The 116,958-nt window shown below is 45.2% G+C and overlaps 2 protein-coding genes across 7 annotated transcripts; both read right to left on the bottom strand.

Moving 5' to 3' along the window:
* Positions 1-16,775: 16,775 nt before the first annotated feature.
* Positions 16,776-20,434, bottom strand: SNTN (sentan, cilia apical structure protein). 5 transcript variants are annotated; one of them, XM_048957486.1, is made up of 5 exons: positions 20,323-20,434; positions 19,312-19,447; positions 18,921-18,955; positions 18,210-18,349; positions 16,776-17,034 (listed from the first exon to the last, which is right to left on the bottom strand). In XM_048957486.1, exons 2-5 carry the CDS (start codon positions 19,410-19,412, stop codon positions 16,876-16,878), a joined length of 435 nt encoding a protein of 144 aa, XP_048813443.1. In that variant the 5' UTR covers positions 19,413-19,447; positions 20,323-20,434; the 3' UTR covers positions 16,776-16,875. The 5 variants fall into 5 exon arrangements, with proteins under 5 accessions (XP_048813443.1, XP_048813441.1, XP_048813446.1 ...); XM_048957484.1 differs by having other exon boundaries at positions 19,312-19,439; XM_048957489.1 differs by having other exon boundaries at positions 19,312-19,417.
* Positions 20,435-23,783: 3,349 nt separating this feature from the next.
* SYNPR (synaptoporin) lies at positions 23,784-102,363 on the bottom strand. Of its 2 annotated transcripts, XM_048957624.1 has the most exons (7): positions 102,345-102,363; positions 62,119-62,191; positions 61,372-61,491; positions 42,465-42,589; positions 31,786-31,984; positions 26,421-26,612; positions 23,784-25,769 (listed from the first exon to the last, which is right to left on the bottom strand). In XM_048957624.1, exons 3-7 carry the CDS (start codon positions 61,408-61,410, stop codon positions 25,503-25,505), a joined length of 822 nt encoding a protein of 273 aa, XP_048813581.1. In that variant the 5' UTR covers positions 61,411-61,491; positions 62,119-62,191; positions 102,345-102,363; the 3' UTR covers positions 23,784-25,502. The 2 variants fall into 2 exon arrangements, with proteins under 2 accessions (XP_048813581.1, XP_048813582.1); XM_048957625.1 differs by lacking the exons at positions 61,372-61,491; positions 62,119-62,191; positions 102,345-102,363 and adding an exon at positions 54,567-54,762.
* Positions 102,364-116,958: the final 14,595 nt, after the last annotated feature.

The raw sequence follows: 116,958 nt of genomic DNA, 5'->3' as shown, positions 1-116,958 counted from the left end.
GCAACTCCTACATGCAGTTTATACATGTGCATATAGATAGATATGTGTGAGAGACTTTCTAATAAAAAGAGGATAACTGTTGCCACAGGAAGTTATGAATAGATGCATGCATGTACACACTGTCAAACACATCCTGATCCCTTGAAGCCTTTCAATTTCTGGAAGGAAATGCTAACAGAAAAGGGCAATGTCCCTCTTCCAGTTCAAGCGCCAACCAAGAGCTCAGCAGCAAGGAAGGAGGTGAGTGCACACCCATGAGCTCCAATCCAAGACAACATGTCATAAGATGACATGGGCATATGAATAACTTGTCTTTGATAGCACAGCTACTCCGGTATAATATTTACCCTTCAGTAATGCAAAGTAGTGCTTTATGGTTGGGCTAGCTGATCTTAGAGGTCTTTCCCAACCTTAATAATTTCAGTGGTTCTATGGTTCTAGGTGTGGGCATGGAGGTGATGGGTTGATGGCTGAACTAAATGATCTCAGTGGTCTTTACCAACCTTCATGATTCTACGATGTACAAGGGTAATTTTGTGACATGGTGATTGTGAGCTTCAGCTACCACCTACAGGAGGGAAAAATGGAGCTTTTCCTTCTACTCCACCCTAAGCATAGGCAAAGAAACATGGCAGCCTCATCTGCTATCCAGTCACTGACACAGCAAACTAAGATCTTCAAGCTTTTGTTTTCCTTGGAAACTGTTATGATTGCTAATCAGTGTAACGAAGGATGGTTCAATCACCTTAGCCCTGGGAAAACATTATGTAATAACAGCTCTGTGCAAGCTGAAGACAAGTGTCTTTATTAAAAATCAACATTAAATCCCACACCCAGTCCCAGCTATTCGTGCCACTGCATCATTTCAGATGTGCTCATGCACCAAGGAATCCTGTCAGATTGGAGCCACAGGAGGTAAACCAGTAGATTGAAGAGGTTAAATGTATTTCTTTACTAATGGGACTGATGCTGTTCAAAGCTCCCATAAAAATTCAGCATGAGGACTATAAACCCCACGAGCTTAGGGAGCTCTTCATGATCACTCAACCTTTAAGCAGATACAAAGGAAATTTTTCTCTGCCTCTCTCTGAATATATCCATCTCCTCAGGAGCAAGTAAAAGACTTGCATAGAAAACCTGATAAAATTCCTGAGACAGCTCATTAATTCCAGTCACTTCAGCAGTGACTTCCCCACCACTTGTAGCACTCAAAGAGGTTATGGAGTGCCTTAGTACGGATGAATCCTGTTCATTAGCCATTTTCCTGCACTTTCATATTCACATCGTCTGGCCTTGGCCTTGCTAAGTACAGAAATCTATTCTCCCTGAATATGTTGTTAACAGGCTTTTTGCTTTTTTTTTCCCTAGTTCCAAAGAGTTTGTGAAATTCCCAAGCTTCCAGGGAGCTCTATGCACATCGTGCTTTTGCCCCTGTTCTGGCTGCAGAGTCAGAATCTTCTGCACTACACCACCTCTCCTCCCCTCTGGGGAGACCAAACTTAAGAAGGCAGCACACCAACTCGTAACTAAGGCCGGGTGATGGGGATAGGAAACCACAATCCTGAGTAGCACAACCCAAGTGGTCATGACTGACTCTCACATAATTCCAAACCAGAAAGGTTTGGCATCCTGAAGGGCCTTGGGCAGAGGAGATGCACTGAAGAAAAATCTTGCTTTCTAAAATGCTAAAAATTTGGAGATTGGCACGAAAATGAGGCCTCTTGTGCTGTTAACTGCATATAACCATGTAATACCCTGAAATAAGAAATGCAATTTTCTGCCTTTTTGATCAGTTCCTGAGGTTAACAGCTGCATAAGCACTGAATCCTTTCAGGAATCCTGCACAAATATTCCCCTCATGCATCTTACTGTAGAAAACTACTCAGCCAAAGCAGCTGCATAAAACATTAGCAGCTGATCTGAGCTAATTCAATCATTCTGATGAGGCTGCAAGGGAAGAATCAGAGACAGAAGAACTACAGGAGAGGTCTCATGTACTAAACCTCCTCTGGCACTGGGACACATCACAAAGCAGGACCTGCCCCAACCACAGCTGCTGCTACCCTCTGTGAGGTCACACCATCAGTTATAATGGGGAGTTTCTGATAGCTCCTGCTGGTGTTTGTAACCCAGGTACAGCTCACTCTCCAAGAATACTTGCAGCAAAACAGTCAGCATCTGTTAGAGCTCCTTCACTTTTCCATGCTGTCCTGATGACCTGGGGACAGCAGAGCCACATCCAGCATTCCTTAAACCAACACTGACTTCAGTGCTGCTGGAGCTGAGCCTGCCCCTCCAAACCCCACTTCTACATCAACGTGAGGCTGACATAAAAGTGAGCAGAAACACGATTCATCACTTTTAGGAGCCACTTTGCTGTGCTTTTGAAGAATCATGACACACTCAGCTGAATTTTACCAAGAAATCAATTACCTACCAGCTATTCTATGTATCCAAATAGGTTTCCAGGGAAGTAAATCATCCTTACTGTGCTAATGCTAGTAGCACCAAGCCCATCTGCAGGAGCACATTTCCCATTAGGACGGATGGCAACATGTGAACCCATACAGCTGACAGACATTTACAGAGGATAATTACAGAGATTGCTGGAATATCAGTTACTTTGACACGTTAATGGTATCTTTTTCATTAGGTACACAGGCAGAGAGGTGATTGCAAACAATGCAGTGGCTGCTGAGCTCATGTGCCATCAGCAGGACAGGCCCCCAGGGTGCCTTGTTCTACCAAAGAGCAGCCCATCCTTTGGGCAGGATCAAGGCTGGAGCACAACTATTATGCTACAAGGCCCCTCACTACAAGAAATCGAGGCCCTAGAGTGCATCTGAAAGAGGGCAATGAAGCTGTGAAGGGGCTGTAATTTATGACTCCAGCCACGTGCATGTCAATTCCCACCCAGCATTAGCAGCACGGCTCTGCTGGGCTTTCAGGGTGGCTGAGGAGCTGGTTTATGAGGCTCCAAATGAAGCTGCAGGTGTCAACACAAACTGAAGGAGGTTATTTGTATATGGTGACATGAGGCCTTTCCACACAAATATTTTAAATGTTAATTCTCCCTTCTGCAGACATATTTGCCGTTCACATCCCCCAAGGCAAATTTCAGAGGAAGTTCAATCCCATTCCCAGCAAACAGCTTTCAGCCCGGCTCCAGACACTGGGGTGCTGCCTCAGTGTTTATCCACCGCCCCATATCAATCCCATTGCTATACATCGTTCTCTATGGGGAGACCACAAGTATATATATACACGTATATATATATGTACACAAGTATAGGAATAACAGAGCATGGCATGGAGGTGCTGCCCCTAAAAGCCTCCCTTTGCTAAGATTTAAGTAAGGGAAAAGCTCTCCTTCCCTTGCTGCCTGCAGCCGAGCTGCTCTGCTGAGCAACAGAAAGAATCTGCTTTCATACAGACATGTAATTGCTACGAGTGACATTCATGAAAACAATGCGGTTTCTGAGCGATCTGTAGTATTAGACACCGCAAGCGATTTTCTCTGATGGAGTTTGACAACTTTGTCCAAAAAAATTGGATTTCTTTAAGCTACAAATAGTCTTCAACAGAAACAGATTTAAATACAAACCGAAGTCCCTCACGCTGCTGTAAATCGCAAGGGAAACATAATTCATTTGCAGCAGTTTTCAACAAGAAAACTTGGCAGCCTTTCAGCGAGTTTCATAATTGCTCTATTTTAAACTCCAGCTTGAAAATGCTTGAGATGGCTTTTAGTTTTATTGAAAGGTTAATTTCACACCTCCAGAAAAATACCAGCTTTCCATTAGATCTAACGGAGTGTTAAACGTGAAAATTACAGACCCTTCATGCAAACACGCTGGGTTTGGTGGGTTTTTATCCCATGCTGCTTTTCTTTTCCTCCCAGTGAAGTCACAGCCGTGTTTGGGGCTGTCCCCACTGATCCTGGCTGAAGGGATGCGGCTGGGATTCATTCCCCAGGATGAGTTCAGAGCCAAAATCCCAATCCTCTGTGTTTGTAGCAATAGCAGTCCCCAATGGACACCGACACTTCACGACTCCTGAAATCATGACTGAGCAATAACTGTGTGTGTGTGTGCCAACGGATTGGGTGTATAAAGAAAAAAGCTCATGCAACTGTACTCACAGGGAAAGCCATTAGAAAAACACATTGCTATTGCCTTCAAGAAAACCATGATTCAGTTTTACGAGGAAAAAAAAGTTGCACTGAGTTTTAAGTATTTCAAATTCATGTTCACCAGAAAGTGTTTGTCAAGGGAAGAGAGAGAGGCAGGGGGTAATTACCATAGAATCATTTGAGTTGGAACAGACCTCTAAAGGTTTACTGGTCCAGCTCCCCTCAATGAATAGGGACACCCTACAGCTCCATCAGGTTCTCAGAGCCTGCCCAGCCCAGCCTGACCCTGAGTATCCCCAGGACTGGGCATCCACCACCTCTCTCTCTGGGCAATCCCTGTGATTCCTGGCACCATGGCTCTGTGCAAGAGTGAGTGCAAGGTGCTCCCTGAGCAGCCCCAGTGCTGCTGTGAGCTCCCTGGGGTCATGGGGTACTGGGATCACACGGAATGACCAAGCCATAACTTCACCAGGAATATAACATATCCATTCATTGGGAACAATTTTATCACTGCTTCATAGAATCACAGAACAGCACAGGTCAGAGAGGACCTCAAAGTATCCCCAGGTCCAACACTTCATGAGAAAAAGGAGACCAAATAAGGTTCTGCAGCATCATGCCCAAAGGCATTTGGAAAGAGGGAGACATTTGAGGTATTTGAGGCAGCGGCACAGCCACCCAGAGAGCTGTGGGTGTCACACACCTTGAGGTGCTCAAGGCCAGGATGGTTGGGGCCCTGCAAAGCCTGAACTAATAGTTTGCAACCAGCTCCTCAGCAGAGGGCTGGAACTGGATGATTTTTAATGTCCCTTCCAACAATTCTATGATTCCATGAAATTTGGAATGCAATGTGGAGCGGTGAGGCATGGGATCTGCTGGTGAAGGTACCAGTAAAATAACTGAGCTTCCTTTAGTTGATTCCTTTCTTTTAAACAATTCTGTAGTTTCTCCCCATAATCATTAAAATAAATAACTTGGTCGTCTGAGATTCTCTTGTCTAGAAACAGCAGGAAGAAAAAAAAAGAAAAAACCACACACGGCTTATGAAAGAAGCGGCTGCCTTTGTGAAAAATAAGCTTCCTTTTAACATTTACAAGTTATCAGCGCTGCAAGGATCCTGGCAGGGGTGAGCCATTCTGCAGGAGATGGATGGGCAATTGCCGAACAAAGGCTCATGCAATTTGGCTGTGAAAGTAGGAAAAAATAATTCAGTCATCAGTGAGAGCACCTGCAGGCATCCCTCTGCACATCCCAGGTGAGGACCATCGCTCATCCAAAGGCAGATAACCTTTATGCTTCCATCTGACATTCAGTCTCTGGCCTTTAGAATCACTGCTCTTCCGATCTTCCCCATGTAAATCATCACACTTCCCCTTTTTATGATATTCTAATTAAGAAAACTGTGATAACAGTAACTAATTATGTCCATAACACATTTTGAAGCGATCTCTCTGCCTGTCAACACTCAGAGCTGGAGTCTAAACTTTGGCAAATGTCCCAGGGCCAAAAAAGTGTACGGAGCAGGATGCCATAACCTCCTGTCATTAATCTTGGATAAAGAAGTTCCCATGAACAATCAACGACTTGTTTGCCATCAGCCTCCCACATCCTGCTACAACTTCTCTGATACAGCCTCACCACGCTCTTCTAATAGCTCTCTCTTGAGCATAATCATTGCCTTCTTACCATCCCTCTTTCCTGAGCAAACAACACCTATTCAGAAAGAAGCACAAGGACTGAGCATTAGGATGCACTGTGAGCAGTATTTCATCTATTAGGAGAGGTGGAACTGCATCCCTCCTTTAAAACACAACAAATGAATCGACCAGGTTACGATGCTTCCCCAGGCGCACACAAAGCTGTCATGTTTTGCAGCTGAAACACCGAGGCCACAGCATCTTTCTTCCAGCAAGCAGAGCTGCTGGGGGTGCTGCACTGTGGAGAACGCAGGGGAGCCTGGATGCAGAGTTTCCAGAAGTCAACGCAACCAATGGGAGATGCCTCAAGTTATTGTCATTGCCAGTGGACTTCCTCCATCTCAGGTTTCTCCATCTCCTGCACTAGGAACACCCCCCCAGCCTGGAGCCACAGCTCCCACTCCTCTCTCAATCCTAATGGGGACATCTGCTCCCTCCTGTGACCATAGCCACCCCATATGATCCACTCCTAATAGCTGGAGCCATGCAGGCATCTGCACTGGGATCGTCATATTCAGGTGTTGAAGAACTGTCTCCTCACTTGATCAACTGATAGCAAATCTGGGATCCAAATCCCATTGTGAGATCTTTGGCCACTGACTTTACACTAACAGAAAATTGTCTGACACACCAGATTTCCTGCAGCAAAATGAGATATGAGCTGCTGGAATGCCACAGCCCTGGGCTGTACCAAAGTAAGCCCATCACCCTGATGGGCAGCAGTGAAATCAGCAGCTGTCTGTCTGGGTGCTGGTCAGTGCCTCTCTGAGGAGTTTCAGTCTTTGAGCCACATCAGGACTGAGTAAATCGATTGCACAGATGTCTGTGGTCTACAGAATGCACAAGAGGGAACATAAAAAATATTAACGTGTCAAAAGCTTGTTTTATTTCAAGGCCTGTGAGATCACAATGACACTGGAGAGCAACAAGCAGCCACTTAACAGGACCTCTCTGTATTTGGCAGTGCTACTAGTGGACAAAGCTCAGCAGTTTTTGGCTGAGCTGTTATGGCAGGGACTGAGCTGCACTGCAGCACTGCTCACATAGCACCAGGTGACATGTTTGCATCCTCCTGAGCACGCTACAATTACAGACAAGCTATTAGTCATTTTTTTGGATCAGCTGTTATCACATCTAACACAGTCAAGTCCTTCACGACATTTAGAAAGCAGGGTTTATTAGAAGGACCAGATAATGAGCCAATCAACAGCATTAATTTCACTTAAGCTATCATGGTTAAAAATGCACAGCTCTTTCCATCCCAACAGGTGCAATGTGATGGCTTAGAAACAGCAAAGGCAAATCACAGCCCAGTAAAAGCAGCTTCCAGGTGGCACTCCTGCATCTTTTACAGACCCTTTAAGAGGGAACAAAGACCCATCCCTCCGTGGTGCAGGATGCTGAGAGCCCCAAGCAGCCTTCAAGACTGCAGAGTGAACCAAGTCTTGGAAAGATCACAGTGGAAAAGCAAAGGTTTTGCTGAGAAGCCATTTTTGGGAGTCACAGAATCACAGAGGTTGGAGGGAACCTCAAGAGATCATCAAGTCCAACCCCCTGCTAAAGCTATACCATACTGGGGCACGCAGGTAGGTGTCTCCATAGAAGAAGACTCCACAACCTCCCCAAGTTTTACCTGTACAACAGGAAGCAACACCTGCTCTGCTGGCAAACCATAGGCTCACATTTGTGTTAGCAGCTTTATTAATAATTGAAGTATTATTCGGATGCCAAGGAAAGATTGGCATTTCTGAGAGATGCTCACAAACTGTCTGAGCTTTAATGTGTGCCTCCTTATTCAAAGTTTACACAAGAAATATGGCATCTACCATTCTCTTGTCCATAAAATATTCATCTCGTTCATCAGTGGATGGTTTAGATCAAAACCAGAAGGCAGGAACGATTCCAGTGAACTGTCTGCAAGCTGCCCCCTGTCTGGAGGATGCTCATCCAGAAGCAATGAGCTGTTGACCACGCACAGACAAAAATAAATAGAAAAGTGCCATGTTAATGACTGCTTATTGAGAAAGAGATCTAATTTGCAGCTTATCACCTGGCTGTGTCAGCTCCCATAGAGAGCTGCCACTAGGTTACTGATGGACGGTGCTGCTGTCATCATCCCAGTCCTGTGTGGAAAGCCATAAAAAACTAGTGCTGCTGCTGTCCAAAGCCTTCAAGTTCTTTGCATGGAGGAGCACAGGCAGCACTGCTTGGTTTAGAAAAAGCAATGAGAAACCTTCCATGAGAAAACCGTGGGGCTGACCTCTTCTACACAGGGTCCCAGAAGGTCCCATCTGCAATAACTGCACACCACAAATGTCTACTGAGAAACAATTTCATTCATATATTAAGCCACATATTTGAATATTTTCATGCATATTAAAGTCTGATTCACAATCTTTTGGGGATAAGCTTTTTAACTGATAACTCCCACTTACAAAGTCCATCTTCTGGATGAGCATTAAGACATGAGCAGACTCAAGGCAGCCCAAGATGATGTCTGCACAGTTTCAAGCACAAGCCAGAAGTCTGTGTTGATAACTAAATGAGTAGAAACAGCATATTTGTGAACAACAGGAATGACTGTTCTGCTCCCTGTTCAGGAGTTGGGGGGAAATAAAGAGCTCATACACAGAGCAGGTGCAGAATCGGTCGTGTTTGAGATTCCTGCAGTGATCTGTCTGGGTAAGGGTTATTTAATTTAGTGGGATACGTTGTACTCAAGTGCTTAAATTAGAAACCTGCTCTGAGTTGAGGATCTGTGATTAGACTAAGAGGAGAGCAGTAATCACTTGGAGTGCTGCACACAAGGGGCAAGCAGCCCCACAGAATCCCTAATTTGTAACCTATTTAGGCACTGCAGAACCACACACCTTAATGGTTTAAATACTCCTCTCTATGCCAAATGACTAAATGCTGCTTGGATGAGCAGGCAGCCATTTGCAGTCAGGTCATTTGTCTTTCAGAATAGCAACAGAGCAATCTTGCCCTGTCTGGCTGGAGCCGCTCTCTCTAGGTACAGCATCCCAAAGTGGCTCTGCTTCGCTCTGTGTGACCTGAGGATGTGCTGTGGGCAACTTGAAGCAGGAAAACTGTAAAATTACTTCTCGACATGCAAACCGCCATCGTTACCGTGTGCTGTGAGAGCACCAACACATCACCACGCAGAGACCACAGAGAGCTGCTTCTAGAAATGTAATCAATGTTCCCTCCATTTCTATAAGTAACGTGTGGGACACGTGAGCTGCTCAAGGGCTGATAACTCACTAATAAGAGTCAACCAGAAAAAAAAAAATAAATTAAACTTGCTTTTGTTAGAGCAAAATTGGTCTGTATCCATCACCTTTGTCTGACTTGAACTTCGTGGTGGAAGTGGTCTCAGCCTTCCTCCCCCCCTCCCCCTTACACTTTAAATAAAATACACTGCAGTGCTGAGCTACAGACACACGTTACTACCCCATGCAACCAGCCAGGACTTAGCCCTAACCACAGATAGGACACATCTGTCCTGAGCACTGTGTGCAGATTCCCAGCCTGCTCCTATCACACACCCACAACTGCTCCCAGTCCCATCACAGAGGGAGAAGAGAAATGAGAAGCCACAAACACCTTCCTTGGAGGCCAACACAGGCACTGCTGTTCACAATATAGCTGTTTTAGGGGAATCAGCATGCACCACCCAGCAGTGCAGCTGAAATCTGCTGTGTCTGGTATCAGCAGACAGATCTTCACCTCCTGACTTTGCTGCTCTATTAGCATGCCTTACGTTAACTCACCAAATTAAGAACCCTGTGGGAAAGAAGAGAAAATTTGGAAAATAAATTAAGGATTGCACGCAGCTTCGTGTTGGATGCTTTGACCAACCAAGCAGCAGGTACAAAACGGCACTGATGGGCAAGGACTGGGCAGGTGGGCTTCCCAGCATCATGGTCACAGCCAGCCAGGAGCTGGGCTCCTGCCCTCAGCAGAGGGGGGTTCAGGTGGAATGCTACACCTGGAGCAACAACCCCAACGGTGGCTGTTAGCAGCACCATTAATGCAGCAAGCACCATCAAGCAAAGCACTGGGTGCAGCACACAGCCAGCAGGCTGTTAGTGCAACTCATGGAAACCACTTGGATCTTGGGCCCTGTGTTTCTAGGCAGGGTCCCCAGTCCCAGCCTATCCCTCCCGGAGGAGCCATTAACTAATGAGTAATTGAGAGACCTATTTCAGAGCAGTATCTCAGAGCTCACTTGAGCACACATCACATGGGACCAGGGCTTGGCTCCCACCACAGACACCTGCGAAAGGGTCTCTTGAGAGAGAGATGGTGACTTCTATGGTAATCACCTTTGGGAAGATGCAGTGGTGTGTTACAGAGGAGATGGCAAAGCAGCAGGTCTCTGCTATTATCAGATCAGGGCTGCCTAAAAACTAACAGGCTGTATTAAAGTGTAGGAGTTTCTGAACAACAAAGCAGCAACCCATGGCAGGATAACAACAACAAAATTACAACTCTCATGAAATATTTGATATAGTTGGGATTCTGGCTATAGCGAGGAGAAGGAAAGAAGAGAGAGATTACATTACAAAAAAAAACCCACCAAAACAACAACAACCACCACCACCAACATGGTTTTGCGTTCTTTACACTCTTACCACCAGTTAGTTAGCCCTCAGCTCTCAACAAGCATTTTTCTGAGGTGCTACCCACAACTACCCAGAGTGGATGACCCCTTTCTCATTTAGATCAGCACTACAGAGATGATGACTGGCACAGTATCAAACTTCAGGAGAGAACTCTGGAATAGGAGCAAGGGTATGGATGCTTCTTGCCTTCAGCACCCAAAAAAACAGAGGAAAAGCTTTGTCAAGAAGAGCACCATGGGCAGGAAGGGCCCAGTAGTGGAGTGATTGCCGGCTCCACTTACCAACATTTTAATTCCAAAAGGCTTTTGACAAAGTCCCACTCCAAGGCACTTACAGCTGCTAGAGTGTCACAGGATAAGAGTGAGTATCCTTTAATGCATTAATAAAGAGAAGGATTTAAAAAAAAATAAAAAAATCAAGGGTTGGAATAAGCCCCAGATAAGGAAGAAAGCCAGGCTGTTCTCCATAGCCATCATCTATAAAGTCATTTGACAGCAAGAATTTATAAGGGAGACAGACCAGTATAGCAAAATCAGAGATTTTCTACTTGTATACACACACATACACCTACCTGTAAATGAGCACACACCAACTCTACAGCCTGCTCAGCCCAGCACACCTCTCCTCTTTCCCAGGGCTCTGTAGAAGAAGGGCATTTTCTTTCCATCAACGTTTTCAAGCTGATTTAAGACACTCTGCAGCTGGGAGCTCCTCGTTAGAACATCTAAGGATGATGCCAGCTGCCACACAAGCACTTTCCCTCTAACCTAGCCCTGCTGCAAGAGCAGCTCTTGTATTGCTCTAGCAAGGGTAAAGAAAAACCCTACAGTTCCCCACTGCTTTCAAGAACTACAATAAATATTTGAGAAGAATTAATTGTTGGTCTTTCATTTGTTATGCTTACCTACCCCTTCTGTTGCATATACTTAAGTACTGCTAGCATTGCTCCTCCTCAGGGTGCATTCAGCTGAAGACTTCAGGTGCTCATTAATTAATGCCTAATTTGCTCGGGCCTCTGCTTAAAATTCTCATGCAAATTACCCTCAAATCACACTCTGTTTTTAGCTGAGTTGGATCCAAGCACTGAAATGCCAGAAGAGGAAAGACAAATTGGAGAGTGAATGTAGAGGTAATAAAGCTTTTCTGTTCCTTGGGGGCTCCACGGTAACCTTGGGTCATGTGTAGTACAAGCATGAATTTAGAGAGGAGATAAAGAGGATCGTGAAGGCTGAATCTCCTAAAAACACAGGCTATGAGCTGCTGATAGAAACAAACTACTCATAAACACTCCCTGTTGTGTTAGGTATTAACATGAGGTTTTCCTACAAACTCCAGAAACATCCTCCAGCAATGAGTGATCTTACCAGAGGAGAAAAGAAGGGCTTTTCTGTATCATTTAATCACTGTGTATGTTGCCCAGTGTTAATACAGGATTTGACAAAGCCACCTCTAATACAATCTGTTTTTAATTTGTGGTCTGTATTACAGCTTATTGTAGCTGCCTAATTAAAGTTTGTCAGGGAGGTAATCAGCCTTATTTTATAGTGAGAGCAGTTTAATAAGAAGGTAATTTTGCAATTTGTTTTCTTAAATTAATTAGTCAAAATCCTATAAAACCCTCAGAGTGGGGTCATGAACCCGAGCAAACTCTGGCACTAGTTGCAGTGTCTTGGAAAAGGAGATCACCTGTTAGTGGTCTTCCCTTGGTGCAGAGTCACACCTGCTGAGCACAGTGGTATTTGCACCTTATCAGGAGCAACCTACCCCATGAGGCTTAACCTGAGTGACTATTGGTGTTTGCTGTTTCCAAACAAAGCCCAAAAGAGCATCAGGCGGAAGCTGGACACAAATACAGAACTAAATCAAAGAACATCCACTAGCAGGTGTGGGAAATGGGTTGGCATTTGTACACAGACTTCCTCCAACAGCCCAGAAGCCAAAGTAGACCAGCATGTATTCCTAGAAACAAGAATCACAGGAATAGCTGGAGGGCCCTGGGACACCTTTGGAGAAGGGAAAACCTCAGCACTGGGCTGTAGATCTTTCTGCTTGTCTCCAATGTAGGAATACTTGGTTTATTTCCAGTACTGCCCAGCTTCATTCTTCAGACTGAAGCAGAGAGTGAACACTCATGAAATTATCCAGCGAAAGTTATGTTAGCTTTAGCTGCCTTCCCAGAGAGCTCGCTGTTTGGTAGCATTTACTGACCCTTACTCAGCCCTGCAGAAATCATGAGCAGTAAGACAAGACTTGTGCATAGATTGCTCACTGTGACTTGCTGTCTTCTGCTCTGGTGGCATGAGGGTACCCTGAGGCTGAGCAGCTGCTGCTTGCTGCTGGGGGGGTTGTGAGGGTGGAAGAGCTTCATGGATCCTGCATGTCAGTTATTGATCATCACAAGTCAAACAGGTCAAAAAGGGCTTGATTTCACCCACTAATGAGCTTCTGCACCCATTTGGGCTGGAGGGCCTGAAACAAGTCTGCCTGAGGATCTCAAACCCTCATTGATTTCAGCAGTGTGTGATGTGCCTTGTGCATCTCCAGACGAAAAAAAAAATAAAATCTAGAAAACAGCAGGTGAGGAGAGCAGACCATGGAGAAAGGGGAAGAAGAAAGAAGTTGTGCTCAACCCAACTTGTGCTTTGGCCCAGAAGTGATTGCCACTGCCCAAGTTGGCTTTTTCAGAACCTTTGAATGGGAGGAAGAGTGAAAACGGCACTACACCAACTATGCACAACAAGCATAGAATCACTGAGGTTAGAAAAGACCACTAAGATCACAAAGCCCAACCATCAACCCATCCCCACCATGCCCACAAAACCATGTCCCTCAGTGCCGTGTCTACCCTTCTCTTGAACACCTTCAGGGAGATTCTGCTGCAGACACCCAGCACTAGGGCTAGCCCTAGGGCTGCTCCCATGAATTCCTTTATTTTCATTTTGGGGATCACATTTTCACGTCCTTGTTACATGTCAGAGATTGAGACTGGCTCTTGTTGTGGATGTGCATAACATAAACTCACTCCTACAATAACAATGAATAAAAGATAAGTCCTGTGGCTCTGAATCTATATAAGTCTAATGGCTGATTTGTGCAGTTGGGGATTAGAAAGACAGGCTGATGTATCTGGCTGCTGAACGCAGTGCACTGTTTGCCTTTGCTGGAGGAAGACTCAGAGCTAGGGCTATAAACACTTGTGGGATGAGGGAGCAGCAGACAAGCAAGGAGAGATGTAGCTTCACCAGAAATCATGTAAACTACTGGCTGCAGTAAAAGTCAGTACAGGAATTATAAGCTCTTGGTTCAGAGCGCCATAAAAAACACCATTTCTTCTTTATCTAGCTTCCCTGACTGAACCCAAAACAAAGAGGTTTTCTTTCTTCCATTGGTGTTTGAATGCTCCTTTGTGGCTCACAAACTGCAGTGCTTTGGAGAGTACATAATTCTGGGACAAAGCTTGTCATCTGCTCTAAAGTGAGCTCCCAGGGCTGGAGGGGAGTTATCTGCTGCTGTGGTGGACTAAGAAGTTCTATTCAACACAAAAAAAAAGTGACAAACACCTTGAGGCAAGGAGGCACCCAGCAACACATCCCTCAGACTGTTAAGGTTTCAGCCCCAGGGTCCCAGCCAGGTCTTGCTGAGGGTACAAGAACAGTGAGCCAGCTGGGGAACACGTTTCTCTTTACTAAAAGTTCTGTGAAAGTTTGCAAGCCCAGTGCACATGGCCTCGGGTTCCTGGCAGAGACTGGGCTAGAGTCAGACTGTCCCAGCCTCCCAAGTCTAGCAGACTGCAGATTTAAGTCCAAATATAAAGTAAGAACCTATTGACCTGGGTGTGCTAATTGGAGTATGAGAATTACTCTATCCTCTTGAGCCAAAGATCTGAGGATGAAGCTTCCTTGACCCCCATTTCTCCTCTGGCAGTCATTTGGAAGCACACAGACCTGCAGGTATGACTCAGAGCTTTCAGAACAGAACTTAAAACTGAGATCCAAAGCCTGCAGAGCTTCCCAAGCCCAAGCCCACAGAGGTCAGGTGTTGAGTAGCTGCTCTTCAAGCTGCCTTCACTTCAAGGGGGGGAAATCAGCTATTGAACATCAGCTATGGGATGTTCACACTTGCAGAGGAGATGCAATTTAGCATCTCATCAATTTAGCTGCCTACTCCTTAGCACTTGCGTGGGCTCTGCTATGAGAAATCGATGATGAACTCCCATCACTTCCAATAGAAGCAAGCTAGGAATGAAATAAAGCACAACGGTAGCCTTTTAAGCAAGCTTTTAGCCAGCTCCCCAAGGATGCAGCCAGACTTGCTGTCTGTGCCAGATCAGCTTCAAAGCTGTCAGCTGAGTGCTCGGGGCGGCCGCAAATAGTCTGAGCTAATAAAAGAGCATCTTCCACAGCCGAGCTGCAAACTTGTGCCTACTGCAGTCTAGAAGGAGATGCTGGGGCTCTTAGAATCATAGAATCATTAAAGTTGGAAGAGACCACTAAGATCATCTAACCCAACCATCGCCCACCCCCACCATGCTCACCAACCGCATCCCTCAGTGTCACATCTCCACAGCTCTTCAACACCTCCAGGGATGACAACTACTTCCCTGAGCAGCCTATGCCAGTGCCTCAGCACTCTTTCTGAGAAAGAACTTTCTCCTAATATCCAGACTAACATCTTCCTGCATCCCCCTGCTTTAGAGCATCAGGCAAGGCTGTCAAAGACGAATGCAGATGGAGATCTGCACATCCCATTCATTCTGTTTAGAAACAATCACTACACTCCTGTGAAGCTCTGGCACCCAGCTCCAGCTCTGCTACATGCACACAGTTTCTCTGCACCTCTGATTCCCTCCTGACCGTTTCAATATTGAGTTATGCTTCCAACTCTGGATTTCCGCTGCGCATTGCACAAAGGCTTTGGATAGAATCCAGGCAGTCTGAACACTAGTGCATCACACCAGCTGCATTAGAATATGAAGGGTTTGCACATGATGAGATGACAGAGTGAGCTGATCTGATAAAAGGCTCTTAAGTCATTAATTCAAGTCATGCAAGATTAAGAAACGTTTCACCAGTAACAGAAACTGTGTTAGGGCCTCAGCAACTTCAAAGAACACTTTCTTAATTGGCTTCACAGTATTGTTCTTTTTGTCTTTTGTTGTAACAGAGGGATATTAAGAAATTCCTTATTTCAAAGTTGGGGTTTGAAAAGTTTGAGTGTCTCTCAAACAAGCTTTTCAAAGCAGTGCTATGTCTTCAGTACTTCAGTAATAGGAAAAGCCTTCTAGGGACTCACATTCAATCCTTCTCCTACCTGCTTATTTTGTATGATTCCACAGATCTTCTGCCTGGGCTGAAAAGAAGGGGTTGGCAGAAGAGGCTGAGGGCACATTACCAACACAAAGCCATGATATTCCTGGAGGTGAAGCTACCAGATTAAATCTTCACTTTAATCTGCGAATATTTCACCTCCAGACAACATCTTTGCCCTGGAATCAGCCCCATGGAGCAGCACCTTGCCTGCTGAGCTCCCTTCTGAAACCTATTCACACTCCTCTCAGCTCCATCCCATGCTGCATGATGATGCAGACCTGTTCTCCCAAAACAGCTGGCTTCCAACCCCCTGCTGCAGCTCTTCTTTCTTCACACCAAAATCCATTACAAGTCATCTTCTTAGCTCTGAGAATACTAAAACCCTTTTCGTGTCAAGGAGTTAAAGCTTGTTACTCAGCTGACACTAATTTCCCCTCTTTTAGCACCAAAGCATTTGATCCCTTCCTGTTTAAAAAATTATGTACCAAAGCTAAATAGTTGTCATTGTCTTCTTTTCTAGCTAGGAAAAAAAAGGAAATGAAAGGGGTTGCACTGCTTTGTTGGCTCTGTTAACAAACCTGTGCTTCATTAGGTGCCCCTTGCCCACCATCCCTTCTCTTGACTATCCCTTATCTGCTTTCTTCTCCTCACATTTTCATGAAACCATGGACTCGGTTGACACGTGGACCTAGCTCACCCCTTGGTTACACAAGCACACCACTGCAAACACTGGACTTGAAATTCCTTCCATAGCGGTCACCCATTGAGCCTGGAGGAGGAAATAAAAACAAATGCATCAATAAATAAAGCTCCATTCAGAATGCTTAGCAGTGGGTTGCCAAGCACATGGACTCAAGCCAATGTTTACCAAAACTTGCAGCAGATTTTCCTCTGGCTGCTGACCGGGAGCCCCATACATACCGCTCCATTGGCACTCAGAGCTCAGGGCTGCAGCTCCCGAAGCAGCAAAAACCCCAACCAGCACATCACCTACAGGTAGCTGCTTTGGGCAAGGCTTTATTCCATTTCAAAGGCAAGAGCAGAAGGGATGCAGCACTCAGCGTTATCTCTGTGCGCATTTCACCTCTGCTTTTCTTACAAAGCACTCATCATTTCGTGGATTTCACGTTTTTGATCTCCTGCAGCAGGTCAGACAGCAGAGCGAGGCTGACCAGAGAGATCATGAAATCTTCAAAATCAATTTTCTTCTCTGGCTCCTCATCCAGGGCAGAAATAATTTCCTGGTACTTTGGCTTGTTTTCCTGGCCCTGTGGAGAATCATCAATGAGAAAAACAACATTAAGCACAAAGCTCCTTTTTTATTGCATCACCTTAAAAAAAAAAAAAACAACTGACCAAACACAAAAACCCGAACCCCACAACAAGGCAAGACACCTATGTAACAATTAACGTATTTTCTATCTTCCTATTCAGATTTTCAAGTCCACACTCACACTACTTTTTCTAAAATTATCCCAAGAAACTCCATCAGAAATATTGAACTACCAGGTGAATCCAGAACACATCCTTCAGAAGATGCCCAATGACAACGGAAAAGCAGGCAGTGATGCATGCAGCTGGTAGCTGCAGCAGTGTGCCAACAGCTCTGCTGGGAAGCAATGGAGCCCTGTTCCTCAGTAAAACGGGGATGAAGAAATAAAAAATACCCAACCTTAGTAATCGAGACAGGTCCTTGACTAAGTCTGTAGGAACTGTGGATTTTAAGACACATCAATTCAATGGATGCCATTCTCTACCCTGTTGGATATTGCTGTTGCTATGGAAGATGTTTTATCTTCACATGGTACATATGTTTTAGTCCTAAATATCTCTCTCACTTACTTACTTGATGAAAAAACAAACAACAAAAAAACAAAATCACAGAATCACAGAACCGTAGGGGTTGGAAGGGACGTCCAAAATACACACACACTCTCAAACCCTCAATCCAAACCAAAAAAGGCACTCGTTTTACAAATGTACTTTTACCACTTAGATAAAACTCCTGTTCTTTTTGGTTTTGAGAGATGGATAGGAAGAGCTTTCCACACCCTGCTGCTCACTGGTGGGATACATACCTCTGCAGCATGGGGACAATCCTCCTGGTATCAGGCCAGTGCTCTGGCAAACCACCAGCCACCTAATCAATTGCCATAGGTTTCTTATCCCATAAACGCACAAGGACTTGTCATCATCCAAGGGCTTGTTTCCTCGTTGGTTTGTGATCACGGTGCCTTATTAGCAAGAGCTCAAGCAGGTGCAACAACAGTGGTTTATTGTCGCCACTCCTCACCAAACTCCATGTTCTCGCTTTATATTGAGACTATGTCTAATCAACTAAAGATGTTTGCACCAAGCCTAGTGGCATCTCACCTGGGATTACCCCATGGATGGATGCACACACAGCAGCGGAACAGGGCCCAAGATGCTTGGATTCTCTCACCTGTATGAATCTTGAAAACTGGGTTTGCAGCAGGCTCTTGGTTTCGGCTTTGCTGAGTTTGCCCTCAGGGTCAGCAGAGTTGTTATACACCAGTGCAGCAGTAGCAAAAGCTTTTTCAAGGTCTGAGCCTTTTTCTAGAGCTAGGGGGGAAAAAAAGTAACCAGCCTATCAGAAAAAGCAGTGTTTGTGATATAATTGAAAGGAATCTGTCAGAAGCATCCTGAGTGGGTAGCAATCAGTGCCATTTCATTAAAGTTAATGAGCCTGAAAGTGTCTATACCCACAGAGGACCTAGCCTAGATTTTATGTGGAGTGGGCCAGCCCCATACCTCCTGTCCCATAGTGAGTGCAGGTTTTATCACAGCTGGGGTATGCTGGGCAAGGACAGGGGTTAGGGTGAGCCTGTCTGGTCCCCAAAGGGACCTGCCAGCCACCTCCTGATAGGTGTTGGCTCCCAGAACTCCTGGCAGGGAAACATAGCCCAACTAGTAAGCATCAGCAGCAGAGCTTCGCACTAGCTTTGTGATGTATTTGGAATTTTTGCTGAAATATTTGGCTGGGCTTCTCTCCTTGCTCCTAAACCACACCTTGAAAACCCTACACTCCCTGCTCACAGTTCCTGTTAGAGCCTGGATGTGGTTTGACTGTGATGTTAAGGGAAAGGTGAGTAGGAGAGGAGACATCATGAACGCTGAGGGTGGAGCCCCTTACCTTTTATTGATGCCAGCTGCTTGGTTATGGGTATGCTGAAGGGAGAGAGAAAAGAGGCACGGTTATCACCTGATGCATGTGTATAGTTCCTCCTGGATGACCTTGCTCATGTTTACTGCATTTAATCCCCTGGAATTCCAGGACTTCCCAAGGGAGAAAAGCTTTCCTTCACAGCATGAAGACCAACATCCCAGGGATGCTCAGGGATGGAACCCCTCCCCTGCAAGGACAGACTGAAAATGCTGGGGCTGTTTAGATGATCGTTAAATTGCCAGAGAGAGGCATGGCAACCTCTGTCAAGTCCCAGAAAGCTAATTGCAGAAATACACACCCAGATAATGACTTACAGGCAGAAATCACTAGAGATGCAAAGATTAAAGCCATCACTCACCGCTTGGGCATGCCTGCTGCAGCTGGAGGGCTCTTCGTGGTGGGCGCAGGGTTGACAGAGTAATGCTTGGTGCTGGGGATGCTGGCTCTGCAGCCGCACATTGCTCCTGTGATCAGCGTTTGTGATCTCTAAGCAACTCAAGCAACAGCAAACAGGTGGTTGCAAGCTCGGCTCTGTACAAGCAGCCTGCCCACAGCCGTGCCCCATAAATAATGGAAGCAATACCTGGTGATCTCAGGATCAGTAAATGCTTGGGATCCAGTCTCTGCAAGGCGGCGCTGAGGGGTCTGTTTTATTTTATTTATTGGCACAAATCTTGCTATTAGAAAACAGGCTGTGTGTCACACTGCCCACTTCCTTGCTGTGGATCCTTTCCTAGAGAGGTCAGCATTCCCTGCCGGGACACCAAGCACTGAGCAGCTGTTTTCATCCCATGGTGGCTGGTAAAAGGCAGCAATCGCAGCCACCTCATCCAGCACATCCTTCTAGGGAAAGGATATGGGGTGATGTCAAAACTTCCCAGAATGAGTCCTTATGTAACAGGACACATAAAGGAGACTGCAACAGATGGCCTAGAGAATTAAAATGTTTTCCTCATTTAGTAGAAGCTAAATTACCGAAGGCTAATGAATAAGGATGTTCACCACCTTACCGTTCGTGGATTTTAATTATCTTAAAAAGCATGGGAAAAGAGAACCTTTAATTTTCCATCTCAGAGTGTCATTACTCAAACAATTCAGAGCCTTTTTCTGAGAGGTTTAAGCTGTCTTAGATCTCTAGCGCGTTCTTTAGGACAGGCTCATGAATAAAACAGAGCCTGTAATTGCAATGACGCAGCCAAAACACATATAATCAATGCTCATTATCCCATCAATTAACACACTAAAATTAAACAAGAATACAGCCTTAGTAATCTGCCATCAGCTTAAAAAAAAAGTCTTGATATCATGTCGAAGTGATAATTCCCTTTTACATCTGTTGAACCCAACAAGAAGGCATGAAAAGCCTTACAATCCTGGTTAATCCACTGAACAGCAACGCTTGGGCTCAGCAGCATCCAAGGTAAAGATGAGAGCAAGGAGCAGACCCTGTTGCATGTTTATCAGCTCTAGGCAGAGCCAGCTCCCCACCTTTGGGCTCTTTCCACTGTCAATCAGACTTCAGCTCAGGTTTTTTTTCTTTGTAACTTAACTGATTTTGAGAGCCTGAGCTCTGCAACAGGTGATTTGCTCTGCTGGGGCATTAACAAGTTCAGGCAAGCCTGGGCTCTGCTCTCTCTCCAGGATATTTTAATTAGTGCTCCAAGAGTGTTAGTGCACTACAGATACCAGGTAGCACAAGGCTAACCCTTGCCTTTGCAGATGATCAGCTTCGAAGACAGTGAGATTTTGGCTGTATGTGTTGATGGTCAGCAAGGTGTGCAGGGAGCGGGGCCATCTGTTCTGCTTCTATCTCGATACACTCTATTTATGTGTGAGATACCCAGGTGATCCTATCAGACAACTTTTAGCACATTTCACATGTTAACAATATTGTCTGCATAAAATACACAACCTGATACCTACCTCTGCGGGATCGTTGTGTGCAGTTCAGTTCAGCTTTCGCAGGCATTATTGCCCCCACTTCCTTCTTGGTACTTTGCCAGTCTTCCCCTCCCATCCATGTACTTTCTGCCATTCAAGATGACACGTTACAAGTCAGTGGGGCAGCAGCTCTCTTGGCAATGCCCCTATACGACAGCAGCCAGAGGCAGGTGTGGGCTTGCCTGCATTGGACAGACAAGGGACAGGGGGCACAGGGATGGGGGGCACAGGGGCCTGAAGCCATAGGTGCACCCACACCATCATGCACTTAGCTGCCATTCCTTCAGTAAACTCTTAGTAGCTCCTCGCTGTCTTACATGGGGACATTTCAAAGTGGAGGTTTTACTTAGAAACAGGGACACAAACAAGAAAGGGAGCTCAATAGAGGGAGGGTGACGCCAACGTCAGCCTCCTGCTGAGGCTTCCTGATTGCTTTCATTGAGCTCAGCTGCTGCTAAGCTTCTGAAGAAAACTAAACCTTGAGCCACTGCCAAACTTGACTTTCAGTGTAGCTGAGGAGGAGGCACGAGCACCTCAGCCCATCTCCTGACCATGTGTGTAGCTCCTACATGAGCCTGGGATTGAGCTCTGGGATCAGGGATGAATAAAATATTAATGAATCCCACTGCTGGTGAAATGCCATTGAAGCAAAGCTATTAGAAACAGGCTGTCTGCAAAGAAACATCCTTTGTCATTGCACATCCAGGCAGCCTTCAGATACAGCCTGCAATGTTGGTCAAAATCTGCTCATGCTGCCCCATGGGGCTGCCCAGGAGCAGAGGGCTGCAGGGTTCCCTGGGTGCAAGCACCCTGTTCCCTGCTGCCTTTGAAGGTCTGACACAGAAGGGACAATCCCAACAGTTTGGGCACTGCATTCGTTTTCAGAGTGAAGCCTACAAATATTATTACCAAATAATTTTCCCTCTGAGACACATTTCATTATAGGAAGATTAGGCTTTAAAAAGGCAAAAATGCTCATTAAAAAAAATAATAAAATTATTAAAGTCACAATGATAAAACGTAAGAAAAGAAACTGTTGCTAAATGGAACAAAAGGGATTCTCCACTTGCTCAACTATTAAAACCTTCTACCAAAACTCTCACAAAACCCAAATTTTTACACTAGAGATGTATGACATGGATGGATGATAGGGCAATCAGCACCACGTATTAATACTAAAATGCAAATTATTGCTGCTCTTAGAAAATTTCAGGAGGAAAAGCTCTTGGTCTTAGTAGCAGGAGGGAATGGAAGGCAACCCTGAAAAAGAATGGCTAAGTTAGGGAGAGCATAAGCTATATAGCTGTCCATTCACACATACAGAGGTATAGATTCAAGTCTGGCTCCAAGCTAGTAGACAGAAGACTAAATGCATGTGGCATGACTGCACTGAGAGCACCTGAAAATTAGAAATAATTAACCCCATCAGGCAATTGCAATATGAATCCATGCAACAGGAGCAGGAAATTTCCCCAAGTCCCAGCCATCACAGAGGCTCTGGTACGGGCAGCTCAGTGGCTGCGGTGAAGGAGATTTTGCCAATCAGGAAAGCATAAATTTGCTCCTGTCTAGGGCAGCTGAGAAATGGTTTAGAAAGAGAAACACATGGGAAAGCAGGAGGGACAGCACAGAAGACCACGGAACATGTTTTTTTCCCAGGCTGACCTAGTTATTTAACTAACTGGCAGAGATACTCACTAATGATGAAGAAAAGCACTTGGTCTGCCAGCAGCAGAGGATGCTAGAGTTTACTTAGCTGTTTATCTTAAAAAGGGGAAACATCAGATAAAGTCTTTTCCGTCTTGCTGCTTAACATTCTGCTATGCAGCCACTATTCTCAGTTCAAATAAATTCAAATTCCTCAGTGCTTGCTGAAGGATGTGATAAGCCTTGAACTCACAGGAACAGAGGGGAAGCACTCAGAAATACATTCTTATGTAACACAGACGAGTACATGTATCTTTTTTGTTTTTACTTTTGCTGCTGCCGTAGTGCATTAATCTGAGAAGACGTAGATGAAAAGCTTTTTCATCCCTTCTAATTCACAGCAAAGAAATCCCTGGGGGATGTATGGGACAACAACCAGCTCATCTTTTCTGCATGGCAGCAAGGAAATAGCCAACCTGTGGCCAACCCAGTAGGGAAGGGGCAATTCTTCCATGAGAACGTGAGCCTCTGTCACTACTCTCCTCAACTTTTCCACCAGCTCTGCCTTTTATGAAACAACCTTTGCTTAGATCAGGTGTTACATAAATAATACCCCAAAGAAGTCATGTCTTATTTCCAACCCTGGTCTCGTATTAGGATCTGCCCCTTTTCAGGGTTAAGCCTTGAGGTCTGGACAGCCACAGTTCCTGTGTTCACATGGTTACAAGCATTTCAGCATGTTTGAAATGGGGAATGAACCTAAGCAAAACTCAAGTTTCTGACCCTCAGCACTGCATAGAGAAGATGGGAAATGGGACTCTCACATAAGGAAGGACACAGTTTAGAGCATTCCTGTTCAATTAATACAAAGCAGATTTAAAAACAAAAAAAAAAAACAACAAACAACACAAGGATAATGAGTGAAAGAGAGGATAGTAGAATGAGACACGAACAGTTGTCATGACACAGCCATCCCTCCCCACAAGCACAGATTTCATTCTCTTCTGACTTGTCTCTATTTAGCTTTTTCCAAATGTATAAAAGAAGGAACAAAAGAACAGAAAGCCAAAATAAAAATTTTCACTGACCCAGAAAATTGGATTTTGCTCCCATTTAGTTATTCAAGCCTGTCTTTTCTACAGCTTGAGAAATGGTTTGTCCAGCAATCTACAGAACTGGGATATTAGCACAGCACTGGGCTAGTCCTACTGATAGATGGAAAGAGAGGCATAGAGGTGGGCAGATATTAAATTGCACAGTTTAATATATATATTTTTTAACTTGTGATAGTGACCATTAGAGACAAGTATCCACAGAATCATCTTGTATTCCACTGCACATTGAAATAATGCTCTTAAAGGTGTTGGAAAACAATAAGAATATGACCAATAATGTCAAGCACGGAGATGATATTCTGTCCACCATCTTGGTTATTTTGCAGTGACATTTTAATATTATCATACTCTGAAAAAAGCACATTGTATGCAATAACTTTATTAGGGTCAAATAGATATCACAATATAGATTCATCCACCAAGTAGCCATAAATTGGTTACAACAATCATAGAAGAAACTAAGCTGTTTTAAGCTAAGATGCTTTCAACATTACAGCTCATACAAGATTATATACTGATACACTTTTATTTAGAAATGCAGATGATCAGTTTTGATTATCGTATCGTGTTTCAGGCTTTACTTCATGTCAACGCATCCAATACTCTGCAGTGAGGAATCTTCCAGGGAGAAATCCCAGTGGGCTATGAGCCAGGCACTGGCTATTTTAGCATGAGTTCCTCTGAACCTGGGCTATTTGGTCAATCCAGTTACATTCTCCAGTAGCACCAAGCTCATGCTCAGAGCGGCAACAGAACACAGGGAAATCCAACAATCTTTGAACAGCACAGATAGAAAGACTTTCTCACGATAAGAGGGTATAAAGGAAAGCTTACGCTTCGTAAGGTCACAACAGTACATGCATTTTTCATGTTTTATGTACTGAGACACAGGGCATCTTCAGGTGGATTTATATGCTGATATCTGCACCTCTGTTATCTTAGTTAAATAAGTACCTTTGTAAACATATAACACAGTTACTTGGTCCTTATTCTCCACAGCTCACATATAAAGATTCACAAAACATCCATAGAAATAGTGATTTATAGAATGAATACTTAGCTCGGTTAGATGGAATAAACATTGGTCAGGTACCATAAATACTACTGAATGCCATTTCAAGGAAAAAACATTTTTGTTACAAAGCATTCAGAACTTGGGTAAGCCATATATTCAACTCTGCAAAATATATAAAAGATGCATACTTCTTTTAAACATACATTTAACAAAATGTAGTGGCAGAAGTTGAGAAGTTCCATTTACACAGTCCAGACATTTGGTAGTATGAAACTGCTTCTCCATGCACTAAGTTACAGATGACTCGGTTAATTGAAATTATAGTAAGATCTTCTGAAACAAAGGATGTGATCAAAACAAAGGCTCTGGAGAGTCACAGACAGGCAGCTTTGAAACCGTTACATGCATGGATATACAGAATAATCAGTAGAAATAATAGTAAAACACTTTTGTTTCTCACCAAAATGCAGAAGGAAATTCAATTATATTATGCATATTAAATACTACAGACTTGAGGCTACAAAATGCTTCTACCATCTTAACACATACAAAACTACCATAAAGTTATCTCTACAGTACGCACTACAACACGGACTCCAGGTCACCACCTGTGATGCACACACCCCTTATATGCCTATCAGGGGCTCAACATGCCAGCTCCAGCCACGGGCCACCTCCCATCCACCTCAGGAGGTAGAATTAGATCGTCAACCGACATTGAACGCTGCGTTGTAGTATTTATTTGTGTAAAACCCTTAAAAACCTGGTGCCACGGAAACTTGAGACCTGCTAAATGCTCTGTGTGTGAGGGATGGAAGAGCTCACACCACCTTAAATCTGATTAGAGAAGGAAGTTGGCCCACTCTGGCCGTAGCTCTGGGGCTGGCCGTAGTCACCCACCTGCCCGTAGGAGCCTGGCTGGTTGTAGCCCCCAGCTGGCCCATAGCTGTCCTGGTTGTAGCCTCCCTGGTTGTAGCCACTGGACTGCTTCTCCATGGTGTCTGCAGCGTGCCGCTGGCCCGAGGAGTGCCAGCCCGTCTCCTTAAACACAAACCAAATGTTGCCTGCCCAGAGGATAAAGTTCAAGAATCCAAAGACCTGGATGGGGAGAAAAGGAGCTCGTTACCCACAGCGTGGTGCCACACAGCCTGATGGCTTGAACCCCCCATTGTCCTTGGAGAACTAAGGAGCCCCGATCAAACTTCCATATTGACCTCCTGAGGTGAATTCGCAAGGTTAAGCGTCTATTCTCCCTGCTGTTTTAGTAAGTTTGGGATTTTAGCCCCAAATGCTTTTTTCTGAGAATATAATCAAGCTTAAAGAAACACTGGGAAGATAAAATTGGAAGAAAATATTTTAAAAACAGAGAAATGAATTGCCCAGTTTGCTTGAAGTCATTTATTTTGTTCTTTAAACATGTTCTAAACATTGGAATGACATCTAAATGTCTCACTGAAACATAAAGACCAATTTCATATTGCTCTTATCAAGGGTTTTTAAAGGAATCTGTCAGGCACAACCCCTTTTTCCAAAGCAATGCCGCTGGGGAAGGTTGTAAGCAAAGGATCCCTGCCCTCCACATCCTCAGGTGCTCTGAGCTAGGCTCTATCTTTCCCTTCAGCAAGCTTCTGCTTCCAGATACATGCCTTCCACTAACAGGTTTATGCCCGCTGACTTAGGTCAAAGCACAGGCAGAACAGATGAAAATACATTCGTGGGGTAATGGTGTAAGTCATGAAATGTGCTTACAACAGAAGTGTTCAGGCTTGACATAACAGGACTGCGAACGGGCAAGCATTTGTTGGACTGCTGTTTGCAGGCTGACATCAGCAAGAGCACTTCGTCTGGGTCGGTGGCAATCTTTACATCGGACAGTCCTTTAGCCCAAGCAGATGAGCCCACTAGCCACAAGAAGGAGAAGACCACTGTCACAATGAAATCCTAAAAGACAAATCAGTTGGGAGCATTATACTGGTGTATCCATTGAGAAGAAAAAAAAATTAAAAAAAAACATCAGAGAGAAGAAACAAGACTTTGTTATTTCACAATGAGTTGGGATTACTGCCTATGGTGCTAATTTCCAGGGTTTTCAGGCTGCCATCGGCACCTGCAGCCTAAGGGCAGATCCCTGCAGGCACATGGCTGGTGCATGGGGTGCTGAGCTGCCCTGGGAGCTTGGCTGCTCCCCATGCCCGGCCCTGGCTCAGGAGCTGGAGCAACTGAAACGCTCAGGTGCTGGGGTAGGAGCTGGGCCCTGCTGGGGGCTGTCCCTGGCACAGGTTTCCAATTGGAAGCGTTTCTATCTCAGGCAGAACCTGGAATTGCCTAATCCCCAGCCACCAGCTGAGGTGCTTTCTCACCAGCTGCAGATAAGGCCAAATGTCCCCATTGCACACACCATGCAGCCTCTAATTATCCCCAGCAAACAAACAGAACAATTTGCCAAGCACAGAGACTGCTCAGCTCCTCCGTTCCAGCAGTGCTCCCACTTCCCATCCATGAGAAAAGAGAGAAGAGGTGCAGTGGTCCTGCAGGCTGCAGCCATTCCCCACAGCTCTGCTCTGAAGCTCACTTTTCTCTAAAAGGCTCGCTGGAGCATCAACTTGTCCTCGTCTTGGCCAGAAGAAGTGGCCAAGTGCCACTGTTGCTGTGTGGGTTTGGGGGGAGCCGGGGGAGGAGATGTGATTTTTCGAGCTTTCCCGTGTCTTGCTAAAACAGAAGAGCCTTTCTGCTGTCATCTCCCATGCCATCTGTCAGCGCACAGCAGATGGCGGAGGTGCCAAAGTCTGACATCCCACTGACTGCATCACGTCTTGATACCCCCTCCCTGAGGGGCTGCTTCCCCTCTCCCCTTTAAAGTAAAGGTATATGGCAAAGGAGGAGCAAACCATCATTAAGAAGGCAGTCTTTAGGGTTTGTATGCAAAGAAATAAGCGATCCCCAGAAACATGGTTCTCCACTACTCCCAGCACCCCCAGCTTTGGGGAATGAGCTCTTCGTGGCACCAAGAAAGGATGGATGGAGGAGGCACCAGGCACGTCATGAACAAAGGGCTGCTCTGCTCACGCAGATGGGATCACAGTAACTGTGCTTGGATGCTTCCCAAAGGACACATCCTTCTTTTTAACAGCACCACCATTTATTTTCTGTGGGTTTTGAGTTCCTCTGACCTCTCTTCGTGCTGCCCAAATGGGTTCTCCCGAAGAGCGTGCTGTGCAGGCCGGGAGCTGACAACCATCTTCGCACTCAATGGGAGCAGTGCAGGCAGAGGCACAGAGCCTGGCAGTGCATTTTCTTCTCAGGGAGATTTCCAGCAGAAGGAATTATTGTACACTTTATGCCTTAGCAGTAACTGAATGAGAAATGAACTCCTAGAGGCAATAGCTCAATTGAAAGTATTTTCTGAAAAATTCCAGCTGGTAGAAATGCCAGATTCTTGCTAAGCTATGAACTATGATGGTATATGCTTTTTTCTTCCTATGAGGCTTGACATATTACCAACCAGGCTCCAACTTGCATAGGGGATCCCACCAACCCAGTAGGCTGGGATGCACCAGAAGTTTGGGGAATACCTTTGTTAAATGATAATGATTCTCTCTTACTGTTGCCACACTGTTATATTTTTGCAAGCGAAGCCAAGCTCTGGAATCAGTGCCTTAACAACAAAATAAATGAACAGCGGGTAGAAATCTGAGACAAACAGACCAAAACTAACACAATATGGAAGATAGAAAGAGGACAGTTATAAAAGCAAACAAAGCTCCCCAACTACAGCAGAGGGGCGCAGACATCTCATCCATTCTGTGCAAGGAGCAAAACCATAGAATCATCATAGAACGACTTAGGTTGAAGAAGACCTTCAGGACTACCTGGTTCCATCTGCCCTCCCTTTGGCAGGGCTGCCACCCACTACATCATGATGCTCAGGGCCCCACCCAGCCTGGCCTTAAAAAAAAAATACGACCAAATATGTGACTAGAGCACGAACTTGTGCCTTCCTATTTATTTTGAATCTTTGCTAGCCTTCAAGCTTTGGCTGGAGCTTGAACTGCTCTTGTTTGCAAGCAGGTTTGGATTCCTGGCTGAACATTTTCACAGCTCTGGGTGGAACAGAGTTACGAGATAATGACATGCTGAAAATAAAAGTGAATCTCAAGCTAAGCTGTTCTGTGGCTTAATGTCTATCTGGGGAATTTCTCCTTGGTAATTAAAGCCAGAGTGTCTGCATACTAAAACAAATCTTGCATTTGAATGTTTAATATCCCTATAGCGTGGCTATGTCTTCTTTTGTGGGTTTTTTTTTCCTTTTTGCCTTTGGAACAAGGTAATTTTTGTAGTTGCCCTCTTGAAATCGTGCTTACAGATCTCTTCAGTGTGTCTGTTGTATGGTTACACCATACTCTGAATTGCAAGGTTCCATTTTCAGATCTCAGCTGAGGTGCTCTGGTCTGCCTACAGGTGCCTTTGAGAAGGAGGCAAAATAGGAACACGTAGGAGAAAGCAAAAAAAAACCCAAAATTTAAAACACACAGGATATCCAAGGAGGGAGTTTTTAAGAGCTTGGAGTATGCATAGCCAAAAAAAAATCCTTGCTGTCTTTTTCAAGTTGAATCTTGCTGCTACCAGCTTTGCCAAAAATGCCTACTTCAAGCTTTGAATGAGTTACACTCATACGTACTTCCAGCTACAGCCTTAGGAACTCGCTGCCAGCAAAGCCCTTTGAGAGGCATCAACATCTGCAGCAAGGGCACAGTGCATCCAAGGGAGGTGGCAGAAGTAGGCTGAAATCACTCTTTGAAATGCAAAGAACCATTTGGGTTATTCATTCATTTGGGTTATTCTCTCTTTCCAGAGTTTTATCAACTCTTTTTGCCTAAGCCCAGTAATGCATTTATGTTAATTGACTGGAATAAAGCGATACACTAACAAGTGAATGCATGTGATTGTTCACAGATGCTCTAGAACTTCCCAAAGCCAAACGCAACATGTGAGTTTAACCAAACCCAACACGTGAGTTTGACCAAATCTAGTACATAAGTTTAACCAAACCCAATGCATGAATTCAACCAAACCCAATATATGGTCCTCTCCCACGCTTATCTGTCCAGGATAACCCTCCATTCATCAAGTGGGGAATATTTCCTGCCACAATGTCTCACTTCACACTGAATGTTAAAATATTTTCCCACACTTCCATCCATTGAAGTGGTGCCCAGCGTAGCTCTCAGCACAAGCAGTTGGCCTTCCCCATGTTTGTGTCAACAAGGTGAACCCACAACATTCACAACAATAGTCTACTCCAGGAGTCTCCTGGAACCGCGGCCATCATGTTTTTATAATTGCAGTGCCTTCACTCAGATAGGCCTGATACAATTTGGGATGCAATGACACTGCTTTACTGCCTGTGCAAGAGAGTTTTGAAAAAGTCTCCTAAAATTTCAAGTAAAAGTTCCACTCATTTTTCAAATCCATCAGGAGGAAAGCAGCCAGCTCTGAGAAGACGCAGCTTAAAGGCAGATGTCATCCCAGACTGAGCAACTCCCAAGCCAAGAGGAAACGCGAGGCTTGAAACAGGACTGGTTTTAAATATGAAATTGTGATCAGGCACGGCAGCAGAGGAAAGGGCAAAATCATCATCTCCCGGTCATCACTGAGAGACAAACACCCGACACCACCTTCATCCCTTGCCCAATTCATTGCATCCCTCAGGAGGGCCCTGCAGCCCTGGGAAGCTGCCTTGCACCCCATCCTGGAGCACGTAGAACCCCAGTTCTGGCAGTATAAGTAACCCTGAGCCACTGCCCAGCACCACCCCCTGGCAGGAGCAGCTCAGCTGTAGGACACACAGAAGAATCTTTACGTTCAGAACAAATAAGGTCACGTAGGCTCGCTTTAAAGACTGGAAAACTGCAAACAACAGCTTTGGTAACAGGCACCAGTTAAATTTAACTTGTAGATTCAATTACAGTCCATTACACAGAACAAATTAAATCAACACCATGCTGATGCTGTAGCGGATTGCAATGTGCATCCTGCAACAAACAACTGCAGCAGCTGTCAGCAAAGTCCCAGACAATGACAAATGTCAACATCATAAACTGACACATTAGCACTGCTATTGTCATTCTTTTTTCCATCATGAAGGATAATGGAGTTAGTCAGAAAAAAAGAATTATTTTCCACAAGAAAATTAAAATGGCAGATCTCTGCAACTAATCCTCTGCATAGACAGTTTGAAATGAGGTATTGCTTGACACCAACCACATCAAGCAAAGCAAGGCACTATTTATTCACTAGAGGAGAATGAAGGAGAGTGGTCCCTGTCGGCAGCATGATGCATCCCTACAACCTGCAGATGCAGAGGTCTGGTCTAACATCATGCACCTGTCCCTGGCTGGGTGTGATGCTCTGGTGGGCGATGGACACCTAGAACAAAACAGCTCTCCTGGGTTTTACAGCCTTGATTTATAAGAAAAAGAATAAGCCGCAGCACTTGCTTTTTATTGGGCACCTTTAGGAATCACTAAAAAGAAAAATCATGACACAAATTGACACGGGTTGCTGGGTGCATGTAATGATAACTGAAGGGCAAGGATGTTCAAAAGTCAGTGTGGAGACATAAATGTGCCGGGAGCTGCAGGTAATTCTGGAAAACCAGCCATGTAATTCTCCAAATCAAAGTCACTTGGCTGCACTCAGCAGTAATTAGCAGAAAGCAATCTCCCTGGCTGGGCATGCTTTCATCTTTCTGCTAGGATGATATCTAATTCTTCCTCTTCCCTTCCTTCCTATCGATGGAGCTCTGCTGTCACAGAGCTGCCCTGACCCCAAACCACATGCAACCACCCAGCTCCACATTCACTGTCCACGTGGACATCATCACTGCAGGAGGTGGTGGGGAAGCACAGAACCCCACAAACACACACAGAACTGTCACTAAGCCCCACCCTCACAAAATCTCTACAACCCTTGGTGCCATAAGCTTAAATCCCCATTACCATATTGAGAAAGGTGAACAAAGATGCTTTAGATGTTGGGCTTCTGGATCTCCTGGACCAAACCACAGCTACAACCACCAAAAATGCTCCTGAAAACACTGCAAATGCACACTTACAATTAGAGGTCCCCTGTTGTTTTCACGGTACTTGTTCTGGAAGAAGATATAAACCACGGTGGCAGCCAGCGAGTAGAGGAAGGCGAAGACTGCAATGGTGACAAAGAACTCTGCTGACGAGGAGAAGTCCCCTATCAAGGAGAGCGTTTCTCGGCGCTTGCCTTCACAAGTGGGAGCATCGAAATTCACTTGATGCAACCTGGAAAACACCCCAAGGAGCAGTAGGTGAAGCACAGAAAACCATTACCTGAATGAAGATATAAATATATTTGCTGTCTCCCTGCCTCATTCCCGATGTGCATTGATCTCCTGCTTGAATTGTGTGGGCTGCACTCCTTGAAGCTGCTCACACACGTGGGGTTAATTCTTAGTGAGATTCTGAGCACATCTTTTCATCAATCTTTCAATCAATCAGAGAGAAGATCTGATGTTCCTCTGGTTTGGTACAATTGCCCCCCCTTACTGAGGTTTTGCCATGACAACAACTGAAAAAAAGGGTAACGTGAGAAATGAAGTGATTCGGTTCTTGAATTCTTACGATCAAGGAAGAAAACAGGGCTTATCTCTCTGTCGTGGCTATGGGACATCTACATTTGTAAGCTTGCATCTTCCTTGTGTAACACTGCTTAGTGCATGGCTACGGCAGCTGTTGTCTTCTATACCAAAGGCTTTTAAAGCCAAGCTGCAGCAGAAATACACAACTTGTGTCAAAGAAACAGCCTGCAAGCCTTGGTTTTAGCAGTCAAAGCCCTACTCTTGTGCTCTCACACTGCAGTCAGCCACCGAGCTAATAGTTTTGTGGTTCTGTCTGGCAGCTCCTGTCAGACACTTTTTTGCTTTAATAATTTTAATTTCTGGTTCTGAAAGAGGAATAGGGTCCCTAGGGGGGTGCTTTGGCTGGTAGCATCGTGTTGCCCCAGATTAGCATCAGTGGGGACAAGGGGCCTGACGAAAGCTCATGCTGTTGTGCTCTGCGCTGGGACAGCAGAGGGGATGAAGCCAGCAGAAAGCTAACAACAGCAATTAAAGAAGTTATGATCTGGTGCTGAGAAAGGGTGAGGCCTTCTGGGAGACATTCTTCTGCTCAAGGGCAATTAATGTGAGCAGCAACGAGCCAACAGCAGCCGTGAATATATGACTAAATAAAAAGCTGGGTCCCTTGAGAGAAACGAAGATAGATTAATGGACACCGGAGCATCGCTCAACCTTTCTTGGTCCAAACTAAGCACATCCAAAGCGTAGGCAGAGCTTTTTGATCAGCAGCCCATGCACAACAGCAGCTATCTGCCACGGGCACTGCCTTGCCCCAGCTTCTGCTGCTGTGGTTGAGGTGGGATGAAAACATAAGATGTGTCTGCTCAGATTGCAGACAAGCAGCAGTTGATTCTCTCCTCAACACAAACACAGCAAAGCCCACTGAGAGCTGAATAAGTGAGAGAGACTAATGCCTCTGGACATACAGATAGCTTCTTGGCTTAGGTTCAGGGCTTCCTGGCATTAGTTGGGTCTTACTGCCTTTTTGTAAAGGCAGAAAGGGGAAGAGGAAGATTTCCTAGCGGCTGCTGTACCAGTTCTGCAGCCTGGAGAGAGAGTGGCTTTGTTTTAACCATCACCAGCATTACAGAAAGCTTCTGAATGCAAGATGTTCATAGCCCAAAAAGAAAGCTCTGTGCTTTCCTCACCTACAGCCGTGTGGGTGCTGTATGGACACAGAATGAAACTGGGAGATGGGAACCTGGCCCAAAACCTATGAAATCAACAGCGTGGGGAGTGAATCAGTACAAAACCCCAGCCTCATTCCCCAGGGGAATGCAACACCATGCACAGAGGCTGTGGCACCACTTTTCTATTCCCTGTTTTCTGGATTATATCTCATTTCTGAATCATATTCTATTAACATCTTACTCTTATCTTCCCAGCAGTGTTTTTCTGGCCAAGCATCTGTCAGTGATATCAGATAGCCTGTGATCACAGAAGCCTTCTTCCGTCAAGTTATTTTTGTTCACTAGCTTTTCCCTTTTAGATTTCTCCAGCCTCTGAGAGGAAGTGCAGTAATTGGTGCCTCTTGTGGCCACTGCACCTCTGCCCAAACAACCGAGATCTCAGCTGAGCAAAGGGCCCCAAAATAGGCTGTGACATAGACCTGGGAAGAGAGGATGCTGGCTTTCAAGACGCGTTTGAAAGTTCCTTTCAGACTGGGGAGGAACAGTGATAGAAATTCCAGTTTTAGTAATCAAGCCTGCTTTGATCTGGAATGGCATCCCAGAGGGGAAGCTCCAATTTTCCCACCAAAGCTGCTGAGTCAACCTCTATGGGGGCACGATCATTTGGTGGTGACTCACAAAAAATTAATTGCATCTACATCTCTGCCTCCCACTTTCTCCTTCTTCTGCCTCTCATATCCTCTGATTTAATCTTCATTCATTTTCTCTCATCTCCAATTCTTTACAACCCACCTTCTCCTCAGAGCCATCCTTGGCCAGCATCCTCCTTCTGTTGCTTTTCTGCCTCCAGTACCACCCCTGTATTTCATTCTCACCTCCCCATTTCCTGGGCAATACTGGGAGCCCTGAGAGTGACTCTTTCAATCACACCCTCTGCTCTTCATTAACATCTGAGCAATACTGTTGGGCTGTGTTAGCAGAAGTGATTGTTACTGATTGACAAGTTATGCAAATAAAGAGCACTAATGTATTTAACTATTTAAGGAAAAAAGTAATGAAATCCTTTCTGTCCCAGCAAATCCCCCCAAAAGTGCTATCTGCCCTATGCTGTGTTGCTATTAATTCAGAAATGAAGCTGATAATTCAGGAATGTGACCTTGCAGCCTGCACACAGCAGAGCAGAACTGAAGCCATCCTCACTGCTCATCACTGACACCAACCCTTCACCTGCTGGGGTCTGTTTGTCAACAACAGCCACCAATGCCAGGCTTTCCAGGCCCGAATTCCCCCAGATCCACATGAATCTGAAGCAAAGTCCACCAAAGGCTGTTGAGTTGCACTGATGAAGTCATGGTAACTAAGGGCTTATGAGATCTATTCTACCACTTGGCAAACTTTCTGCTGCTGTAGGAAATATAACAAGATGACTGCATTGTCTGGCTTGACAAGACCAACAGAGGGTAAGAATATTTTACTGTGGAAAAAAAAGGATTTTTACATTGTTCCACTACAGCAAAGAGTGGGTTGGCTCTTAGACACTAATTACCTGTGAGCTGAAAACAATATATGAAGCCAGGCATACTGAACAATGCTAGAGCTGGAACATGTGCGTGGGGGAGCATGAGCTGTGCTCTCTCTGTACCAGCACGAGGTTGTCTTTCCTTCCTGAACTTCCTCAGTGCAAGTCTCGTGGGAATTTGCTTTTAATTATGGTCCCTCTCTTTTCCAGAGCCATCTAGCTCTACCAACAGGCACAGGATGAGAGCCCAAGCAGGAGGGCACACACTGAGCATTCCAATCTCCCTCGACTGAAGAAATCTTTTAGCAGTGCTTAGCCTTGAAGCCAACAGAACATGCAATTAATGGTAAGTACTTGCTCAAGTATTATTGATGAACAGGCAAAGATTTCCTCTCCTGAGGTTTGATCAGTGCCTGGATTAACAAAGACCAGATAAAATTCTGCTTCTGAAAATTCTCAATGGGGGTTACTGTTTCTCCATCCTTACTAGGATGTGGTGAAAGAAATACAAGTAAAAAAATCAAGTTTTGGCAGACTGTCCTATTTTCTGCAAATAGCATCTTGTAATCCACCCCCCAACTCGTCCATGACACACTTGCACAAAATCTGCAACACCCACACACGCACTTGCAAAAATGCAAAGATCCATTATCTGTGCATTGAGCTTTATTTCCCCCTCGCTTGTTTCTGGGAGTCATACTGTCCATTGTATTTATTGTCTGAAAAGCAATCAGAGAAATACATTACTGGAAATGAGTTACTGCAAGTAGTGACTGTGGAGGGATCTGTTGTGAAATGTTTATCTTGGCTGATAATCTCCAAAACAAGGGACAAACAAGGTTTCAAAATACAGTAGGGAAAAGCTGAAATGCACAGGGCTCAGCGGCTCTGGTGAGACATGAAAGCGATGGGGATTTTTGTTTTGCTCTGGGATGCAAAGTGATGTTTACTATTCAGACAACAGTAGAAATCTGTCTGAGAAGAAAAGGCTTATGCCTGGGCAGGGGAAAACACAAGGTACAGAATGCTCACCTGCCACAACAGACATCCCAGCCCTGCCTGGCATCGCCAGGAGGTTTCACACACCTCCTGAACACATTTATCCCTAACTTCTGCCCTGACAGCTGAACGTTCTAATGATCCCCCATTTGTCACAGCTCCCTTCAGTGATTTACACCACCTGGATGTAAGTCTAGAGCAGGCATTGCTCAAAACCCAGATGATGCTACCAGGAAGCCAACTAGTAAAACTCCACTGAACCACATTCTTTTCTGGTTTATGTCCAGTTAAAATGCTGGAAAACATTCACCCCCCTCTGTTTTCAGTCTAAGTTGTCAGGCTCCCAACTCTCTCTCACACATAGCTGTCGTGCAAACATTTGGCCAGTGCTGTTTTGCTGGAGTGCTGTTTTTAATAGGACAAGCTGTCAGCCACAGTTGCTGTCTCAACACAGCATGCTGCTGCCTACCCAGAGCAGCACGGCATTCACATCCTCTGCTCCTTCCATCTCCATTCTTCATCTCCTATCTCTTCTCTCATTAGCACAGTGAGATTCTGCAAGTATTCAGGTCTCCACAAAGCAAAAGACCAGAACTGTGTGGAGGATGGGGTATAAAGGCTTGGGTGTAGGGAAAACCCTAGTACAACAGAGCCCTGTCCCTGCAGGTAGCATATCTGGAAGGCCAACAGTATCCTGGGCATCAATAGAGGGGCAGCCAGAAGGGAGAGGGAAGGGATGGGAATTGTCCCCTTCTGCGCTGCCCTTATGAGGCTCCCAATACAGGAGGGATGAGGAGCTGTTAGAGTGGTTCCTAGGAGGAAAGGTTGAGGGAATTGAGTTCATTCAGCCTGAAGAAGAGAAGGCTCTAGGGAGACTTCACTGCATCCTTCCAGAACTTGAGGGGAGCTTTCAAACAGGAAGGGAAGTGCCTTTTAACACAATCTACTAGTAGTAGGGCAAAGGGGGATGGCGTTAAGCTAAAAGAGAGGAGATTTAGGTTAGACGTCAGGAAGAAATTCTTTACTTGCACAGTGGTGAGGCAGTGGCACAGCTGCCCAGAGCTGTGGGTGCCCATCCCTGGAGGCATTCAAGGCCAGGCTGGATGGGGTCCTGGGCAGCCTGAGCTGTTGGGGGGCAGCCCTGTCCCCAGAAGGGGTTAAAACTGGGTGGGCTTTAAGTTCCCTTCCAATCCAACCATTCTACGAAATCTCTTGGAAAACAGCCCACACAGCAGCTTTGTCCCATTCTCCCACAGGGAGACACAGCAGTGCACCTCCCCAGACTGCACCCGTAACAGGAATTCAAGCCCTACTACTCCATCGTAACACCAAAAAGGAAATAAAGTGTCTCATTATAGAACACATGCTGCTGCAAGTACTCACAACGTTGAGTGGGTGATCCCAGCCCCAATTCCAAGCCTACATCCAGACCCAGATTTATTTCCCGAGATACTTTCACAGCTCTCCTCAAGCACATGCTTCTCCTTCCCATGCAAACAGAGCACAGCACTCAGACATCCTCCACCAGACTGTGCCAACCCAAACATCTCCTCACACTGGGCTTTGTGTCACAGACCGGTAGGGTTGCAGATCTGATGATTCGTGGGCAGGGGGTGCACCAACCCTGTGGGTATTCTTTTGGAGCAACATTGGAACCAACACACTTTGCTGCTGCCCTTTGCCCTGTGAGAAGTAAGGTTCACATACAGTTTAATCTATGTCTGTAAGTCCTGAAAGCAGAAGTTTCATCTTCAGGGCCAGCTGAGATAAATACACACACAAGAGCAATTACAGAAGCAGCAGCAGCATTCATTCCTTTGTGTTATATTTTCATATAAACGCTGTATTTTAACAATAATTTTCCCAAGCATGTTGTCCTAAGGCACTTGAGGCAATCAAATTCATTCCTCTGTAGAGTTTTACAGCACGTCTCCAACAGAACTCCCAGCCAAGGCATCTTCATTCCAAGCACTTTTCTGAGGGACCCTACGGTCCCAGGTAAACCTTCAGGGCTGCTGCACAGCAACATGCAGACTTGGGAGCAGGGGAAGGATGTGCATTTGATGGCTGCCACGTGGGGCATGGGATCAGATGGCAAACAAAGGAGAGCCAAAGGGTTTCTACTTTGGTTGCTTTTGCACTGGCAGCATGAAAACGGGTGAGAAGAAAATTGCAAGGGAAGTTGTAAAAAGCCTGGCTTACAGAAGAGGCCTTTGTGACATGCACAGATAAAATGCCATCACCATACAACGCTGTAGAGACTATTCATGAATATATATTAAAAATTCAAATTGGAAAGAAGCTGCATATATTAAGAAATCAAAGAATGACTTCCACTTTAAGATCAAATTATGGTCGAAGTATTAAAGAATTTTTCTGACACCAAAACAGCGTTAAGCATAAAATACAGCATCTATAAAGCCAAATAAGCCAGTCTGGATCAATACCATCCACATTCATCAAGACTCCAATTGCTTTGTGTGCCAAAATAAAAGCTTCTACGACTTAATGAAGATTTAAGCAGCACCATTCTCCCTCTTCTGCAGCAGACACCTTCTCCAGAAAGTTGCTTCCACTTTCCTTCTCCATCTGAATTTTTCCCTATTAAAAATTCATTGAAAGCTGAAGAGAAATGTATTTGTTGAACACACCTGGGTCACCTTTTCCCAGGGCTGGCAGACAATGTAAAAGCAGCTCTAACAAAGCCAAGGTTCACCTGGTGGAGTTCAGCCTGATTATGGACCTGCTTCCCTGCAGACACCTGACCAAGGTCTTGCACGCTCAACCACTAGGGATCCACAAGCCAGGGCCATTCCTTAAACATCTCAGTTAACGCAGTTCATGGGTGGATCAATTGCAGAGTCAGAAGGGACCACTGCAGTTGTGCTGCTCAGCCTCCTAGCCAGTGAACTACACTCGATAATCCCCTCAGCTCATTTGTGCTAAAGGCACACAGCTTTTCAGGGCTACCAGGAGCTGAAGGAAGGAGACTGCTCCATTCCAGGTTGGAATGGGTCACTCACAGTTGAACCAACTCTGTTCTGTTTCCTGGGAGCTCAACCAAACCCACCCGGAAACCAGGGCAACTGCATTTTGGCACTGAGCTCACCTAAGGCTGGTGCAACTTCCATGGCTAGATAGTAGAAAAGCAAGCTAGCAGAAGTGCTAGGAAACCTGACTTGGTTTTGCAGGAGCATCTTTTGTGTATTGAACATATGCAAAATCAAATAGGAAGTGAGATGGCTTTATCCCTTCCTGCTTCCCACCCTACACTGGTAATGCAGTCCCTGAAATGTCAAACATACTCAAGACCACAATGCCTGTGCTACCTAACAGGTATGGAAGTCCTCTCCAAATCTCTCTCAGAAGGCAGGAGTCCTATTCATCCTAATAATCAGCAGCTCCTCACTTCCCAGCTGAAACAGATGTTTAATCTTTTAGTGAAAATGTTTTTCATTGAATTCTGAAGCAAGATTTACTACAAACGGGTAAAGAAAATTGAAGACCGGTACGTTCTGGCAAAGCAGTATGCTAATATTAACAGAGGCTTTTTCCAAAGAAAGATTGCTGCAAAGCACAGAGTTAGCTACTTTCTCCTTAATAATCATCTGTAGCTTCTAAGTAGGTAATTTGGATCTGGTAGTCATATTTCAGAAGGACAAGCCTGCCTACTGCATGCAGATGAGGTGTACACTTTAAAGGGTACTCAATGGAAATATCTCTATTCAAATGAGATTCTCAGAGAGTGAATGAAAAGCTTCCACAAAACACAATTTCCTTTTCCTTCAGACATAGGGATTACTTCCAGACACAGCTTTAGTAGCATGCTGGAAATATATGTGCTGCATAGCAAAGGCATGTACAGGCATCTCACTTCATCAAGCTTTTCTATAAGCACCACCACTCTTCCCATTGGCCTGTACGCTCAGCCCTCCCAGCACGTATGCACACGCTTACCCTAACCATGTTAAGCACGTGACATGAAGCTTTATGTAGAAAAAATCTTCAGTACAGACACTTTGCCACATTGCTCTTCTGAATCCTTCCAAGCTCCCTGTCTGCTGGAACCAATGATTTCTCCAAATCCATCCATGCCAGTTAGTGGAAACTTGCTGTCCTGTTGAGCCCTACATATTGATGTTTAGTTGCTTAAGGCTCCCAGCACTTACTTACCAGCTAGCCAAGGTCTGGCTGTGCACCTCCTAGGAGAAGGAAACCAATATCCTTACACTCAAAGCAATTGAAGGAGAGCAGCTGCTCATACAGCTGGATGCCCCTCTACATCACAAGCCCTGCTGGAAGGTGCAGCTCTAAAAGCAGCACTCAGGTATTTGGCTGCTTCAGTGCCACTGCAGACTGCTGTGACAGCATGGCCATGTCAACTGCTCAGCACATCCCTTCTTCCTCCCACACCTGCTCCAGTTGTCAGCCGGTAACCAGAGAACTGAAGGCATTGCAAAGGGAAATGCCACGTGAACACAGACTGATTGAGACAACTGCAGGAAATTCATCAAACCCACACAAAGCCTGCGTGTCCACGCGGGAAGACAGGCTTCAGGATCACAGTCCTAATAGGGGAGGCTGAGCTTAAAGCCTGTCTGCTTTTTGCCAAGGGCATCAACTACTCTGACAAGAGACACTGCCTTTCCCAACGCCACTTCTGCGTTCAGAGCATCCCCTCTTCAATCAGTGAAAGGAGCACTGGAAAAGAGTAGAAAGATCAAATTCATGAAGAAATCACGAAAGTATCTTCCTTCTCACTCACAAATTGCAGGTATATCCATCCAACTGTACATGCCACACATCACCATCATTGCCCCATCTTTGGGGGTGCACAAGACCAGGTTGAATGGGGCAGGGGCAGCCTGATCAGATGAGTAGCAACCAACCCAGAGCAGGGGGTCAGAACTACATGATATTTAGGGTCCCCTCTAAGCTAAGCCATTCCATGACCCTATGATCCCTGCTTGCTTCAGAATTCAATGAAAAGCATTTTCACTACAAGATTAAACATCTGTTTCAGCTGGGAAGTGAGGAGCTGCTGATCATTAGGATGAATAGGACTCCTGCCTTCTGGGAGAGATTTGGAGAGCGCTTCCATACTTGTTAGGTAGCACAGGCATTGTGGTCTTGAGTATGTCTGACATTCCTGCTCAGACCACACCAGCCACAGCTGAGCCATACCAGCAGTTCAAGGGCCACCTACAGCTGCAATCCCAGCTGGATCCCTTCTGCAAATACCCCCAGGTTTGCAGCACATGCTGCAATTACTCAGCAATGCTTCTAGTTTTTTAATAAGCAAGACTAAGAAATTGCAGATCTGGTCTCCTCCCTCTACAAACAATGGTCAACGTGCCTGATACAACATTAAGAAATACTTGCTGACTATTGTTCTCAGTTTTATTAACTTTTCACATGAAGTGCTACTTAATAATCATGAAAATTAAAACCACTTTACTGTAGGGTGTATTCTATAATGAATGCTGGAGAAATGACCTATTTGGAAGTGAATCGCATTACAAATTCATGTAACTCAATTTTCAGGATCCATCTCATGCATACTAAGCAGAAATGAAAGAAAACACAGACAAGACAAAAACATAAACATTTGTAATAGCAGGAAATGGGATTTCTGGAGTAATAAATGCGTGTCAAGTGACAACGATAGTTCAAGGAATCAAATTTAGTTTCCACTGTTTGGAAAATGCTTCATTTTAGAACAAGTTGAAGTAATAGATGCTATTATATCTGGTCTGTGCATAGCAATCATAAGCAAAACATCACACAATTTCCCAAGGAAGCAAAATAATTTCAGTCATAGTATACTGGGCCTGAGACTGGATTATGTATTCTTTCCTTAATCGTCTCCATTCCTTAAAGATATCATTTATTCAGAAGTGAAAGGTTTCTGGAGTTGACCTGGCATCTTTAAAAACAGAAGACTGTGGGTGTTCTTCTGAAGCAGGATCTTACATTGCAGGAGCATTTAATGTGTATTTTTAACTTCACTGTGGCTCTCCTAATTCACCAGTGGTCCAGCACTTAAACAATTCATGCACTGAGAAACGCAGGCAGGCAATCAGTACAATTTTCAAAGAAATTTCAGAACTGCCATTAACTTCTCCCTTATTTCCAGCTTAATTAATGGCTACTCCGCAGTTAATGGCTCCTTTATCCCCTTTTCTCCTAGGGCCAATGTGGCTCCCTGAGCTGTCCTGGCCCTTGTGGGGCTCTGCATGCCCACAACTGCTCTGTGCTGAGCTCCAGTTTCCCCATGGTTCCCACAGCCCCATCCACATCAGATCCAGCCAAATCTATTCCTCCTTCCCTTTCAGAGTCCAACCCGTGTTGTGAGCAGAATTCAGGAACCCCAGGAGCTGCTGCTTCATCGGAAGCTGTTCCAGGTGACTGGAAACCCATTTTCAGTGGGGGTTTCCCACCAGACCCCGTGCACCTGCCTCCCTGCAAACCAATCACCATGAACCAAAATGCATTACCTGAACGGGTAGGCAAAGGCTATGTCAATGTTGAGGTCACTCTCTGACTTGTTTGCACAGTCCACACTGAGGCGCAGTCCTCCAGAGTACCCACCGCATGTTGCAAATGCAAAGATTGCAAAAAGCTGTCAAAAACAAACAACATTTTAATTTTATTTCGTTTCAGCACCCACCCCACCAGCAGATCTGTGCAACAGCAGCACCAGTCCCCTCGGGTCAGGTTATCCATCACTCCACGCACTCAAAGCATCGCCATACATTACTCCTGCACCCTTCCCAAATGTCAATACAGGGAACCAGAAGATTTGAAGCCGTGTTGCTTCACATAGGCAGAACCATCACCATTTGTCTGTGTCAAGCATTTCAGCCCTCCCCCCTGTGCCTCAGAGCCCACTTGGGATTCACAGCGCAGGCAGCTATTTAAATCACCCAACTGATGGGCAAGCTCGGGTTGGAAGGGAAGGATGAATATTGACTGAGCATAATGAGCCAATCTTTGCACAAATAAAACACTGGCAGAAATATTTATAAGGAGCAGATAAGGGTAGCAATAGTAGACCAAGGTAGTCCATGCAGCTATCATCCCATCACATGACGAAACACAGCATCACACCACCTTTTTTCCCATTTTATATAAGATCTGGGAAGAAAAAAGATCATTTTTTTCATTATTTATCCTAAATTTATACCATAATCCAAGATGGATACAGTGGGGGCAATTAACCAACACTTTGCAAAACAGGAAAAAAAAAATAAAATAAGATACAGGATAAACTTAAGCAAACTGGATAGGAAGAAAAAGTTGGGTTCTTTCTGGTGCAAACCCATATCACACCTTCACATTCCAGGAGAAGTGGGTTAGGGGGATGGGGAGGGCCACAGACATCAGCATTTGTATTTATGTCAGGTGTTCAAACACAAGGAACTTCACTGACATTGCCTTCGTTGGAAGAACTGGAGCAAAAGTGGGGAGAGCCTTACTGATGCAGTTGTAATCTAAATGAAAGACCAGGCTCGATGTTGTTCTTATTACAGCACAATAGGTGTAAAGTTACTCCACTCACTTTAGCAGCTCAGATCTGAAGTGAGGCAGATATGGGAAGTGACAAGTAAACTCACAACCCAAATCACAACTGAATAAACTAAAGGCCAAGAACCCAAAGAAAACAGGCCGCGTGCATCTAGAAGAGAAAAAAATTATATTTGGACACTGGAAAAATCATACAGCAAGCAAATGTAATGGCAAAATAAGGGACTGAATGATTCTCTAAAGGCAACGTGGAAATGCCAAAAAAAAAAAAAAAAAAAGTAAGTAGATCCATCCCTGCTGCATGAGGCTCCATTTGAAATGTGCTGCTAACCTGGGCTCACCTCTTGCCCATCACACATCGCTTACGGGCAGATTTGCAAAGGGGTTTAGGAGCCTAACAATAAGGCAAGTTGATAGAAACAGTCACTGACTCAATTCTTTATACTGGGCTCTGACAAAAAAAAAAAGCAAGCTGAACTTTCCCATGAATTGGCTTGTTGGTTAATTTGAAATAAATGCTCATAATGAACTTGAACAGCACTCCTTAATCCTAAATGAGACGTTTCCTCGAAGTTGTTCTGCCTTTACATGTGCAACAGCACTGAAAATCACTATTAATCATCTCAGCTTAATTTGTGAAGCAATGTCAGAAAACAATATATTAAGGAGCGTCAGAGAGATTAGGGCTGACCTGCATTCTGGCCTAATTAATGGAGTTGCAAATGCAGATGTGTTGGGAGCCACAAAGATTAATGGTTTGCAAAAAATAAAGGGGGGAGTGCAGGGCTGCAGCGTGAGATAAACCTGCCATAAATGAAGAGCATCACCTGCCAACTGCAGCGCTCACCACAGGGACAAGGAGGGGAAGGACACACAACTCATGCAAATAACGAAGGGTTGGGAATTAACATAAGCCTGTGACACAAGGGCCAAGGAGCCAACCCCAAAAATTCAGCTCAGGCTGCTCCTTGTCAGAAAGGCTGAGAGCATCTCAGGCTGCAGTCTCAGATCCAGCTTCACCCACCTTCAGCCCCAAACTCAGCTCTCAGCCAGAGGCTTTCCAGATGCTTCCACACCCAGCAAACCTCAGCCTACTCCCTCTCCAGCCACATCCCACCAGGGCTGCCCACCACTTTCTATCCTTGCTCAGCACACTGCAGGCACCCAGGCAACAGGTGGGAAAGCAGCAAGGAGCCAGCTGGAGGCTTTTATAGCCAACCCAGCCGCAGCCTGGCTCCCTGCTCTGGCTGCAATCACATCACTGGTCCCTGCAGCTGGGCACCGCACCACACTGCTTGGAAGCACCTTTACATCGTGCCTTGCAGGGCAAGGACCATGAATCCTTTCTCTGGGGAATTTTGGCCAAGCAGCATAACTCCTCTCACCCAAACAACCTTCTCTTTCCCAGCTCTGCATTTTTCTTTCTTCTTTTTTTTCCTCCCAAGTTTTGCTGCTTTCTGTTGTCAGTGAATTAAGCCAAGATTTACTGGGTGGGTTTTGTGCGTGCTGTAATTCTGTGGCAGTTGCAGGAATGCTGTAAACACCATTGTATTTTATTGTAGCAGGATTTGTGTAAATGGCAGTTGTAAACCCCATAATGGGAGCTTTATGGGCCAGATTCAATAAAACTTCCATCTGCAAGATAATTTTATTGAATCTCGTCTCTCTGAAATTGAAAAGTTTATGGAGAAAGGGAAAGCATTTCCCTATGTTCCTAGTTACTCTTTGCCTATAAATCCACACTCAGCGCTCATCCCATCTGCACCCTGCATGTCTATGGCTTTTCCCCTTTATACCAGATCTATCTCAGCATATGGTCAACGCTTACATATGAAGGCAGTTCTCTGAAGAGCAGCCTGGAGCAGCACGGTGCCCTTGGGGCATCACATTGCTCCTATGTACGCTCCCCACCTGCCATAAGACTTTCTCCAACAAGGCAGCATGTCTCTGAAGATGGTGGTTCCCTTGTGTATGCTGATGAACACCCCATCCCCTACTTTATAATGGTGATATTCTCTCTACAGAGAGTAGCCTTACCCTGTGCCACTGTATCATGGAATCACAGAATTGTTAAGGTTGGAAAAGACCTCCGAGATCATAAAGTCCAACTATCAACACCACCACCAAACCAGTATATTTTTGTAAGGAAGACAGGTAAGTCCTATGACCTAGCTTAACCAATAGAAATTATATTTATTATGGCACTGTGCAGTAATAAACATCATTTCAGCCCAGTGCTGGTCCCTTCTGCACCCTGGGTTAGGGGCACAAGGGTCCCCAAGGAAACCACGTTCCACCTGTGCCCCAGGCGGGCAGCAGCAGTCCCATACATTACTCCTCCTGCCACAGGAGTGACAAATGGGACAATTTCCTACCATTTCTCCATGCTTGGCCTTCAGAGCAGTCCCCTCAATGCCTGCCGAGCAACAGGTTGGCCATAAGAGCCAGAGGAATGCAGAATGGCTCCTGACACGGCGAGCTAAAAGGCTTACATAGAAGCACTGCAGTTAGAACATCATGTTAGCAAGATAACACTGTCACTTAAAATTGATGAAACTTTTACATAAGCCACTTGCTTTTCCCAGGACACCTTCCAAGAGAGATCCTAGGCCCAGTCCTGCCTTAGCAATGAAAAGCCAAAGGGAACATCTGATGCCTTGGAAAAGCAAGGTTGCAATACTTAGACACCTACTCTTCCATTAGTCACTTTACACATTGAAAGTGCTTCACAAAGCCAAAGCTTCCTGGCATGGCTTTTGGATATAAGTCTTCTCCTTCTCTGGATCTCCATCACAAAGTGGCTGCAAAGCATGTGCCAAACACGGCGTGGATTTACACCTCCTCCTTGCTCACTAAAGCCAGGGTTGCACGAGAGAAGCATCCCCTGCCCTGCAGCCAGCATCGTCCTCTGCACAGCCTTGCAGCGCTCCAATCATTTATTTATGGAATGCAACCAGCAGCCAAACGTCATTATTAAGGCTGTAAAGAGAAGATTCAAAGGCACTAAATGACTCTACGGGAAAACATTTAGTGTAGAGCCAATAGCCCAAAATATGTCACCAGTGAAAAGTAGGGAGCGCTCTCCCCTCCGGCTTTCTGCCTGTTTCCTTTTTAAAATCTGGCATCTGTCCTCTGAGGATCTGAGCTGCAGACTTCCTGGAATCACTTCTCCTACATACAAGCCTTGTTCACTGGAGATTATCAGATTATTGACTTTGGGATTCCTAATTATATCAGCTTGACTGGTTGATGAATTGGGTGGGCAGCAGTGCTGGGGGGAGGCGATGACTAGCAGGACTCTCCTCCAACAACTGTCCAGGGAGCAAGCTGAAATATATTCTCCTTCTGCTGAAAAAGAAAGCCTAGAGCAATTGTCCACTAATTGCCAGGATTTAGTGTGCCTCCTTAGAAACAAACATCAGCATTGCAAGAAGCAAACCTTCTAAAGGGGGACTATAGGAAAAAGGAGAACGGAGTCTGTAGCAGGGTCTGTGATAGGACAAGTGGAAATGGTTCCAGACTAAGAGGGGGGATTTAGACTGGATATAAAGAAGCTTTTCTACAATAAGGGCAGTGAAGCAGTGGCACAGCTTGCCCAGAGAACTGGTGGATTCCCTGTCCTTGGAGACATCCAAGGGCAGGCTGGACAGCCCTGAGGCCATTCAAGTGGCTGTCCTATGTCTTCCAGGAGAGTTTCTGGGGTCACTATTGGAGGTGGGAGAGAAAATCCTCCAGACCATCAGGGAGCAGCCCTGTGGCATCCTCAGCTTAAAGCAGAGCATTTCATTTAACTTTGCATTTTCAAAACAAAAAAAAATACTTCATTTGATTCTTAATGGAAAGATTTATGGAAATGAAACTGGGGTATTTTTAGTGAGTAAAGATTGTGCTATAATAATTTGGTTCTACAATACTTTAATCCCAAGGAGACAATTTTTGCTATTTTTCTTTGAAGAAAATCTTTATCTTTTTTACTCATTTTCATTGATTACTCTAAAAATCCCATTTAGTCCCACCGCATAATGGTATGGTAGTCTTTTCTCATTATATTTTAATGGAATAAAACCAAACTATATATGAGAGGATTAGAGAGCCATTCGTTGAGCTAAGGAACACTGTTCCTCCAGATGGCCAGACAGAATCTGTGTAATGCCTTTTCTATTTATTAAGTTCAAAATGTAATGCAAGCTGATGAGATGTTTCATCCAGTGTTTAATGGGTCAGCCATAAAGTTGAAAGCTAATGCTAAGGTTGGCAGCTTGCATGGAAGAGTTAACAGGCAGAAAATAAAGATGTATGTCAACATCTCTTGGATTCAGTGAAACGAAAAGTCGTCAGTGAACAAAGCCACTCACACAAGTGAGGAGAGATGTTAAGCTGCTTCAGCCCCTCCAACCACTGGCCAAAGATCTGAGATAATTAAAGACATTTACAAGGACCTGCAGCCTTCGTATCTCCACATTCGTACCCTCTTCTTTAAGGAGATGAGAGTGCAAGTGACACAGATTTGTTTCATTTCTGCATACGATCCCTGAATAACTCATGTTGTGACACATGCCACTTCAGCAGAGAGATGAATTCCTTTTTGGGCCTGAAGACTTTTCCAGCCTGCTGGCACACAGAGGCAGCTGCCATGCCCTTGGTGGGGACGCTCTCCCAGCCCTGCACTGAGCAGGTTCACGTGTAAATCCCATTCTGCTCCTGCTCCCTGATGAAAACACAGGTTTTGTGCAGGCTTGAGAGACTGATCGTATCGGATTTACTGTGGTATGAGCACACACATTTAATTATAAAATTAAAACACTTGGGCAGTTGCTTGTTTCCTTACTTGCTGGGTGGGTTAAAAATGGCCCGACCATGTAGCATAACTGTACAGAGTGTGATCCAAACCAGTGCTAAGTAGGATTTACTCCCTCCAATAAACACAGGGATTTACCTTAAGGCTGAGCAGCATCCATATGTGAAACACTCTGAAAAAGGAAAGTGCCCCAGAACTTAATGTCACTAAACCCCACGATGGCTGCTGCAGCCCTAGGGCCTCAGCAAGAACCACAACTGTCCCATATGTCCGACAGCAATGGAGGCCAGCAGAATACAAATGCAGCTTGTAAAAAGAACTACAACATGTTGTACACGGTACACACACTGCCCGCCTTGCACTAGGCTGGTGCTGGGAGCAGCACCTCCCTCTGTCTTAGAATCATAGAATCATTAAGGTTGGATGAGACCACCAAGATCATCTAGTCCAATCGTTAACCCATCCCCACCACGCCCACAAAAATGTTATCCACCGTGCATCATCATTCCTTCCATCTTCCTCAGTGCGGGCAGATCTCTGTGGTGGCGGAGCATCCTCCTGCTGTGAGTGCAACCAAATGCAGCAATGAGATTTGGGAGTACAGTAAATCACAGACCATGCTAACAGCTGGGAGATGCAGCACAGCTCAGCATGGGGCTGCAGTGAGACCCCCCTCCTCCCCGCCCCCCAGGCCAGGAGCGTCTCTGCGTGGTTTATTACAGGAAAGGTGCAGTCCTTCAATCACACTCTATTATTTATGACCCAATGATTGCCCATTGACTAGCGGGGATTATACTTTTGCTAAGATTCTCTGGGTGAGTGAAAGGGCACCAACCTCATTATTATCACGTTGGTGCTCATCAGAGGCCATTAGCAGCTTCCTCTCAGCCCCGTGCTGCTGTGCCACTACCCAGTGTCATCTGCTCCCTGAGCAAGCATGCTGGCACTCAGTTCTCATTTCTCAAGCTGAATTAAGGAAATGGGTGAAAATTATATAGGTTGGGAAGGCATCCAGAGAGCCCTTGGGATGAATAAACCAGTGCAACAGCTTTGTCCCATGAGGATTTGAGAGTGCTTTCAAATTGCTAAGCAATGAGGCCTCGCTTCCTACCCACACCCCCAGCAGTGCTCTTTGATAGGACGGCTGGCTGTGCTTTCCCATTTTCCAGTATCTCAACATCTTTATGAGCAGCAACGCTGGGTACCCAGGCTCTGCTTTTGGAGAGCATGGCTGCTTTTCCAGAAAGCATATGCACAGCCAGTCCTGGCCACCAAGACCCATGGTGGTTGTCCTGACCATGGCAGATGTGCCCCTCTTGCTCCAGACCCACTTTCCTATGGCACTTCTGTGATGAAGGAGGGCCTGGGCTGCACCCAGCATTCCACACAGGACCCATCCTTTTCTCTCAAAGCAGTTTTGGATGGAAAATTCCATTGGTGCTGGCTTTGACCTCAGCACCCAGCTCTGTGCAAAGGGCTGAAAGAAGAATTTGCTCCTGGCTAGCTAGCAGCACATGTGGTGAAAATAATTTCTTTTCTAATAATTAAAATGATGGGGCTACAAATGAATGCTTGCCTTGTTGAGCTCTGGGAATTCATGGGGAACATTTTGAGCAAGAAACGTTTTCAAAATTAAAACCTCCCTTTCCTCTTCTTTTCCTTTGCTTCTCTTACTCTGTCCTGAGAGGTGGCACTGCTCTCCTTCCTAAGGCTAAATCATAAAGAGTAACACCTTAACATGAACATCTTTAGGAAACAGTAATAAAAGTATCCTTAAATTGAAAAGCCAAAAACCAACAACAATGCTTCCTTATCTCACTGGCTCTTGATACACTCCATCTACTTGGTTTAAGTTATCCCAGTTTCCTCTCCATCCTCCCCCATCCCATGTTCCTCCACACTTTCTCCCTTTTTCTTCTCATGCCCTTTCACTGATGTTCTCTGAAATCTGTTTCTAAGCACAAAAAGAGGTAACAAAAGAAACTTGGCAACCCCTGGCCTGAATGTTTCCCACTTCCCCCATGTTTTAAAATACTGCCAATTCTAAAATAATCAGGCATCCTTTCCTTTCTCTCAACTGCCAGCTGCTGTGCATCTTCGGTGCCACTTCCCAGTGTACTTCACATCCTTCCAGAGCCAGGAGAACTTGTTCCAAACCAATAACGCATCAATATGTTTTAGACTTTTGCAGTCCTTATATCTGTACTGCTGGAGATGATTATCCAGCTTTTACATCTGCAGATTCAGGCCTGTGGAATAAAACTGTGGCCAATAAAATAAAGAAGCAAGGAAAACACATGCAGAATGAAAAGAACATGCTATAAATTCAGAATCAGGTAAAAGCTAATTATGGTCATGTTCGCTAAAAACAAGAGAACACAGTGAGGGAAATAGACTTATTAATTATTTGTGTTATGGTAGCACTTAGAAGCCCCAGTCCTTTATCTGGGACCAGCTGTGCTATACATGGCAAACACTCAAATATGTCTTTAGGTAATTGCACACATTTTCAAGGAAAATGTGCAAATGCTCTACTCTTTCACCTTCAGCAGTGTCTGGTTTATTGATGCTGCTGAAGGCATCCAAGTTCACCATCAGCCTCATTTTGAGCAGTTTGCTGGATGACCCCGTGGTCCAAGAACAAATAATTCAGCATGAAGGCATCCTACACCCATAGGCAGAGTGGGCAAACAGCAGCAAAACCCCCAAACGTCCCACTGTGGGCACAAGTCTCATCCATTGACACCTCAATCCCTTGGGCTGGAGGATGTAGTGCTGTTGCCAACACGGACGTTTTGTCCTCATTGACTCTGTGCAAGTTTGATTGCTTTTCTAATTAAGATACATTTTATGGTAATCTACCAAGCCCCTTAGACTAAATCACTCAGTTAATCTGTTGTTAGTGCCCATATGCTTACAGCTTTCAAGCCTGCTGCAGCATATTTGCTTTGCCAGGGTGCCATGGAAGTTTGGTGACAGATGAGTGCTGCACAGCCATCCAGGTGGCAGGACCCCTTCCACCTAGACAGACAGCCTGTGTGTGGCACAGAGAGACAGAAAGCTCCAGCACCGTGCCTGGGAAAGGACAGGAGCAGCACAGCAGATCCCACACCTCATGCTGACCACCTGTCTCCTCCCTTGTCTGCACAGAAGGGCTCAGCACATCTCGTTTTCCTTTCTATCCTTACCTTTTTTTTTTTTATTTTCCCTTACAAAATAATAGGTTGGACTGGACACGACAGGAGAGGAAGGCTGAAGACTTTGATGGTACTCAGTATTCTGGCCCCAAATACAAAACAAAGAGTTTCATCACAAGTTCAAGGACTCTGAGCATCCCCTTGGGCCCAGGGTCATAATTACCTTTGCAAACCACAGACAAGCAGAGCCAGACCCCCCACCTGTACTGGACACCTAATTGAACACCAACTGAGCAAGTGCTGCACTGTTCTGCTTTCAATGCCTAGCCTACTGTGCAGCCCAGCACTGCTTCTCCCTTCCACTTCCCTGGGGCTGGCCCCAGGACAGTGCCCAGTGCCCATAGTTGCCCACATGGGGACAGGCAAGTGGCACTTGTTGTCATAGCCCATGTCAAGGAGCAGGCTCTGAGCTCACAGCCCACACTGCTGTTAGGAAGGATTTGTGCTCAGCTTGCTGAAGGATAGGGAGCCCAACGGCAAAACCAAGAAAGACCAACGTCTGGGTCAAGTTGCCATCTGCCACCCTCTATAGAGGGAAACGTTCCCTGAAAAAAAAATGGCCATATAGTTGTACAGGAACTCCTAATCAAGAATGACACAAAGAATAAAACACCACCTGCCACCACCGGCAGTGACAGGCAGCTGCTATCCAATACCAACACAAATACCTTTCTCCCCATGGGGCACCTATTGGTCTGAACAGGATTAACAGAGGTGAGGAAAGCGTTCATTAAGTCTTCCAAGGACTTGGCTAAAAAAACATATCTGGCATTCAGAAGGAAGCATTTAAGAAGTCAATCTTCTAAGAGCTTGAGGAATTTCTCTAGGAACTGCTGGAGCTGCTAGATGCCACAGCCAATGAGGCAGAGAAGCAGCTGCCCAGGATCCACACAGTCTTAAAATAACATTTCCAACATCTTCCAGATCCTAATGCACCTGCTAGAAAGAGAGAGCATTGCAGCACTGGCATGGGCAGAAGGTGACTGGTGAAAAACCACGAGCATGGAAGACTTTTGCATGCACAACATAGGGAGTGAGGCAAGCTTTCCTGCTTCCCCCAAGTTTGTCTTGGCCTTATACTGTAGGGACAGCATTTGGAGCCAAAGGGATCATTTCTGCTTCACCACAAGCTCCTCTGCTAATGAAAGGTTTGCAGTGATGGACTCAGCCACATGGCTCATGCAGTGCCTTACAGTCCCTTGGCTTCCAGTGAGCTGCCTTCCAGGAGCAGGATGACACCAGGAGTCCCACCAGCTTGGACACTTTTCCTGCTTCCAATCTATATAGACAAGCTGAATTGTCTTCTTAATAAACCACAGCACACCCAGCTTTCAGGGAAGTCTGGCACCCCTGCTATGAGAAGTTACACGGTACAGAAACCCCAGCCCCTTCGTTTTGCAGGGCTGGAAGCAGAAGCTACGTCCTCACTTCATTCCAGCCAACTGCTGCCCCTTCAGGGTCACCAAATGTGCTCCTTACCCATCACCCTGCTCACCTGAAGGTTACTACACTGAGCCGTGCACCAAGGCTCAGCAAAGCTGGAAATTTTTAAAGCAATCCTCAGGCAAGCAGGATTATGCTTAGAAAGCGTGCTGCTCAGACACTCACGCCCTCCACACCTGAGAAATCAAACGACTGGGAAAAGGCAATCACTGTTAGGCACATACATTCACAGGAATGCATATAAATGGGATAAATATACATGGTGCTTATGAGATAGCAATGATGTGAAAATTGAAAAGCCGCAGAACTGGGCACGTATGAATCCAGTTTCAGGCAGCAGAACCTGAGTTGTGGGCTTCCCATGCAACGCTCAGCACAGCCGCACCCAACCACCATGCAGTCCTCAGGAGCCCAGCACGGTCCTGAGCTGCTCCGCACACAGCTGGGAGGCCAGGTTCAGCTCCTCCACACTGAAACAACACTGGAACAATTAAGCTGGTCCAAAAGCAGCTTAAAATGACTAAGCAGTTATTGCCAATCTGAAATTTCTCTCTGGATGAGTTCAGCCTGCTCTGCCAGCACAACATCCTCACTGTCTCTGACGGGTTTAATAAAGCCAGTTGCAGCCCTACTGGAACATGTCTCATACATCTACTAGCATGGCCCGGCATCATGAGAGTAGGTGGATTATTCTGGGTTTGATACGTGAATTTTCATGTTCTCAAAGCAGCTACAGCTGGAGTTCTGAAAGACTTTTGAAGCACCAACGTGATTGACTCCCATGGATCAGACTCAACCACAAAAGAATCAAAATGCCAATAAATTAATGAATATAATGCATCAAATTCAAATATTTATCAGGCAGCCTGGACATGCTGCAGATACACATCTCGCTTTCCTCAGCCACATTGTTCCAAGCGCTGCCTCGCGCTGCCTGGGAAGCACACCAGGAGCTGCGATGGGGGGAGATAAATCACTGCACCTTGCTGCTATTTACAGGTAACAAAGAGGTCTCCAAGTTAGCTGAGAGCGTGGAGGAACGAGGCTGCAGAGCCGTGCACAGCAGAGTCAGAGCAACAGTACATTGACCTGTATTAATGGTGTAACACTCCGAAAACAACTCCACGTCCTTAATTACTTTAAAGATTTTCTTTATTTCAGCAGTGCATTTTGATGAGGAGCATGTTGCTGCCCACCTGCTGTACTTTAATCTTCCTAAGGAAATAGTCTGATGTTCGTACTTCAGGATGATCAATATTAAATAGCTCTCACTGGTTTTGTGTAGCAAACGTTTCTGTGTTATTTTTGAGGAGCCTTTGATTAAAAAAAATGCTGGGAGAAACACGACAAATTGGAATCCCTTTTCCCTTTAATCCCCACTTTCCACATTTCTGCCGTAAAATGAAGCGCAAAGCAAGTTTTCAAAGCAGGCACCCCCCCCTCTGCAATGCAAAACAGACCAAAAATATTTTCCATGTACCTACAAACCACAGAACAGTTGGGCTCAGCATGGGAGCACAAAGAAACCCAACCTGTAAAACAATTTGGTGGGCTTTGCCATTCCTTTAAAACCTCACTTCTCCCCCAGAACAGCACGGCTACACAAATAAATAGATAATCATAGAAGAACTTACCGGAGCAAATATCACCATACACATTTACAAAAGGGTTTATAATCCAACTTGAGTCTCCTGAAATAAAGCAAGGTTTGTCTCATACTAAAAATAAAGGCTCCCAAAAGCTTCTCGCAGTGGAGAGGGAGAGAGAGAGGGAGGGAGGGAGGGAACAAGCACCAGCTCCTCGTCTCTTTTTTTATGAAGCAAATAAGGAGAGCAAGAAAATCAATGCTGAGAGAAAGTGAGATGATATACCAATCAGGCAGCAGCCTCAGCCTTATTTGCAGAGGGATGGCAAAATGGTCATATTATCAGACAGCGACTACACACAGCCTAAGTAAAGAGATGGAACACTTTCCCCGTGGTGGGGGGCTGATTGCATTGCTGTGGTGCAGGTAGCACAACGATGTGCTGCCAGGTGCAGCCCCATCCTCCCCACCACCAACACAGCATCGCTTTGCTCTGAATGCACGCTCTGTAAGAAAGAAACACTCCACGGTTCTGGGCTAAAGTTGTGCCGAGCTGAAAGAGCCTCCACATCAGAGCAGTGCCTCTGTGTTGCAGGGCTGGCTTGGAGCTTTTGGGGTGCCTTGCTGCACAGGGTAGATCTACCCACCTCAGAGAGCTGCCCAGCACGGAGCCCATCAGGAACAGAGGAGATCTTTCAGCTCTCATTTACAGTAATGTGCACTGAATATCTCTTGCATTCTCACAGGAGTGGACTTCCAGACAGTTTGCCTTGAATATGAGCTTTTTTCACTTTTTGCACATCAGAGATAACCTATGGAAAACCCCCTCACACCTATTAGGGAAAAGTTTCATACTTTCCATTTATCCCAAAGAAATCTTCCCCATTGCCTGTTTGCTGGGAGATCACAGCAGCAGCAGCACAGCTCATTGCCTCCCACATCTGCCAGCCAGCAGCTCTCAGCAGCAGCACTGCACCCCAGGCTATGCAGAGCTGCTGCCCCCAGCACAGAGCCACACTGCTGCCAAGAAGGGCTGTGGGCCCCTCTCTGTCGTCAGACACAAAGCTCTGTCTTTTCACAAGAGCTCCCATCACCCCAGTGGTGTTTTGTGTAACTGAGACCACGATTCACACTCTATGCTTTTTTATTTTATTATTTTACTGGGCTTAGCACTGTTCTGCCCTCCTTTCCATGCTCTACAACAAGTATATGCAAATAGACATGACTTAATAGATGAAACGCAATGCCAACTTTCTCTTTTATTTGCAGACATACTGGCATACAGAAACACCTGCTGGGTGACAACAGTTCTCTGCAGAGCAAGATGTGAGCACAATTACTTTTCCTTAGTGATTTGGAATTACAATTGCGTGAGGAGAACTAAAAACATCAGAAGAATGTCAAGGTGAAGTCCAAATTATCGAATTTCAGCTCAGTTTGTCCATTTGGGGCCAGCACTCCTGGCTCTGGGCACAAAAGGTGCCCACATTCAGCCCAACAAGCACCAAACCTCTGCATCTCTTTCCCATGGGTGGGAGTTGCACTGCCACGTGTCACTCTTGGTGATGTGGCCCTTCCCAGAAGATACAGCCCCTCTGCCAGCGCTGCTATGAGATGTCACAGTGCTGACTTCTCCAAGGAGAGATATGGAAGCGCTGCTCTCTGCTTGGCGCATTTGAGCGTAGGTGAAAGCATCTGCCTGCTGCTGCCTACCCAAGAGCCAGCCCTGGAAACGGAACAAGCAACTCGGTGCCTTTGCTCTACAGAATCAGGCAGAAGTTGGCTCCCATTGCTCTCAGATTTTTTGTACTGTGTTCAGGTCTGTGGTTGCATCTCACACGGAACATCTCTCATGGTGAGGTGTGACAGTAAGCAACGTGCCAGCACCTCTCACCCTCATTTTTCAGTGAGATCATTTTATCACCCCTTCCCACCCCACATCTGCATTATCAACAGCTACTCGGTTGCTACTGCTGAAAAACCTCACCGAAGTTTTTGGAAGCGTTGAAAAGCATCATTACAATTGCTGTTCCTTGCCAGCTGCCAACCCTTGGTTCTCCAAACCATGTGCCCACTTGAGATGTGAGTCCAGCAGGAGCACAACGGGCTGCAGCAAGTGATGACCCATCTTGTACCATAGCGCTTTCAATCAACACTGCACTGCAGACTCTGGGACCATCGAGAGCTCTAAACTTATTTTTCTTCCTGCAACAGTGACGTGCCACAAATGCCATGAACACTGCTGAAGATGGATGTGTTGGTGTTGGCTGACAGTGCCAAACCCATCCCATCAGGGTGCAGCAGGACCCGCAGCAGGTGCTTTCTTTGGCTGTAGCAGATCCTCTTGCAAAACTTGTTCTGAAATATGGGATGGTGCATTATCACTTACAGCATAAAAACTGACTCCTCCAATGCCAGCACTGCTCGGACGCTTTGTGCTGCATCAGAGCTTTCTGCTTCTGATTAAGCTAGGAGTTTCACAGCAGACTTAAGAGCTTCATGGAAGTTAAGCCCCCAAATCCTTTAGATACCACTGAAAGCTGCACACATCCAGCAGATTCCTGCCAGCTTTACCACATCACCCAAGGGCTCAAGAGATTCAGGGGCAGCCAGAAAGGATGCAGTGATGCAAGTTACACTCAGCACCCGTTAATGCTGGGCTGCTTTACTCTGTCCATTGCTCACCCCACCTCAGCAGCCCTGCCCACGCTCACATGTGCTTCATAGATGCCTGCTAAACCCCAAGCAGCAATGCGGAGATGGATGGCTTTCCCATCCCACCACGAGCTGGAAGACCTGCAGCCCACAGCTCCATACTCCCCAGCTCTGAGGCTGTACCATGCAGGAGCAGGCAGCTCCATTAGTGCCCATGTACCATTTGGAGGAGCTGATGAGTAATGCCAGAACCTCCATCCCAGCCACACAGTAAGGGTCTGTGCAAGGAGGCTGGAGCCTGGCAGAGGGGCTGCAGCCACCTGGAACACTACTGTGCAGAGCCTGCCCACCCAGCAGCACACACACACAGGCTGTCTGCTTGCCAACAGAGATTTTCACATTTCCCTCTCAATCTTTATTTAAATTTGGGAAGACAGAAAATTAACGAAGTCTGAGTTATAACTGGAAACCATTTGCTTTCCTGGTGGAAATGGAACGCTTCCTAATGAACCTCCCCTCCCCCTGTGCCGCTCAGCTCAGGATGCAAATATTGCTGAGAGTTTATCAATCTGGGGCTTGTTTCACACCGTTTGCAATGCTAATGAGTAAACCAATTTTGACATATTATGTAAGCCAGTTTCTGAAACAGAGATTCTTGGCAGGCCAAATGTAAACACAGACACCCTCTTGCATCCAATTTAAATGAGCATGTTGCTGAAAGCGCTCAGGGCTTGATTCTGTTGACTTCTTCCTGATTTACTCCAGTGCAAAAAAAAATAAAAAAATAAAAAAAGGAACAGCAACCAGCAAAAAAAAAAAAAAAAAAAAAAAAAAAAAAAAAAACCAAAAAAACAACCACCCTTCAATTCAATTACTAGTGCAGCAGCAATTTGCAAAATTGATCTAATTTTGTAAGACAGGAATACACCGGGATAAGCTAATGTAGGGTGGTGGTTGGGGCACTGTGCAAGCAGCAGCACAGCCAGCCTACAATAGGAGCACATGCACCACTCCAGATGAGATAAAGGAGGAGATGGCAGCTCCCCTCTCCCAGCCTTACCAACTAAATTCTGGTCCAGGCAGTGTCCGCAAGGATCTCCTTCCATCCTCCATGCTCTTCCACCACAGCTTTGCAAGAGGACACGGCAAACCCCATGAGCCACCTGGTCCACCATTAGGTCCCCAAACTGGCAGCTGACCCCAGCACTGGGCAGCTGGACATCCCATGGATGGATTACATCCAACTTCTGCAGGCTATGAGAGAGTACAGCAACATGGAAGGCAGAGGCACAGGATGGCAAAACCGTACAGCATGCTTCCAGTGAGGGAAGGATGAGCTGAAGGTCATAAACTCATGATGCAGAGTCAGGGGTAGCAGAAAGAAGGGGGATGCATTTTAAAAGCCCCTTTAAAAACAAAAAACAAAACAAAACAAAAAAAAATAGACCCAACCAACAAAATCCACTGCACTAGAGAGCTGGATAGGATTCATTAAAGAGAAGAAGGGCTGGAATCAGAGCTCTCGTTTGCACTTTTCCCAGCACCATCTGGAGCAGCTGCACTTGCCAAGAGCACAGTGTATTTCTGTTGAAAACCAGAAGCAAGTGGGGCAGCAGCATACCTGGAGGTGGCCTCTACCCTGCTAATGGCTCTGGAGATCTCCAGTGCGCTTTAAAGCTAAAATATACAGGTGTGAGGCTGAACTGTGCTGCTCCTGCCACAGCAGAAGAAAGACAATGAGAGATGCTCTGCTGGGAGGTCAGGAATGCTGCTGCAGAGAATATTTACTGCACGTGTCAGAGACACCACTGGGCATCACAGCCACAAAACACAACCTCACAGTCCTGTGTCACATCACAACAACAGGACCATGGTATCGTTAATCACGCTTGGCTCTTTTACATAATAAAACAGAGAGCAAGAGGAAGAATACTTTCAGCCTCCAAGCAAATATCCCATCCTAAGTCTTCAGCAACAACAGCAAACCTGAGAGCTCTTTCCTTCATGCTGCACAGGGCTTTCAAGCTATGATCAGAAGCAGCCCAAGCGCCACACACTTGCTGGCTCATCAAGTTCTACCCTGCAAGCTGGAAAGCACATAGTTGCTAAGGTAATGCAAGGTTGTGTGGCATAAGGGAAAACTTACTGCTGTCTATACATGAAAAAGAAGAGATGAGTGCTTGGAAAGCTGACAGTGAGTTGGGGGGAGCCTACTTGGAAAGTCCTTGCTGTCCATCCAGACATGCCCTGCATTTCTAGGGTTCCTGCCTGTTTCCCCCACCTGCCTTTTTCATCTTGTTTTGTGTGTCCAACATTAAGAACATTAAGTTTCATGCTTCTGAAATACCAGACAGTAGGAAATTACAAAACAAAAATAGTCTGAAGGCCAAATGGATATGGACCCAATGATGAAAACAGCGTGTAAGAGTGAATCAGATGAATATATATTGTAATTCTTGTAGCTATTTAACAGGAAGAATTGGAAAAAAAAAAATCTAATTACTATCAACTGTATATTTTCAGCTACCCAACCAGAGTGCTGTTATTAAGCTGCTGCATAATTGCCTCTTTTACTCTGCTTCCCACAGAAGTTGTGTTATTTCACTCATAGTTAAACTCATAATATTGGCTTCATAACTAACCCTGCCAATCCAAATCCCTGGGCTGGTGCAAGGATAAAAATAGCAGTGCTGTTTCTTCCCTCAGCTTTCCCTCAAAGCCCTTTGCATGAGCCCTGGGGCTGCAGTTCACAGGGGTCACAGCCATCCCACCTGCTGCTGCCCATGGGAACACATGAGATCCAACACGGAGCAGAGACCGAGGTGACTACCACCTGCTCTGCACATCCATGGGGAGAACAAACCCTGCAATCTCCTCCCCACAGAGGGGGACCTGCAGTGAGACAGTTCATGCAGCATGGCTGAGCCCCCATCTCTAAACCTAAACCTTTCAGCCCACCCAGGACCTCAGGCCAGCACTGAGCACTGTTGCTTATAAAACATGCATGACAAGTACAGCTTTCTTCCTTCTCTGAACAGCAAGTATGAGATTGTACCTCTTATACCAGAACACACCATAACACCAAACTCCATATTCAAGTACCAAAGACATTCTTTGAGACAACTGTCAAAAAATAATAAAAAAATATAAAAAAGAAAATTCATCTGCACATTTACTTGTGAAACTGCCATAAAGCACTGGGCTGTTACCCATCTGAATTTTGGAGGTTTTGGCTGTCTGAACTTGCTCTTTATGCATGGGAGAGACTCTCCCTGCTGCCCAGCATGGTCCTTCCCTACAACAGCTTAAGGACAGCCAGGCTCCTCTCTCTTGATGCCACGTCCTCGTGCCCAGCAGGATGCTCCTCTTGCCCAGGACATGAGGCACAACATGGTCACACCCTCCCTCCAGCTCTGGTTTGGGCAAGGTGATAGGGCTGGATAGGGTGAAGGAAGCTGGCTTTAGCCTCGCCCCCAGCCCAAATGTTCCCATCTCTGTCTCTGGAGACACCAGCCCTGTGCCAGGGTTGCTCTCTGGTGGGCACGCACAGAAACTGCTGAGAGCTGGGGAGAACTGAAAGGAAAGAACACGTTTCCCAAAGCAGTTGCACACATAGGAATGGGGCCAGCATCAGGCTGTGCCCAGCCACCTCCCCATGGTGCCCAGGGCCCCAGCTCTCACCTCAGGAAGAGCTGCAGAGAATATAAATTAACATTAAACCCTCTCCTTGGGGTTTCCACATGCTCCTGAACCAGCTCTGCAGTTACTGCTCTTTCCTCTACCTTGCTGCTGGAGGAGCCCCTGGCTTGGCTGGGGTTGATATACAGTTCTGCAGCACAGAACTCTCCTAGTATCCCTGTGTCTGCAGGGGACACGTAGGAGATGGTTTTGTCTCACTGCTTTTGCTTTTGACAGAGCCACCAAGCTGCAGTACCAACACCTTCATTTAACTGCTAGAGATAAGAGGATGCAAAGTTCATGCCATTTCACAGCCCTCATGCTCACACACAAACCAGCATGGAGAGCCCCATATCAGGTCTTTCACTAACAGTGTCCAAATACAAGATGAGAGGAGAGTAAAAGGCAACCAAAGCCATGAGATCCAGGGGTACTCAGCATCTCAGATACTAAAGCCAGAGGCTTCCTGTATTCTTCCTGTATTTCCCCAGACTTGTGGTGTGTCCCTTTAGTTTTGTCACCTCCTCATCTCCAGAGACAAGAAGGAATGAGAGTCTCATGCTGTCCTCTGCTTCCCCGGATGTGGCACAATGTGTTTTGGCAGCTTCCTGTCACTGTGCAATAGGTCCTTCAGAAGCAACCTGGAATAACAGAGCACAGGTCACATAAACACAAGGTAAAGCAAAGCCAAGCAAATTTTGCAAGTGCAGCTTTCAAATTTGAGCTCTACTCTGAGCATGCAATAAAGTTTGTGCAAGGTCTCGCTCCCACTGCTCCAGCAGTCAGTCTCTCACTGCTCCATTTCCCTCTGATCTGCAACAGTAGGGATCCATCACAGAAGTAAAACACAGCACCTTCTGATGGCCCGCACCATGCAATGGATACGCCTGCATACTTGGGAGTAGGGCCCATCTCATGATGGTGTCATCTCAAGTGACACTTGCACTTAGCTCCTGTGATGGAGGCACTTCTGGTCACACCCAAAGGAGTAGGTGGTCCCATGCACAAGGGCAGGCGACACTGAAGGATCTCCACATGGAGAAAGAAGCTGGAGAAAGCAGCGGGTTTGTCGTTTGGGTGCAATGCCCAAGCAGACAGGGGAATGCAGGACCAAGTGGCTGTGCCATTATGCTGGACATCTGCTTAACTAAGACACACTGATCTCTGAAAGTCATAAGGGCATCTATCTTCTACGGTCCCAAAGCTCAATTAAGTCACTTATGTCCAAGACAAAGTTATACAGCAGACACAAAGAAACAATATCTTACCAGAATCATCACCAGCAGAGGCCTTCCAAATATCAGCTTCAGGAGGGCTGGGTGGTGAAGTACTGAATTTCTCCTGTGAATGAAGGGGAATGATGCAGTTTTTTAAGTTTCACATTAAGCAGCTGCAAATGTCCTGTAGGTGGAACATTCCTGTGGGTTGCAGGAGACTGTCCTTGTCCAAGCATCAGAAGGTTTCTGTGCAAATCAGCTCACTGTCCTTAGATGTTCATACACATAAAATTCAAGCATTTGTCATTATTTTTAGACATGAGGGACCCCTAGAAGCACTCAGTGGATTTGCACTGAAGACAACGGTCTCACCCAGCACATGTAAGCTCTCATCTAATCAGTCTGCACCTGTTATTTCCAGTACAGCATCCCACAAAAGTCTGAGGGTCCAATACATGCTTGGTGGGAATGTATGCAAGTTTATTCAAAACCTCAACAAAATATTGCAAAGGGTGAATTTGAGCTGAGACTGAGATCAAAGGTGTTAGGTTATCAGACTCAGTGGGTGGCATGTTAAGGAGTTCTGAATAGTGGGTATAAGTGAGAGTTTTTATCTACAGCTGAAAGAAAAATTCAGTTCAGAGCACAATAGATATTCCTGAGTAGGTTCTCATTCATGCACTTATATTATGCCAGGACCTGCAGAAATATGCACAGCACAACAGTTTTGGAACAGCCCAGTGTATGGATAAGCCTAAAGAATTTGGTTTTCTGGAACAACAACAACCAAAAAAAGACCTGACAGAGAGGAAAATAATTTCAGAGCATTTTCAAGAGGACTGCTTAGTTCACAGTCAAGAAAATGCAGACATGTGGAAGAACAGCATAGGTCCCAATTTTGCCATCATCTGCTTATGAATGTTGTTAAACCTGACAAACCCTCCCTCCTTTCCTTTATTACTGTTCCTTCCTTTTTTAAATCATTACAGCCCATATTCAGAGTTGAAAAAGACTTTCTGCCCAGTGCCTGGGTTTCTGAAGTCAGAAGGCAGGGAAGCAGGATGCTTTTACTGCATTTTCTCTTGCTTCATCAACATCCACTTTTCCTGACGGTGACATCAAAGCAGTTACAGTTCTTTGCATCTACTGTAGCTTAAATTGTTTCACAGCAATTTTCCTCATTTAAGAAGAACCTTCCCTTCTCCTTAAAGTGATTAGAAATGTCACTCATTCTCGCCTTTGGATGGGAATTGAACTATTCCCAACAGCCACTCAAAAAATACATAATCACCGTAATTACTGGTGGCATCTAATTAACATTCAACTTCCTCTCTAAAGCAGCTACAGCTGGACAACCCATTTATTTCAGCCTAAACCCAATGCTCTCCTCATTCTTTCCTGTCACCAGCAGCAGCCCATCCGTGTCCACCTCCATGGATGTGTCTGCTGGGTGGCAGCAGCCTCCAACCAACACCCTGTGCAAACACAGGGACTTACTCATACTAATTATACAGGTGATGGAGCTGTTAGCTTCCACAGTCAGGATTTGCCCCCAGAAAAGAAAAAAAGGCAATGGAGCTGCCCAACACTGAGCACTCATTCTGAACAAACTGGAGTGTATATAAATCCACTGCACCTTAGTTGCTTCAGGCTAATACTGGTGTTTCTTTGTAGCTCTTTCTACCCTCATCCATTAGTCTGGCAATTTATTAATTCTCTTTTATTCTCCAGACACGTCTCTAGACACTTGTCCTGGTAGGAAAAGCAATGCTTGCTGCTGCCATCTAGATGAGCTCCACCTCATTAGCTCTCCGTTTCTTTCCGAAACTTTGCTGAAAATATATTTGCTCTCTTTTGCTCACACCTCTCCATTTTGCTCTCTCTCCTTGCTATTATCCCTCTAATTATATTATTTCATCCTGTAATGAATGTAGCGCTTATAGGAACGATGCTCTGCAAATTACCTTGTATTTGCATTAACATTTGAGCTTTTATCATTACACAGAATAGATAAAGGGGGATGAGAAGCAATCTGACAGTTATCAGGAGAAAGCTCTAGCTGAACTTATATTTTTTTCCTCCCCCACTTTCATTTGTCACAAACCTCTGCAGCATCCTCTCCCCCTATGGGGGCACTATCAGGTCTCTGTCCAACCCAACCACCTGGGTCAAGTTTGGTTAAGACAGGTTAACCATTCCAAAAGGCATAGGGAGGAAGAAGATCAAACAACATGATCTTGCAGGGTTTATTTGCTTCAGAAATCAACTAAAAACAAACAAATAACAAAAAAAAAAAAATAAACTTAGCAGTTATAAGGACAATACTACTATGCTGATTGATAAAAACAGCCAATCCCACGTGTGGGGTATTTATGCTACAGCCAAGTAGTGGGCATAGCAATGATGGGTTGACAATTGGACTAGGTGATCTTAGCAGTCTTTTTCAACTTTAAAGATTCTGTGATTCTCTTTCCAGCATCAACACAATCATTGCTATCTGCTGAGAGGTAAAGCTCCTCCAAAATGGTGTGGGCAGAACTGGACAGTCAAGTTTCCCAGCTCCATAAAGAGACAGCACCCAAGATGTGATGGACTTGGGAAACATCTGAAGCAAGCTGATGTTTAAACCTTATGAAAATGCCCCCCAGCTCTTATTAGGGCAAATCAAGCCAAGACAGATCAGAGAACTGAAGTCTCAGTCTTTCATAAATCAAACCACTGCTGTGTGCTCCCACTGGCTGTCCGCAAGCATTCACCTTTGAAGGACTAATTGCAAAGCAGTATGCTTCCATTTTAATTGCCAGTAAAGCAAATAAACCCATTTTAACACCAGGGAAAGAGCTGGATGTGCTCTGTCCCAGTGCAAGGCACAGCTTGGCAGTCAGACCAGCGACTTGTGGGTGAGCACTGGTGCTACCCAAGCCCTGTAGATCTGCCTTTCAGAGCTCCTCACTGTGGATTCCTGCTGTTCACAAAAGCATGCTACTCCTGCAAGTACTCTCAGCACAGGCAGTGTGGGTGTTGTCTTTTTTTTTTTAATTTTAAAGAAAAGAAAACTTCCAGAAGGAAAACAGTCTCTTTGAAATCACACAGTGCCACCTAACTGAGCTGAAGATGGCCAACAGACTCAAACACATCCCTGTACCTTGTTGAGGTTGGGCAGGCAACTACCACACAAGCTGACTCATAGCTGAGTTATTTCAGCTGATGCTTAAAGACAGGACTTGCAGCCAATAAAACAAACATCCTGCTCAAACTAATTGCCCTCCCCAACAGCCAGGCAGGTAGCAAGCTATCACTTCAAACCTCAGCTAGCACTCACCCGCATCTTTAAGTGCTCCTTGTCTCCCCTCGAGGCAATTAACTCCTAGCTCTCTGACAGTTTCTATCTCCAAAGAGCAGTTCCCATTTCACTGGCACAGGACTTCGCATCTGTATCTCCAGCTTCCGTGCTTTTATTCCCTTTCCTCTGCAGGGCTTCACATGTGTTTGTGTCTGGGTGTGCATTTTCTCACCCCAATGAATTCATTATTTACGGAGCCGAAAGAGCAAGGCTCCTCAAACGGCTGTTCATCATTTGGCTCCTCTGCATGTCTCTCAGAGGCATAATAAACATTATGGGAAAGCAAATTCAGGCTCAACTGGGCTGCTCAAGTGGAAATAGAGACATGTAGAGGGCGCACCATCGTGTGCTGAGCTGCCTGCCCAACCCCAGCTTCCAGCGGCAGCGCAGCACACGCGGCTGCACGCATGAAGGGATGCTCTGGGTCAGCACCTGCCCAGAACCGCCGCTAGTTGGGATCTCACAGTATTGCTGAGCGGCACTAGAGGGCAGAGTTGGTTACCCTCAGCATCTCTGATTCAAGGTAATGAGCACGATTTGTACACAGTATCCGAATTCTTCACAGCACTGTCCAATACACAAGCCTGATAACGCGCAAATACCACCCAACATATTCTCACTTAGCACAAACATGGGCATTAACACGCCTTGTTCCCTTGTTCTGAGTGCCTCCACAGAGCATCCATGTGCAGGACTGCCTTTTGCTGGTACAGCAGCATTGGCAGCCCGGGCTCCTCCTCATCAAGGATACACAGGGCAGCTCTGATTAACCTCCACATCAGCCAGACAGGGAAACCTGCTTTCTTCCCATCACTAATTTTGAGGAAGAGGCCTTTCTAACCAGCAAGCTTTGAGCAGGCTTGAGCCTACTCAGCACACTGACACTCCACTGCCCAGGCTCACTGCTAAGCCTCTTCACAGATGAGAAATGCTTCCAAACAGACACAGTGTTCCAGGCTTTATTGAGCTCTGACTTGGAGCAGCCAGCCACAGCCCATGGGAGCCCCACAGCCAGACCAGCAGCACAGTTACATCCACCCCAACCACACAGAACCCATGCAGAGCAATTCCACTGCCAACCACTACCAGCTCAGCATCCTGCCCAGGGGGACCACAATCCCCCAACCCTCTTACCCTATGGCAGAGACTTTTGGCTGGTATACATTTTCCAGCTTATTGCACTTGGCTGATGCTCTCCTGGTGCTGACTGCCTGCAGATACATCTGGATGCTGTACACCAACAGAGCAGTAGATGAGCATGGAGGGCCAACAAACCTCACACCAAATCACTGACAAATCCTCCTCTTATTATTTCCCTAGTGCACACAGTGTGCTTTTCTTTATTATCACCACAGTCAGTCATCCTACAGGTCTGCCTGCTGCTGGAAAGGAAGCAGAGGAGCCTCATGTTAGAAATTCACTGTTTCAGAAGCTGAGGAATTTGCTTACGAAAGGCAGCACAGCATTGTATTGGAGCACCTGGCCCTGCTTTCTACAATGGCACTTCATAAGAAAATCTCTCCTGAGAAAGGAAAGTAAATGCCTGCAGAATACATCTTGGAGCACAGTGCATTAAGGGCTTGATAGCGTAGAATCATCCTGGCTATCTTGGTGGACCAGAAAAAAATAAATCTATTATTAATACTTAAAGAGAAGGAAGGAAACGGTAGTTCCATTGATTTCAGGTCTCAGTCACCTCTTGCCCCTTATCACAACTGTTTTATCCCACATCTTTCTTCAGGGCACAACCTGCCCCTCCTTCCTTGCAGAGGAAAGACAATGTATTGACTTCTGTTTATGCAGAACTCGCTGTTAATATCACCATAGCAGTGAGGGCTGACAGGAGCCTCAAGCAGAGGCAGGGTCAGAAGGCCCATTTCTAGCAGATGTTTGTCTGACTTCTGTCTCACAGCAACTCCACAGCTTCCCAGGTCACGTCTATCCCAGTGCTTCTCAACCCTCATGTTCAAGTTACATATCTTAATATCACTTCTGCCCATCCCATCCTCCACAGACATAGAGAACTGCCCATTCCCTTCCTTTCTACAGCAGTCCTGGTGGACTCAGGCTCAACTATCTTTTCTCATTGCATTTCCTCTCCTTCAGACTAAGCAGCCTTAGCCCTACAGCTTTTTTCTCCCCTAAGCTTTTGTTCTCAGCTCATTTTTGCTGTGCTTTTCTCAGTTGTGTTTCCCCAGTCATCTCTTCCTCAAGAGATAATAACCCCAAAACAGGATGCTTTCCCAAGGTCTACACAGCAAGAAACAAAGCAGGAAGGAACACTCCTCCTCCCCATTAGGCAACCCTCAGCCTGCTGTATCCCCATAACTATTTGGCTTTTCTATTACTTCCAACCTAGGAAATACTGTATTGCATCAAGCCACACACCACAGTTTATCTACCTTTAAGAACACCTGATGCCCTCACTTACTGGTCACTTTGGCTTGCCTCAAGCACCCTTTCAATCCCACCCTGCCCATCCATTTACTCACAAGCCACAGAAGCAGCAGCCACCAGCAAGGACCAGATTTAGGGCTGACTTACACAAGCGTATCACCTACACAGCTTGGATCTACATCAGCCACCTGGCCAACAACACTGCCTGTTCTGCCTTCCTCCCTTATAAGCAACTGCTAATGAAGTCTCTGCAGATGCAACTGCTGATGGACTCTGAACCTGTCAGCCTGGTTGGCCTGAGCCCATCTGCACTGAGTTAGGCCATCAGCCTTTGGTGCCTCAGATTTGCAGCTGAACTTGGCCCCTTACTGTGTGTTGAACAGCTTGGTATGCTGTTATCTTCCAACAGAGCTGGGCAGGACATTAAGATGGATATAGCTCCAGTTCCCCAAACAATTGGTAACAAATTACTGCTGGAAGGAGCAGCGTTATACTAATAGTAATGCACTTCTTCCCTGGCTGTGTGGTTATTCTCAGGCTGTGATGGTGCTTATTGTGTGCAGTGGAATTCAAGCCCTGTGCTGGGCTCATTTAGCTCACACATTATCTCCTGGTCTGCTGCAGTCTTGCAACCATGTCTAAAATTCCTTCCTCTTCTCACAGAAACTGGCTCTGAATTACAGCTCACTCGGGCAAAAAAAAAAACACACCACGACTTGTGAAAATCAGAACTCATAAATTACGAGCAATAAATTCACTGACAATACGAGAGGATGGGCTTCCCTACCAAGAATACAACGGACCAGCACCCCGTGTGAAATGAAATGAAGCAAGACAAGGTCTGACACCCCCAGGTCTCAGCGTGCAGTGATTTGTGACTTCAGCCCTCACATTCATGCCCAACTTGCTGGCATGCGTTTGTAGCAGCACATATGGTGGATACAGAGCTTTTCAGTTTGGGGGTTGGGGAGGGAAGAGAAAAGGACTGAAGAATATCTGATGTGACATTTAAAAACTGAGAATCACCTTGAAGCTGCAAATGGACATGCTCATCTCCTCCTCCTTTTTTTGTGTGCAGCTGTATTTTTAATTTTGGCCGTACCAGCTTTATTAAAAACATGCTCCGTAAGAAAGGAAGAAAAAAGCCTCTTTATTTGTAATATAGCAATTTGATTCTCTTCTACAGCATTTGCATCATTTTGTTTAATTTTGCAGGACACCAAAATGAAGACTGAGATCAAAGCGAGTGATTTCATTTGAGCTGATAGGTTTTATAGAGCTCTGCAAAGTTGTACCTTTGCCTGAAGATGTTTTAATGCAGGAAAGATCTTTACATTTCCAGCCTGCCAGTTCCTGTTACAATTAATAGCTGCAGCCATAAGAGGATGGCTGCTTCTTACCTGAGCTGTGATTTTAGCACCCAGCTTGGAGGCAACATGTTCCTGTTTGCAGCAGGCAATCTGGGGCTCACTTGGATACGTGTCAGCCAGGTCACATACAGCAGACAACACCAGGACCTGTGGCTTGGGTTAGCTGAAACTGCAAACGCTTCTCTGTACCTCAGGAAGGGATGAATGGGAAATAGGAAAATGAAAAATCACTGGTGCCATGCTTATTTCACCCAGTCACGTGGTGTATAGTAATTTTCTTTAATGTTCTTCTCGTTGTTTCTAACTGGAGTTTGCAGTAAAAGGATTATTAGACAAAGTTTGGCAATATATGCAGTACGTGACTTCAGATGTAGGCAGGTTGAAGTGAGGCATTGTGGGCACTGTTACTAAGACATGTCAAACCAAATCCTCAGCTTTTGGGGTCATCAGTACCATTTCATAGAATCACAGAATCACAGAATGGCCTGGGTCAAAAAGGACCGCAATGATCATCCAGTTTCAACCCCCCTGCTGTGTGCAGGGTTGCCAACCAGCAGACCAGGCTGCCCAGAGCCACATCCAGCCTGGCCTTGAATGCCTCCAGGGATGGGGCATCCACAGCCTCCTTGGGCAACCTGTTCCAGTGCATCACCAGCCTCTGTGTGAGAAATCCATCTGTGGATAAATGAATTGAATCAAAATAAAACAGAAGTCAGACTCTCCCCTCACCTTCACATCCATAAAGTGCTGGGAGTGGATGGGGGAAGCAGGCTATGACACAGGCCGATCCAAAAGTAATGCCACCTCTTTTATTCGGTTGCTCCACAACATCAGAAGCAGATGTTGGTGGGATGGCAGTAGAGGTTGAACCTTCCCATCAACATTCCATTACATTTTGTTCCTGTGCATCAGATGGCAACAGAGGGGCAGTCTGACCAAATGGCATTTGACATGGAAGTGCATGTGAAGCAAAGGGGGTTCACTGAATTCCTCCATGAGGAAGAAGTGGGATCCAGTGACATTTGTTGACGCTTGCTGAACATTTATGGCGACTAACTACTGGATGTGAGCACAGGGAGATGGTGGGTGGTGCATTTCAGCAGTGGCAACAATGATATGAAAGACAAGCCACGTTCTGGATAGCCATTTAGATTTTTATGAGTGTGGCATGCAGGTTCTTGTTCATAGCTGGCAAAAATGCACAGCTAATTGTAGTGACTGTGTTTTGTAGCTGAGAAATTGCTCTATCAAATAGTGTTATTGTGCTCTTTGTATCAGTTATAGTTTCCATGGAAATAAAGAGGATGCATTACTTTTGGAGCAAGCTATGTATTTATAGGGCACAATTACAAACTGAGCATACCATTTCCGTAGCCCATTGCTACACCAGCTGCTGACAGTACATTCCCACATTAGCACAGGCAGCAAGCTGTGGCTCCCACAGGAGATGTCTCACGTGGCCAATCTTCATGCCATGAATTCACACCCTGGAAGAAATCTCTGGCTTCTTCTGCAATTGTTTTTAACTTCTTTCTCCACAGCATGATTATCCAGGGAGAGTTCATTCAGGATCCACCCCAATTCGGGATGACTGTATTGAGTCTTCAAGATTTTAGCTGCTTAAAGAAACGCAGCAGAGCAATTTTGCTCCTTCTACCTGAGGTTTGGACCCAGGAGAGCAGAGAAGCTTTGAGGCTGTCATGTTCAGGACTCATAGAATCATAGAACTGCTCAGGTTGGAAAAGACCTTCAAGATCATCAAGTCCAACCACAACCCAACCATGACTTCTTCTGCCAGGCTGCCTCCGCTGCCAGTCCTGGTTAGTTGGGTGCTGGCTCAGCAGCAGCAGCAGCCCCAGGGGCATTTGGCAAAGAGAGATTTGATCAGAAATATCACATTCTACCAAAAGATGCAGTTCTTAGCCAACTCTTTGACGAAACTTCTTGTCAGAAAAAAAATTAAGCTATTTCTTCTCCATTCTTCAGTTCTCCACTCCACTGGTGACCCAGATCCATCAACAGCCACGACGCTGAGCAGTGCTGAGCAATGCTCTCCAACACATCCCAGTTTGCACATCAGTCACCTGTTCTACAGATCTGTCTGGTCCTGGGTTCCATCTCATGTGTTGTAGCACTTCCCACTGTTATTAGGGTAAAACAATGCTCTGCTAACCTTGTTTTGAGTTTGGTACCTATGGAGAAAGCATCAGGGCAGAGCTTCCCATGGGAGCACCAGGTCTGTGCTGTGACCAGAGACATCACTAACCTGTGCCTTGGGGTGAGCAACTGCTCCTGGACTAAATTCAGCAGATTCTGCAGTGCCTGTGCTATTTCAAGGCCCCCACCTTGTGTTCAGAAGTGTATTAAGAAATGATAAAGAAACATGGAAGCCACTCCATAGTAAAAGGCATATGGAAGCCCAGGTTACATTTGGGGTATTTGTGAGCCCCAGGTAGCCCAAAAGATGATCAGAGAATTTTGGTGTTTCCCAGGTCAGGACAGGGTATTTTGGAGAAGGTAGAATGCAAAGGAAAGAGCGAGAGCTGCATCTTCCCCAGAGCTTACGGGACATAAGAACATAATACCAGTATTTAGCAATCTCGTCATTGCTATAATCCAAGCAAAGTCACAGCTGAGGCCTTTTGGGGCTTTGATTTTAGAGCTCAGCCCGTGTAAACAAGCTGGCTGAACTAAGGGTATGGATAAAGGCAGTGGGAGGTTTTTCTTCTGCAAAGAGCAGGGAAAAAAAGTTGTCTTGAAAAAAAACTCACCACAAACCCAGGCCCCTATTTCAGCAATTTCCTTCCAGAATTTTGAAAAGGATTTCATTTCCCCTTGAACTCAACATGAAAGCAGACACTGCATTTGGGTTAATAAGCATCAGAAGTAAAAAAAAAGCAATTAAAATATTACTGTCACTGAAGATAGAGCTGTCTGTGTGGAGCAGCCTTCCAGATTTTGGTGGATGTGGTGATGAAGCACAAATATTCATGAGCTGAACGCTGTCATTTCTGCACTCCAACCAACATGGCAGGATTACAGCAGAGAGATGTAACAGATAAGCTCTTCTGTTCAGCCTTCTCTGCCAGGGCAACAGCAGTAGCTGCCACTGTGCCACCCCGTGCCTCTCCTGACCACAGCGTTAGGCAAAGGCAAATGAAAATGTGAGGTGAGATAAAACTGCTCAGTAAACAGTGAAAAATCTCAAGGTAACTTTTGAAGCGATGAACTGAGCTGCTGCACGGACATATTGAAGAGAAAGCCCTTTATATAACAGCAATGGGGCCGGTGCGTCGTCAGAAAGAACAGCCTTGAGATCCCTATAGTGCTCCTAGTCCTCATTTACAGCCAAGCACAGGAAGGAATTGCTTGCCAGACCCTTGCAGAATGCCTGACCCCAGCCAGGAATGAAGCCCTGGCTCCTCAGCAGCATGAACGTGTCTTAGAAGAAATTCCCTGGCAGTGGAAATCTGTACATAGAAATTATTCCTACCTAATTAAGAATATATTCTTCCACATCTATGAGATAGAATCATAGAATCATAGAATCACTAAGGTTGGAAAAGACCTAAAAGATCACCCAGTCCAACCGTTCACCTATTCCCAATAGCTCCTACTAAACCATGTCCCTCTATTACTACAGCTCAGAGGGGTTTGTCTTGTTGTCTCATTAACATCATTGCTGCCTGCTATTACATATCCAGTTATGCCCATGTCACATATTTCCATTTCGAAGCAGGAACAATCATTTTCCATATCATTTTAAAAGTTCTACATTAAAAGCCACAGAACAAGTGCAGTAGCGTTGTTATTGGATTATGGCTCTAAGTGAACAGTTTTAATTATTTTTACATACTCTATCGTGCACTTTTTATGCACAATATCAAAAGATACTTGGCTTTGTTCATGTCAAAGCACGTTGTCCTAAGACTGACAGTCTTCAGTTGCAAGCTTCTATCCTCTTTGGAGCATGGCATTCCTAAGAAGCAAATGGAAGGAAGTACTTGGGAGTATTGAAGCATTATTTACTTTTTAGGGGGGTAATGCCTTTCCACCATGGCACGTATTAGGAGTAAGTTGGATAAAACCATCAGTAAGAGTTCATGCTGATCCTGCCTTGGGGCAGGAGGATGAACCCAATGAACTCTTGGAGAAAAGGATGAGAAATAGCTGCATTAAATGGAAAAAACATTACTCATGAGATGGACAAAGTGAGTAATTACTTGATTGTCTTCATATTTCCCTAAACAATAAGAGATTCTCTAAGGCCAAGAATGGTCTTGGCTTTGGAAAGAACATAATAATTTTGCTGTGGAAAGAATTGCTTGTTTTTTGAGCTTCCTATTCCCAAATTCACTTTCTGTGTCACATACTTGCTCTTACATAACATTCACAGAGGAAGAGTAGTTACAAATCTATTAGGAAAACCATTCATTTAATATCTCACATTTATGATCTACAGTGCATCCTCAGAAGGCTACGGAAGAATATAGCAGCCAGAAGCCAAAAATGATCCAGTTATTAAGTTCAAGCAATGTGTTGATTAAAGAAAGACACCTACAAACCCTTAGGGAGGAGAAGGAAGGAAGGGAAACCACTCCTGCCACATGCCAGGTAGTTCAACATCCAGGCGCAGGAAACAGCCTGAAAGAGCAATGTGCAAGAAACCTTAACCTAACGGCGGGGAATTCCAGCTTGAACTGCAGGGAACCAAAAATCCTTTACAATCCCAATACCTCTTTTGTCAGTGTATCAGTTTGTACTCATGCTCCACTTTCACAAACGTAGATTTGCCATCCAACCCATCCACCCCACAGGGCCAGGCTTCTCCAGCAGTTGTCTCCCTGCCATGCTCATCCATCATAGCACAGGAAAGCAGGAAGTGCGCTCATGAGGACAGGAGGCTTGTCACAGTCAATTAAAGAAGGGTAGCACAGAAAACAGATGTTCTGCTTTAATTTTTATTGGAAGAGAGAAGCATTTGCACACTCACTGAAAGAAACACACATTCTAGAGTGTGTGTCGTAATTACAGAGACAAAACCATGCAGGCAGACAAGGATGGAGCCCTGGGCAGCCTGAGCTGGTGGGGGCACTTGTCCATGGTAGGGCTGGAAGTGGATGGGCTTTAAGGTCCTTTCCAAACCACAGAGCTCTGTAACTCTCAGCATGCACACAGACTGAGGTGCTTCAGGCACCCACAAGGCAGCTTTTGTTCCATGCTCCCTCTGGGGATGCAGACAACAGGATAATTTAATAATTTGGAGCATCAAAGAAGCACAGGAACTCTATTAAAAACCATGGGAGACTCCTAAGTGAGTTACAGCACACTGCTGCAGGGGAGCAGCAGTCACTCAGACCCCGCCATGGACAACACGATGCATTCTCTTCCTATGGAATTATTCCCTGTAGCTGTATCTGGTACCAAATTTACAACCAATGGCACAGCAAATGAGAACTGCTGCTCTTCATACCATCGTTTTTCCCTGGATTTGAGTTCATCACAAGTAGGTTCTTACATGATAGACATACACAGACAAACGCCATTTTGGCAGCTTCTTTTGTCAGCACTTTTATGACAACAGATACATACATAACTCAATGAATGCATCCTGCTGAAGAAAAAGGTAAGCATTTATGAGGAAATTAGAAAGATCTAGGGACAAAATACTCTGACTGTCAGCAGCTTCAGAAAATTGTTCACTGGTTCCTTCACTGATTAAATGTGTTGGAAAGAAAAGAAATGAAGGAAAAGAAAGCAGTTAAGGCATAGCAGACAAGCCTCTAAGTTTGTTGCATAGATGAGGACTGATATCTGTGGGTTTTTTGTTTCTAATATGTCACAATCTGCTGACACATATAATGCATATTACAGGCTGCGTGTACATGAAAATGTGGCTTCTTACTTGGTCAAAATGTCAGTATTACAAGGTTGTCTTGGGGCATCAAAATAGGTAATAGGTTTTTTTTCCTTAAAAAAAAACACCCTTAGAATAATGAAAATTAGTGACAGTTTTCAATCTGGTGATGCTGTACCAGCTTCTCAAGTTGAGATGTTATATATCTGAAATATATCCTGTACTTGAAGTCTGAAATGGTAGCTGCTGAGATCCTCCATTCCCATAAATAACCCCAATCACTGCTTTTTTGACCTGGAAAAGTCTCTGTAATTGTGATTCCACTTTTCCACAGTGGTTAACACGACAGCCTTTGTCCATTTGCAAAAGCCAGATAAGCTCACAAAGACATTGCTCAGTATTTTAGATTTGGAAAGCTCTTTATTGACTGTTTCTAGGAGGTACACACAGAACAGCTGGAAACAGCAGTCACTTCATCAACTCTCACACACCATTCTGAAGGTAATACAAGTAATAGAGAAAATGTATGTATTACAATACGTAAATACATATAGAAAAATAACACACTGCACTTCATAAAACAAATTAATGCCAGTACAAACTCCCCGTTAGCACCAGCACCAATAAGACTCCGCAAGTAAGATGCTGCACACTTAATAAATACAGTTACTCTGCTGCACAAACAGCAATACGTGCAAAATCGCACACAACTCTATTTTCAGCCCACCAGGATAAAGGAAAAGGTTCCCTAAGAACATGGATAGAGTGACTTTGATCCCGTGGTGCCTGGGAATGCAGGGAGATAATGAGCTGTCACAGCCACTAACAGCTCGGCACCAGCCATGCAGCTCTGAGCGGCCACAGCGACCAAACAATAATGTTTACTTCAGCATTTCTGTCAAGATCAAATGGACACCTCAGGCAGCTTGGAAAAGAACCACTTAGTCAACATACAAAATCTAAACATATGCAGAGGAAACTAATTAAATAGAAGGCATAAAATACTTCATAGAATCGTAGAATCATTTGAGCTGGAAGGGACCCTCACAGGCCATCTGGTCCAACTCCCCTGCAATGCACAGAGACACCCACAGCTCCATCAGGTGCTCAGAGCCCATCCAGCCTGACCTTGGGTGCCTTCATGGATGGAGTACTCAACATCCCTCTGGGCAACGTGTGCCACTGCTTTACCATCCCTATTGTAAAAAACGTTTTCCTTATATCCAGTCTAACCCTCTCTTATTGAGGCTGTACTTTTGGCCCTGCAGCAGCCAGCATCACCCAGAACCAGCCCCAAACTGCTGCTCCCCAGTCACACATCCCTGTGCATAGAGGTGCGTGCACCAATACAGTCAGTAACTCCAAAATTCCCAGAACCAGGCAGAAATACTCTGCCAAGTTAGGCAATGGCAAGTTTAGCAGGTGTGAAAAAGTGCCAGCACACAATTATTTTGTTTATAACTTTTTCCCTTATGTCTCTACAAGATGAGCCAGATATAAGAGAGGAAAAAAAAAAAAAGCAAAAAAAAAAAAAAAAGCATCTTGTTATGTATGCATTTAGTTAACCCAAAATATATTGAATAAGAAATCAGCTGAGCTTAGCCTCCCCCTGTAGCCTACTGAATTCCTCACCCTTTAAAGAAGCACTCTGGGAGGAGAGGAGGGGACCGGTGGAACGCAAGCAGACAGAAGGATGGAGGGACAGCTCAGGGACATAAACATGCCTGCACAGCCAAGGAACACCACGGGATGCTCCCATCGCTGCACACAATTACCTACCAGGCTTTACCTCTGCAAAACCCTGGAAAACAAGAGCTCTAATTGGGAGCGGTTTGCCCTTGTCAGTAAACAGCAGCACACAGCAGAAAAAATAGAGAGAGAGGAGGGGAGGAAAGGGAGGGAGGGAGGGAGGGAGCTGCTGAATTTGGGTCACCAGAAAAGCGCTTGATTTCCATGGGATCCTGCCACCAGGTGTCACTAACTTCTTGATTAACGCAGCTCGGATCGGAATACGCGCCTTCATCAGGACATTTCTTATTCGAGGGGACGATTTTCACCCGATTTTACCTTAAGAACAAGGTCAGTGCTAGCTGCAAAACGCACAGTTAACCATCCTGGAGCACATGGTGCTGGGACAGAGTTCCTCCATCAATCAGAAATAACACAGAAGTGGGAGCAATGGAAAGCAAACATCTGAAATGGGGGCTCAATGGGGGTACTGTACCCCAGAACCCCACTGCAATGCCAGGATAGGAGAAGGAGAGGAGGGGACATGCTGACACAACCCCAGCTGGAACAGTGCCACCATGCTCAGTGCTCACAGACATTGCCATGGTTTGAAGATGATCAACGAGGAAATATTCTTGCAGCATCTTGCTGCTGCCCTGTCACGTAGAAGACACTCCTGGAGGGACTCAGCACTCTGATTTGGGCTGCTATGGATACAGATTGCACTAACTGAGAACAGACCTTCCCTGCTGGTTGATGGGCCCCAGGTCCTTTGGGTGAAGTAAATAAATCCTCCCAGAGTGACAACACTTAACATCAGATTTGGAACCATTGGCACAGTATGAAAATATGACCTTTCTGTCCTTAGGAACCTTGTCATATATGCCGGAACTGACAGCATTGCTCTGCCCTCATTCCACCATATATTTTGAGACTGTCTCTACAACATCCACCAAAGGCTGGGATGACCGTGCTACATTCAGGGATTGCCCCGTGCAGTTAAAAATCTCAGTTCTCAATTCCATACAAAGCTGCAGGTACCAACACTTCTGGTCTGTACTGACTTCAAAGATGCTATGCAAAATTTTCAGCCTTGCCTTGCCTGCTAGCAACACAAAATCTCAAGGGTACTGTTTTGTTGATGCTGTCCATCAGGGCAGCAGCTTTCTCACACACCCAGGAGCAGGCCACAACCTGCACTTGTGGCCAAGTAATCTTCCCACTGAAAGTATCTCCTCCTCTGGCATAGCCCAGCTATAACAAGCCAAGAGGCCTTGCACTCCACTTTGATTCTGCATTTCATTATCCCACTCTTTACAGTGAGCAGATGTGAGGCAGCTTTTCACTTTTTGGAGCTTTGCTATCTCCACACTGGGTAGAAAGCACTGCACAACACCAGACAACCTCCCAGATACATCAGTGTGCTACATTCTCTTATCCTTTGACCTTCTGCTTAATCTAGAAGTAATTCTGGATCTCCTCCAGCATTGTTTTTTGTATTTATTGCAGTATGATGAAGCCCAGATTTGTTGGCTATAAAAGCCAGGAGGATGCCTGGCAGCACCTACCCCAACCAGACTCCAATCCAACAAAGGGGGAAGTGAATGCCTACCCCACACTGAAGGGCTACCATTGTGTTTTTATCAGTGGCGACCCACCACAAGTCAAGAGCTGTGACAATATACCCAAATCATACAGGATTACCACGTTGTGTCAAACAAACACATAATTAAGCAGCTTTAATATGTTAACAGTTTGGAATCAGATTAGCATTGTATTAGGCTAATAGTGTCAGCCCCCATTAATCCAGATCAATTGCTCAACTCTGGAGGTTTATTTAGATTTTATTTTCCCAGAAATTCAGAATCATAAATCTCATTCTCAGCAGAATATGCATGTGCTGCAGGGCAGGATGAACTCATCAAGGTATGCGGGCACATGGATAAACCAAGTGCAGCTTAACCAGTTCAACTGCACAATGCAGAACTAAACCCTCTAATCCTCTGTGATGAGATTTTTGTGCTGTATGAACACCACGAGTACCACGAGAGGAGATGCTGCATCTGGGCAGCAAAGTCCTGAGCACCTCTCCAAGGGTGCAAACAGCACAGAGCCCCCAGGGCCAGAATTAGAGCCCAGCACCATTGTAGGCTGCAGACAGACGTAACAGAGGCAGAGCTGCTTTTATAAACAAAATGCAGGCATGCAAGGCACATATCTGTAGCTTCCCCAAGCTATCCAGGCTCTTAATAAAAGCCAGCTCAGAAAGAGTCTTCATTTTCCATCCGTAGATTATTCTTAAGGATGATTACACAGAAGCATCCAACTGAAAGGAGCTGTGGGTACCGGGGTGAGGAGAGGGAGCAAGGGACAACCCGTGTTGTTCATGGCCTGTGCAGCACAGATGAGGTTCATCTGGCCTCACTTAGTACAGCCTGCTCAGCACAGCACATCACAGATCCAACTGCAGCAGAGTGATGGGTTTCCCCATCAAGGTTTGGGACACATTTCACACTCAGGTGATGCTTCAAATCCAGGCTCCTATGGCCAACCACACAGTCACTCTCAATTTCTCTTGTGTTTCTATAATATATATGTACATATAGAAGTGTGTGCAAATATATGTGCTCTCATTACATATATGTAATTTCTGTATTTTATATATATTTAGACACTATACTGCAGCAGGTCAGCATCACGACTTCAGTTAAGGCAGTTAAGGCAAAATCACACATTACAGATACAACCTCTTCTAAGCCTCTTCTATTGCTTTGTACTTGCAAAACATAAAATAAGTTTACACAAAACTTCTCTTCAAACTTAAGCTTCTCTTAAACAAGATCAGTTGACCACAGTTTTCTGTACCGCTGCAAGTAGTTCATTTTAGCAGTTAATTTAAGCTGATAAACAGAGCAGTTCATAAAAAAAAAGCAGTTTCTGAATTTACCATCTCCATCCCAGGCAGCACTCAGACAGCAGGAGATATATTTGCCTGAGTACAAGTGAGCCACCCAAGCACCCATAAAGCAGGCTACGCATACAGAAGCAATTAGCCAAAGAACAAATTCATCACAGCCCTTCTGAGACACGTTGAGCAGTGCATGAGGCAGGATGTCAGAGTCACCTGGCATTTTAACACCAAGATTTTATTCGCTGCAAAATTCTGTTCTCAATGCAGAGCTCCAGGCCTTGAGCTACAACACAGAAATCCTGGTCTGCAGTGTTTATGCTGCTGGGGACAAAAGATCTGTCCAGAAATATCGCCAGGAAAATGTCACAGTGATGGAATGACATGGAGACCATGGGTTTGTGCTAAGAGTAAAATGGCAGAACAGAACGTAGGTGGGGTTAACACAGAATGTAGATGGGGTTGGATGATGCTGTGTTTTCCAAAGCCTGGAGTTCAGCACAAAATACCAGAAGGAAAAATCACTTGCATCTGTTTTGCTTCCAAAGGCAGACAGATATTTTTTGGTTGCCATCAAGCACTTATTGACATGCAGCTTAATCAGATGGGAATACTTTATGATGAACATGCTGAATAGCATCCTTGCACCAGTAGAAGACAATGCTGTGCAAAAGCAATATGATATAAATCCTTCCTCTCACATTTGTCAGTACTTACAATAGCAGTAAACAACACAAGAAGCACGATCATACACACTTACCTTCCAAGGCAGCTTGAGTGCTCCTATGAGCCTCAATAGGAGTTGCTCTCCCTTCACACAACACACTATGGGTCTAAACTTACCATTTTTTAGTTCAAATAATGCACTGAACGATGCAACTGGAGACAAATTTCCCAAAGAAGACTTTCCCCTTTAAAACTTTGATTTGTCACAAATAGTTGTTGACAGGCAGGATGACATGTTCTGTACTGAAATTTTTGACATTGTCAAAATTCTCCTTCTGAAGCTTTCAAAATGAACAGTTTCAGTGGAAAAATATTGTGTTACAAAACCTTAACACATGTAAAAAAGAAAGTATAATGGATCAAAATCAAAACCCATCAATTGACCAGATCTGAGGCTGGAGGTGTTGGTATCATTTTCAAGGCAAACACACTTTCAAAATTTCAACATTTCTTCCTGACTTGAAACAGACATTTTGGCAGCTTTGCCTTTTCTTTGGTAAGATGTGAAGGCTGCTTCACTTGCAGCTTTGCCAAGCAGCACTGAAGAGGAAACAAGGCCCATAAGAGGGCAGCAATGCAGGGAGCTGGGCATGGGCACCCATCCCAGCTGGCATCCATAGGTTACAATACATGGGAGGAGACAAAACCTACTCATGGGGCACCACCAATGCGATGGGTTTCAGGCTCAGCACGGCCCACACAGTCATGTTGTCACCCTGAGTTTCTTCTTCTGCATGGGACACACGCAGGAGTCCTGCTGCAGCCATGGATGCTCAGAACAGTACCATGGAAACTGCAGCCAAACATTTCATCCCACATTGAGGGAGGGCCCCGACTGCCACCACCTCCTCCCTCTGGTACTTACGGGTGTGATGTGAGGACAGGATGGGTTTCTGCCACTGCTTTCAAGAGACTGTCGCTTGTTTTGATAAATCAGATGGGGTCTTGGTTTGGTTTGAAGTTTAATGGAGGAGAGAAGGTAGGCTATGCTATTGCCAAAGCGCACAAAAAACACAGCAAAGATGAAATAAATCATCTGACTCTCAATATTGAAAGCTTTAACCATTATTTTATTTGTGTTCACATACACTGATGACATTCAGGTGAGACCACTGCACACGCCAGCAGTCACAAGCTCAAAAGCAATGTTTTCTAGGTAACAAAGCATTTACAAAGACAAATCCGCATCACAATTTCATTTATACTCAAACCCAAGGGAAAGAGTTGGCATAAGTGTCAGCTCCATCTTTTTGACATATTTGTAATTTGATTTAAAAATTAATGCAGGCAAAGTAGAAACATTCACAATAGAGGATAAAGAAACACACAACCCAAGCCTCCCACTCCCCTCAGCCCGAGGTAATACATTCCCTCAAACACAGCGTTTAGCTCCGCATTTCTAAACTATTTGCTGTTATTACTATTTTTTTTCCCCCTCTATAAACATGCCAAGGTATTACTCCCAACATGACCAGTTTCTATTTTGGAGTAGCTGCAGCTCCTGCCTGCCAGCCAAGTCCCAGCAGCCACTCGGAGCAGAAGGTCGGAAGCATGGATGCTCTGACTGAGCAAACCCTTGGGGCAGCAGGGACACCAGGGCTTCAGGACCCCTCCAAGACCCCACTGTGAGAGCTGTCAAGGAGCTCACAGGATGAGAAACTGAGTCACAGGATGCTATGATTGCCCTGGAGAGCTGGGAGAGGTGTGCTGCCATCGCCCTGACCACCGCTTGCTTTTCCCCCCATCCCAACGAATGGGTTGTGGGATGAATACATCACCGTGCATATGGCTACAGCCTCTGTGGAACATATTGCTCACACAAGTGCCAATTGTTTGGCAGTTGGAAGAAATTTGGCCAAGCCCCATTAGAAGATGCTGTTTGGAGTCGTGCGGATGTGTCATCCCTTCGCCACAGTATTTTTAGAGCTGTGTTTTCCTGCCTTTCTGCTGAGCACCAGCCCTCCCCAGGCTTGAAAATATTCCACTTTGACCATAATGGGCGCACATCAAGGAAAAGCAGCTGAATTACTATCACTGTGCAGTGCATATGCTGCCCTCCTGAAAACAGAGAGAGCAGACAGTCAGAGCATTCGGACTCAGATCTTCTTTCTTCAGGTACCGACTTCAAACACTTTGCAACAGCTCAAGCACAAGGATTCCACATTCAGCTCTGAACTTCTCTCTAACCTTTGTGGTGGCATTAGCATAAGGCAAGGAGACATATTTTGACTCCCATCTGTGCAAATCCTCCCTGTGCTGCAGAATCAACATTCTGTCAACCAATTATTTTATGCTGTATCACAGCACCGGGGGGGGGGGGTGAGGAAGGAGGGGGGAAATCATCACACCTACAATCAAAAGAGCAAGGTTTTGCAACATAGCATGTACTAAAGATGTCTGTCTTGAGTCAAACTAGCAGCCATATTTTATTCAAGAAGCATGTAAACAAATCTGGCACATTCATTATAAAAAAAAAAATTAAAAAAAAAAATTGTGTACCTAGCATGTTCATCACATTTCAGATATTCCATTCCTCCCTCCCCACTGAGCTCCATGGAGACAAGTCAATCACAGTTAACCATCTGGTAATCCTTAGCCCAGGCTGTGCAGCTGCTACCTACCATTTTTAATCAGGGCTACGTCTTCCATTCATGCTAAATAGGAGGCACAAACAGCTGCTTGGCCAACACTTTCAAGCAAGCTCTCTCCCTTTCTTTAGTATTCCTGGCTTCTCTTCCTTTCAGCTCTGCATTTTGCCCATGTTTTACAAGCTTTCCCTTAAAAAAAATAAAAATAAAAAACAACAGTGAAACGAGGAGAATATTGCTGATAGATAAATCTTCAGAGGATATTTCTCCACTAAACATGTTCCTGAAGGAACACAGACTGCAATCACAGCCTCTGCTGCAATGGTAACAATCAGTGTGCAGATGGAAACACGTCATCCTTACTGACAGAAACAATTCTGAGCTTATTTTTGAACAGGATCCAACTTCTGTAGCACCCAACTATTTCCCAGAGATGCATCAGCACAGCAGTATCACAGCTATGCCTGCTCCAGAACTTAATTATCCTGTTCAGGTGACACACATGTACAGTCTATCACTGTCTCATCAATGTCAAGAAATGTCAACATTTATCCACACAAAATCACTTTTTTGTGTGTGCTTTGCTGCAAAATCAGGACGATGGTCACAGCAATCTATGGTGATGCCACTGAGTGCCACCTCATCAACACGACTTTTTGCAGGTGCATCCACTGGCACATTAGCTGAGTTTAGGTCAGCTCCTACTTGTTAAGATCTTTTTAGAAGAGTGGTGTCTTGGAATAAGGAAATCATTCACTGCCTTCAAATAAACGCATCACAGCAACTGTCAATTTACAGCCAAACACTGCACATACAGCAGTACAACACCATGGAACGCTGTTACTTGCCCAGCCTAATAACAGATAAATCCAATATGAAGGTCATGCTGAAAAAAAATAAATAAATAAACACAAAGCAGACAATGCTCTAGGTATTATAAAACAGTCTTTATTAACGGCATGGCATTGAGGAGGAAAAATTTTGAATGAGCGTATCACTTGGCCCTGACAGAAAACAAGCAGAATGCATTTTCAATATAGAACTACGTAATCAAAGGCAATGCAATCACACATTTATCCTCATCCACCACAAGGTCAGCATTTCACTTCTAAGCATTTGCCACAAGCAAGAAAAATATCAGACAACAGACAGTGTTTTAAGTGGGGGGTGAGGGAGGAGAAAACGTTCCTCAAAAATACAGAACACGTTCAAGCAAATTTAAAGAGAAAATACAAATGATCTAGCACTGGGGTAGAAGGACTCTGTAAAAAATATTGCTCTGGGATAATGAGTACCATCAAATTGATAAGGCTTGTTTCGCTTTATGGTCTTTATTTGTACACATATAAAATTACAGCAAACGTTCTGCTTCAATGGCCCTATCATATTTCATGGGGATAAAAAAGGGTTTTCAGTGGTTAACCTAAAGGCACAGACTCTCTTCCGCTCCTGCATCAGCCAGGTGTGGAAAATCTCTAAGTTTCTCTGTAACAGGTTGAAGAACAAAACATGAGCCCTGGTTCATGCTTGTTAGGGAGTCTTGTTCTAACCAGAGAAGTCTTCCCCATGAGTGACATATGTGCATAGGTCCATCTCCAGGCCTTGATCAGGTCCACAGCAGGGAAAAATGGGACAAAGGAGAGCAGCATAAGGAAGAAAAATGGGCACTGGGTAACACAAGTATGGATGATCCTTTGGGTGGAAAAAATAGATAATACAGTGGGACAGTTTTCTGCTCACCAGCTAAGTCAATCTGGAAATAGGCACTGCATACATCAAAATGCCCCATGCTGAAGCTGTCTTCTGCTCCCAGCCTCCCTTCCCTCTTTGTTATGGAAGCAAAGAACTTCTTCATGTAAATTTAGGATGGTGCTAAGCACAAAAAAAAAAAAAACGCACATGATGGTGGGTTTGGATTTAATAACTTCATCTTGGTTGTTTGATGTGTGTGTACCATAAAACAACATCTCCCCTTGAGGCAAAATCTCACTTCTACAGAATTTGGTCTCAAAAGAAGAACGCATTCTTCCTTAGACTTCCTCCTGACTAAAAAGCAGTTTGGCATCTTTGTTGGTCAGAGGCAGATACAAACCACGACCTGCCAGATGTGAGCTGTAACAACGCTGGTGGTGACGATGCTGGTTTCCTCCTCCCTCCCCCTGCTCCAAGTAAACTAGTTATGAAACAGAGTCTGAAAGGGCTGAAAGAGAATTGCAGCATCTTTAAATAAGAAAACAGAATGAACTGGAAATCTGGAAAAATAACTGGTGACTAATATGCAGATTTTAGCTTGCGGATCGGAAGCCACAGTTTGCTGGAAGTTGAATCCCTTCTGCTAATTTTCTCAGATTAAAAAGGCACTTGTGTTCTCTCTGTATCTGAATGCTTTGCCTCCGTGCTTTTTGCAGCATATGCTCAAGTTTGCAGTTACTATTGATAGAATGAAAAAAAAAAAAACCCAAAAAAACAATTTCTAAGATTAAAAAAACAAAAACAAAACAAAAAAACTAAAGCCAAATGCTGCAGAATTCAAATCACAACTCCGACAATTAACAATCAAACATCAATCCTGGAACCTTCACTTGCAAGAATTTCTACCACAGATGGAATTTTGTTTAAACGAAGGACAGTAATGTTCAGATTGATGGCTCACTGGATCCTGTGTACATGCGTGAAAGATGGCAAGCCAAATAAAACAGGAGAAGCTTTCAGACTATTTTAGGCCAAGTGTCCTGCGGGACACCTGGAAACTGCTAATTTGGAGAAGGATAGACATGTGACTTCTGAGCAAGAAGAGAAGCCTGTTCTGTGACCATTAGCAGGAAGCCTGGAAGCACCCAGGAGACAAGCAGGAAGAACTGATGGGCTGAGAGAGCAAAGCCCCACAAGCGAAAGATGCGCTGCCGCCTTCCCACCACGCTCTTCTTGAACCCACCAGCCGTTGGTTCCCTTAGCAACAAAAAGCAGGAACAAGGCCATTACTTGCTTCAGAAGATGCCAGGCAGGCCAAACTTAGGTCATGCCAGCATGCCACAGTATATAACTGTGTAGGAATTTCACAGGTTAGACAGGCAGCAAACTGAAGGCACCACGAATGGGAAGCATATGCACCTGCCTATAGGAATGCTCATGTTACACATGAAAACCATAACAATTAATTGGATCTGGAAGAAAAAATTCCATTTGCTAAACACTTTTCTAAAGCTGTAACATATGAACATAGATGTAGACACACAAGCTTGTATAATCTCTAAGGTGACCTGACAATAGGTATCATAATTTGTATGACCAGGTACGAAAACGATCCTGTCACACAGATAACAACGCCATGTATAAGAAAGTAAAACAGAAAATGTATTCCTTATGAGTGTGAAAATATGTTAACCTCCTCTTCGCAATCCATTATCACTGACAGAAGGCACACCATAAAATCAAGATCCCAAGTGTCAAAGTTTATAGACATGATACATTGCCAAAAGTAATTTTAACTCCATTGTTTCATCTATGATCACCCTCTGAACAGGTTGGGGGCTAATTGGATCGATAAATTAACCCCCATCAAGTGGAACATGATACACGTTCAGCTGGATAAAAGCTATCCCTATCCATGGCTACAGAAAAAGCATTTGTTCTCAACATTGTCAGGGCAGGATCACTCCTATATTGGCTCAAACCAATATAGGCAATGCTATCAATGGAAGGCAGCACTGCCAGCCCACTGCTCCCCAAAGGCTCCTTGCACAGAGTAAGGTGTTCCGAGCAGCTGCAGATAGCTTACATACCCACCACAATGGTCTTCATTATATTTGGTATTTGAAGCAGAAAACACTTAACAACAGGATATTTTAACTCCTAAAACCAGTCAATTATGTCTGCTGAATTAGTCTGTGTGAACGAGTGGGTAAGTGCAACTGAGGAACAAGCATGAAACGAAAGCCCTGTTTAAAATAGGTCGCTCCTTTAGAAGATTTTGTAATTACACATTGCATTTGCATGTTCAATAACTAATACGTGTTTCTTGCAATGAGAAAGCCTGGAAAGCTTAATCAAAGCCTAGCTTATCACAGCAAAGGCTAATTGGCTTCCATAGTGCATCATCCTGCAGGATCTAGCATTAGCGCAAGCTTCAACAACCATTAATTGGCAGAAAATCCCAATTTATTTTGATAACACAGGTCTTACCTCGGAGGGCTTCCACGACCACATGATCAGGTGGTCATCAGTGGCCCATCCCATGCCCTCCAGTCAGCATCACCCAGCTGATCCACTCAACAGCCAGGAAAGATGGAAACTGCCACCAACTCAAAGAGCAAATAGGAAGGGAGAAAGGTGCAGAGAGATACATAATGAGTTGAAATCTTTTCCTTTTAAGGAAGAGTGCAAAAGAGTAACTAATTAATAAACTGCCATGAGTAATGCAGTACTAAAATGTAAATTAATTGATGGACGGAAGTATTTTCCTACAGCCAGCTGTCATACAGAATCACAGAATTGTAGGGGTTGGAAGGGACCTCCAGAGATCATCGAGTCCAACCCCCCTGCCAAACTGTCATCTCATTTTGTGAACTGTAAGGCTGATTTCCTCAGTGTTACAAAAAGAAATTGCCCTTCTGAAATTATTTTTTATTTATTCAGATTTCATATTTTAGCTGCTGAACCTTCTTTCAAGTGAGGTGGGTTTTCAGATGAGGAATAAACCCAACCCTTGTCTTCCCAGACATGATCTGCATGTATAAGAATGTGGTCATATTCTAGGGAAAACATCTTAGTACTTCCAGCCTAGGATTACCACCAGAACAACAAGACAATGAATGACAAGAGTCAAAAGAAAACCAGACCCAACTGGCTGACAGAGGGTGAACGTATTTTACATCAAGATGAATTTATTCACTTAAATACTCCATTTGAAATCATCTTACATCTGTGTAAGAGCTTAAAATTATTGTAATCAGCTGAACAGAAATATCACAAGTATTATTGGCTTGGTACGCACCAACCGTAAGGAGTTGGAACCAGAACACACTGCAATACTGAACCTGGTAAGCAGAAAAAACTTTTGTCATTTCATTTCAGTGACCAATTCGAGGACAAAGAACCAAGATCCCACCAAGAGCACCTGTAAGCATCTCCTGGCCATTTCCCAGCAGGTCACAGCAAAACAGTATCTTCTCAGAGTCTCATACAGCTGTCAGAAAAGCACTTATTGCACTGTGCAGAGGTAAACAAGGCAGCTCCGTAAGCAGCGCAGACCCACCAATACAGCACTTTGGTGCTGAAAAGCTCAGCTAATCAGCAGGGCCAGGTCCAGAACCAACCCAGCCCTTCATGTGGGTGACAAGTGGGCCCATCACTGCATCCAGAGCCAGGGGACGTCTCCAGATTAAATACGACGCACGCACTGCTAGCATCTGTCATTCAAATCACTCAGCCTCAGAACTCTTACTACAACAGTTAAACACAAGAAAACAATCTAATTTTGCACTTCAGAAGACCAACTCAGTATGAGTCCCCTCACCAGCTGTAAACCCAAGTGCCAGACCTGGGCGATTAGGACCGCGTGTTTCCTAGGTGATAAGCCTTTCATTTTTCTGGAAGACATTTGAAATAGAGCATAGGAAGATTAATCCTCCCCAGAGAAGGGAGAGTTTGCTGGCTAATTTCTCTTGCATTTAGATGTATTAATTAGGCATATTGATTCTTCTGCTTTGTTCCTTACCGTTGCAGCGAAATAATTAACAGAACTTTAAGGAAATATTTGAAAGCTCACTTCATGATGTCTCTTCAAACATGGCTCACCTAACACTTATGTGCACTCTCAAAGGGAACAGGGAAAGGCAGATTCTTGCTGTATTTATCCCTTCAGTTCATCAGGCACCAACCTCAGGCAGCAAAGCACTGCCTTGGGCTCTGCTCCATGTGCTGCCGATTAGACTCTGAAAGGCAACACAAATGGGATCCAGCTGGTGCGACCAAGGTGAGCATTGCTTTCCCAGGTTATCACAGCAGCTCGCTATGGAGAGGGACCCTACAAAAGGTACGAGTTTCCAGGGCTCCCCGATAGCCCTAGAAATGTACAGTTTGGCTGAACTGCATCCACTGAGCATGTACACACAGGGAAAGCCAAAGCTGTAACACTTATTAGAAGGATGAATGAAGATATTAAACTCGTAAAAAGTTCTGAGAAAAGCCTATTCACCATTTAAGCCGAAAAGGATTTTCTCATGTCTAATTCAACATTACTAATTCAAGAGTTTATAAGAGTTCTCTGATCTCTGCGGCACGTCTCAGATTTAAATAATTTTCAGCAATTTTCTACCAAAAAGCCTTGAAAATATTAATCCTGTAAAAACACAAGGAAACGCACATGCACTTTAACACATGCTGGCATCAGAGCAAGCCTGGCTGGTACAAAACCCTCATTTCCCAGCTGCTGAGAGGCAAGTGGGACACTTGCTCCCCTAAAGTATGCAGATGTGCTGCCCCGGAGGGCAGTACTCAATGTGTGAGATGCAGTTGAGCATTCAGGTCCAAAGTGGGGACCAACCTTTGCAGAAGAGGTGTTTATGGAGATCACTAGAGTATCCTGCCACAAGAAGGGAAGTTGCAGCCTTCCCTACTTCCTCCCTTTCATTCAAAGCTCACCCATCCCTTTGTGACTATTTTAGCTCCAGGAAGATGTTAGCTATCAATACTTGATAGGCATCTCTTGTACCTAATGGTCACTCTGACAGCAGGGAGCCAATGTCTTTGAACACTTCAAAAAGAAATCTTGGATGTGAATACCTGTTTGGAGGAGGAAACATCTGAAGAATGTGTTTCTCTGATATTTATACTTCCTTGGAAATGGTGTTTTCTGTATGACTCACATTCATGTTTTTCACTTGTGATATTTTTAAACTTTGAGATCCAGCACTGATTGAGTGCAAAAAGTGCAACGTTTCTCCCATCCTACCCTAAAGGGGCTTATGGCCAGATATGGAGGGCAGCTGGAGATGGGAATGGGTCATCTCCATTATACAATGGGGACAGAAAGCCTTCAAGAAATAGTTTGAGGATTTATGAGCATCAGTCATATGTGAAAGACAAAACTTGACAAATTAATTAAAGCAGCACATAGACTCATTTTCTATGAGAACATCGTGTATATTTGAAAACAAATAATCCACCCAGAACAAAGGCTCCTTTCATAGAATCATAAAATGGCTTGGATTGGAATGGACCTCAAAAATCATCTACCTCCAACCCCCAACCACTAAATCAGATACCAGATCAGGTTGCCCAGGGCCCCATTTAACCTGGCCTTGAACACTTCCAGGGATGGGGAATCCACAACTTCTCTGGGCAGCCTGTGCCCCTGCCTCACCTTTCCCTCCCTTCTACCCAAGAGTATCTTTACAGCTTGGTTCGGAGCAAAACAAAACTTTGCAATTAATTAAATAACCCCCAGAAGGAGATATTCTCAAGATGCACGTGTCTCATTTCCATGAACTTCCAACTACAGAACACCCCTCCTCAAATCCACCCTTCGTATGAGGGTATCACAGAAACCTGCCATAGCTACATGGTAAGGGCTGCACCAGAGCCTCCAGGTTTGAAATTACACACCTCAGAGAGCTAAAAAAAAACAGAAAAGAAACACAAGAAATAGAAAGAAAAGGAGATTTCAGCATTTTAAAACTGCCCCCTGACTTCATCTTCTCCTGCAGCTTGGAGAAGGCTCAATGGAGCAAGGCTCACCATGAAATCATGTTGCCTGGGTTAAAATGTCTTTAAGAGCAAGCAAACATAAACACTGCCTTTCTTTAAATACTACTTACTTCTTTATGGTATCATTCAAGAGGCGTAAATGCAAGCCCCAAGCTCAGACACAATTAGCTGCCCAGAGGAAAATCACAGGCAAGGCTGCTTTGGCAGGGAAGAGTTTTGTAAACACATTTCTTTCTGCAGGAGGCAGCAAGAGCAGGCAGGAGGCAGGAGGACAGGGCAACCAGGCAGAACAGTGCTAAAACCTGGAAACCTGAGAGAAGGTAAGAAAGAGGGCTTGGTGCCCAGCCAGCATGGAGGAAGCAGCATCGCTATGCAAATAAACACAGGTGCATCACTGAAACACCTGAAGAAACATCTTCTAAAAGAAGCAACCTGCAAGGGTCTGAAAATTTCCCTAATAATCCCAATCACAAGGGGCAATGCCACCAAAGGAAACAAACATTTGGTCTGTACAAAAACGTCTCCAGTTCTCTACGTGCCAGGGAGCACACTGTTTTCTGTGCAATAACCCAGCACTCTGCCACAGAAAGAATTTAAATACATTTCCATTCAGATCTCTTCCCTTCCCCACTCGCAGCTTGTGAAAGAAGTGACTTGAACTTACAGCACTGTGGGGTTTTTTTTCCTACTCGAATTTTTAATTCACTGGCATCATAAAGACCTTCAGCAATTTATGGTGTGAAGAGCATTCTTCAGATTCCCCTGCCTTGTGCACTGAGGTTGCTTCATTACTTACATTGCATTACACAGGGGAAAACGAAGTGGCCATGCCCAGGGGCCAGCCTGAGCCAGATGTTCTCCTGGGCCCCACATCTGGGATGTCCAGCTCCTGTACTGCAGCTGCCTCTCGGCAGCACAGAGCCAAAAAAAACACAGCATACCTTAACGCTAATTCAAAACTAGGATACATCAGAGAAATGCTATGTAGGAGACAGCTACATCATCAAGCTGCACTAATCAAGGTGTTGCAATTAGCAAAAAAAAAAGTTTTAAAAAAAGAAGAAAAAAGAGAATTGCAGGAGACGTCCTAATTCTATTGGACGATGGCAAGGCACGCCAGAGGGAGAAGAATATAGCTTTTCCTACCTCTTGCTATGATGTCTGAGCTATTTGTCCTCCTGTGAGTCAGTAGAACATACGGCAGACCCTCCTGCCAAGTGTGGTTTTGGTGACAGTTTTGTTGACATTCACAAATTCCACATTCAGCGATCATGACCAACCAACACACAAAGACTGTGCCCTGCCTTTGAGACCCACTGCAATACTAACGAAACACTGTCTTGGCCAGGAAATCCCACAGGTTTTCTTCCTCACATTGAATGCAGAGCAATCCCACAGCTCTTTGCCCAATTCCAGCCTGCTGATTCTCTGAGACACCTCTTTTCCCTGGCCCCTTCCCATCCATAGAATGGACATGGTGGGCATGGCCATGATGGATGGACAATCGTGGATGTCTTCTCCAATCTTAATAACTCTATGACACAGACCACAAGTTGGCTTCAAGCATCACAAATGGCACAGGTGATAAACAGCAGAATCAACTGCAAGAAACCCACTTTCCTCTTTGAAAGCACCTGCACTTCTTGGTAGTGCAGAACACTGACAAAAAGCCAGGAGGACGGTGCATACAAACACAAGAGTGCTATACATGGCACACTGAATTCGATTTTGCTGCATGCCACCATATGGAACAGAATCTCAGCGTCATCAAACGTTTACCTAAACTCCATTAATGTCTTCTGCAAGCCAATATTTATAGCATACACACCAGTAGCTGCTGTCAGAGTGTGTATAAATGTTAAACTGAGCTGTTAAAGAAACATAATGACAGATGTAGAGATGCTGAAGAGTGCAATCTATTCTAATTTATGATAATTTATTTCCATCATCTGGAGCCCTATTCAGAAGAGAAAGCTGAATGCATCCCAAAGCGCATCACGGGATGGAGCGTAAAAATCCCCCAGAAAATCTCTTTGAAGAGAGCCCTCTTCTTCTTACACCCAGCAGCCTCTGAGCAGGAGGGATGCAGATGTGGGGTACGCAGCGCCCTGCCTCCAGCAGCCCAGGGATGTGTGGATCTCACTGCAAGCCAGGAAGAGCTGGGAACTGTTCGTCCCATGAGATCATTGCTGAGTCACTACTTTTTAGGTGCTAAGCTGCAGAAACAATATTTGTGCGCTTTGTCAGAGCATCTTCAGCTGCATTAACAACCCATACAACAACCACGGGTGGCCAGTGCTAATGAGCACAGAAACAAAAAGATGGAAAAGCGGTTGTTGGGTTGTTTTTGTTGGTTTTTTTTTTTTTCTTTTTTTTTTTTAAAAAAAAAAGAAGAATGAAACATTTGGATGCTGTGGCAGAAAGAGCTTCTCTATTTCACTGCTGAGCAGCACAAGCTGTGCTGGCGCAGTTCTGCCCCAAGCCTGTCCTTGCTCTCCTGTTGCTATCAGTCTACTGTGAAAATCATGATGGAAGGGATGGAAAAAGAAAAATAAATCAGGAAAATGGGAAAAAGAAAGAAAGGGGGAAGAAAAAAAAACAAAAACAAAAAGCAAGCCATCCCAGCACTTGGTTCCCTCGGTAAAAAAACACTCTGGTCCAGATGCAGGGAGCAGCACAGGCAAGAGCTCATTTACAGTGCACTGCAGCATCATGCTTGGTGGCAGCAGGCAACCTTCTGCTGCATTCACCCTGAGTCCTCATGTATGTCAGCCATTGAGACACAGCCTCAGCTGCCTGCCAAGGCCCCAGAATCTGGGACAGCACGGATCTTGTACTGGGATGGGTTCTGATTGCACAGAGCCTCCTGCCACTTGCACAAAGTATAAGCATAAACTACAGTGCCAATATGCATGCTGTCTAAAAATCAGTGCTTGACAGCTGAAGGTTTTCCACCAAAAGGATTTTCTACATTTTTAACTTGCTCACTTTTTTCCAAAAATTTATCATCTCTGCTCAAAAAACGTTAACCCTCCTCTGCAAGTCCCAATGCCAAGGGTGCAGGTGGCTCTTGCCCCTCCAGAAGCAAGTTTGGGGCATAACAGCATGATGCAGGAGGGGAACAAGGACCTGGTCACCACCCGTATAAGGATCATCAAATCCAACTCCTGGCTCCACAAAGAAGCATCCAACAATCAGACCATGTGTCTGAAAGCATTGTCTTCTTGAACTCTGGCAAGTTCAATGCCTGACCACTTCCCAGAGAAGCCTGTTCCAGTGCCCAAACACCACCTCAGCAATGAACCTTTCCTGATATCCAACGTGAACCTCCAACTGAGCTTTGAGTTGAAAGACTGTGGCAAAAATATTTCTTCTCTCACAATCTCACTAGAAAGATGGAATTTCCAATGGAAACTTACATGAAAAGTGATTTTTCACCCCTGAAATGAAACTGTTCTCCAACCAGCTCTACAAACAACTTTGATGCAATGATGACTGCTTGCCTGACACCTGGGTACAGCCCAAACACTTCACAGCTCCTCAGTCACTGCCCCCAGGCTATAAAACAGAAGGATGCTGACTTTAATACCTTGGCCATTCAATCATTGTATGTATCTACCCCCTTCTTGCACTACCAAGAGAGAGAGACTACATTCAAAAAGAAGCTCTACTGAGACATCACTGAAATAGTCCTCAATCATTAAGGTTGGAAAAGACCTCTAAGATCACCTGGTTCAACCATCCCTCTACCACCAACACCGCCCACAAAATCTCATGGTCTGTATGCCTTTGGCAGCCAAAGTGAGTTGTGATGCACTCTTCACCTAACAGCATGTGATTTTGTACTTCTATTCATACTCAAATACATCCCAGCAGCTATGTGTAAGTTTGGAATAAAATGCAGCTAGGATGCAACAAAAGACACTACGTATATCAGCTCGCTGAGATCAAAGGCACGCAGCAGCAAAGAATTTAATTAAAATGTTAAAATTAAGTAGGAAAGCATCCATTGTTTAATTCTTCTGGCAGGCATGTTCTTGCAAAGTGGGACCTAATTCTGCTCCAACATGCAGGCTGCCCTGGGAGATGGCAATCCATAAAGCTCTGCAGGCTTATGGCTGCAGCATTTGGCACTGAAGAGGTTTTGAAGAACCATTTTCAGTATCCAACCCAACTCCATCGAGATGGGCCAGGGAGACGTTTCATTCAACATCAGGAAGAAGGCACTTAGGACATGATTAGTGGACACAGTGGTGAGGGGGCAACAGCTGGACTTAATGATTGTGCAGGTCCTTTCCAACCTTAACGTTTCTCCAGTTCTCTGATTCTACAATATGGGATGCCAATATGAGTACCTAACGTGCAAATGTCAGAGGGCTGGAGCCGAGGATTGGCATTTCAAACCGGATACTTTGGATTGGATTCGCATCACCTGAGGAATAACACCAGAGGGCAGAGCACATACATCAGCTGAGGACAGCCAGCACAAACTTCTGCTGGAAATTCAGGGAACTTTGAAGAGCAGTTACCCAGAGCCACCCACTGAGGTGGCAGAAGCACACAGCTGCCTATTTACTTCCCACAAACATTCACTCAGGCTGTTTGCAATAGCTCTGGTATTTCTCAAGGAAGAAGGATCAGGTTGACCGGGCAGGAGTTTTGCAGGACAGTCAGATATATTTATTTTACCTTCAGTGCCACATCTCCATGGTTCTTCAACACCTCCAGGATCAGTGATTCCATCCTCTGCCTGGGCAGCCTATGCCAGTGCCTCACCACTCTTTCTGAGAAGACATTTTTCCTAATATCCAACCTGCACCTCCACTGGCACAAAGTAAGGCCGTTATCATCTGATTATTTATAAAGTGCTGGTGAAACCTTACAGCTCTACAGTTTTTCACCTGCTTCCTTAGCACAGAGACGTGGGAGGCTGTGTGCTGCCTTCCAGTACTCGTGGGTGAATGGCATGCCCACTGGGACCTCTTGGTGAAGAAATGACCCCAATCCCAATTGTAAGACCTTTCTGCTTTCCTCTCCACTGCTGGGACACAGCACTGAGCCATGCTGCACAAGGCTGCTCCTACAGAGAGCCCCTCTACTCAAGGGTCCACATTTGTCCGATCCTTTGCTGAGCTTCCTCCCCAAGAAATATTATAAAGATACTCAGGCCTGGCAGTAACTGAGCTGTCTGCTGCCTGGATTTTGGTCCTCCCATCACAGCCACAACCCTGAGTGTGACCACCAGTTCTCACCCCCCTGTGCATCTGAGATTAGCTTTGAGCTACTTGCAAATGCACACATGCAGCAACCCTCTGTGCACTCAGGGATGCAAATGCATGAATGAGCACAGAGTGCCAATAAACCAACACAACATTTTTGGTCTTTATAAATGGCTCTTTGAAAATACTTCTCTGACTGAATGCCATTGCCAAACTTTTAACGCCGTGATTTGTATCTGTAGTTATACTCATTGAAAACACCATCACTTCACATGGCTCATGCATTTCACTGAGAATGAGCAGCACTATTGGCTTTTCCAGCTGAGCAAGTGCAGTATTCTGAGTGGGAAAACACTGCTTCCAAAGACCAACTCGAGAAGTTTCTGCAATGGCCAAAAGATGAAACTGTGCAAATTAAATAGTACAAAAGCTGGCAGTTGGTCCATATTCAGTATTCTTTTCCTTTTGCCAAAAAGAAAGCAAGCTGTCACCTTAGCAACTGTGCTTTTGCAGTACATGTGACACTTTGATCCAACACCTCAAAAGCAGTACCTCCACATGTTCCCTCCCACTAAGTTCTTTGCAGCACCTGCTGGATCCCCCAAGAGCAAAAGCCATTATCAGAGAATCATAGAATCACCAAGGCTGGAAAAGACCACTTAGTACCATCTAGTCCAACCATCAACCCATCCCTTAAGACCCCCTGGCCAAGTGCCAGGCTGGATGGGCACACAGACAAGGGATCTTTGCTGCTCTGTGTTCCTGGAGTATAACACTTGATTGCTTTCACTCGGTTCCAAGGAGAAGCTGGTACACGAGCCCACGTTCACATGGGGACTGCAAGATCCAAAGGATGGCAGCTCTTTGTCATGAGCACGTTCCTCCCTGACTGCAACACTGGAATCCAGAGATGTCAACAGGCAGGGCTTTCACCCGGGGCTCCAATTATGCAGATGCTGATTTACAGGAGTGATGACTGAAACATCTCCCTCATAAAAACTGGCAAGGATCCTGTAACTGTGTACTCCAATGACACAGCCCTCTATCTCCATCCATCTCCTTGCTAGTTTGAAAGTCAGATCATTTTTGTTCTTCCTTTCATAGAAACCTGGTTTGCATATATAATCAAATTTAGCATTAATGAGTTTCTCTCCTCATCTTTTCTTCCTACAGCTTGGAATAGCCATACTCAGATAACAGCAGCTGAGTCTGCCATCAGGAAGGTGGCTTACCATAAAGAGATTTGGCCAGGTTCACTCAGGGATGCCTATGGAGTTCCTCACTCCAGAGAACCCCCACGTCCCAAAGCACACTTTCTCAGCCACACTAATCCAGCGCAACTCCTGCATACCCAGTCCCACTCAGCCTGGACTTGGCATGCCTAAGAATCATCAAGCCTTCAACAAGCTGTGACCTTTTAAAATTGATTCTGCCATGATTATAGCTTGAGCCCAAGCAGAGATGGCAAGCACACCTCAGATGAAATATGCTCTTTGTTTGCAATGTGGTCAGGCATCACTGACCTTTCCCCCTTCCTTCTTTGCCTGTTCCTGAATTTGTACCATGCACAAAAAACATGCATGTGAGCAGTGTGCAGAACAGCCAGCTCTGTGCAGTCTGCATGGAAACAGGGGGATCACAGAACAGATTTTCTGCTCCTTTGCTTGTCTGCTGGGTTTTCAGTCTTCAGGGCTTCCATCTCTCTTCAACTACCATATGGTAGCATATGGCTTATCAGAGCCAAAGGTTTCAGAATCACAAGACTCCCAGAAGCTGAGACTTTAAAACCACAAGGTAAAATACTGCACACGCACTGAGGGCTTCTGTTGCCTTCACCCCAGTCCCACCAGTGGTGAGATGTGGGTTCACATCTGTCTTCAGTGAAGCTGCAGTGAGTGATGCCCTACTAAGTGTCCAGAAGTTGTATGTCCAACCGCAGGGACCAACAGAGCCAGCTCACAGGGCTCCGTTCTGTTGTGTGCTCACATCCCCTTGTTCCACAGTGGTGAAATGCAGAGTGTTTTGCATGCATTATGCTAAGCTGCCTATAAGAAATCATCCCATCAAAGGCTAGTTACATGGCAATTACCTTTGTAGTACTAAAATACCATATAAATGGATTTGCATTTTTTCATTAAGTAGCACACATTGTATTGACCTGATGCTGTAGATACAAGATTTCTGAGATAGTAACTGGGGTGAGGTTTTCAAAAACAACCAGGTACCTGCTTCACAAGGAAGACATCAAAAGATCAACAATAAGTTTTTTGACATATTTGCGTTTCCTACAATCAAGATGAACAGATCCAAAACAGAACGCGGTCCTGAGGTTGCACAAGCAACATCAGTAGGCAGGAAAAATATTATTTTAAGGCTTTTCTCTCAATCCAAGGACAGAGAAGAGCAAACACCCAACCCTCCAGCCATCCATGAACATTAGACTCCATCAGGATTACTCGACTCTATCACCTATAGGACTCCTTACAGACCACTCTATGCCCATGCCAGACTAGACAGCCACCTTCTGGTTAGGCAAAATGCAAACACAAGCAAATGTGATGAAGTGGATCCAACAACTTGAAAAGAATCTCAGGACCATAGTATTAATCAATGCCTTGTGCATGTAACCTGTTTTATCATTATTTTCATCAACTCATGACATCTAAGATTTTCTAGGATACAATTGGAAGCGTGCAGCTACTTACATCCACTCACATGCACGCAAATATAATCCAAAGAAGGGCACCACGGCCAGATGAGCAATCAGCATTAGGACCTTTGTCCCAATAAGACTTCCCATCAGTTTTTGTAGACTGAGATCCCCTTTGTCTTCCAAGCATACATCTGTTTGCACGGAAAGATTGCTAACCCTTTCAGAGGCCATGCAAACAAAGCAAGCTTTGCACTTGCCAGGCTTTTCTTCCCAGCTCCTGAGCCAAAAGATCACATCACGAGGGCAAGGAAGCAGAGCAGGGTTAGTTTGGTCCATGTGCACATAGTTTTGAAACCTTTCTGGCAATTCATATGTCCAGTTTCCATCAGAGATGAATGGGGATCTGTTGTCCAAATGCCAGGCACTGCTTTGGAAACCTTTTGTACATCCTGAGCAGAATCACGTGCAGCGACTGTCTGCAGTCATGCAAAGACCAGAATGTAATTTCTCTGCACAAAGCACGAATTACAACAACTCTTCAGATAGATTCAGGTTCATTAAGCATCTCAATGTCAACACCCTCAAGAAAAACCCCAAAAGTGTTTTCCAGCCTGCAACACCACCGATAGCTGAAAACCACAGCTCTAAGACGGCTCCCAGGAACACACATTGCTATGTACAAGGGATGAGCAGCAGTACAGTTCTGTAAGCCACAAGAAGAGAGGGGAAAGGCTCTTAAAATCTCAGCCTGATGCCATTTACCAAAATATTTTTGCAGGTTTTGCAGGTTGGCTGGTTCCACAGTGGCATGCACACACAAAGTTCTGCTTTTCAGTAGATTTGCTCCAGAGAAGCAACAACCATGACACAAATATAACACAAGTGACAAATTTGCTTTTCCTGCTTACTTTTCACAGACCCAATCAAAGCAATCCAAACACATCCAGACATCCATGTGATGGAAATTAATCCAGGGTGACAAGCAAATATTTCTTTCATCTTTCCTTACCCACTGCTGTCAGGTGCACACTGAGGAGAGTCCTTTCTGAGGGAAAGCTGTGACACTGTTAACTGGTCACAGAGGACTGCAGAGCCACAGCAGACAATTATGAGAAATAAACATCAGCAGCATCCCCTTGTCTCAAATGAAGATCAAGCAGGGGGATGAAGGGGCAGAAGAGCAATCACAGCAGCTTTCCCCAACACATGCCACAAAGCAAGAGTTGACTCAGAACTGGGAACATCCAGAGCCTATCTAGCACAGCTGTGTGCAATTTTCCAAGCCCAGAACTGTGATCCCTATGCTGTGAGTACACCATTTATAACCAATGTAGAGCTCTGAACTTCCCCTAGAAAACACAGCTCTGGTGTTCAATTGCTACAAGTCACTTTTTTCTTTTCCTAACCTTTCCTGGGCCTGAGCCAGCGTTGTCTGTTAATGGCCTCCAAATGCAATTTCTTGGCTGGAAATAGATTGCAAAGTACGCAAGAAATACAAATGAAAACACACCATGAATATTCAGAAGAATCAGTCCTATTGCAGCATCTTCTCTCACAGCGATCAGCAATAATCAAAGCAGAAGATTGCAAGAGGCCCAATCCAGTGCCTCCAGACACAGCTCCATGAGCTCATGGAACTTGCACGCTGACAGACTGCAGTTATCAGCCTGAGAACCTACAGCCACCCCGGTTGTCTCCAGACTTGAAAGTATTTGCATTGTTTACAATGCAGAGGTAGGTTTATTAATAAAGACAAAGACCCCCGAACTACCTCCTCCATGGTACCCAAACAGATCACAAGATGGGAGCACATGTTAGGGTTTGGCCTCCCTGGACCAGCTGAGGTTTGGTTCCAGTGTGCCACCCATGCTGCAGCCTTCCCACCCCATGTCCTAACAGCTTCTGAAGTCCAGAACTTGGCTTTCTGGGAAACAAGCATTTAAAAAAGAAAAGCACAAGTTTTCCAAAAGCAGAAATTAACACCTCCCTTTAGATGATAAATAAGCCAAAAGAATGTGATGTAAAACCTCTTGCAGATGCTTTCCCATATCCTAAAGCTCCATGTGTGTTGTGATTCAGCTGTCACGTCATCACACAACGTCAGTCACACCTTCCTATAGGTGATTACTGTAAACCTCTGAGAAACTCATCAGCAGTAATGAGAGCAGCTTTAATAAATTCCACTGTCACCAGCACTTTCTGCATAAAAACCCCACTCACACATCATTTAACACCCAAAATGAAACAGCTGTAAATCCAGCAATTAGCAGGGAAATTTGACTGTTCTGATCAAGTGCACTGAAGGCTGCAATGCTGCTGGGGAATGTGAAAGCTGCCACAGAATCTGCCAGAGCTTTGGGTCTGTTTTGGAGTTCAAAATGACAGCTGGAGTGAAAAAAGGAGTCAGAGGGAGAGACAGACACTTATCGGGACCAGAGATGGTGGAGAGATGGCAAGCATGGCGAGAGGAGAAGGATAGGAGCAGCAAGATGAAGTGAAGAGAGCTGGAATTCAGGTAATCCACAAAGTCAATAGATAAAGTCTTACTCTTTACACTAAGACATGCTTAATTCCACTCACATGTACATTCAAAATTTGAAGTTGTTTCTCAGACCATCGAATTCTGATACTTTAGAATCTTTTGCCCTTTTCCAAAGGATTGATCCCCCCAGCAGTGCCAGAGGGCTGTGTTTCTGTTACAGACCCCTGTATACTTGTATACATGCAAGCAGGCAATGTGCAGATGGAGCAACAGAAGAGTTTTTACAAGTGGTTTTCAACCATGATAAAGGCAGGTTTACATTCAGCAGTTGGAAAAAGTTACAGAACTGGGCAATTGTCAAGGAAAGAGCCCTGAGAGCTCCCGCATACTCCCCAAAAACGCCAATGCTCTGTGGGGAACAGTTTCCTGCAAGGTCAAAGCCCGTGCCCCCCCTGGAGCTCACTGCCCTGCCACAACCAGCACAGCTGCACATAGTGAAGACACCACACTCCCAGCAGTGATTTGCCATGGAAATAGCTTCACTCTCTGTTCTGCTCCACAATTGCTTTCACAGCAAGCAGCAGGGAGAGCCCAGGGCTCAGCCCCTGAGCACCCCAGCTCTCCTGGAAGCAGCAGCAGCGCTGCTGGGATGCTGGGAGCATTGCACACAAGTCACCCCACTGCAGGACCACCTCATCCCAAGCCCGCATCCAAGTGCCCATCACCCAGCTCTGTTGGACGTGCAGGGCTCTGGGGGTCAGCAGCCCCCAGCACACCTCAACAGCTCCTCATTATGGTGAGCACAGTGGGTGCCAGCATGTGGGTAATGGCACCCGCACGCAGATGTGCCCCCCAAAATATGCAGCTTACATAATTCCCCAGCCAGTCAGCGTTAGGGGAATGTGATTAATCCTCCATGACATGTTCTGAACTTTCCGTTCAGAGCCGCTCTCTCCTCCCGCAGACCTACTGGCGATGAATGTCATTTGACCTGCAGACTTCACTACGAATGAGCATCAGAGCAACAAACAGTGACATTGCTCCACAAACCAATTATCTGCCTCCTTTCCCGCTCGGCCCAGAGACAAGTTTGCTAAATGCATAATGAGATTTTTATTTTTTTTTTTTCCAACCTGCAAAAGCTCGGGGGGCACCCACAAAACCCCCCTATCCCATCACCGCAGGACGACGGGTCCTCATCCTCAGCCCGTCTCCCACCTGTTCTGCGAGGCTCACTTTGGTGACATCCCCTCTCCCATCAAAAGCCCCCAATCCCACAGCGACCCACCCGGCACTCACCCACTCCAACACCCTGAGGAAGGCCAGCGGCTCCTTCACCACGCGGAAAGTCCCCGCGGAGGCGAGCTGCGGGGCAGAGAGAAGAAATCAGAGAGGAGCTCTCGGCAACGCGCAAACCCCTACGCCCGACCCGCGGAGCTGCGCGTCCTACCTGGTCCACCGCCTCCATGGCGCCGCAGCCCCGCGGAGCCGAGCGGAGCGGAGCCGCCCGCCAGCCTCCAACCGGGGATGCGCGCCGCTGCCCCCGCGCACGCCGGGCGGAGCAGCCGGGCGGGGCCCCGCGCCCCCCGCACCGCCCCGCGGAGCCGCCCCGCGCCGTGGGAACGCTCCGGGAGCATCGCCGTTCATTTAGGATAGGGTTGGTTCTTCGAGATGCGTTTTTATTTGCTTCGCAAGGGAAAGGGGGAATAGGGAATTTAAGTCAAAGGTACGAAGGAATAGAAGAAAGACAAGAAGGGGTGAAATAAAGGAAATGAATAAAATCAAGGAAATAAAATAGAGGGAATAAATACAATAAATAAATGAAAGGGAATAAATAAAACGAAAGAAAGAAAGAAAGAAAACCTGCCTCCCCGTCCCCCCGCCCACCCAGGAGCTGCTAACATTAGGCACATTAGAGCCCCGTGTCCTCCTTTCCCCTCCCGCCCCAGCCACCCCCGGCCCCCCGCGGCAGCCGCCTGCTGTCCCGCCCTCCCTCGTGCTTTTGTGGCATTTCCTTGACAGCAGAGCGGCGTTTTCCCGTCTCGCGTTGCCGCTGTTCTGGCCTCGTTTCACGGCGTAACCTCAATAAAGATGCTAAGCTCCCGGGCGGCACATCCCCGTGTCGATCCGTGCTCGCGTTGGCTCCGCAAACTGGCAGCGTTTCCAGTCCTCTGTGGCTGTGAAACATCACCGTGAGAAGTTCGTGGTGAGACCAGATCGTGATCCTGCAAAGGCTTTGGGAAGTGCTGAGGGCACAGACCCACCGAACAGCACACATCCAGCCGGATTCAGAGCCATTCTGCAAACAGCATCACCGTTCTACCACCTCAACCCCACCAGGAGCCATGCCCAAGTAGGCCAGAGACAACCTGAGAAACACCCGAGGCTCTCACTTCCCCCTAATTAACCAAGCAGCTGTCAAAGTTTAATGAGTCCATCAGCTTTGTTCAGGATAAAGCTCTATTAAAAAAATCCAGAGGTATTCCAGGAGTGATGAACAAGAAGCATGGAGGGAGACAGGGAATGAAGTTCTGTGAGTTTAATTGGAGATCTATGGAAAAGATTTGGAGCTTTGACTCTACAGAACTACAAGGAACCCAGCTGCAGGCTGTGAGAGCACAGGGAGCAGACTCACCTTTTAAAATTATTATTATTAACGTTTCCCCTATCAAAAATAGGGTTAGGGTCAGAATGTTATATTCTATTTAATATTATTACTTTATGTTGTTGTAGCTTGTAGCTCTCCTTTCTCTAGGAGAGAAAAAAAATAAAGAAAAAAAATGAGAATTTTCATTATCAAACATTATAGCAGCTATTTTATTTAAACAACAAAGCAATTATTTAGGTTGGGAATGCTTCTCAGCAGTTCTCTTTGCTGCCTGGGGGTGGTTTGGTGCTGTAGGAGGCTTCAGTGGGTGTCCTGTGATAGTTCAGAAAGTTTCCTCAAAGACTAAAAGAACACCAAGACATGTAATAATGCATAACTGAGCAGTGGGGATTTTTTCCTTAATTTCATTGCAAGCATTTTCTGGAAAAAACGAAAGCACAGTCTCCATTGACTGCCATGAAGCACTGGAAGCCTTATTCACTCACCCTCCTATTAATCATGTTTTCTTGTAATCGCAAGGTTTTTAGCAGTACTAATGGTTTTTTTTTTTCCAGAAATGGTCAGCCTCAGACAAATAGGAGGTGCTCTGAAGACTCTCCTCGCTGTTATTTTTCCCATTGGGTTGGGGAGGTTTTCCTGCTGCTCTCTAACTCCATAGGCTTGAGCTCGCAGCACCTACAACAATTCCCCTTATGCTGCCTTCCCCACTGCCTTTCCACCACCCCAGCCATGTTTTAGTTGCTCAGTGCTCAGCCTCCCCGAGCTGTAAATCCCTGCAGAACAGCAGCAGTAACCTGATTTTACAGCCAGCGCTCGATGCCCTAGACATCACCAAGGCTTCCAGATGGCTATTAGCATTTGTACTTCAGTACAGCAGAATGTGTCCCTTTGGCTTTCACAGCTGCTCTTGCTACACACAGTCCCAGTTAGCTTAGAAGAGCATCTCCTCGCCAATTAGAGTCATAGAATCACTAAGGTTGGAAGACAGCACTGCAATCAGCAAGTCCAACCACCTGCCCACCCCCACCATGCTCACTGACCACATCCCTCAGTGCCACATCTCTGTGGTTCCTGATCACCTCCAGGGATGGTTCTTGAGCCTCCCAGTACAAACCTTGCTCTACAAATGATGTTTTAGAGATCCACGCTTTTTTGGTACTGTGTAATAAAACTGAAACAAATGTTCAAAGCAGCAGATGTGATAGATCTGCAATTAGCCGAGGAATAGCAAAAAGCTATGCGTCAAGGCTGGGTTTTGTGCTAAATCACATTCCTTGTTTTCACACCTGGACGGCTGGTGCTTGGCAGGCATTAACCAGAAATGCTACAGAGGTGCAATTAGAGATCATAGCGAATGGAAAATGCTCTGGGGAGAGCAGAAGTGTATTATGGGCACAGGGCCTCACACCATGAGTGTGCTCACTGCATTGGGAGTCTCCTCTTGTAGAGGTTCCTCACTTCTCAGGATTAAATGCTGCCCCTAATGAAGTGGCCATTGTAAGAGGGGATGCTGAACTCCAGGGATGGACTTAGTGATGCTCTCCCGTCCCCGCTGCCACCACAGTGGATGGAAGTGGCAAAAGCCACGAAGGACTGGAGGTCACTGAACAATGCAGTGGGTCTTTAGCAGATGGTTTTAAGATTTAAGCCAGTGGGGAAACAGTAGGAAATGATCTCTTATTTTGCTAGACTGCTGGACATTAAACGTAAGCCAAATACACATATATGTAAATGTGTAAAAGACTGGAGGCTGAAAATACATTACTCCTCGTACGTGCAGGAGCACAGAGCCCATGGCCACGGGTTACCCAGGCTGCAGCAGCCAAGGCCAGACGGTGGGGTCACCCGGTTTGAAGGGAGTTGAAGGCAACTGGTGATAGCACCAGCACCACATTTTTTTGTGAGCAGTTGGGCGTGGAAATGAGGTCTCACACAGGCGCGAGGAGGACCATATGGTGCTTAGCACACCAGATTTCTCAGCTCCAGCCAGGCCTCAGTCTCACACTCTACCTGTCACTCTTCCCAAGATCCACACTCTGGAGGGTCATTTCATCCTCTCGGGGTCTCCATCAAATTTGTTCACAACACATTATCTGCAGGAAGGGAGAGCTTGATGCTGTCTCTTAGATCTTCGTTTTTTAAAGCTACCAGACACTTTGAGCAGGTTACAGTATTTTCCCCCATGGCTGTGTTTTACACCAGGGAGCTTTTAACCTTTTCCTGGCACTGGGAGAGCAGACAGCCATCCCAATGGAAATTGCCAGTCATTTCATGGCTTTGTTTCATTTGTTCGATGTCTTCACTTCAAAATTTAATAACAGGCAACAAATGATGGACCTTGGGACTGCCAAGAATTATGCAAGTGACCAGAAACCACACATGGGTGATCAGTGGGAAAAGCAGCAGAGATCACTGCTTTAGCCAGCTCACTCTATCTTCCAGCATCTGTGGGTCTCTCTCTTGCTCTGATTCCAAATTCTAAGCATCCACTCCCACACATTAATAATCCTTAAAAAACTTGTCTCCCAAGGAACTTCATTTCCCAACTGGCACAAACTGCTCAGAGAAATGATGGAATCACTGTCCCTGGAGGTGTTCCAGAACCGTGGAGATGTGGCACTGAGGCACATGGCAGGGTTAAGCTGATGGTTGGACTGGATGGTCTTAGTGGTCTTTTCCAACCTTAACGATTCTATGATTCAAATCCCCCCACAGACAGGGCCACGTGGAGACAGCAGTACCCCTCAAACACATGGAAGTCAGCGAACTCAAAGGCCCCAGTATTAGGGTATATTCCAACTTTAGAACCTGAAAAATGTTCATAAACAGAAACCCATGTGTGATCATTTCAGTTTAGAAAAAGACATCCTCAATATGTTGCCAGATACATAATTAAAAGATGTTAAGATTCCAATTAATTGAGCAACTTGACCATTGCTCACCGTTAAGCTGAAAGTACAGAATATTCTTGTTTGAAGTTAGTTTTGTTGAATCAACATTTTATTTCCCAGTAACAGTCAGTAAGCAGGTAGAAGGATCATTTGCAGTGTGGAATGCATGCAATTACAGAGCACCTCATAGAGGCATAGGGATTCAATCAAGCACCAGTGTTTCGTTGCATGGCTGATATTGACCTACAAGCATTAGCGGCTACAGATCAAACTATCCGAATGCAATTCCTAGATCTCACAAAAAACTTACCGTGGTTTCTCTCCTGATCTCTATAGCAATCATCTTTGATGTCTCCTTTTGGATTGCTCCTGCATATGTGAAATTAGATTGAAAATCATTATTGAAAGTCAGGTTTGCTGAGTCGAAGGGCTTTGCTGTGCTGAAACCTTCACACAGTGCACAAAGAGCAATTATGTCTGATTTTAAAAAATTAATCAGCCATTTTTCTTTTCTTTCTTAATCCTTCACTGACATCAAGTCTTGTCAATTTCAATCCTACCTTCCAGAGAGTATTGTCTGACTTAATCAAAAGCATTCTGTAATTACGTTCCAGCTAATTTAGCTTAAAATATTTAAAGGTAAAAAAAACAGCCCTGCTTCCTGGTAAAACCCAGCTCAGTGTCAGAGGAGCTGAGCAGGGATAGCTCCATTTTGTAATTATTTCACTGGCAACCAAACCCTTCCCTTGAAAGCACGGGACTGCAATTAATTCTGAGCATCTTCAGAGTGATTTGGTACACAGGAGCACTGCCACAGTCAGATCCTGTCTCTCCAAAAACCTGGGTCTGGAGCTCTAAAAGGGACACTGTCAGGGCTGGGATCCTTCAAATATGACCTACTTTCCCCTTGCATCCTTTACCAAAGAAAAGGTTTAAGGGCCTTATTTTCTTAAAGGAAGAGGGAAAACATCAGTGCACTGACTTGAAGACATGGCTCCATGAACAAAGGCTGCTCTGAGGTACTTGCCCCGCTTAGAAACCATGCGTGATCTGCCCCAGTCCCACATTACACAAAGCAAGAGGCCTGAGCCTACCTTGCTCTCTTTCACATTAGAGCTCTTTCCAGAACAAGGGATCAGAGCACCAGGGCACCTTGGTGCTGCCAAGGATTCACATTGCCAGCTCCAGGAATGATGATTGGATGAGAAATAACATGAAGAAACCTTGCCTCCAGGTACTGGTGTAAAGGACATACATACTGTCTGCATCCTTGGGAAGGGATAAGTTAGGCACACATCTCAAGAAAGACTTCCCTGCTCCTTCTCTCAGCAGGTGAGCATCTATTTCCCTTCCTTACTCTGGGATGTAAAGCTGTACAGTGCACAGGAGATACTAATCTCCTGAAGAACAAAGTGGAAAAAGGAAACCAATCTCACTAAAATCCCCCAATGCACACCAGCACAGCCATACAGTCTGGAAGGAATTTCACAGCTGGCTGTGTAACATAATCATAGAAAAGGCAGAGGACAGGAAACTTCTCAAACACCCTCCAGGGTACGTTCATGTAACTCTGCACATACCCACAGCCTGGAGATGAGGGATGATGCCCCACTACTTCTGGTGAGCAGCAAGAGCTGCTCCTCAAAAATTGCTGCTCAGCTACAGATGAGGTCAGGTTGAGAAGCAAAGCATCATCTGCCATGCAGCTCCAGCAGTGTCAGAGCAGCAAGCAGGATACTCCTGGCCAGCTTGAAACAGTCAGCAGGTTTCACTGGTGAAAGCTCAGTTGTGTTAGACAGTAACGTCTGTGACCTACTTGGATGCTCTTGTCAGGGAAATCTCATTCGGACGAAGTGGGTGGACAGAAGAAGAGAGCACAGCACTAAACCCTGTAGTTTACAAACCTTCTCCCTTGCTGGAAAAGGCAATGCAAGGGAACCCTGCAGAACACAGGAATAACACAAAAACATGGTGAAGGGAAACTGCCTAGCACATAAAAGAAGAGGCAAACTGAAATAGAAGACTAACAGTAAAAAAAACCCAAAAAAACAAAACAAAAAAAAAACCACCAAAAATGCTAAAAAACAAAATAAGAAAAAAAAACCAACAACAAAAAACCCTACATACAAATATATGTAAAAGACCAATTAGAAAGACTAAGCCCAAAGCAAAAACACTGAGGAGCTGCAATTAGGAGATACAAAGGGCTTTGCTGGAGAGAGGGTTTATATTGAGTTAGCCCCTCCCAGAGGCATCATTAAGTCAATTAGGGCTGGGTGAGGAAGGCTATGTATAGTCCCTAATGGCTGCTAGAGGATTTGTGGGGAGAGGCAGGTAATGCTCTGCTTGAAGCAGCAGTACAGAGTTAGGCACTAGGTTGGCCCTAAGCCTGTCTGCATTTGTTGAGCATTTCTGGCATCAGTCTTATTTATTACTGTGTCCTTCTTAGGAGAATGTTGTATTCTTTTCTTGCTGAAGGCCATTTTTTTTTTTCTTAAGAATAAGAGAATCTTGAGACCTTCAAAAAAAAAAAAAAAAAAAAAATCCTAACAAAAAGCAGAAGGAAATATTGCAACATCTTTTTGTCTTTCTCCTTATATCTTGTCTCCTATTGTCTCTTAGATTTTATTTGGTTATCTTTTCTGCCATAGCACTTGAAGTGTTCAGAAGCACTTGAAGTCTTGCAAGAGATTTCTTCAGGTGCGGAAGGAGCTGGAGGCTATGGCAGCTCTTGTAGAATCTGTCAAGGGGATGGGAAGCAGAGACTTGAGCTTCTGAAATAACTTATTTGGGAGAAGTGATGAGCTCAGGCTGTCTGAGAGCATTTGGGAGGCCTGAGGAGGAAGGGGCAGATAGAGAAGAAAATAGAGGATCCCTTTTCCCTTAGGCTGTTGTCAGCAAAAGCAATGTGGTGACCTTGCATTGCTTTTCTCAGAATCTGCCTTGGCAGAAACAACTTCTAGAGCAGCTTGATCTTTGTAAAGTCCATGTAGTTCATTTCAATGACCTGTATATACCAGAACTTCTGATATATGAGCCCATATATCTGTAGAGCATCTTCATGCTAGTGTTCAATAATCTGGATTTGAAGGCTATGTAAATAAAGCAGAAGGCATCCTGACACGATCCCTTTTGTCTCCTCCCAGATTCAACTAAGATGTGTTGCAGCCAGGCTGCCCCTCGTGCTGACCCTATTGCTGCCATGGTGAAGATGTGGCACTTGGTCTGGGGACTGCAGAATTCTTTTACATTGACATCACCTGGCTTTGGTGTGCCCAGCAGCACACAACAGTTGCCATCTCTATTCCGGGGCTGCACAGCTGTATCCCTTGTAGGGATCAAGGGTGATGTCCTCCACCCCTGGTTTTGAAATGCAAGTTCTGGAGGATGACTTCCATCCCATTGGTTACAATTTGGGCACCAGCCCCAGGCAGTTCACTGCTGTAGGACTGGACATGTGTCAGTAAATTGGAAAAGGCCAAATTTCTGCCTTGGGGCAGTTCATTCAGCCAACAGAGGGTCTTCTCCTGGCTGTGTGTGACCCAGTGCAGCACGAGGCAGTGTTGCCCACAGTGCCTGGCAGTGGCTCTGAGGTGCTCCAGGGCAGGAATTCCAGAGCAGCTGCCCTCAGCTGAGCTGCAGTCACCCTCCTGATCCCAGATCTAAATCTGGAACAAGTCCTCTGAGATCCGTGGCATTTCCCTCGCATAAAGCCATTGTATGCGTAGGCAGATTATCCCAGACCAGATGTCATTTTCTACAGCCACAAATGGCTCCTGCACAGTGAGGCCATGGCTGTCTGCACCTTTTCTCAGCTTTATATCAGCTTCTTGCACTTACCTTGGCTTCACATTGGGAACCTCAGGGTCTGCTGTCATTTCTTGCTCTCCTACTTTATTTTCCAGCAGTTCAATTTCATTATACATAGCAACTAATCTGGCACGTTAAAACGCAACTTGCTAAAACACAGCCAGGATGCTTGACAGTCAGATTTAGGATATGAAGGGATCAACATTTTTTATTTGAATTGTTCCTTGAGCCACCATAACAATAAATACTGCAAGGCTTATGATTAAATCCTGAGACCTGTGGGCACCACAGAGCAGCCCCCTGACTCAGTCAAACACGGTCACTTCAGTTCACTTGCCATAATGAGCTCTGGTGCTGGCCACAGTGGCACAAAGTTATTCTTTTCCCATTGGGCAGCCCCTGGACTCTGACCAGGAGCATTGCAGGACATGGGTAAGCATCCTCATGCTACCCAAAGTCACTGTTAGACTGTTAGAAAAGATTCATCTTTTCTTCCTGAATAAAGGAAAGCCTAGCCCTGATCTTCATGGACATACAAGTTTCAAAGCTGGCTGTCTTAAACTCTGAGCAAAACAGAGATGGAATTTATTACTTGTACTCTAGAGTAATTTACAGCCCTAGTCATGTGCTAGGAGCTGGAGGAATGGAGTACAAAAATGCTTTGTTTGAAAGCCTTGCCCAGAAAATCTAGTACATAGTGGACATTTATCAGATTTACTATTTGGCCTCTGTTCCCTTCTCCATAGGTGGCTGTGTGGTTGCTTAGGCAGAAGCAATGGTTCTGTGGGAGGAATGCACTCCTTTGTGAATAAGCCCTTGATTTTGCACAGATGAAAGCTTCTTGCTCAGCATCTCTACAGACAGACCCTGTCATTCACATTTTTGTGAGAAAGTCAAAAGAGAAAGGTGATGCAAACATGGCTGAATATCATCAATATACAGAGATTTGAAATACATCTGCATGTCATTTCCACACTATCAGTCCCTCTCTAATCTCTGGTGCAACATCTGGACCTGCATTCTTTGGAGGTTTTGAACACAGCACAGCACTTATATGCCAAATGAAATTCCCTTTTACTTCAGTTTCAGGCAAGACATCAAAATAACACCAGAGATAATGAGTAGCTTAAGTAGATCTCATTGCTCATTGTACAGTTTCCCTAATCATGCTATGCATATGCTTTCCCTGATGCATTTTATAACCGTGGTATGCAAACCTTTCTGTGGTGCTACTTTGCACAGGTAGACCTTAATCTTGTAGAGAGAAACAGCTGCCTCCTGTGCTCCATTACACAGCTTGAGTTTTATTCTGAGGAGAGAGGAATGGAGCAGAGATCTGTGCTCTCCCCATACAGCTTTAGAGTTTAATAGTTTAATTTGGGGGTGAGAGAATAGAAACCTAATCAGTGATTTTTTCCTGAAAGCTCACACCTACTGTGTCAGATGAAAGCCAACCTTCACCCCTATTCCTTTGGTCTTCCCTCACATCAGGGAGAATTGTGCCCCTGTGTTTAATCCACAGGACACCTTTCATCAGAACTCTGGGCAGGAGTATCCCTACAGAAGCAAAATCTGTATTCCCTTGCAACAATATTCTGCAATCAAGAGTTTGACTAGCTCTTAGCGTTTCCAAAATGGATGGCATAATTAAATGATTTAATGCCTGCCGTAATCAGGAGCGCACAGTCAATGAATATTCAAGCTGTTCTCATTGTTAGGGATGATAAAGAATCATCTTCGCCTTTGGTGGGTTATTTTTTATTGTCTAAAGAGTCATCCAGAAGATGGTGCCACAGTCCTGCCTGAAAAATAAACACCAGACCAGAAGAAAGTCCTTGCACAGAAAATAATACTTCATAGAAATCTGAGAGTAAACTTATTTTCAAGGGCATTTCAGAGCTCCAAAACTGACATTTAGTCAGTGGTAAGGCTCCTATTGAAAACTGGGGCAATGTATCTCTATTGCTTTTGCTCTGTGTCACTCCAGGCAAGGTCAGCCAGCACAAGGAAGAGAAAGCCCAACCCATCTCCCCTCTCCCTGCTGAACAGGAGATGGATCTTTGGGTATTTGTTAAAGCACGCTTTCTGGGGAGCGGCCAGCCATCAAAACCAATAAAGAAGATGAGCACAAAACAAGTTTCTCTCAGTGCTTTATGAGGCTTCAGTGGAAGTGGAAAGTGCAGCATAAATAAATAAATAAACATCGCCCTTTCTTTTGGTTAGGGAGGGAAGGTTTTGAGGTTTTGTGCCACTGAAGAAAATGACGATGCGGAGCGCGTAGATCCTTGTAATCAGATTAAATAATCTGATTTACATTTCACCAATCTTCACGCCACAGTAGAATGAAAAAACATGAAAACCGAGATTTCTGTGAAGCAAAATCTTCGCTCCTACCAAAAGCACGCATTTAATTTTTTCTTCCATTAATATTTTCTGTTGTCTGAGGTCTCTTCTCTGTAGCTCAAGCAATTTGTCATCTGATTAGTCTGATGAAGCATAGAGAAGTCATTTGAACTGTAAATTTTCTGCAGGCAAAATAAAATGCAAACAAGAAGAGCTTCCTGTGCCTGCCAAAGTGATGATACTCAGAATACAAATAAGAAAAAGCCATGCTGACAGCATAAGCTATTTTTGTATTCTGTCATTGGCTCCCAGGCATGGCAGTTTGAACAGGACTGCATCTGTATTCCCAAACCCAAATAAACCATGTAGTCTTAAGTGAAGTTCATGTCTTACAGAATAGCTGTTTAATCACAGTGAAAGGATACATTGCAGGAAGGATGAATCACAATGTTGATTCACACTTGGGCTGTACGTTTATGGCTGGGATCAACCCAGACAGGAAAGGCAAGGAGAGGAGGGATTGCCATTGCCACGAGGCGCCATGTGAGAGAAGGCAGCAGGGAGTTCATGGTGGCTGCAGGAGCTGGGGCACTTCACATCGCCCTTCAGGCATGGGGCTTTTTGTAGCCCAGCTCTAGCCCTGCTGTCCTTGTGGCCATGGTCAGAACATGGGTGCTCTGCCACCTGCCTCCAGTGACATCCCAGCTTCCCCAGGGTGGCTGCTTTCATCACCTGAATGGTACCTCCAGAGCCAAAGCTTGCTGCAGGACAGCCCTCACTTGATCTGTCTACATGTGGAGGATGCTAAATGTCCGCTGATGGAAATAGTGCATCTCTCACCTTCACACTCACACAGCGTCTCTTTGCAAAGGCAGATGTGGCTTCCTTCCCTTCTTCAAAACTGAACGTGTTTAGAAAACAGGAGTGTTTAGGGTTTTTTTTTTCAACACTGCTAAGCTGCTGAATTAGTGTACAGACACATGGCATGTACTCATTACCTGCCAGAAAGTACTTAACAAGTCTGGCTAATTGCACTAACATCTTGTTCACAGACACCATTTGCCATCACTGGATCTCAAAGCTTTTTGGAAGGTGAGGAGCGTTAGCAACAAGCAAGGTTTCCCACAGAAAACAGAGCTGAAAGGAGCATGAATAGGACCACAGCTGGTGAGTAGACCATGCAGTCGCACAGCGTCTTGGTCTAATGGGTAGCAATCCTGCCCATGGCAGTGGGGTTGGAACTAGGTGATCTTAAGTCTCTATCCAAGCCAAGCCATTCTATGATCCCAAAATTTGTTCCAAAAGAATCCTCTGGAAAATGTTCCTAAACAATCCTTCAGGATGGAGCCCAACCCAGCAGCAATCCAACCTTGATGAACCTCACCACCCCCATGCAATTAAACTAGGGGTCGATAACCCAGCCTGTCATCAAATTTAAATGCAGTTCTTCAGGAAAAGTGGCCTAACGCTTTGCTTTCCCCCAGCATTTGCTTTAGCCGACTGCTCAGCAGCTGCTTGGGCCATGTGGCTTCCTGGCAAATGCGGGCCGCTCAGTCAAGCAGCCACTTGAGTGGCACCGACAGCCATGTCGCAGCGGGATGATTGATAACGCGATCGGAGCCATGCCGCGCTTCTACCCACGCTCACTGCCAGCCCCTTTCAAGAGTGAGACGCCTCTGCGCTGTGCGTTGCTTTAGATGAGTGAATACAGGGAAACACACAGCAAGATAAGTCCATCAGGCTTTCTACAGCTTTGGATAAGCCTGCCTACCGCTTTAACCCAAGTTGAGTATGTTTGGGAATGCTCCCAGTACACTCAAAGCTAGGTGCTTTCTCGCAATGACCTCCCACTCTGGATACCCAGGGACAATTGGCCTTGATGTAAAAGATTGTAGAACCCTTGCCCTGCTGGGGAGATATGACCTGCATCCTGGGTGAGTGATGCAGACCTGAGGCCTCCAACATCAGTGCTCACCTAACAGAGGCAGAGCATTCCCATGGAAGCCTCCTGCTTTGAGAAAATGGAACTTCCTGGCTGGAAAGAATTTGACCTGTGCATTTTATTTTGAGGTGAGGAGTTGGGCATTAAGCAGGTCTGTGTGGGCACTGGGAAGAGGAGGATCCTGCAGCTGGGAGATGCCCATGTTGCGGTGACTCGGCCAGCAGAGCAGTGAAGGCTTGCAGGAGAGCTCCAAGCTGCAGACTCATTCTTTCTGAAATCCACCACAGTCAGGCCTGGAAGAAAGGGAGGGAAAAATAATACTCAGATTATTAACAGCGACTTTTGCCTTTTTCATTAGAACTTTACCCTGCAGGAGAAAAAATGGAAGGCAGAGCTAACGTCATGGATAAAATTGAAGCCCAAACCTGATTTTCATGCTCTATTTATCACAGTAGATCAGAGGTCTTGTCGGAGATCCTTGGGAATGTAAAGAACAGTGACTTTGTTAGAGCAAAGAAGCAGTTGCATTTTTTCTCCTGTCTCAACACAAAACTCAGCTGTTTCCTCAGTCTGAAATGGGTCCTTGTTCAACAACTGACCTCAGGAGCAGAAGTCTTTGATGCTGGCCAAGAATTTGACCCCAAATGCTTTACATACAGCCCATCCACTGTGCTGAGTTGGAGAGCATCTCTATGGCCCTTTACTGGAGGATGCAGCACTCTGAGGTGCAGTGTCTGGTGCTCTGGCACCAGTGCCTTCCTGTACCTCCCCAATTCTTTGCCCAAATGCATCCCAAAACAGGGCCTCTGCTTCCAGGCCAATGGCTTCCCCAGTGATGCGATTATTTTTCTGGCTGCTGTTTCAGATGCACTGAGACTCAGTGGTCAGGTCTACGCATCCGTGAGTTTTCTCTTTCCAGGATCCAGCTGAGTGCCTTGAGGGAGTCAGAGATCCTCTATCATAAAATTAAAGCAAAAATCCCAGCTCCCAGTGAGAGGGTTACGTTTCTAGCCCAAGCTTTGTCTTGCAGAGGAAATGGCCTCACTTAGCAAGTTAGCTGCGAGAGCGCGTAGGCTGCGTGCCAGCAATGCTATCATCTTGCTATCGGCTGCCTGCAGAATTACTCACTATTCAGTGACCTTTCAGCAGATTATTGGAAGTGTATTGAATTTCTTGGGGAAATGCTGGAGCCTAAACTCCTTTTAGGCCAGCTCTGTTAACCTGCCCTCTGTTAATCTCCATCAAGCATCCCTGTAGCTGAGTGATGGTATGGGGTCTCTCCCTGTCCTTCCAAAAAGCAGTGCTCTGAATCCAGAGGTCAATCTTGAGCAAAAGTGAGATTTTTGATTTTCACTTATAGTTTTTTTTCCTTGTGGGATACATCAAGCTGAGGTAGATGCAGATCAGCTGGTCTTTCCTTTAGGTGTCTGCATTCATTTGCACAGAAGTCATTTTTAGATTGATATTTCCTTAAATGAACATAACAGAAGGTGAGGAGGAGAGAAAATAATCAGCAGACTTAATCACAGAACTGCTTGGAAATCTCTTCTCAGGTACTCAACAAGGAAAGCACCTACCCAATGGGAAGATTTGGGGTGTGCTGATGTTAATCACAAATGGGCTGGGGTTGGTTCAGGTTAAAGCAGAGATCTCTGGTGGGTGATGGAGCAGCATTTTCAGCTGGACAGGTTGCTGTGAGCAGTGCCAAACCGCCATTCCATCACTCACCACACAGCAGCACGTGGAGCAAGAAGAGCTCATGAGCAACAGCAAGGGCCACTAGAAACTTCTCTCATCTGCAAGTTTTGTAGACTTTCTCATGACTTTCCCATTGCTTTCTGTCCTGTCTGCTCCTTCTGAAAAGCTCTTGAAACGGAGCTGAGCTGAGGCAGAGGACTTGCTGGCAGCAGAGCCTGTTCCCCACTCTTCCCTACGTACGTAGGCAGCATTAGAGAACAAGATCTCAAATATTTGTTAACTCACTGCAAGCCCTAAGATGTGTAAACCTGGACAACATTTCAGTGCCAGTAACAGCAACATTTCATTACCCATTACTGCTGAGATAATGCTCAAGTGCTGAAATATGCACTTGCAATTTCTAAGCCTGTAGCTTGTGTAATGCATATAATAATCTGCATTTCATTTTGCATTGCTTCCAAAAGCCAGAAACTGTATTTGCAAGGTTGCACCACCCTGGGGAGGGGGTTACAGCTACAGGGCTGGGAATGTGCTGGTTTGCACCCCCAGCTGGAGCTGAAACTGAGCATTACACCCAAACTATCATTTGTAACACACTTCGCAGCCCGTAGGGTAACTGTA

Source organism: Lagopus muta, chromosome 11 (assembly GCF_023343835.1).
Source record: "Lagopus muta isolate bLagMut1 chromosome 11, bLagMut1 primary, whole genome shotgun sequence".
Classification (NCBI taxonomy): domain Eukaryota; kingdom Metazoa; phylum Chordata; class Aves; order Galliformes; family Phasianidae; genus Lagopus; species Lagopus muta.
This window is presented reverse-complemented; position numbering and strand designations above follow the sequence as displayed.

Excerpts from the sequence above, each read along its gene's own strand:
- SNTN (XM_048957486.1), bottom strand. The coding sequence starts at position 19,412 with ATGTGCGGCTGCAGAGCCAGCATCCCCAGCACCAAGCATTACTCTGTC. Across the intron at positions 18,350-18,920 it reads GCAGCTGGCATCAATAAAAG|CTCTAGAAAAAGGCTCAGAC; the intron begins GTAAGGGGCTCC and ends TTTCCCCCCTAG. Across the intron at positions 17,035-18,209 it reads AGTTTTCAAGATTCATACAG|GGCCAGGAAAACAAGCCAAA; the intron begins GTGAGAGAATCC and ends GATTCTCCACAG.
- SYNPR (XM_048957624.1), bottom strand. The coding sequence starts at position 61,410 with ATGAGACTCTCATTCCTTCTTGTCTCTGGAGATGAGGAG. Across the intron at positions 42,590-61,371 it reads TTGTCTCTGGAGATGAGGAG|CTTTTTGCAATCTTTGCATT; the intron begins GTGACAAAACTA and ends TGTTTTTGACAG. Across the intron at positions 31,985-42,464 it reads GCCTTTGCCTACCCGTTCAG|GTTGCATCAAGTGAATTTCG; the intron begins GTAATGCATTTT and ends GGTGTTTTCCAG.